We start from the raw sequence: 133,549 nt of genomic DNA, 5'->3' as shown, positions 1-133,549 counted from the left end.
GTAGACTCTATCTCAGTACATACCAGTCATGAGTTTTTTATGAGTGACCATAGAGTTGTATTGAGTATTATTCACTCTTTAAACGCCATACAATTGAACTCTAAAGCTTCATTGATGTACCAAACCAAACATTTCGATCAACAAACATGGAAACGGACTAGAACTCTCATTCAATGTTTACCATGGGAAACTTATTTTACCACAAATAATGTTGACATTGCGCTTTCCAATCTATACCACAACCTGATATATTGTCTTGACTGCACTGCTCCAGTTATTGGCCGTGTGGCTTATAATGCTAATAGGGGCCAAAATACTTTTAAAAGAATGCTGAGGAAATTAAAATGCCGCTACTACGAGCAGAATGATGTGTATGCACTTCAGAGTATACTTAAATTAATCAACAGAAATGCCTCATCTAAACGTAAGTATTTTATGAATATAGAAAATAAATCCCTACGTAGTAAAAGCACAGGATTATCAATACCTCGGCTTTTTAAATTCCGTGTGAAGTCAAATTCCGTTGGCACGACTAAATTCTTCGTAGTTAACTGAAGCATTGTTGACGACCCTAATATTATTTGCGAACAATTCAACAATCACCTCTCGCAATGCTTAAAAACTGAAACTGAAAGCTCTATCATTACATTTCTAGTGTTGACATCCAGACACCTATCGAAAATTGATTTTATACCCTCCAACATCAAGCAGGCCATAGCTGCCCTGAAAAAGTCTTATGTTGGCGGACCTGACGGGATCCCTTCATCGTTTGTGAAATATGGGAGTTCAGAATTCCCGCTATTTTGTTTGAAAGTTTTCAACCTGTCTATGGAATATGGGACCTATCCATCTGTATGGAAAACATCCCTCATCACCCCTAGATTCAAAACAGGACCACGTAGTGATATTGTTAACTATAGGTCAGTTAATTTAAAATCTGTGCTCTCAAGAACCATGGAAAAAATCATCCACAAACAGCTATTATCATTTTTACTTTCGGCTAGTCTGATCAGCCCATCTCAGCACGGGTTTATGATTAAACGCTCATGTATCACACCGTACCTGGAATTTTTTGATCAAATTACCCAGAGAAGTAATGTTGGTCAGTCAGTGATAATTCTTTACTTCGATTTTAGTAAGGCTTTCGACAGTGTCTCACACAAGCTTCTTCTAAAACTCTCTCCATTTGACATACAGGATCCCCTTATATCTTGGCTCAAATCTTTTTTAGAAGAACGGAGTCAAATTGTACGCTTTAGATCTCGCTACTCTCAACCTGTGAATGTAACCAGTGGGGTTATACAAGGAAGCGTGATTGGTCCATTACTCTTTCTCCATTTTATCGATGACGTGTGTTCCCTCTTTCAGTATGGTGAACCTTTCATTTTTGCCGAAAACCCAAAAGTAGTTTATTCATTCTCTTCTCCCACCAAAAGAAGTTATATTTCAGCGGTAATCCAAGAAGGAATAAACAAGTTATACGAATGGGCTGTTTCTTGGAATTTGCCGGTTAATGTTGACAAAAGTGGATTTATCCACATTGGCCGCTGTCTTAACTTAAATCTGACTATACACAAACATACACTCAAACCTCTCAACATTGTTTGTAACTTGGGTTTAAGATGTAGCAGCAGTCTGAACTTTTCTGAGCACATTGCATCTCAAGTATCCAAATCTAGAAAGCTCATCGAATTCACAATGATTAACTTCAATAATATCAAATCGAGATTATTATTATACAGAAAATGTATCTTCCTATTCTTGAATATGATATTTTAGTTTACGGTAATTTCAGGCATAATGACCTGATTAAAATTGAAGGTGTTGAAAGAAGGTTCATCAAGGCTGTTCTGGGGTATTCCGAAAACAAATACTATCATCAAAGATGTCAACAACTGAAATTAGAACTTATCTGGATCAGACGTATCAAATTAAATCTTGTCTTCATCTACCGGCTTATTAACTGTATTTTCTACTCTTTGGTATCCACCCCTTCATACATTATGATATCATCCCACAATCTACGCAATAAGGGGAATATTCTAGCGATTCTAAGAACCCACACAGACTAACTCTAGGATTATTTCGTTGTTCGCTACTCAACTATGTGGAACAGACTGCCAGCGAACCTCCGTTGCAGTGAAACTACAACCCGGTTCAGAAGTCTCCTTGATGATTTTCTTTTCAAAAGTGGATTGTGTCACCTATTGAATATCAATGCGTTTAATAATGATTTATACAAACAAGTTCCGTCATCCATCTAATTGACTGAAAAGCAAAATGTACTCTTTGAAACTTTTCACGTCTATTTTGTTTCTAGTCACTTTAATATATGAAGTCTGCTGATATTCGTATCTATAATTATTACCGTTATTAATATCATTATTAGTTCCCCGACACATTAGATATTCTTTTCATCTCTTCTTATCCTTCTTAACATATTTAATTCCTGATTGACCTTTGAAATTAATTGTGACTTTCATAGCATCATTCGTAATTATTATTGCACAGATGTTTATACTAATATCCGGTTTCCCTCTGTATACTATTACATAAATCTAAATGTATTCATCCGAGTGCTTTAACGGATCTTTATTTTATTTTTCTCAATTATTGGTTTACTTCTGAGGTCGATATTCATTACACAATTATTATTATTATCATGGTCGAATCTTTTCACTAGGTATCCACTTATTTTCTCTCTCATTTTCCCTTCTGAATAAATATTATTATTAAGATTCCGAAGTTCGTAGTTAAAACGACAACTTATGTTACACTTAAATTAACTTCTCAGACTCGTTTTATCTTCACTGTGCATTTATGACTTACGCATATTGATATTTGGTTGTCCTTTGCACTTAATTGAGACTTTCATAGCATCACTCCAAACTATGACTACACAAACACTTAATCTAACGTCATATCTTACTGCAGTAATAAGTTATTTTTCCTTGATTATTTTCCATTTTATTCATGTTACTAATTTGAAGACACAAACATAGTCATTTATTCTTGTTCTGTGTTCATAAACACGCCTATTAAACTAATTGCGTATTTCATGTTTCCTTTATTTCTTTTCCCTTATTTTCTTCCTTTCCTTCTTTAAACTCAATTCAATGTTCTTCTCAATTACACAGAACATGATTTCTTATTATTATTATTCTATTATTATTACTCTCTTTTTTTTCAAATATGGCAAATATAATGCTAACATTATTGAAACTTGTGCATTATTGCATTTTTGAAGAAACCCGAAATGGTATCTTCAGAACACTCATGTACCTACAAGATGTTTGTGAATAATAATAATAATAATAATAATAATAACAATGAGTATGAAACGTTTAAATCAGTGTTTTACACAAATTCCAATATTTCCTCACTTGATATTAGTTTGTCATGAAAATCAACTTCACAGAAATAATAGTGATGGCACAATATCGTGAATTGTATAAAGTTAGGCATTAGTGTCATCAAATCTCTGCTCGGTTGTTCAGAGTCTAAACTTTAGCGTTTGAAACCAAAGGTCCTGTATACTATTCTCAGACACAGAGTTATGAATGTGAACTATTAAAGTGTCTCATACTATGATGGCCTAACATTAATTAGAGTAATAAAAACCATTTTATCCTAATCAGCATCTATTAGGTCTTATTTATACCCATTGTAATCTCATATTGTAGAGTAAATAATTTTAGAAAATGGTAAACTCTACTAGTCTGACAAGCAAACAACCAACCACTATTTACGTTGCTCACATATGGATATGTACCATCTTTAGCTACAAGTTATGATGACAGATCATAAATACATGCAGAGTTTTAATGAAGTCTATGGATCATGTTCTGTTTACAGATGTCGCATAAAGTTCAGCGAGTTTAGCAAAAATTTACATGAATCAGTGTAGTTTACGTGGTAATGGACATAATAATTGGGAAGATATTGGTTAGTAGTAGTGTATTGAACCAAGAATGTCAAGCTATCGTGAAAGTATAAATGGAGTGAGTTTTTTAGTTGCGGCTTTGTACATAGATAAGTAAGGAATACTAATAATTTATTCTCAAACAACAGTTTGTTACATGAGGCATGCCAGTTTACATGCAAGTTAAAATTGTTACAAAAGATACAGTATCCACTGTAGTAAATTACTCAGCTGGATTGATATTTTATAAGATATGAAATTTAGATGGTTGTAGTCAGCATAACAGTTGGTGTGCTTCATGGAAGTGGCGTTGCAACGTGCAACTGATGGTCAAGAATAGATCCATTGAAGGTGGGAGCGTCTAGAAATAGCAACATTATATCGCTTTGGAATATCTGAGGCTTTAAGGATGGTGCAGGATGAAGTCACCCGTTCCATATCTCAAGGGGGCTGAAAGAGGGAGCAAGTAAAAAGAGAACGAGAAGCAGAGCAGACAATGTGTATGAAAGAAAATTCAAAGTAGGGTTACTCAGTCTAATTTTCTTTTACTAGAGCATTTAATAAGCAAGAGCATTCTAATAGCTTAAAGAAAACAAGTGTAAACAATGTACGAGTGGGTAAATAACTGACAAATGGGGGTGAATCGGAAAGAAGCTAAAAGTATGGGATTATGTGTAGTTACAAAATATGGTGCTGAAAGTAGTATTCTGAGACACAATTGGCTATCTCCATTTTTCGGAAGCTATTGGAGCTTTTTCATTTATATATTTGTAATTTTTTTTATAGATTTTATAGGGTCTTGAGTAGGCTTCGTATTTTAGTGAATCGTCTAGTTTGCTTGTAATAGGATTACTCGGTAGGGAGTAAAACCAATTCAACGTTCTAAACACGATTTAATGAGGTATTTTGCATGATAAATCGGCATCAATACCATAAGTTCGTGACATCCCACTAGACCATAAGAAGCCACATTTAAACAAAATGTTCTGCCCTACAGACATGGGTGAATTGAAGTTATCTCCCCACCATTATGTTCGTTGGTCAGTAACGTCACTCGCCCTCCTTTTGTGATGTTAGGCTCTCTTACGTTTGTGGTAAGTATGGATACTACATTAATCAAAGTTCATAGTTGGAATACACTATCTCGGTTAGTTCCATGTTACATGCAAATCAGATGGTTAAAGCATTTGTATTATGGGGTAGATGTCCATTTAGTATATCAGACTGCTATGAAGATAACTAATAGTAAAAGTTTAAAAAGAACAGGTTAGACTATATGTGGTTTAAAGATGGTAAGGACTAATAACAAATCAAAGGACACGAAAGAGCATATAATTGTAAAATTTTCAAGGTAAGAAAAATAAAACACTGAGCAACTCACGAGAGTTTAGGACATTTTCAGCTTCATATGATCGGCCTTAGTTGATCAGCATCCATAAGATTAGTGAATTATCTGTCTACTTGCAATAGTAAAAGGGACATGACACTTAGGAAGGATAATGTGTCTTTAACCATTAGAGAGATTTGGAAACTGAATTTGAAGGTTAGACGCATAATGCCATTATTAATAATCAATGAATAATAGGAGGGGGTAAACTATACGTTCCGTAATTTAGTTATTGTTATAACTTGTGAATCTGTGTGCCCTGTATATTAAATAACGCAAAGATACCACCAACCAGAGAGCAGCGAAATTATCGATCGAACCAGTGACGCGTAAAACACGTGCGAGCAGCCTAGAGTACTGATTGGTCTCGCTTCCTGTCTAGCACAGACAGTTGAGTCCAGAACACCAGCCTTAGCCTCTGCAATATGAATCATTTATTCCAGACATACGGGGTTTATATACCAATCAAACAGACCACAACATACCATAAAATGGAAAATAACATTTGTACAATATTTGGCCAAATGTGGCTGTGAATGAGGGAGATAGTAATTGATAGACAGACCATAACTCATGAATGGTAAATCGTATAATAATAGTCCATAGGTCAAAACAAACTTCATAATAAGAGGGACATGAATATGAACAGTTTAGTTACATAACAATCATACGATAAAAATATACTCATAGTATTGGTTCATAAATGGATCCCAAGAATTACCATTCATTATTCTTATCGGGATATAACAGTTATATTCATATTATTAACAGTCGGGCTCGTTATATTCTTGTTCTGTCTAGATACTAGGCGGTCCGTAATAAAGTGCCTCATTGGTGGGTGGGAGTTCAAGGAAATATTGAAGCTCTTTAGAGTCTAGAAATATGGTTATTAGCTTTTTGAATCTGGTAAACGTATCACAGTTACGGATAGGGATTGGCAGTCTGTTCCACAATAAACTATACCATACTGTAAAAAACTTACAACGCATTTGTTTTTGGTGTTTTACGGTGAGTAGTGTATATGCGTTGTTTCTAAGTCTATAGGCTGGGTCGTGGGTGATAGTTGGGCAGGAGGTTAGAAAGGAGAGCCCATATATCGCTTTGTAGAGAAATATTAAATTGTTTTTTAGCCTACGGTGCCATAAAGGCTCTAAAGATAGATGCTTACATCTGTCTGTGTAATCGAGATTCGAGTTACATCCCAGCAGTTGGCGTATGAAACGTCTTTGAATATCTTCTACTGTTATCCTGTCTGTGATATTCATATTAGAGAAGACAAAAGAGGGAGGACCGTACACATATTTTGTAGAGAGTAAGCTTAGCCTTTGTTGTGAGAAAATTTCTCATTATGAAACCACTTGGCCATCTAGATTGAGAAATAATAGAGGAGGCATGGTCTTCATAATTCAGGCTTCCTGTGCAATTAATTCCTAGATCGTGTACTGATTTGAGTGTCTGGACTCTACTTTTAGTGTGAAAAAGAATACGTTATGTAGAGTGACCATGCATGCACGGTCAAGCTGTTTCATACTGACTAAGTGTCCCTTTCGTGCCTGTAGGTAACCCTCGTTCCATTGTTAGAAAAAACCAGGCTAGTAGTGGATAGGTCTTTATTTTGACCATGGGACATTCACAGTGGAGCGGACAATTACCTTTTCAAACACACAAAGCCTTTCGACATTCAATATTTCCTGTAAACTGGCATGCCTCATGTAACAAACTGTTGTTTGAGAATAAATTAATATTATTATTAATAAACTCAGCCTTTATAATTTATTTAGAAGAACCTACGCATCACTCTGTGTGATGATCCAGGTGTCTCTCTACAGCCAATAAAATGGACTTTTTCTATGGATTCCATCCTGGAATAGTTGGTAGCGTTACCTTGGAATTATTCAAAGCTCTTTTCAGTGCTTACCTGAGGCCTCGTGTGAAGGGAGGCCTTTGGGTCTTATTCTCTGTCATTAAGAGGGCGATGGTTCCCCTGAAACATGTTTGAAGAAGAGCAATTACTAATGGATCAGTTGAAGTTAGACATTAACACTGTTGGACCCCGGTTCAGTGATCTGGAGATTCAGTGTTCGCGCGTGAGACTGAAGGATTTGGGTTCGAGCCCCGTGTGCGGGTACCGTTGAGAAGTCCAATACTAGAACGAAGTGACTAGCCGGTGCTTCCTGGTTTGAACGGTGTTCTAGCCCATATTGATTCATGAATCGAACGGCTTAAGTCAGAAAATGTGTTCGGAATAAAAAGCAAATCCCACTCAATTCGCTTTCGTGTTTCAAAATCACAGTCACTGAAATATAGATAGATATGATTTGACGTATTATACTAACGAGAATGTTCTCTACACAAATAGACCCTTAGCACGTTTCAGTAGTGAGGTATGTTCAAGGAGATATTCCATCATGATAGAAGACGAAAAAGCTCGCAGAATACCCGTGCTAACGTTCCCGCTGTTTGAATCAGTAAGTTATATAACTCCATATCGAAAATACAGTTATGACACCCTCTACTGGATCTTTCACAGCGGTAAATGTATCCTCAAAATAAATGGTTTCAGAAATCTTTGAGGTTGATGCTGACCTCATTAGCTTTACTGGACACACTCTCAGCTGAAGACACTCAGTCAAGCATCTCTAACGTACGGCGTTTGAATACGCTATGCCGTGCATCTCTTCTGACAACTAGCGAGCCTATATTCCATTCATATCGATACAGTGGCCATTATGGAGTTAAATATTCGAACTCTTTTGTTCCGAACTTTGGCTTGATTAGATTCGGGATCCTCGATTAAAAAGACATGTAATTCACTAATGTAGGTGATCTACGTCAATGACCGCATTCTGCTTGAGTTGGATGGGATTAGTGTAACCGCTTAGTTTACGTTCTAATCAAGCCTTGTGATTAAAATGGCACTGTGAAAACTGATAAGTCTTGCAAATTGAAAGCTGTATTCGTTTCCTAAGCTATTCTGTAACCCCCAAGCTAGAACTATACAGCGACTTGAACAACGAGAGAGAAGACGCAAAGTATGCGAGAAGTACTTTACTCCAAGGTTTAGTTCAATACAGAAAATATAGGGTTTTTACAATATTTTAAATGTCCGTGGGTTGCTCTAAGATTCTGAAGTGATACTAGACATAGTAGCAGTATAGCAATCAGCCAATCAGTACCTCTACATGTGACGTTTCACTTCCTTGATGTTTCTGGCTAAAACTTCAAGTGAATGCTGATGGATGAAATGCTTCTTAGTGTTTCCTGATTCTTGCTTGTCATTTGCGAGAAATTTTCTGGATCACCCCAACAAAACCAGGTAAAATGACCACCTTAGTGACTGGCCAGAATACTCTCAATAGGCAACGAGATATGCTAGTATTTACCAATTACGGAAGTAAAAGCAGAACCACTCTCTCATTTGCTCTTCCGTGGCATGTAGTCCACTAGTCCGTGCTGATCATGCTTGACCCCGACGGTGTTTGACAAACTGTCTAATGACCAGCGATCTGTCATCTAATGTAGTAATGGTCCATATTTCAGATTCAAACTTGTGAAGTAATGACAGAAAGCCTGTAGAATTACTGTCCAATATGATATTAGTATCGCTCTAATAATAGATTTATACCTAAAATTTTAGATTTGTTATGACGTCACTGTCTAATCTTTGAGATCTTACGTGGAAGTCACATCATTGTCTACATCAACTCATCGCATCGTAACAATCATCAATACATGATGAGGAATACATTGAGACTGAAGATAGAACAATATATTTAATATGAATAAAAGATTACGTTAGAGCACTTAAGGGTGGCCACGCCTGCAAGGCCGGGCCACACCGTCCGATCAATTTGAATTAACCCTGTTCATTCTTCCCGTCTTCTCCATCGCTGAGTTTTTCTCCACGTTAAATATTGAACATCTATTTTCCCAGCCCTCCTATTATTGACTGTTTCTTAATCATGATATTATGCTCCTAACCCTCACTTTCAGTTCCCAAATATCTCCACAGTTTAAATATACATTATTCTTCCAAAGTGTCATGCCTTTTTTCCTTCTATTGTAAGTAGCCAGATAATTCACTAATCTTATGGATGCTAATCAACTAAGGCCGATCATACAAAGCACAAAATTGGTCATATAGTCTTGTGAGTTGCTCAATGTTTTAGTTTTCTTACCCTAAAAATTTTTTTACAATCATATACTCTTTCATATCTTTTGATTTGCTATTAGTTCTTACTTTCTTTAAACCATTAGTTATCTTCATAGCAGTCTGATATACTAAATGGACATCTAACCCATAATACAAATTCTTTAACCATCTTATTTGCTTGTAACATGGAACTAACCAAGACGGTGTATTCTAACCATGTTTTTTATTTATTTGAACACATAAATATTGGTACAAGATTGCGCCAAAAATATATGCGCCACACAAAACGATGAGAATTTAGAGAGAAGGAAAAAGAAAAAACGGTAAGGAGCGTTTAAAAAGAGAACAACAGCAAAGAGATTTGTGTAATAATAATAGTGGTAATAATGGGGGAACGGAAAGGTGCAATCAGAAGAAATCCTTCAGTTAAGGAAGATACAACGACTTCTTACGAAGAAAGTAAAGGAAGGTTACAGCAGGATCGCCACTGGCTTTTATTCTGAGCCATATCTGATAACGTCTCTAGCCACTGTGTAGCACCATCTCTCAGACCCCAACCAGGGAGTCGTGAAGGACCGACACAAGCCAGTCCTTTGCAGCTTTCTTTCATGCCCCGACACCATGTCATATACTGACCACCTCTCCGCTTTTTCCAACCAGTCCCGGAGTCGGCAAATAATGCACGACGTGGAATTCTCTGGGACGACATTCGTAGAACATGTCTAAGCCACCGCAGTCGGTTTCAAGATGGTAACACCAATTGAATTATCATCTCTGTGCCCGAACACACGATGCCAAGCCTCTGCATTACTGACATGGTGTTGCCACTGTATGTCAGCAATCCTTCGGAGACAGCGATGATCGAACACAGAGAGTCGTCTAACGTCCTCAACTCGGAGAGGCCAGGTTTCACAAGCATAGAGCAAAACTGCTCTCACCGACGCGTTGTAGATCCGACCTTTTACAGCCAGACTAACATCACGAAGGAGCCAAAGATGGCCCAGACTGGCATAAGCCGCTCTGGCTTTCACTATACGTGCATTGATTTCATCACTCACGCCACCACCAGCACTTATGCAGCTACCCAGATACACGAACCTCTCGACTACGTCTATCTGCTCACCATCCAGGGTGAGTACAGGATTGGAATCCTGCCAGTCTTGTAGAAGTACTTTGCACTTCAAAGGTGCAAAGCACATACCATACCTACGGACACTGATTGCCAACTGATTAAGTGCGGATTGCATGCCTCGGGCATTATCGCACAGTAAGACAATATCGTCCGCATACTCAAGGTCGAGAAGTCTTTCTCCAGGCAACAGATCCACAACGCCATTACCTACATCCATCAGAGCTGTTTCCAGAATGTCATCGATGGCAAAGTTGAAGAGGAATGGTGAGATTGGGCAACCCTGTCTAACCCCACTGCTCGTATGGAACAATGGAGAAAGATGGTTGTATGCCCTCACTCTGCCTGAGGTGTTTGCATATAGGGCTTTTAGGATGTTAATAAACTTCTCAGGCACACCCTTCTTCAATAGACAATCACAGAGAACAGTCCTATGCAACGAATCGAAGGCAGCCCTGATGTCAAGAAACACTACGATTGTTGGCCTTTGATAAGTATGACAGTGTTCTAACCTTTAGCGGAGGGTGAAGATATGATCAATACATCCTCGACCAGAACGAAACAGCCTGCTTCTCGTGAGTCTTTCGTGCCTTAAGGTAACCCTCGTGCTATTGATAGAAGAAACCAGAGAAGTAGTGAATAGGTCTTTATTTCGATCTTCGCGCAGTCACAGTGGAGCGTGAGATTATCTGTTCAGACAAACAAAGGCTCTCAACATTCAATATAAGATAATAGGGAATATAACGCTTATACAAAACAAGGAAGTGAATGAATACTTGAACAATACTGTTTTGGCATATACTTGGTTGTTTGGGGTCAACTCTTAACCAACCAACCGGAGCTGTTACAAGTCAATCTTTCTTGGGTTTTGAACGACCTACGAAGTATGACGGAAGCCAATAGCTTGGACACAATCGGAAGTAGACTTATCCCCCGATAGTTGTTACAGGAACGACGTGAACCCTTATTAAAGATAATGACAACTATCGATTGATTCCATGACGTTGGTACATTCTCTAGCTTCCAGACCTTTGTAAACAGCGTCGTCAATTCCTTAGCCAGAAAGTCACCACCATCTTTAAAAAGAGCCGGAGGTAAGTAATCTTGGCCCGGTGATTTGTAACGCTTCAAGAGTTAAAGTTCCTTGCGGACTTCCACCTCATTTGGTGGATCAGTCGTCACCGGCCATGGAGGGCAGGACAGTCTGACCGACGTTGCCGGAGCAACAGGCCAGTTGAACTGCCCTTCGAAAAATTCTGCCCATCGTCCAAGACGTCGATGGATGTTAGTGATTGGCGTTCCGCTCACACCAGACTTCTTGCTGCCAGTGCCTCGAATGAGTTGTAAGAGCTTCCGGTAGTTACCAGATGCAGCTGCTGCTTTTAGCCCATTAGCACGCTTCGACCACCAGGCTTCTCGGTCCTTACGCAAGCCTTGCCCAATTCCCTTACGTAACATCCTTCGTTTGTGGTCAAACTCACGGTCACCCGAAGTGGACCGACGGGCTTCAATGAGTTGCAGGGAACCAGAAGAAACCCAGTGCTTAAAAGCGGGGCGTTTCGCAAACCCACAACTGACTGTACGTGCCATTTTTATGTCCTCATGCAATTGCAACCAGTGCTCATCTATACTTTACGGTGGAATGGTAGCTAGCCTAGAAACTAGCTCGGTTCGGTACTTACTTGCAACAGAAGTTGCAACCAGCTTGCTAACATCAATCCTTTGGTGGTGGCCACTTCGTTGGCCACTGAAAAGTAAGGTAAGATTGGCGCAGACCAAGGCATGATCAGAGTCCAGATAGGTACTCCAAAAGGAGCAGCAGTCTTATACACAACCACGCCAGTGGTAGCTGATCGTGATGTGATCAATCTGAGTCCAGGCTCGAGATGCAGAGGGAGGACGCCAGGTGGCACATCGGCAATAACTGTGCCGAAAGTTAGTGTCAGCCAGAAACAGGTTGTGGTCTGTGCACAGTAGCAGTAGACGGTCCCCGTTATTTGTCCTGCGACCAACAAGTCCCCATCGGCCACCTGAACGACTCTCTTCTGTGCCTAGACGCCCGACCTGAGCATTCAAGTCTCCGGCTAGTACTACAATATCTGTCGAACGCACTTTCTGGAGAAGAACAGATAGCTGGTGGTAAAACTCATCCTTGATTGCATCCGGGCTGCAATCTGTCGGGGCATAGGTGGAGATGACGCAAAGACATCGTTTCTCACGCCGATTTCTTCCCACTTTGATGGAACTCTCTAATCTAACAGCACATAACTGACTGCTAATGGGGATCCAATCGATTAGTGCCGCCTCGGGTCTAGTACTTAGTGCGACACCAACGCCAGCAAGACCAGACGAAGATGCCACAGGGTCCCAGGATAAACGCACGTACAACAAGCTTTTTGAGGCGACAGATGGAGTGTGAATTTGTAGTTCTTCACCAGAGTCTTGAATACGGGTCTCGGATAGACAGCAAACGTCTATATTAAGACTTTCCAAAGACAAAACCAGCCTCATCTGTTGTCCAACCTGCATAAGTGTGCGAACGTTGAAGGCAGCCAGTTTGAATGGTGCACGTGGTTTCAGAAAAGACTGCTTCAGTACTCATATTCAGTGGTAACATACAATTTTCAACCGGACAGTGACTCGAGAACGTTTAGATAGAGTCGAATTTCCACCAAAGACGAGCTGCTGTATAAGTCGAAAAAATAAGTATAGACAGAGTAGGAATGAAAGAGGGTGAATAATGACGTAGTAAATAATAATAATAACGATAATAATGATAATGCGAGATACTTGATTGTTATTTGCAGGGAGAGGAATATTTTTCACAAGTAGACAGTTTATCATGTTTTTGTGTGTGGGCTGTGATACTGCTCAGGTGCCCAAACCGGACAGGTGGTTATCTTAGGGGACCACACCCCAAGCCCCTGACCTAGAGGTCAAACCCACAAGGCAGTGGAGAATCGTAAAGAGATGCAGTCCCATGGTAGCCGGTGACCAACGATTGGTTCATACGCCATTTGTTCCCGCAGGATAATGGAGCCTACGTGCACCATTGATTTGGTTTGGGATGCGGTTAAAGCGCCGGACATTCGCTTTTCGTCCTCTCATTTTCGTAAACAACACCTTCGCCACGAAAAGGCAGTGAGTAGGACGTTCCTGGCAGAGGCTGTATACGCGTGGCCGTGTGAGAGTATTTTGAGAGGGAGGGCGAATCCACCCCACTTTCGGCCATACCAGGGCATTTGGGGACTTTGATTAAAGCAGTATTCATACTTACCACAAACGTAAGAGAGCCTTACATCACAAAAGGAGGGCGAGTGACGTTACTGACCAACGAACATAATGGTGGGGAGATAACTTCAATTCACCCATGTCTGTAGGGCAGAACATTTTGTTTAAATGTGGCTTCTTATGGTCTAGTGGGATGTCACGAACTTATGGTATTGATGCCGATTTATCATGCAAAATACCTCATTAAATCGTGTTTAGAACGTTGAATTGGTTTTACTCCCTACCGAGTAATCCTATTACAAGCAAACTAGACGATTCACTAAAATACGAAGCCTACTCAAGACCCTATAAAATCTATAAAAAAAATTACAAATATATAAATGAAAAAGCTCCAATAGCTTCCGAAAAATGGAGATAGCCAATTGTGTCTCAGAATACTACTTTCAGCACCATATTTTGTAACTACACATAATCCCATACTTTTAGCTTCTTTCCGATTCACCCCCATTTGTCAGTTATTTACCCACTCGTACATTGTTTACACTTGTTTTCTTTAAGCTATTAGAATGCTCTTGCTTATTAAATGCTCTAGTAAAAGAAAATTAGACTGAGTAACCCTACTTTGAATTTTCTTTCATACACATTGTCTGCTCTGCTTCTCGTTCTCTTTTTACTTGCTCCCTCTTTCAGCCCCCTTGAGATATGGAACGGGTGACTTCATCCTGCACCATCCTTAAAGCCTCAGATATTCCAAAGCGATATAATGTTGCTATTTCTAGACGCTCCCACCTTCAATGGATCTATTCTTGACCATCAGTTGCACGTTGCAACGCCACTTCCATGAAGCACACCAACTGTTATGCTGACTACAACCATCTAAATTTCATATCTTATAAAATATCAATCCAGCTGAGTAATTTACTACAGTGGATACTGTATCATTTGTAACAAGTTGATCTTGCCTGTAAATTGGCATGCCTCATGTAACAAACTGTTGTTTGAGAATAAATTATTATTATTATTATTAGAATAAATGATGGACCAGAAGAGAGCGACCAACATGAGCTGCAACAGCCAAGGCCTAGGTTGAAAACAAAGAAGAGAAAAAGCTTTTTAAAAGATTCTGTGCAGCTGATAAGTAGAAGTATCGTAGTTTAAGCGTACTAGCATAAAAATTTTAAATACTGTATAGATTCAATAACAATGTTTTCTCCATACAATCTTCTAGGCTTGTGGAAGATCGATGTACAAGTGTTCCGAGATTCCGGATATTGAGATTTTGTCTCGTCATAACCCAGTTACGTTAATCCGTAGTGGCATTGCCTCCTAACCACAATCCTCAAAGCTGGACACGAGATAACTAGGAAAATATACTTTCAACTTGTTACAATATGAGAAGGCCAATAATGGCGGATGCTGCAACATGCATTCGAAATTGAATTCATCGGATAGCACGGTTCAGCATTGCAGGCGTGATCATTCTTATGCAGCTTATCTCTCCATCATATATCGGTGTTCGTTACGATTCGATGAGTTAGTGTTGTGTGTAACTTCCAAGTAAGGTATTATAGATTAGGCAGTCACATCATAACAAATCTACAATTTTAGGATTAGGTCTATTATTAGAACAGTACTAATAACGAAGTAGACCCTAATTCTACAAATCCACTCCATATCTTTTCCCCTCACCTAGCAGTGTTACTCTCCTTACTAAACCATGGCGGGGAGTTTCTCAGATCCCTTGGTGTTGTTCAAGAAACATGCGGCATTTTTTACATGCAAATTCTCAAGTACCTCCATGACATTTCGTTGGAAGATTCCAAATCTATTGTCAAGTCCACTGACAATCCTGAGTGCATAATGTTTTGTATATTTGCTTTCCAAATGTTTAGTCTAAATTGAACTCACACATATTATTGACAGCTGTATGGAGAGCAAAGGCTAGAACTACACGGTCGTTCTTACCCAAGGGTGGAATATAATGGAGGTTACTGATGTCATCATCATGATGGGTCAATATGGGACCTAGTAAGGATGATTCGAAGTCTGGGTCGTACCTAGTTGCTTCTTTCACGTGTCGCACCAGAGCACATAGGATAACCGCGCCAACTAGATTTTTTCGAAAGGATCTTCTGACAACTCGGTCCTTAGAATTTTTTCCAATTTACTCTGGGTGGATCATAGTCTCTTAAGTTTGAACACCAACCACTTGATGGCCAAGTGTTTGAAACGTCTAACAGGACCTTATTCACCCCACAGTTTGGACTACGGTAGACCAAACTAATCATCAGCTCTTTCTATTTTCATTTCAAACAACACCTAACTAAGTTGCACGTTTCACTTTCACGGGATATGTTATCAATGACGGCTAATGGGATAGTAGTTCCAATGAATAGGGATACTCTCCCTTTACGCTTCTGGGTTCTGTTAGCCCTCAGTAATGTAAAACCTTTAAAATCAAATCCCCTAGGGTTTACAGACTATGTCAGCGAAGTTTCTGTGAAGGCGGTTACACTCGGATACCTGCACACCCAGCTCCGGCAACTTGTTGATCAAGCTCAGAGCATTTATGCAACAAATCCGAGGACAATTTAAATGGCTCCGTGCTGCACCCAACCTGACTTCGGCATCATTCTTTGTCAAAGCCTCATCACCCACAGATTTTCAATTCTGAAGTACACCTTAACTTTTGGTTGATTTTCAGCTTTACATCTTTTTGTATTGCCTACTAGCGACAAATATTTACTAACATCATGTAATATTAGATCCTTATCATCGGGAAATTTAAGTGCTACGTTTAGTAGCCTGGTTTGATTCCGATTAAAGTCATTCTGGTTATCTAGTCTATAAACCTTAAGCAAGGTGACCCCAGAGATATCTTGAGGCAGTAGCTGACAAAGTAAGCTTCGAGCTCCCTCTATCCATGCCTCTGTGAAGGACAAACGACCTGTCACAATTATCAGTCTCCAATTTCCAGCTACTGTTTGGCGGGCTGGCCTTTAGTAACATTAGGTCGTTTCTTATACTTGATCTGTATACATTCGTCAACTTTCATTGGGATAGCAATCAAACTTGCATTACAAACACTGTGAGATCCCGGATGATTGTCAGTGACTTGGATGATCATGTTGTTCTTTGTCCTGTTAGAAACAGACCCAGCCCTGCGAATAAATTCACTAGGCGTTTCCTGCTCGTTGTCATTCAGAGGCGGGAGCAGGAAGATGTTCCGCTTTCAAGCTTTTATTTCCAGCAGACCCCATTAAAGTCGGTCCTTTCTACTTTGGTCCATGTCGGTCAATCGACTTGACGCTTATTTATTATCATTATTATTATTATTATCAGCTTTATTCAATATTACATTTTTGGTGCAATATAGAATTCTCAGAGCAAAGTATTTCAACAAGTTTCCGTTTCTTTCTTCTTGGTCGGTCCTGGTGGTAAACACTGAGTGATCGCCAGTTAGGTGCTAGCAGTTCAGTAAATGAAAATCTGAATAATGTACATTATTTCGTTGTAAATTACCGGCAACCACATTGTCTCTTATTGAGTTTTTTGTAACTTTGACAACGAAAAGTTGTGCACTTTTCAGAGACGCAGCAGAATAGGTTATGCGATTAATAAACATAATGGTATATCGAAACAAACAAAAATAGATAACTTGTTGAAATATCTAGATGGCAGGAACAGGTAGGCCAGATGCTCAAGCAGGCCACTCTTTATAGACGACAACTTCACATATATTTATGTATCGACAGAGCGACTACCAATTGATGTATCACAGTTGTAGAATTATGGTCCATTTAGTTATTAGTACTGTTCTAATAATAGACAAAATCCTGAAATTGTACATTTGTCATGATAAAACTTTCTAATCTATAAGATCTTAAGTGGAAGTGTAGAATCTAAACTACGGTTTGGACTGCTGAATAGCCTTCCAGGTACGTTAGACACGCGCCTTTGCCCGTCAAAATCAAAACAAGTAACCTGGTAAATAGCGGTTCTATAATTCATCATAAATTTAAATGTAAATCGTTACCTAAACAAATATTACCACCCGGCTATTCAACCAATAATTGTTCAATCAATAAAATCTAAGTTACAATAAATAAAGTAGTTGACGAAAGATGAGGGAAAATTACCAGTCACAACAAATGAACGTTATTCTATCCTGACTGGGTAGAACACACAAAAGGAGGAGCAAATCAATATGGCTACCGCCAAGAACAAGTGTCAAGTAAAACAACACAGATGCAGTTCAGGAAGAAACACAAACTTAGTGAATGCGTAAGAAAAACAAAAACTATAATAAAAAGTACAAGTATTAACAATTCAAATGCAATCAAAAGACAACAATGTACAACTAAGAGAATCAATAGGAACAAAGTGCAAGTATATACATGGAGGGATTTTCACAAACACACAATACATAGGAAACCATAGGGAATTGAAAGTCAATGCATTTACTATTTTTTCACTGTTCAGGCATTAATCGGAGGTTTTTAAAGACTGATAACCAGAAAACTAGGAAAAATCGCAAAAAGTTAGACCTATAAGTGCAAGAATCTCAAACCAATGTGTTTGAGAAGTACACCATTTAAAATTTTGGACAGTTTGCGATATAAAACTAAATCAGATCGTTAATGTTGGAATGACTGATATGATGCATCGACTTAAAGTAGGTTTACGAGTTAAACAGAATTTTTAGATCAATGATAACAATAAACACGTGTTGGGTTAGACAATAATGCAACGTAATTTGTAGAATATTATGAACTAGGTACACTCAAAATCTACTGCACAATGGTCAGTTGAGCCAGGGTCTTCCATTGAAACGGTTTGAGATTTATTCGAAAATTTGTACTTAAGAGTCACTACACTGTTCATCCCTTGGACTACGTCAAAGGGTCTGAGAAATACCTCACCTTGGTTGACTATTGAGGTTCTCACTCTTATCCGTGAAATAAGAATGTAGGAAAGATTTAGGTTACTGGGTACTGATGAGACAAAATCTCACCGCCGAGAGGACCGAGATATCTGTGCCTCGACCTTATGCAAGTCTAGAAGGTTGCGCGAAGAAACATTCGTTAAAGAACCGATAAACTACCCCAGATGCTTATACTGGCACACTAACCAAAAAACTAAGAGAAGACGAAATATTCCGGAATTATGGGGAAACAGTAGTGGTGCTTCATTAGTAGGGGTATATCATGGTAAAGCTGAGGTATTCTCAGAGTGCTTCAGCAATGTGTATTTCATAGTGTTGCCTTTTCATTCAGTTCATGTAACCCCCCCTCACACACACTGAACTATGTAACCTTCAAAGAACTCGATGTCTTTGGCCTGCTAAATGAGTCTAATATAGGCATATCCATGGAGCCTGATGAAATGCATCCTAGGCTACCAAGGAATTGACAAAATTCGTCGTGAACTATTTATACATATGTTTTAGTCTATCTGTAACGCAGGACTGATTACTAGTAAACTATCAGAACGCCATTTCGTGTGCTTCCAAATGCATTGTCATGCACATTGGTCATCAAGGTACGGATAAGTATGTGATGAATAATATTGAGCCACCTGTTGTCCAGAGACTCAATGAATTTGAAGTTATCGCTAGCCTAGACTTAAAAGATACCGCATACTGATGTGCTAATAACCACCAAAGGTTTTAGAACCCTGTGGTTATTACTTAGGGCTTTTAGCCATGTCGATACTAAAACCATCTTGACTTTGTATACAGTATTCCTGCATCCTAAACTCGAGTACTGCATACAAGTGGCTAGTTCCTGTCTAAAAAGACAGTAAGCTGTTGGAAAAGGTTCAATGAACTGCAACTAAGCTGATTCCCGGAATAGAAAAGCTCTCGTATGATGCTTGACTGTCTAAACCGATTTCCATTGTTATATAGAAGAATCAGATGTGACTATCAATTTTTAAATTACCTAGCGATATTTTGGCATCTGATATGCCCTCACTTTTCTTGTCCTCCAAAACAAAGAATTTATGAGGACACCCTAAAAATGTTCACAACGTCAGAACAAATTACTTGTCAGCTTACTGTCAACTTCCGTATCGAATCATTAACGAATGGAATTCATTTTTCAACACATGAACGAGGCTCAATCTGTCAACGCTTGCAAAAAACGCTGGGTCAACCGAGGCACTACCATTGCCAGGACTAACACAGACCACATAACCTCCTATCCTTTCCAAAGTGAAACTGAATTGGTTGATGATGTCACAGGTTTTCAGTGTTTGACAACGCTTTTACCAGCAACACCTTCTAATATAATTTGTACCCACCGAGAGAAATCGAAAGACAGAGTCGAGGAGATCGAAAGAGTGTATTTGGCGATTACCAATATATCGGAATTGTCTGATATAATCTGGCTAGCGATTGCGGTAGATGTTGAACACAGCGTTACCACACGTGATCTGGTGCGGATGTATGACCGAGTGCCTTCAGCTAGATGAGTCCACTAAAACATATGGTCAGCATCCAATGTCGAAAACCTACAGAGCTATTTATTTTGGGGATTTATTTACCGCTACATGGTGAAGTACAGATGATAAATTGCTTTCGAAAAACAATACTCTTTGTGTTACTTTGGCTGAAATAGATTCAACTAAAGCGAAAACAGTAGTCTTGATGTGTAATAAACAATCAAAATCACAAACTTGACTCAGCGAGGAAAAACACTGCCGTTCCTTTTAAACAGCGCGCGTCCCAAAGTTAATTCAACTAGTAGATCGTCGCGAAAGCATAATATCGGTGAAGATTTGTCCGATATCATGCGTCATTATGACGAGATCACCTTCGTTGCTTGAGGGATAGAAGCTGAACTCAAATCAAATTTCAGCGCTTCTGGAAAAAAATTTACAAATTGTCGAGGTGGCGCACCCACCGTTTTACGACAGCTTGACCTTCAGGCGCACAACCTCCGTCAAGAAACGATGCCGCTGGATCGTCGCCCGACGAGGTTGCGGGTTAAAGTAGGGTTTTGTTTTGTGCTAAATATAGGACTAGAAACATAGTAAGAAGCAGAAAAGTGATGAAGAAATAGAATCTGATAGTGAAGCGAGTTCGTAAGCGTTGTTTCCACAGCTCACTAACTGATTTCAGCGTTGGATCTGAAACAGAATCTGATATCTCAGTACATGAAAGTGCTCATGAGAAAAAAGTACGACTCACAAAGAAGGCTATTCAGAAAGCACTTGAAACAGGTAATTTTGCACGTTTTTTTTTATTTCCCCAGTTGGTTCGGATGACGAAAAGTACGAAGCTCTTTCTTTACGTCTCAAAGAGGAGGCACTGCAGGCTAAAGGAAAGTTTTTAGCAAAGTTCGCACATCAGGTTAGTGTAAACCTAAATAAGTCTTATCATTCAGATCAAATTCTTGAATAAGGAGGAAATTATGGTTCTTAGAGGTCATAGAAAGTCCGTCTCTTGTGTATGTATTTCTGAAGACGGTAAATTTGCCTACACTGGAGGGAAGGATTCCTCAGTAATTAAATGTAAGTTGTTTGTTGACATACCAAGAATCTCTAGGGGATCTAAGCACTATGGTAAAACTGTGTTCTATACCTGGAGGGAAACGTGAAACAAAATATCCCTATCATACTGGCCCGATTCTGTCTATTTCCATATCCAGTGACAGTAAATATTTAGTAAGTTGAAGTTGTTTATATTTAAATTAGTAATATAGAAATCGTCTTAGTCTGTTAATTTTCGTCCAAATAGCGCTCGTTAGCGAGAGAACGTGCATCCATGGTCACTTTTATTTCAAATAATGTATTTGTTCTTCAGGATTAAATTGCACTTCCTATGGATACTGTATGCTCATATAGCCAGTTAGCTTGTCGTTCGAGATGATAGTAACCCAGTCACATGGCTTCACTCTCTAAAAACATGCTATGAACCGCGTACAACTTGATAAACTATTTTTTACATTATAACGGTGATTAACAATAGATGTGTAGTTTTAAACAATCCGTCTGCAGGTCTGCCATGTTTTCTGTTTTAATATTCCCAAAAATGCTTGACGTACAACCAGGAATTTCCAGTCTGTTTTTAAGTAATCTTGACTGTCAATATCTAGTGAGGTATGGTGTATGGAGACAATTCAAACTATCAGAAAAGATTTAAAAGATCCAGTGAAACTGAGCCACTCATCCTTTTATTCAGTGGATGATAATTAAGGGCAAACGAGAATGTAGCGTACTATGTTTCGCAGGTGTTTATCACCTTACATCTTTTCATCTAAGCCCACAAAAATAAGTGGGATAAAAATAGTTGCAACAAAAAAGTCAGAAAATAACGGGAAAAACCATGAATCCTAACCATAAAACTTTAAATACGAAACAATCCACCGTATCCTAGTTTGATGTTTGGTTTGATTTAATTGCACTTCGCTATTTCTTTTGTGCAAATCTGCCTGGGGCCCCCTTGGGGCTGCTGCCGCTCCTAAGTCCGGGTAAAGAAGGAGGGTTGGGCATAGGATTAACGACCCTATCCTGTAAAAGACTAACTTGCTAAAAAACGCTAACCAGAAAAAGTTATTAATTTCTTTTGTACGGAAGGCACGGATAGATAGTGACGACTGCAGATTTATGACATACTCAAACCATCAAATTTATGATGAAGCTCAACAGTTGGCTTATCTCTACTTAACTACTCTAATATTCAACGTTGTTAGATGGCTTCGATAGTGTTGAAGCGCACAACTTGTTTGATCTGTAGCAGTATAAACAGTATCCTAACCATACCAATAGTTAATTTTCCACCTACATTCGTGGTTACAGTTAGGTCTATATTATATCTTGTGTACGCTAGAATGCTCAATCATGTTACCTATCGGGAGAATTCAGTTTAAGGACCATGAAGACTTGGTTAAGCAGCGAGCACTTAGATATAATATGGGTAAGTATAAAACATGTTACTGATAGATGGGGTTTGGAGCGAAACCGTATCAATTTTAATCTATTCTTTCGTAAATCTGCATTCAAGGTTACTCACAAAATGATTTCTTACTTGGATGCGATTCATTTCTTGGTATATCTATACATCTAACAAATCCACTGTCATTTCACGTTAATTGTTTTGGAATAAATTATGATATTATACAATTTTATGCATCAAATTATGCCCATCTACCATATCCTTTAGGCTTCCTCTAGTATGGACCATTCCGTTATAATATGGAACCCAAATGAAATGAAAGTTTTCATGAAACTACTGCACCATAAGGTACCAGTCACAGTGAGTATCATTATTTTCCTCATCATAATTTCATCATTCAGGCTGTTAGTTTTAGATACCATTCACACATGTTGTTTACAGCAGATTGTTCTGGTCGTGTTTGTGTTTGGAATATGCCTTTGAAAGAGGTATTACAAGACCAAGGGTAGGTCTTAATTATTTTTCATATATATAATCTTGTTCCCTATTTTTTCACAGTCTGTTTCATTTTACTTGTGCACCGTGTTGACGTGCATCAGCTTGCACGAAACCTATGTCCAGGGTTCTACGTCGATCACATCCAAACGTCTAACAGCCCCACAATGTATATTAATACTTATTGATCTGAAAGGTAGTGGTATTAGGTAGCAGGTAACATTTGTACAAGCTATATTTACGCTAGTAGAGCTCAGTACCCCTAGTGCTCTCGAAGGTGAGGAGATCCCGCCTTCTCTCTCGAAATGCTCTCATGATACACGTATATATCCACTACCAGGGAAGTCCTACTCACTGCATTATCGTGGCGGGGATCAAAGGATGAGAAGCGAATGTTCAGTGCTGTAACCTAGTTGGTGGATATGGAGGATCAACCCAGGGGAATTGAAGACCACTGATTCCAAACTAATGATGCACATGGGTCCCAGAATCCTGAGAGAACAAAAGGCATATGAACCTATTGCTGGTCATCGGCCACCATGGGACTGCATCTTTCAAAGTTGCTCCACTGACTTGTGAATTAGACCTTCAGGTTAAAAGCTAGGGGGTGTGGCCCCTTAAGAAGACGAAAACTATCTGCTTCTGTTTGGGCACCCAGACAGTATCACTGTCCTCACATAAATTAATGATAACTGCTACTGACCTCATTGTTTTTGTGTGGCGCATATGTATTTGGTGCCCCCTTTCACTAATGTTTGTGTTCAAATAAATGGATAAACAAACCAATGACGCGCCTAATGACCAGGGTCCTGAGGAAATAAATTGTGTTGGAATCTATTGTTGATCACTCGCTACCATGGGACCGCATTTCATAATGCCGTTCCACTGTCTTATGGATTAGACCTCTGGGTTAAAGGTCAGAAAGTGTCTCCATATGGGAACCACCGCCTCGGTATGGGCACTCAGAGGGTATCCCAGTCCACAAACAAGTTCAGTGACATATTTCGATGCCCCTTTGCGCCAATGTTTATGTTTTAAGATAAATAAATATTAGGACTACCGAGCTGGTTTTTATGTCTTGACGTTTAACCCGGTTTATTCTCAACATGGGCTTCTAATTTGTAGTTTCTCTTTAAATTTTCCCGGTAATAATGGGTTTCTAGTCAAAACGTATCTATTACTGATGTCATCATATTTATCTTAGTGTTTTTTGTCGCCAAAACCCGTGTCCATTAAATTTTTATTATAGCGTGAACAGATCACTTACTTTTCAGTTTGTGTTAATTAATTTTTACTTCAAATACAGGGCAAGAACAAATATCGAAGTGTTAGGATTATGTGGTCTGGTATCTGAACGATGTGTTTCATGTTCCGGGTTTGGTGGTCCCGGCGTTTGTGTCTGGAAAGTTCCAGAAGAAATATGTGTTCAGTACAGTACAAAAAACACATTAGAGTAAGTTTCAGTATACTTTTTTTAGTAATTTATTGCCGTTGAACTTAATCTCTACTCTATATTTCATTATGAATGTTCTTGTTTTACTAAATTACAGGAGTTCAGTAGAATGCATTTATGCAGTCAATGACGAAATTTTCATAGGGGGTTCTTCTACAAAGTAAGTTTTTTTCAATTCTGTCGAGTATTTCATTACAGTTTATTTATTCATATACAATTTACAATTCACTCCTCTCTATTCATTTTAGTACCATTTATATTTGGCATTCAAGTAGAGGTAGCCCTGTATTTACTGTTTCTCCTGCTCACCCTGTGGCAAAATTATGCCCACCGTCAATGTCAGAGCCTTTTATTCGACCAGTTGCGAATTGGGTTTCTGCCATTACTGGTCTATACGGGACTGATCTAATTGCTTCAGGTTCCTCCACAGGGCACATACAATTTTGGCGACTTGTTCAGCCACAGTTGGATCGTTCAAATGAAGTTAAAGTACAACAACAAAAACGAACGCAGATCAGTATTGAACGCATACCTGGTTTGGGTATTTCATTGGTAAGCTTTACATCGTATTCAATAACTCTCTAGCACTTTTTTGTAGTTTTAATTTTAATTTAATGAGGCTTACCTGAGATTCTAAACTGTCATTGATTGGGGTGGTTGGAACACAAATTACGTATGCCTAACCACCGCGACTTCTGATGCAGAAATAGGATAGAAACTAGGGACGGCTAAAACAAGGTGTGGTATCAGTCCATAAAGTCACTAACTTTTGAACTGAGCTGTGTGCATAGATCCCATCTACCTGTTTAAAGTCCTCATGACTATCATAACCGATCGTTAGTAGTAACGTTGTGTGAGCTGGCTCAAAATCACTTGCATTGGCGCAGATACGTCCATTCTATATTTTCCCTTATATCTTGAGTTTGAAGAGTATGCAAGACTTTTGTTCTTCATATTCATTCTTTTCGAATCATATTCTATGTCTAATGTTTTCGACTAATACTGTAATTACTTCTACTACTCTTATATTTATCTCGATAATTTAATCTCCCTCTTCTGATCATATGTTGTGGGAAATCGAGCTAACGCAACCATATTCCTGATAACCGATTGGGACTTAACTATTGGTGGTATTTTGCTGGTTTCGACATTTATATTGTATTCGGTTACTTTTTAAATCCAGCTATTAACATTGCACAGTATAAACAAAAATGCCTCGACAGCCGTTTTGTTCTACTACACACATGTAAATCTAAGTGTTATCCACTTCTTTACTGTGTATTGGATATATTTAGTTTCCAGAATTGATTTACTTTATTCTTAGCTGTTTTTTTTCCTTTTAATCACCAGGGTGGTTTTATCAATGGGCTGGCTTTCTCTTCTGATCGTCGATATTTAGCTGTTTGTCTAGGTCAGGAACATCGGTTCGGTCATTGGGAGCCTAGACGTCATGTCGCCAATGGTTTATTTCTAATCCCACTGAATGTATCCTAGTAAGTTTATAGTGATATTTTAAAGCTAATAATAATGAATGCTCATTGTGTTGAACGTAAGAGTGTTGTCAAAGATGTTCATTAATTTTATATCTCTTTTCTTTTCGTTTTAGGTTTATGATTACCTCATAATGATTAACTTAACAAAAATTGTAAATCAGAAACTTTTTAAAAATAAACTTGTTTTGATACATATTTTCTCTTTATTTTACTACCAAAGGGACTAGTCATTGACCAACCGTTTTATGCTTTTGAAGTGTGGTTTTTAAATTAATTTTCAGTATATCTCTTCGGTATAATAATCAAAGCTTTTTTAGTATATTTGTTACTGAACACGTAATCCTAATACTAGATATATCTAAAAAGTCTATATGTTGTGGATTTATCGAATCGCCTTCTTTTACGTATGTTTACACTCAGCTTTACTGTACGTAGATATTTCAAGAAATAAACGATAATTAAAAAGTCCAAATTTTTGGCACATTAAAATTAAATTTGGGACACATATCTCTGTAGTAAAATGTAACAGTTATAAAATTTGGATATTAATACGAATCCACATAAGATTTTATTTGTATGCCTTTAACCAGCATATGGACTTAAATTCACCCTTCACATAGGACTCAGTCTTCGTAGTGGTATATAATAACTGAGCGATTTCATCGAGTTTTTTAGGTGAAAAATAAATAAGTTGAGTACTTCCAAATTTACATCGTAACAAATTCTAGTATCCAGTAAATAGTTAAATAATCACTTGCCCTAGATATTCTATTGTATTAAGAAAAATTCCGAAGTGAATAAGTTGAGGTCATTTTTTTGTCTTTATTTTGGATCTTGATCGTTTGCTTGTTAGATAAATATGTTGTAAGTGGTAGCCCTAACGTCCCTAGTGTATATTCACATGGTCGATTGGTTAATGAGTCTTTTGAAATGTGTTCAGTGGGAATTTGAGCTCGATTTTGTAAACATTAGGGTCACTTCATTATTTAATCTGGCCAAGTAAGCTTCTTTAATACTCTATAAACTTTGTGGTTAAAGCGTTCGATCTTCAGCCACAAAGTCCCTGGTCCTAGCTCTGACCTTCGGCTTCAGCAACCGGGGAGTATCATTTGCCTCCATACTTAGAGTGTGATGCATACCCAAATATCTGGTGAATTAGTCTAAAAAAACTTTCGGGTATTCATGTTCTTCATATATTAGGTTTGTGGAAGTTCACTCCATATCGCCTTTATGTCGGCCTTTGTCATTGTATTTCGTAGTATTGTCTACCATATTTCTTTAATTTCCCATTTGGGATGGCGGCTCGTCTTTGGTGGAAATTCGACTGTATCTAAACGTTCTCGAGTCACTGCCCGGTTAAAAATTGATAGATAGTTACCTTGTCACGTAACTCTTTGGTATTTTGTTGTGTAGGACTGGGACCTGTCCGTCAAGACTCTTAAGTTGCAGTCCTAGAGATGACACTCAGCGGGTGTAATGTTCTTTTACATCCTTCGTAAAAATGAACTTTAACCGGAAGCAATCTTCTTTGGTTCTAATTGTAGTTGAATTGTGTCTACTGTTATGTCGTTTTCGTTCATTTGTTTTTTTTTACTAAACTACCGACCCTTCTATTTCTGTTCTTTAATATCTCTTTACTTATGTGACGAAATTGTCTTCAGTGTTTAGTTCTTGCCAAACTTTTTGTATAGTGGATAAAATGAAATAATCCGGGTGTACTCGTCTCGTACCTACTTCATATTCATGTTTTTTATATTTAGCCATCAACATATCAGCGCTTTACCAGGGTATATTAGTGAAAGTTTTAAATTAGAGTTCTCTTCGTTCGACTTAACTAGTTTTCTTTTAATATACATTCTCGACAAGCTTTTGCCAACTTACGTCATTTATGGCGTAGGCGAGATATCCGTCTATCAACCAAAGGACGTGTTTCCTGCGCAGCAGTTCGTTCCGTCCTACTTTATGGCAGTGAAACATGGTCGGTAAGAGTAGAGAATATTCGTAGGTTATTAGTATTTTATCATAGGTGTCTTTGAAACATTGCTCGTATATCCTGGGACCATCGTGTAAGTAACGCAGTTGTTGGGAGACGGGCACTAGTTAAGGGTAGCAAATCAATTGATGAAGCAGTGAAACTTCACCAGTTGAGACGGCTTGGACACGTGTTAAGTATGCCCAACCATCGACTGCCCCAACGAGCGATGATTTGTTGTATAGTAGTAGGTTGGGAGAAAGCTAGGGGCGGCCAGAACAAAACATGACACAAATCCATGAAGTCACTGACAAGTGGACTGAGTAATGTTGGTAGGTGTAGACTACCTGGTTGGGGGCCGCGAGATGATAGCAACCGATGGTTAGAGACCCTGAATGACATGGCTCAAAATCGTTTGCAATGGCGCAGGTGCATCCACTCTTTGTGTTCTGAATTCTAATCTGAATTCTTCATGTCCGTTTTTTCCTCTTTCCAAGTTTATTTTACTGTATTATACTTCTAGAATAACATCTTCAAACCCTAATCTTTTCGACTCCTGCTTATACTTCTACTACCTCTACCACTATAAGATTTGAATGGACAACTGCATTTCTGTGCTAATGTGGTATGGCAACTTGAACTGATGTACGTACGTACGCGTTCTACGTTGTTACTAACTGACATTCTCTAAATCCTTAATGAAGAAACTTTCAACAGTCGTTTTGCTTGTGGTCTTATGATTTCTAAAATTGACGAAGGCCTGGTTACCTAGGTGTGGGTGGTCGAGTATCTTCAAGGACAAAAATCAACTGAAGAGTCATTAGTTCAGGACAGTATTCGCCAACACCTTACCGACGATCGAACTTTCGAATCTTGCAACGAATGCTAACCTAAAGGTACACTTTTTCAACTGCATTGATTTATCAAGATAATACGTCTATCATCCAATACTGTCATTAGTACCATTCTTGACAGGACTGAAAAGTGATCAAAGTTGTTTACTAGTTTCCCAAATTAACTAAAGTTGGTAGTGTCGACTGGATTTCAACTCAGTGTTTTAAATTTATCATGATACCTAAAAATTCTTGGTTCGGTATGAAGTCCAAGAGACTCGGCTTGAAGAGAAACAGATATACAGTGCTACGTGACTTTCAATAAATCACTAAATAGTATCAGTCCGTGATAAAAACTTACTTCAAACTAAACAATCCTCATTAACTCTCCTTCCGTTATAGCGTGAACCGTTTACTATGATGTGGAAAGTAGGAGTAGTATAATCGAATTTGAAGTCATAACTAGTAAATCCCAGGACTTTTCGATGCATACTTTACTAAGCACGTACGGACCAGTACTCAAAGTCACAAAGAAATCAGTGTACACACTTGAAAGTATTGAATTTTGTAATTCGCATTAGGTGCACGGATATATAAAGTAATTGCCAGTACGAATGATCACATTTCTAATATGCGACAAACATCGACTTTAAGCTCAAGATGGTGGGTACTTCATTATTTTAATGAAAATTATATGTTAGAAATTGAACAAAAATTTAATTAAACAGAATCAAGGAGAAAAGTAAACACTTGGACTCATTTAATAATGAGTCTTGAATCAATTTTTGATGCAATCTTTCCTATCCTTCTATAGACATACATTTTCCATATAACTATAAATATGAACATACATCTGAAGTAAATGATTTCGTCGGATAGAAATTTTTCTTTGTTGAATTCTATTTTTTATTCAGTTGCACACTTCCTAAAATAATCCAGTGAAGTTCTATCTGTCTTAAGTTTTTATCTTAACTCACCTACCTGAATTTGATTGAGATTATGAATCGATCGATGGTCGCGCAATTTCGTGGATTGGTTGAAGTTAAACATTAACACCGTTGGATGCCGGCTCAGTGGTCTGGGGTTTAAGCGTTCGCACACGAGACCGGAGGTCCTGGGTCCGAACCTCGTGTACAGGGTCATGGGTGATCACTGCTGAAGAGTCCCATACTCGGATGAGACGGTCGTCCAAGTTTTCCATGGTGGTCTAACATCGACCGATTCATGATCTCAATCAAAAAATTATTGTTTTAACTTATATTAGCATGAAAGTGATTAATTTAAAAAACAGTCGAATGAAACACATGTGGTTAAATTAATTTTTCAAAATAGAAGCGTATATATGTATATGTGTTCTTTGTTTAAACACATGAATATGTGGAAAAAGTAAACCGAAAATAGTAATAAAGATTTGAGTTACGTCTGGTATTTAATTTTAGTTTGAATTTATTTTCTACAGTAATGATAAATAATAACATTGTGCATTTTTTCAAACATGGAATTATAACATCACTGTAGATTCATTCATGTATAAAAAATGCTTATCTTGTACATTACTTCTACTTTACTTACACCTGTTACTCCTCGTGAAGGAGCATAGGCCAACCACCAGCATTCTCCATCCAATCCTGTCCTGGCCAATCCTCATATCACATGAAGCATTTGTCCTTAAGAAACTTCGGACAAGCCTTACTGGCTAGTAGCTAACCTGTACAGAACTATGAGTTATTCTCAATCACGTAACATTAAAACTATCACGTCCTGAGTCACTTATCCTGGTGACTATATTGAGACTTCGTGAGTGGAGTGTGTTCAGCAAAAGGACTAAAATAATGATATTGATCAGTATTCGATTAACAATTAGTATATGGTGCTGGTTATTTATTTATTGCAATGGACAGTAGGTTCGGTTTAGTTAACTCAAAGGCATGATTCCGAAATTATGTTTTATGATTTTGTTAACCTTGGGGATTATTCAACAGTACATTAGCTCTAGAATCACCAGCCAATAGGATTTAGACTATAAAATCGATGGGTTAATCTAATCCATCGGATAATTCTAAAAAGATAGCACTTAAATTATCGGCTTATAATTTGGTCTATCATAAATTCTAACTCATTGTGTTCTCCGGTTGATGGTTCACAATACTGAATTAAACAGCACACCAAATCAAACTTGCCTACTATGTCTCATATTTAAACAGTTCAATCTATCGAATTACTATAAGTTCATCACTATGACCTCCACAATCTATCTACATTATATAAATGACTCAATAATCGTAAGGATACAGTTTTTTTCTGCCCTTTTTGAAGTGTCACTATCATTGCTCATCTATTTGATATGTCACAAATCACTTGTTGATACTTCTATGCTTTTTCTAGGTGGTCGTTTTCATTTTCAATTACAGTACCGAATGTAGTATTGCGTAAAGAGTTCCAACCAGGTATTTGTAGGTAAACACTAAATTCTACGGAACTAATATTGCATAAAATATCAAGGTTTCATAGTTAAAAAGAGAAAGCGCTAACAATAGATACAATTTTTGTTATATCCTAATGAGTAGAAAAAAAAAACTATTTCTGACGTTTCGCGACTCAATGTAAGCTACTTCTTCAGAGTGAACAAAGGCATTAAGTGATATTTTTCTTAAAGTTTGAATATTTGTAATAATGAGAACCCATGTAATAGTATCAAATTATCAAAAACAATTTTACATTCAATATTTGTATGTAACTTCAGTCAACGGCTAATTGTATATAAATCTTTACTATCGTGGATGGGTACTGCTAAGGAGTCACGCAATAGGACGAAACGGCCGTCCAGTACTTCCAGGTTTTCTATGGTAGTGGTCTAGCTTCAAATGACTCATGATCTCAACCATTGAAACTTTACTATTTTGTTGACTTGTTTACATATTACTGAAAAGTCTGAATATGGTTTTGAAACCTCAGAAAATTCTTCCGAGTAAATACTTATTTTACCATTAGAATCTTGGCTTGACGATATTGACATGGTTATGAAACATGATGAATGTTATTTGGATCTGATATACAGTTTTGTATAAATCCTTATTAGGTATTCTTATAATAGGAAACAACACATCTTTTGTTCCATAATTTTCATTATTTGTCATGTAAATTACTTTCGAAATGTTTCAGTTCTAATGTTCCTTATCATATTAGGCAATTTAATCATTTCTCCCTTTGTTACTTTATTCAGTGATTAAAAGATCCATTAAAACATTTTACTTATCTGACAATTTGGCTTTTCAAAAACTTCTCTTATAAATAATCTAGTCGTTATTTTCATAGTAATTCTACATATATATCATGATTATGAATCAGCTAAATATATTAGCTAATATATAGTTAAAAGGAGATACCAACAAAGTACCAATAAGCCCCCAAATGCCCTGGTATGGGAGAGATTGAGGAGAGTCCTCTCTCCCTCTCGAAATGTTCTCATATGGCCACACGTATACGGCCTCTGCCAGGGAAGTCCTACTCACTGCCTTCTCTCACCAGGGGTGTTGTTTACGAAAATGAGAGGATGAAAAGCGAATGTCCGGCGCTTTAACCAGATTCCAAACCAATGGTGCACATGGGCTCCAGTATCCTGAGGTAACAAATGGCGTATGAACCAATCGTTGGTCATTGGCTACCATGGGACTGCATCTCCTTACAATGCCCCACTGCCTTGTGGATCAGACCTTTAGGTCAAAGGCTCGGGGTGTGGCCCCCTAAGAAAACCATCTGCTTCGGTCTGGGCACCCGGGCAGTATCACAGCCCACACACACAAATATAGTGTGACGCATATATATTTGGTGACCTCTTGTACCAATATTTATGTGTTCAAATAGTAATAATAAAAATTTCTTCTTAATTTGTGACAAACGAATTGTATAGAAAAGTAATAGTCTTCCGAGTATCTTACGACATTACAGTGTACTCTTGATGGAAGTATGTTCATTCTTATTAGAAGCAGTAACATGACCGTGTACTAATTGGATTCAACTGATAAACTCTTGTACTTTATTTTGATACTTGTGAAAATTCTTTAGAGTGTATCAGTTTTTCTCTTAAATTTTACTTAACCCAGTTAAGTTTTGCTATAATGAATGGATAATTTCCGACAAAATGTTTCACTATGAATAGGAATTATTACTTGCTTATGCCTGTTACTCCCAATGGAACATAGGTCACCAACCACCATTCTCCAACCCACTCTGTCCCCGGCCTTCTTTTCTAGTTCTATCCAATTATTGTTCATTTTTCTCATGTCTATCTCCATTTCTCGGCGTAATGTGTTCTTTGGTCTTCCTCTTTTCCTTTGCTTAGTTTTGAGGATTTCATGTGAGGGCTTGTATTGTGACGCAGTTGGGTGCTTTCCTCAATGTGTGTCCTATCCACTTCCAGTACTTCTTTCTGATTTCTTCCTCCGCTACGATCTGGTTTTTTCTCTCTCATAGTAGGTTGTTGCTGATAGTGTCCGGCCAACGGATCTGAAGTATTTTGCGTAGAAAACTGTTAGTAAACACTTGTATCTTCTAGATGATTGCTTTCGTAGTTCTCCGAGTTTCCGCTCCATACAGTAGAACTGTGTTGACATTTGTATTGAAAATTCTGACTTTGATGTTGTCTGACAGACAGTTGTTTTGAGTTGCAGATGTTCTTCAGTTGTAAGTGGGGATTATTAGTAACAAAAAATTTGAAACTGTTTTAATCTATATTTTGAAGTTTCTAGTAGTGTTTAATCCCTTCTGGTTTCAGAGTTAAACTCGAAAAAATCTAAATTAAATTTTGATTATTGTATTGTATATACATTGGGGTTGGATATCATTGTTTAGTGTACTGTTATTCAATTGGTATTAACCACTTCTAATTTATATTAGGATGAAACAAACGTCTCTGACTGTGAAGCTGGGTGACACGAGATCGAATCCGCCAGGGAGCAACAGTTCCCTCAAGATTAAAGGTACACCTTGTTGACGAGTGCCAAGCAGCACGAAAACCGGGTCCAGAGTTTCCTTTTGACTACCTCCAACCACCATCTAAATCTCAATATATGGTGCCCGCAGTGTCGAGTCACCTAGACTGGTGGCCACATTGCAACATGATCGATAGCATTCGATCTGCACTAATAAGGACTAGACAAGCATGACATTGATCATCACCCAGTGATCAATCAATTGTGACAAATCTAATCCATTTAAATCCACATTGTAATAACGGTATTCTTCATGGTTTACTCATCTTTCGAATAAAATATTTATCATTAACTGACACTGCTTAAAAAATTAATGGAAAGAAAAGAAAAGTTTAATAGCTGCTTTTGTGTGTGATCAAATCCAGACTAGATCAATGTGTTTTAAGCTTTCAATAATTCTCCAGCTATTAAGATCATTAAAAAACCTATTAGACAATCACTGAAAACTAGGAAACACAGAGAAACTGTTTGGTACTTCTCAGAAGTGCATTTGCTGAAGGTAATAGAAAATGTTTGTACTCTATTATGAATTGATTGTTGTCAGACATGAAAATCAATGGGTGTTGACTCAATAGTCTGAAGGTTAAAGTCTTACTATAAGATGTGGAAGTCTTGAGTTAGATGAGAATTCATGGATACTCTCCTATGAAGAGTCCCCTACCACAATAAAACAGCTATTCAATGCTTCTTAGTTTTCAATAGGTGTCTAATTAAGATTGAATTGTGATCTGAATAACATTCAATTCTCTAACTAACTTCAGTTGATAATAAAAACTTACTTCAAATGAAATCATCTATCTACATTATAAATTTTTAGTAGACAACCATTTGAAATCATAGGTCCTGGGTTCGAATCTCGCGGGGTGCGGGATCGTGAGTGCGCACTGCTAAGGAGTCCCATACTAGAACGAAACGGCCATCCAGTGCTTCCAGGTTTTCCATGGTGGTCTAGCTTCAATTGACTCATGATTTCAATCTGTGAAATTTCTAAAATCTTCACAAACCCCTTCTGATAAATATTATAATTAATTTATGATTTATAATTATTAGTCATTAGTTACATATACCTTTTGTTTTTCTGGCAACGTTTCTTTTTGTCTAATGATATCCGCCTTATTTCCTTATCCCTCCACCATCTACACCAACCATCTTTCCTTCATCAATTATTATATCTTCACATGATTTACCTATTTTATGATAACATGAGGTATTTGATAATCGCTTTTTCGAATGATCAATTTATCTACTTATATCTTTCTTCTCTCCGATAATTTACTATGTTAATGATGATAAGTATATATCTATATGGAATGCTTATAATTAGAATGATGATGATATTGTTGTTGTTGGTGGTGGTGATGATGATGATAATGACGTTAGTATTAGGGAATAATAAATAGATATTCTTATCTTCTCTTTTATGCAACCGCTTTTCAATATTATTTTTGAAGTATCTGTCATGTTGTTACAATAGTCTATTAACCATCTAATATTATTAAACTCTGGTATATATACATATGTTTCTCATATCCAAAGATATTCTATGACATTCAATAACCACTCCTTTTGGGAATGAATCAAATACTTTCATTCAGTATGTTCACTATTGTAGACAACATTAATCTTATACACTCTTATCACTGATAGAAATCACAGTAATTAATTATTTAGTTTGTATTTGTAATTGTAAAATACTGTTTTCACCAATACAGGTATAGGTACAACACAATACAGTTCAATACAGTATACATATAATATAATTATGAAATGTTTGTCTTTAATTTGGTTAAACTAATATAGGAGAAAATAAATCAACATAATAGAGAAAGAGAGAGAGTGTGTGTGTGTGTGAGTGTTACAAGTCAACATGAACGCAAGACTAAATTAGTTGTATAAACTTAATCGTTTCCGTTTTATATTATACTTAAAAATCAAAACAAAATAATATGAAACTAAGTAACTATGGTAGTGTGATTAAATCAATATTATTATTATTATTATTATTATTATATGTATACATAATACCCCATGTATTTGTAGCCTAAATACAAGTGATAGAATCTCTCTCTTTCTCTCATTCATCATAATGATTTTTTGAATATCCCTTCATTCTCTTTCTTTATTTTATTCAATGAATATCATTATTGAATTATGAATTAATTAATTACAATAGTTGAACATCATTTCATTAGTAACAATAAAGAGTACATTTCAAGTGAATTTGTTTAATCCTACCCCCCCCCTCACCGTGGTTGGTTATTTTAAATTATTTATGAAACAATATAATTAACATTGTATAACTGTATATTATTGAATGGTTTCATTGACGTAAACAAATATACATACTACTCATAGTTTGAAAGAATCATTTTATGAAAGGATGAAATGGATCAAAGTAAAGATACTTTTTTTAAAAAGATCAAATCGCATGTATTTTCTTTAATCATTGTTCATCTTGAATTCATATTCCTATCAGATTCATTTGACATTGTTGTAGTTGTTGATAAGGTTGGTGTAGCTGTAATAACAGTAGTAGTGTTAGTATTAGGTGTAGTAGTGGTAGTAGTAGTAGTAGTATTAATTGAATGTGGTATAACAATAATATCAGTAATATTTGAAAATTCCACCGGTGCTTCTAAATCATGTATTGGTTCACCTTTCTCATTCCAAAATGGTGATCTTACACGTTCACCTTTACGTTGTCTAAATGCCATTACACGAAAAGCATTATTTAAATAATCTCTTAATTTACCTAAAGCCATTGGTTCAGTAAAAAAATAACCTGAACCAAATTGTAATTGTGCTTGACGTAATACAGCACTCATTACAATTGGATCAATAGGTGCTTTACCACCGGAACCATTATAATTATGTGTAACTAAATAATGTAAACTAAATAAACTTTGTAATAGACGTAAACATAAACGTGGTCCTAATTCATGTGGTTCACCACGTACCATTGTTAAACATTTACAATATGCCCATAATGGTAATGCAACAGATTGTACACCACCAATAAATATTTCACGTGGTTCATCAGGATTTAATACAACTACTGGACGATCAATTAAATTATTATTCGTATTGTTAGGATTATTATTATTATGCTGATGATGATTACCACGTAAGTTTGATGCAGAAGAAGACAATAATCCATTAGTATTGTTTATATTGGTTTCAGGAAATTGTAGATTAGTTAAGAAATTTGACTTTAATTTTTGATCTATTATTGATGTAAATGCTGGCGATGATGATGATGGTGGTGTTGTTGTTGTAATTTGTGATCCTAAAGACAAATTTGGCCAATGAGTATTAGGAAGGTTAATTGTTGATCTACGAATAGCTTTCAATGCAGATGTTGTCATTATTGAATTGAAATGATTTGGTTTATTACATAAATGTAAACGATTATTAGATAATGAATAGTTTTGTTGATATCTATTGAGGTTTAAACATTTTGTTTTAAGACGTCCAAATTTATTACCACGAAAACGTATAGAAGATGATGATGATGATGATGATGAAGATGTTGGCATTGTCGTTGGTGAAGTTGACGATGATAAAGTGGATGATTTACGATTTGAATTCGGTAAATCATTTGAAGTATATTCTGAACTTGACAAAAACATTGGTGAATATAATCGAGAGGATTTGTGCTAAATTAAAATATGGAAAAAAAATAATAAGAATATATGATTGATTATAAGTCAGGTAGAACACAATTTATGAAACGATAAAAATGCCGATTGTTATTATTATTCCAATGGTTGAGATCACGAGTCAATTGAAGCTAGACCACTACCATGGAAAACCTGGAAGCACTGGATGGCCGTTTCGTCATATTGTGGGACTCTTCGGCAGTGCACATCAACGATCCCGCCCCGCGAGACTCGAACCTGGGACCTATCAGTCCCGTACGCGAGCGCTCAACCACTAGACCTCTGAGCTTGCCGGCATTCAACAGTGTTAATGTCTAACTTATTATTATTATCAAGGATTAGCTTTGTAAGATAGAAAAATTATCACCATATTAAAACACAACTATATGAACGAATTATATTCTTTTCAATAATTTCTCATCACGTTCTACAATTATATATCCAAATTAGTAATTCATAGAAATAGTCAAGTTCAAGGCAGAGTACATCATTCAAAAGTACAACATGTGAATCAATGATTGTTTGTCATATAAAATCAAATCGTAGATTGGTTAAAGTTAGACACCAACACCGTTGGATGCCGACCAGCTCAGTGGTTTGGAGGTTAAGCGTTCGCGCGCGAGACCGAATGTCCTGGGTTCGAATCTGCCGAGCAGGATTGTGGGTGTGCACTGCTGAGGAGTTCCATACTCGGATGAAACGTCACAACATCATCAAAATGGTTGATAACTGTGGGGTTTGTGGAGATTGCAACATCTTCATAGTTGAAGTCACCAGTCTAATTAAGTTTGACCGCCATTGAATAGTTGGAAGTATTGAATGGTCGTTTCGTCTAATTAACTAGGCCAGAATTTTGTTTAGGTAAAAGGAACGGTTGAAAAAATTTCCTCTTAATGCAAATCTTCAGCTTCTTGATCCGAATAGCTATTACTTCAGCCGTCTGACGGATTTTGGCAGATAGCTTTTAACACTATATATTATTGTAATTAATTGCTCCATGTTGGCTTTACGGCGCGTTAGTACCAAATGAGCTAAAATTAAAGTGTTAACAGTTTTAACTACACTAGAGGAGTGCTCGCAAGCACGAAAATACGAATTCCTAGAACACTTCCCAATATAGCTTACTCTGCAAGATTAATTGAACTGATAAATACAGAAAGAGGTGACTAGTTTAGGTAATTTATCTTTCAATCTTAGAGTGACCACCGGCCGTGTGGAAAACATTAGTTGTAGTTTACTTTCATTAAGGGTTCTTTGGATTACTCTGTGCAACTTTACTATACCAATTTCACTGAGTGCATCACCTCTAAATTGTAAGCGTATATACAGGGATGTTTTGCTCAAAATCAGGTCTTCCTTATGCTTCCTTTTTGCTTTTTCTTACTAAAAAGGTTTGTGTGGATTTTATGAAAGAACAGCGTCTTATGTCTTATTACCAAGAATTGTTTAGAGTGAGTTGGATTAATAGAACAAAATATTGATTTGTAATTCTGAAGATATTCAACCTTGACGTATAACTGCCATAGTTTATTTGAAGTTCACATAATGAAATGTCCTTAATCTGAAAGGGCTTATCTAAGAAGAAACGTGAATGTCGTCAAGATTCCATATAAATTTCGTTACTATTTACACAACAAATCAACGGTATCTTGTCATGAGTCAACAATTATTTATTAACAAACATATATTTTTAAGAACCAGGCTCACTAAAATACAAAATCTTACAATTTATAGTTCATTACCGTTATGCGAAATGTGAAGAAAGTGCTTTTTAATCTAAAACTTATAATGATTTGGTTTATGTGCTACATTTGAGCACCAAACAATACTTACACCGATATTTTTGTCGTCCACTAGATGTTATTCTATGAATTATGAAACTAGAAAGAATCTATTAGGTAACAATATGGTTAGAGATATAGATTAACAATGATGTAGATACAGAGATCAAAGAATACTTATACGGTTGAAATACATTTTACAGTATTTAAAACATAGAAATGATTACAAAATAAGTAATATTAAGTCATTCTGACCAATCACATTAGACATAGTGACAAAGTGATTAGATTGGTTATTGATTTATTTGAGAAGTTTTTGTAGAGTTTTGAAAGGTGTTTATCAGAGTTTATTAAAATATTGATTCTTAATTGTGGGGTTTTCATTGATTTCTGTTGATCATAAATATACTTAAGTAATTTATAAATTGTCTTAGTAATTTGACTTATGAATAATGATTAGGAAGATATTTGTAGATACGAATTAATTCAGAATACTGATTGTACTGTCTATTATTTTTATGAATAATAATACAGTTATGGGACGACACGGACTGGGAGAAAGGAACGAAAATGGTGAGGGATTTGCAAACCTATGTGTCTTCAATAAACTGGTCATAGGCGGAACTATATTCCCACATAAGCGCATTCACAAAATCACATGGACTTCACCGGATCATGCCATGCAAAACCAAATCGACCATATCTGCATCAACAAAATTTCGGGAGAACGATGGAGGATATGAGAACCAAGAGAGGAGCTGATATAGCAACAGATCATCACTTGTTGGTCGACAAGATGAAATTGAAACTCAAGAAGTACTGGACAACGGAGCGGACAATATCACAAAAGTCCAATATGGCCTTTCTTCAGGATACTGACAAACTCAACGAATTCAAGATAATCCTCAGCAATAAGTTCTAGGCCTTTCATGATCTACTCAATGGAGAAGGAACTACTGTGGAGAGCAACTGGAAGGGGATCAAAGACGCAATCACTTCAACATGTCATGAGGTCCTGGGTCACAAGAAGCACCATCACAAGGAATGGATCACTGTTGATACACTGGATAAGATTCAAGAAAGGAGGAACAAGAAGGCAGCAATCAATACCAGTCGAACAAGAACAGAAAAAGCCAAGGCACAAGCTGAATACACAGAAGTAAACAAACAAGTGAAGAGGAGCATCAGAACCGACAAACGTAAATATGTGGAAGATCTAGCAATGACGGCGGAAAAGGCTGCAAGAGGAGGAAACATGAGACAACTGTATGACACGACAAAGAAACTTTCTGGAAATCGCCACAAACCAGAACGTCCAGTGAAAAGCAAGGAAGGCGAGGTAATCACCAACATTGAAGAGCAACAAAACAGGTGGGCAGAACACTTCAAAGAACTCTTGAATCGACCAGCTCCACTGAACCCACCCAACATTGAAGCAGCACCCACGGACCTCCCAATCAACGTTGGCCCACCAACAGTTGTAGAAATCAGCATTGCCATCAGACAAATCAAGAGTGGCAAAGCAGCAGGACCGGACAACATCCCAGCAGAGGCACTGAAAGCAGACGTAGTGGCAACTGCAAGGATACTCCACATTCTCTTCAATAAGATTTGGGATGAAGAACAAGTACAAAAAGACTGGAAAGAAGGACTTCTGATCAAAATACCAAAGAAAGACGATCTCAGCAACTGTGATAATTACAGGGGCATCACTCTTCTCTCGATACCGGGAAAAGTCTTCAACAGGATATTGCTGAACAGGATGAAGGATTGCGTAGACGCCCAACTTCGTGACCAACAGGCAGGATTCCGTAAGGATAGATCGTGTACAGACCAAATCGCAACTCTGCGGATGGAATTCACCACTCTACATCAACTTCATTGACTACGAAAAAGCATTTGACAGCGTGGACAGAACAACACTATAGAAGCTTCTTCGATACTACGGCGTGCCTCAGAAGATAGTCAATATCATAGGAAATTCCTATGATGGATTAAACTACAAAATGGAGGAAAATCGACAAACACGTTCGAGGTAAAGACTGGTGTCAGGCAAGGTTGCTTACTATCACCCTTTCTCTTTCTCCTGGTGATAGACTAGATCATGAAGACGTCAACAACTGAAGCGAAACGCGGGATACAATGGACATCTAGGATGCAGCTGGACGATCTAGAATTCTCAGATGGTCTGGCCCTACTATCGCAATCGCAACAACAAATGCAGGAGAAAACGACCAGTGTAGCAGAAGCCTCAGCAGCAGTAGGTCTCAATATACACAAAGGGAAAAGCAAGATTCTCCGATACAACACAGCGTGCACCAATCCATTCACAGTTGACGGAGAAGATTTGGAAGATGTAAAAACCTCCACATATCTAGGCAGCATCATTGATGAACATGGTGGATCTGGTGCAGATGTGAATGCTCGGATCGGTCAAGCAAGAGCAGCATATTTACAACTGAAGAATATCTGCAACTCAAAACAACTGTCTGTCAGACAACATCAAAGTCAGAATTTTCAATACAAATGTCAACACAGTTCTACTGTATGGAGCGGAAACTCGGAGAACTACGAAAGCAATCATCTAGAAGATACAAGTGTTTACTAACAGTTTTCTACGCAAAATACTTCAGATCCGTTGGCCGGACACTATCAGCAACAACCTACTATGAGAGAGAAAAAACCAGATCGTAGCGGAGGAAGAAATCAGAAAGAAGTACTGGAAGTGGATAGGACACACATTGAGGAAAGCACCCAACTGCGTCACAAGACAAGCCCTCACATGGAATCCTCGAGGCCAAAGGAGAAGAGAAGGTTGAAAGAACACATTACACTGAGAAATGGAGACAGACACGAGAAGAATGAACGATAATTAGATAGAACTAGAAAGGAAGGCCTAGGATAGATTGAGTTGGAGAATGCTGGTCGGCGGCCTATATTCCACTGGGAGTAACAGGCGTAAGTAAGTAAGTAAGTAATACAGTTAAATATATGCTGGCTCAGTGGTCTAGAGGTTAAGCGTTCGCGCGCTAGGCTGATAGGTCCGGGTTCGAGTCTTGTGAGGCGGAATCGTGGATACGCACTACTGAGGAGTCCTACAATGGGACGAAACGGCCATCCAGTGCTTCCAGGTTTTCCATGGTAGTGGTTTAGCTTCAATTGACTCATGATCTCAACTATTGAAATTACTATGAATTCCACAAAATCCCCTTCTGAAATATCTATATGTTACTTTCCAGTTGATATTTCAGACTTTTTAGTAGAAGGTCAGTTTCCTTGACGTTATGAATACTGTTTATTAGTTGGTTACTGTCAACGAGCTTAGTTTAAGAAAATAACAAATAACTCATACTGACTTATGTAAAAAAGATGTAGTTATTTGTTTGGATTGATTTTCTAAACTGAAAATTCATTTCACTCCATCAAGACCTGGATAACGGTTTCGTCCTAATTTAGGGATCTAGAACAATGTGTACACGCGACTCTAACTTGGAATCTTGAAAGGAAGCGCTAAAGAGGAAGGTCAAAAAACACATTACGTCGGGAAATAGAAGCAGATATGAAAAAAGTGAATAACAACTGGAAAGTATTGCCTAGGACAAGTGTTATATCCCGGTGAAGATTAAATTACAGGTAACTCCCGAGGACTACTAATGGACTAATATTCTATAAATATTCTTATTGTAAAACTATTGAATCATTAGATTATGTATATTTATATTCCTCTTATTCCAAGCTTTATTTTGACCTATAATTTATTATTGTACGATTTACGGTTCTTAATCTATGCTCAGTCTATTATTCACTGTTCCCCTCGTTCACAGCCACTTTTTGGCTTATTTGTGTACACATGTTATTTTCTATTTTATGGTACGTTGTGGTCTGTCTGATTGATATATAAACCGGGTATGTCTGAAATAAACGATCTGCTCTGATTCGATTCATATTGCGAAAGCTGGTATTGTGTTCTGGACTCAAGTGGAAGGGCTCGGAGGACATAGGACCAATAAGGACGCTAAACTGCCCACACCGGTTGAACGTCATTGGTTGGCCTAGTGTGAAGATTCGTATAAGTCGTATTCGGATTGGTAGATAAATCGTGTGATAGAAAAACCAGACGTCAAGGTCATGACAACAAGATTGGGTAGAGAGTGCTGGTGGCGTAGGTAAGTACACGCGACCCCAAACAGGTCAAGACTTCAACATTTACATTTTGTAGTTAAAAAGATTAGTAAAGGCAAATGAAACTATTTAGCAGCTTAGGTCAAATTAATTGAAAGAGCTTGATATCAGGGCTCACCCATTCATTATTTACTGATATATACTTTTATGGATAGATTGTTGATCAGTAGAATGACAATTATTGTGTCTAAAAAGAAAATCTAAAATGCTTAAGTTTAAAAATCAAAGTATAAAATGTCAACAACTTGAAACATTTCAATTTTAGGAATGAGTTCAATGATCAAGTCTGTGGAAATCCGGTTACTAAAAAAGCAGTTCACTTAATCATCAGATTATATATAATGAGAAAACTATATTGACTAAATGAAACTTAACTGAATTAAATATTATAACTGGCAGACATAGTATTTAGCTGTAGCAGCGAAAATAAAACCTTATATTAAGCATTCATCAGTAAGTCATCGTATTTCTGCTAACACTGACTTAGATGTATGAAATATTCATATTTTTATGTAAGTATCTACACGCAAATGATAGAATGTTGACGAATTTTGATGGAGTTTTGATCTGTGTACTGGATAGTTTAGTCGTAGAACTTTTTATTGCTCTTGTGAACAACATTATCTGAACAAATGTCGAGTGGAAGTCTTCTACCTGACTTCTGAACAATGACAGATTTAAGGTCAACAAGAACCATCCAACAATCAGGTTTACAGAACAGGCAGTAAACCATATGTGGAGAAATTCAAACACTTCACTGCTACCTAAAATTTGTGCTGATGATGTCGTTCAGAAGAACAATGAAAGCCCCATGACCAAACCATCTGGCTTCACCGAAATCATCCACCTTAACTTCAAATCTTCTCCACCATCTCAATATTGATGTGACTTTAGTAAATTATTTGTATTCTGCTTTAATTACATTGACATTGATTTATGAAGCAGCTTATAATTAGTATCAGAAGGGGTTTTGTGGAGATTGTAGTAATTTCAATAATTGAAATCATGAATCAATTGAAGGTAGACCACTACCATGTAAAACCTGGAAGCACTGGATGGCTGTCTCGTTATATTGTAGGACTCTTCGGCAGTGCACATCCACGATTCCGCCCCGTGAGACTCGAACCTGGGACCTATCAGTCTCGCACGCGGGCGATAAACCACTAGACCACTGAGCTCATTAGTCATCTTCTAATAGTTCAAAATTTCAGTGGAACTAAAAATTTTGTAGATTAATGTAAAGGTAAACTGGAAAACAAACCTGAAAGTTAACATGATCATTTATCAGTAAATAGGAGTTTAATTAATTGAACGTTTTATATTAAATACGTTTGGCTAATTTTTGTTTATCCTAAGTGAAGTCAAATGTGAAAAACTTAGAAAGTGATTATATACTACTAATTAACACTCATTTTGATTTAATTAAAAATACCTAACAAGAAAGTAAACAGAGTTTTATCAGTGTAAATCTAATTGGAATGATAAACAAACAATCTTCAGCCATGACATTTACTCTTAGAAAATTCAATTGAATTATGATCTCAATTATTGAAATTACTATAACATCCACAAAAACACCTTCTGGTACTAATCAGTATATGCTCACTAGTGACTGGCTTCAAGAGGTATTTTCTGGAGTTCTAGTGAGAAGCAATGACCAGTGGAGTTCAACCGGGTCTGTTGTGAGATAATAGTAACTCACTGAAGACAATAATGGATAAGTCGCTCAATTTCGTGGTTTAGTTGAAGCTAGACATTAACATCGTTGGATGCCGGCCAGCTCAGTGGTGTAGAGTTTAGGCGCTCGTGTGCGAGACCTATATGTCCTGGGTTGGAATCTCGCGAGGCAGTATCGCGGATGCGCACTGCTGAGGAGTCAAAACAGCCATCCAGTTCTCCTAGGTTTTCCATGTTGGTGTGGATTCAATTGACTTATGATCTCAACTATTGAAATAAACATAAGGCGTTGAACATATTTCCAAGAAATCAAAAAAGAAAACTGATAGACATCTGAAAATAAGCATTAGAACAAAATAAAGTCACACAACTAGACTGAAAGTTTTTCACCGTTATAATGAAAAAGAACCATATTGATCGTCACTACATCTAATGGTTATCTAGAAAGTTTGTTTAAAGCTAAGATAGTACATCAAAAAAATAAGAAATGTATTACATTTTGGATTGATATCATTGAGTCATAATAATGAAAGTTCACATATATCAATAGGATGTTTAATAACGTCGAATAAGTAATATGACATACAAATATAATAGGTAGGTAAAGCCCAGTAATTATTAATACTTTGATGAAGTTTTGTTCTCTGAGCTCTACGATCAAACTATCTAGCTCAGAGAACAAAACTTCATCAAAATTATCGAACTGAGCTATTAATCTTCTCCACCATCTTAAATATTAATATTTTTAGAATGACTTTTGAGTTATTGTCAATACATAAATGAACTTCTAAGATCCAACTCATTTACACTAACACAACTGATTGTCTAAAAGTGTAAAATTCTTGGTATTTTAATTTATTGAATTGATTCGCAATCATTTTCAACGACCTACTGGGATGATCCAGAGACTTAGATAATTAAGAATAGTTCTTTTGTTTTGGTTTCATAGTTCACAATTATGGAATTGCTAAAAACTACTGAGCATATTACAACTATTGAAGATTTTGAAACTACAATAGAACTGTTGTCAATTCGTTGACGGTTTTCAAAAAGTCAGAAAAACCATCGTAAATTAAGTTTTATGTTTTAAAGTACCAAACATTTATAAGTCAATTTATTATAAAAATTGATAAATTTTCTGACTGAACACTTGGATCTATTTCCTATGCTCTTCTAATAACCCTAGTCTAACTCTACATGAAAACTTGAACACGTGAGAAAATGTGCGGAATATGGAAAGAACACTTTACTCCAAGTCTAGTTTATGTACAGAAAATTGAAGATATTCATAGCATTTCAGGTAGCCTTTGACTTCTGGGAGGTTTTGGAACCATAGTGAACATAATAGTGGGATAGGTAATCATCCACTCAAAAATTTGACACGTGGCCTGCTATTTTCTAGAAATTTCTGAGAAACTTCTATTATATGCTGATTGGATAAAGTGTTTCTCAGCGTTTTTAGGCCTCCCTTTGCGCCATGAAATCATTGGAATATTTTTAGTACTTTTTTTTCAGAAAGTAGTAGTAAGGTTGAAAATCCTAATTTTATATTTATGATGTGTTTTGTACCATATGGAGCAAACTTTTTTATTGATTAAATTCACTTGATATTGTTTACTTGAATCTTTCCATTGATGTTTAGGACTACAATTGATCAGTCTCTTACTGACATATGTGCATCCTATACATATTGCCTTAATTCACAAGCATTATAAGCACAGATGGATGGTGGTTAGCAGTGGAATTCAGGAAAGAATTTCAAGTGAATTTAAACTTCACCCTATCGCACAAGCAAGTGGCTATTAGAACTCAGTAGCTAAGTGGATAACATGATGGCATTTAAAGCGAACTGTACTGATTTCGAGTCTCGGGATAAACATCAATACCGCAATGCAGGTACATCCAGCTGACGTGTCTCAAATGTGGTGAAACACGTATCTTGGATTCCAATGTCAGCTATTATCCATCATTACACCATAAAAATGAAATATATAACTTGATCTATTTTATATGTAAAATTGATTTTTCAAAATGATATTTATTAGACATTATTGAAGAGTTTACAAATGAACATTTATTCATCTAATAAATCATTTCCAATAAACTATATCTAGTTACTTAACTAGTAAGTTTAGTTTCTTTTCCCTTCAAATTGTTAAAACGATTTGTAAATGTGAAATGGTGACAGCTATGAAAACAATCTACATTTGTATATATATATATATATATCTTCCAAGTCTTCAATATTTAACAATCTTTTTCTCCCCCCCTATCCCTCTTTTTCCACGCAAAAAAATAAAGAAAAAAGTAACATTTCAAAATGTTTCCATGATCAATGTATCAAAGCGATAAAGTTAAGAGTTAAACAGTTCAATAAATCATAATTTCTATGATGATTAACTGTATTATTTTGTTAGTCAATAAAATAAATAAATAAATAAAGTGAAAACTCGATGAAAAATGAAAATACCGAATAAATAAAGAAAGAAAAAAAGAAGAAAAAAAGCAGAGAAAAACAAATGAAAATGAATGAAATGACAAATGTTCAATCAAGTATAAAATTATCATTTTTTTAAAAAAAAAGAAAAGAAAAAAAGAAGAGAAAAACAATAAAGAAAAGTTTTTTTTATTTTACATGTTTGTTAATTAAATATATGAAATTTATTATATTCAATTCAAATGTACAAATATGTATTTTTATTTATGTGACTATTTTTTTTTGTTCTTCTTCTTCTTCTTCCATTCTTGTTTTTTTTTCTTCTTTTTAATGTACAATATACTGGATGTCACTTACGTAAATACACGGATGTAGACATTTATTTATGTGTAATAGATACATCGATGTAACTGAACTGTATCTTGTTACTAAGTGTATAAATGTCTATACATTCAGATACATGGCTAATACATTGACACAAAATTACTCGGGTACATTAAACTTCTTTACATATTTTTAATGTACAACTGAACAATTGTTTTTGTGATCAATCATATACAACACTCAATTGATGATAATCATATCAGTGTTATATTAATATTTATATTATAATGGTAATAATAGTAATAATAATGATACTATTAGTAATGAAACATACTGAGAAAAGTAAACAGTAACCGTGAATGAGAAAGAAAATGTGTGTATGTATGTATGTATGTATGTATGTATGTATGTATGTATAAAATTAAAAATGAAATGTAATAGAATACAATGTTAACAGTAATAATAATAATAATAATAATAATGCAAAACAGGGTTGGGCACCGTATTAAATAATCTCAGTTGGTGGTCTGATTATCATCATCATCACCATCATCATCATGGTAAATAGATAAGTTATGTTTGAAATAATCATTTTACAACTTCCCTTAATATGATTATTTTAACAAGAGAAATATAGAAATAAACAAACAAACATGAACTAACAATAAACATACTGAAAATAAATTGAAGAAACAGTTTAAATGAAGAAGAAGAAGAAGAAAAAAAAACAGGAATAATAAAAGGAGTTTAGATACATCTGTTGTTGTTGTTTTTTTTCTAATGCATGTGTTATTGTTTTTCATTACAACTGGAAAAGATTGTTCAGGATAGGGTTGAATAGAGAATGTTGGTGGGTGATCTATACTCCTTCACGAAGGGTAACAGGCGTAAGCAAATAAGTCAGTGTGTACATTTACTATATTAAATATGTTGAAATCTCGTTAATTTATATTTCTATTTTACACTTTTAAATAAGACATGACAAAATGAATAAATGAATGAATATTTGGGATTTTATTCGTCTACTTATCAGTTTATGTTTAAGTTTTTTATTTTATTTATTATCTATTTGCCCCCCCCCCAAATGATCACTAAATATTATTACTACTTTTCACTGTTTACTTTAGTTGACAATGATCATTTATGTATAAATGGTATAAGTATGTGATATCAGTTAGTGATATATATATATATATATATATATGTATTAAAAATGGTTAAATTAGAATCATGAAAGTGCATTTTAACAAAATAATATACATATCTGTATCATATAATAGATTGTATAGTCTTATCAAAGATGGATAGTGGCTAACAATGGGATCCAGGATGCGTGTTTCGTCATTTTGGAGCTCGTCAGCTGGATATTTTTGTATGTCAGAGTTGATGTTCACTCCAGGACTCGAACACAGTACCGTTCACTTCAAACGTTACCGCGTTCTCCACTTAACTACTGAGTTTGGACAGACATCTGCTTGTGCAATAGGGTGAAGTTTAAATTCACTTGATGTTGTTTTACTTGTATCTTCCCATTCTTATTTAGGACTGCAATCGATTAGTATCATATTGGCATATGTGGCTATCAAGACTCCGTAGCTAAGTGGATAACGCCATGACGTTTGAAGTGAACGGTACAGGGTTTGAATCCCAGAGTGAACATCAACTATGAGATACAAATATATCCAGCTGACGAGCCCCAAAATGGCGAAACGCGTGTCCTGGATTCCACTTCTAGCCACTATCCATCTTTGCTTAAAAATCTTGCAACTTAAGGCTGTATCAAGGCATCCGCAAGGATGCACATATGTCAACATGAGACTGATCAATTACAACCCTAAGTAACAATGGGAAGATGCATGTAAAACAACACCAAGTGAAGTTATCCGTAAATGTTAATGTGTGATTGTCTTGTAATTTTATGTATGTACTGAAGTTAAAAACATAATTTATTGTATACAAACTTAATATTCTGATCAGAATCTATTCATCAAGTGTTCTGAGAGTCTAATTCTTTTATCTGATTGTTAATGTACAATACTGATGAGTTCTAAAACAGAACAAACCAATTGTTCAGTCTGTTGATGTTTCACATAATATCAGTTCATAGTGTAAACCATCTTTAAATGTAAAAAAATTGAATAAACCTCTCAACCTTGGTGTATATACATCATTTATTTTAACGGGTATGTGAAGATTGTTAGCAGTCCTGGATCCGATCTTTAATAAATTCATGTATGTGCACTAATAAGGAGTTTCATACTCATTCTCCCTGGACTCTAGTAGTGATTTAACTAGTATCAATTCGTTAGGTATGCTATAAAAAAATGCTTAATTTATTGATATATTTGAGATCTGATGAAATGTAAGATTTTTAAATACATGCTTATTGTGAAAATGAATCGTTAAAATATATAGTTATTTTGTTAGCCAAGTGTAGATTGTTATCAAGGTATCCCTAAAACAAACCCATTGATTAAACAAAAATTACCTTCAGTTAATTAAGTCAAGAAATTCAACGCTTCATAGAATAAAGCACAAAACAAGTTTAATAGTTGAGTTCATAAGTCAATTGAAACTAGACTACCATGGAAAACCTGGAAGCACTGGATGTCCGTTTCCAGGCTTTCCATACTAGTCTAACTTCATGAACTCAACTATTCAATTACTGTAATATCCACAAAACCCCTATCTAATTACAAAACAAGTTGTAGTGATAAGTGTAAGATTATCATTTGTAACTTGTAAATAACCTTTTTACAAAAAAATGATTCTAATCACCAGGAGAATAATCCAACAATCGAATTTAAAACAATAATTACGCAAAGTTCAATGGTGATTAAAACGGTAAGACTATAATTCATAGACGAACCAATCAGATATAAGATAATGAGTCACGAATTTTGGCACGAAATTCATCCGTACATTTGGTTAAATAGAGTTTTGACATTATAGCCGATGTCAGTTCGTGATGAAAAACCTTAAATCTAATTTTTAACCCTAACCATCAACTGTAAATGAGAATTCTAGTTGTTTTATAACCCTCATTTAGTCCTAATCAGTAGGTGTCTACCCTCAGGGTCACTTCAGCATCGCTCAACGGTCGTCTATAAATTATAGTCTCACCATTAAAATCAATAGATAGGAAACCTTTCATTTAGATTTCAAACTAATTCAAACTCTTCACCAAGTTATGTAGTGTCAGTCATTATTTTAAGCCCATATATCTTATTCTATCCTCCGGACATTCCATTTTATTCATTCTATTTGAGTCATATTTTGACCTTGTCAGTTATTCGCTTATCAGTCTTGACTGTTTTTATATGAGCGTATATGTGTGTGCCCTTCTTATTCCATTAATCACATGTCTGTAGCTTTATTTTGTCTGACTATAAATATTGAGTAACGCTTGATTAAAATGGAGTTGGCTTCCCAGCCATCTTCCCTGCGTGTCATTTTACTTTGCTCTGTTTCATTCGCTTCATATACAAAATATACGTATTCAGAGGCCATTCTCGTTAATTGACTTATCTAAATTCCGTTATACGAGAAAAGGAGATGACAAACATTCATACGATCTAAATAGGAGTCAGATCCAAAGGCCTCCACTAAAATGGTGAGCCCTTCAACGAACATCGTCTGATCAGAATGACGGCAAATAAACGGGCCGTTAAAGTTATACAGTAATGAATATTCATAACAGATCCAAAATCTTAATCATAAACCAACTCTTAAAATTTAACACTCAATATATTTAATCTTAGAATTATAAATGTTGATCCACAAATACACTTATAGAAAGACAAGAATGAATGTAAATGGAACTTTTTCACTACGCAAGATTTCTATGGAAAAATTACATTTAGTTAACATAGCAAACATATATATATATGCATGGTGTTATAATCAAGTGAATCCATGATACCTACCACAGTTTTCTAAAATCGTATACATATAAGTATATGTAGTTTAACAGTTACATATGCATAAAATACTCTTTTGTTATCATTTGTTGTTTCTGTCCAAGTTTTATTTTTTTTTTAAAACCAAGTGAAAGCAACAGTGATAAGGGAAACACATTCCCTTAACTTATTTTATGATACATTTAATAGTATTGTAAACTGATCATCTGTTGATTATGGGAGTATATCTATATATAAACCAGACCGCATCATACCATAAAATGGAAGATAATAACTAAACAAGATCAAGCTAAATATGGCTATGAGTATAGGAGAATGTAACTAATAGACTGAGAATAGAATAAAAACAATTAATCATATAATAGTGACTGATAGTTTAAATGAAAGCTTATTATAAAAGGAATATGAATAGATGTATAATCTAGTTACTTAGTAGGTATCCAATAGGAATATATATATATATATAATTCCTAACAGTCACCATTTATCTATGTAACACATACCGGTAAAGGTATCACTTCATAGATTGTATTGTAAATTGTTTATTTTAGCCACTGATAAGCAAAATGATAAATAACTTAAACATATCTTAATTCTATATTTCGTTTATAAATAATAATTGTAATTCTGATATGTTTGAATGCTATTACGAGTTCACCTTACTCAGTAAACGGAACGAAGGCCAAAGATACAATGACATGATAGGTTATTCTAATCCGTTGATCTCGGCCCTGCTAACTAGATCAAGAAGTATTGATAAGGCGTAGAGAATATATTCTTAAAGCACTCAGAAAATACGAGGTCACTAATCACACAAATCAAGCTTATTTATACAATGATAAAAATACCCTTGGGAGAGCCACAAAATAGTTTACTAAAAAAATCTGTCAACCAATGATAATCAAGGATTTCCGAGTGGGAAATGCAAGCTGTAGGTCAACTAAGCCTCTCTTGGTGCTAAAACATAAAATTCAAATTTTCAGAATAGAATTACCTTTTACAAGTGAGTTCTAGGAATCAAACATCCTCAACAAATTCCGTAAAATCTTTTTTCTAAACCACTATTCAATTATTATACTCTCTAAACTTCAATCTACTAGGATTTAGTAAGTTAGTTTAGTTTAACCACATCAGTTATTAAAATATGTTGTTAAAATCATCATATTGTTATACTAAAATGTTTCGTAAATGAAATGAATACACACATAAATCACTAAATCATTAGCAAATATAAGACCAAGAATCTTATCAAAGAGGTGAACAATCAACATAAAAAGTTAAACAATGACAGATTAAAGGTCGACCATAACCAATAAAGATCAAGGTCGACAGGAAAAGCTGTAGTTCATATGTGAAGTGATTCGAACACTTCAATTTTACGTCATGTTTGTGCTGATGAAGTTGTTCAGAAGAATAAGGTAAGCTACACAACCAAATCATCTAGCTCAGAGAGCAAAACTCCACCTACTAAATCTTACCGATCAACATTTTTGTATGAGAACGCTTAAGTAATATTTAAACTTGAATATGTTAGAGATATAACTTTTCACCTTACCGAATTTAATTTAAGTTTTTAGATATAACAATACACTTGTAATTTATTATGAGTGTATGATTTATGCATTTTATAAGAGACTTAAAATGTATTACATACATATTTTGTTCGAAACATAAAACTTCATTATAAGCATAGATGGATAGTGACTAGAAGTGGAATCCAGAATTCACGTTTCATCCTATTTGGGGTTAGTCAGTTGAATATATTTACATCTCAGAGTTGATGTTCACTCTCAGACTCAAACCATGTACTGTTCACTTCAAACACCGTCACGTTATACACATAGCTACTGAGTCCTGATAGCCACTCTCAAATGCAGGTACATCCAGCTGACGAGTTCAAAATAGGATGAATCGCGCATCCTGGATTTCATTGCTAGCCACTATCCATCTTTGTTTATGAAGCTTGTGATCTATGGGAATATCGAGGTAGTTCACACAGTATGCACATATACCAATAAGAGACTGATCAACTAGAATCCTAAATAACAATGGGAAGATTCAAGTAAATAACAACAAGTGAATATAAAACTTCTTTATTAAATATATATTTACATAAATTACTTATTTACACTTCTGTGATTTGTGAGTTGACAGAGAACAAAAATGGTCAAGAATAATCAGTTGAATACTATATTGACATTTAATAATTCTTAAAAAACCATTTTCTTAATGGCATGAAAAATTAATTTTGTCCCGGTTCATTTTATGTTCAGAATGGTGTTTGTGGAGATTATAGTAATTTTAGTAGTTGAATTCATGAATCGATGTAAACTGGACTATCATGGAAACCTGGAAGGCCGTTTCGTCCTAGAATGAGACTCTTCAGTGGTGCGCGCTCACGATCCCTCAAGCGGGACTTGAACCCAAGACCTATCGGTCCTGTGCACGAACGCTTAACCTAGAAACCACTGAGCTGGCCGGCATTCAATGGTGTAATTGTCTAACTTCAGACGGTCCCTGAATGGTTGTGCAACCATTCATCCATTGTATGAATTATATACATGTCTCTACGCGGCACGGATTGGACTCCACTGCTCACAGCTTCCCACTAGAACTCTAGGAAATCATTTTCAAGCCAGTCACTAGTGAGCACATGATTATGACCAGAATGGGGTTTGTGGGAGCCCTTGATGGCTATTTCGTCCTAGTATGGGGCCCCTCAGCAGTGCTCATGAATTCAACTATTAAAACCAGTTCATTTTAGTCAAATCTTACAGATATTAAGCAGAGTTAAAGTGGAGTGGAATTTTTCACTTTTATTTAATATAACCTAAGATTGCCTAGTAATAATCTTCAAAAGAATAATTAGAATAGAACTTCAAAATAAAACTCAAGTAATTTAGAATTGGTTTATTGAGTTTTGTGCAATATGAAGACATGTAACATCCTCATTTCTAAGTACATTAGTGAATGTAGAACTTAATGGAAGGTATAGATAACTATTTCTTATCTCTTCTTATTGTTAAACCGATTAACAATAATCAGTTACAGATTAGTAACTCACTTTGAGGTTGAATTTTCCAAGCTGTGGCGTATGCAAACAATATTATGCAGGGTGTCATATTATAATGAAGTTGCTTACCCTCACCATTTCTCTTTCTCCTGGTGATAGACTAGATCATGAAGACGTCAACAACTGAAGCGAAACGCGGGATACAATGGACATCTAGGATGAAGCTGGACGACCTAGACTTCGCAGATGATCTGGCCGTTCTATCTCACACGCAACAACAAACGGAGAAGACGACCTGTGGAGCAGCAGCCTCAACAGCAGTAGGTCTCAATATACACAAATAGAAAAGCAAGATTCTCAGATACAACACAGCATTACTATAGCCCCCAAATGCCCTGGTACGGCCGAGAGTGGGGAGAGTCCGCTCTCCCTCTCGAAATGCTCTCACACGGCCACGCGTATATAGCCTCTGCCAGGGAAGTCCTACTCACTGCCTTCTCTCACCAGGGGTGTTGTTTACGAAAATGAGAGGACGAAAAGCGAATGTCCGGCGCTTTAACCGGATTCAAAACCAATGGTGCACATGGGCTCCAGTATCCTGCGGGAACAAATGGCGTATGAACCAATTGCTGGTCACCGGCTTCCATGGGACTGCATCTCCTTACAATGCCCCACTGCCTTGTGGATCAGACCATTAGGTCAAAGGCTCAGGGAGTGGCCCCTTAAGAAAACCACCTGCTTCGGTCTGGGCACCCGGGCAGTATCATAGCCCTCACACATATCGAATGAGATTTGTGTGGCGCACATGTATTTGGTGCCTCTTTGTACCATTATCTATGTGCTGAAATAAAAGCACCAATCCATTCACAGTTGACGGAGAAGATTTGGAAGATGTAAAAACCTCCACATATCTAGGCAGCATCATTGATGAACATGGTGGATCTGGTGCAGATGTGAATGCTCGGATCGGTCAAGCAAGAGCAGCATATTTACAACTGAAGAATATCTGCAACTCAAAACAACTGTCTGTCAGACAACATCAAAGTCAGAATTTTCAATACAAATGTCAACACAGTTCTACTGTATGGAGCGGAAACTCGGAGAACTACGAAAGCAATCATCTAGAAGATACAAATGTTTACTAACAGTTTTCTACGCAAAATACTTCAGATCCGTTGGTCGGACACTATCAGCAACAACCTACTATGAGAGAGAAAAAACCAGATCGTAGCGGAGGAAGAAATCAGAAAGAAGTACTGGAAGTGGATAGGACACACATTGAGGAAAGCACCCAACTGCGTCACAATACAAGCCCTCACATGAAATCCTCAAAACTAAGCAAAGGAAAAGAGGAAGACCAAAGAACACATTACGCCGAGAAATGGAAATAGACATGAAAAAAATGAACAAGAATTGGATGGAACTAGAAAAGAAGGTCGGGGATAGAGTGGGTTGGAGAATGGTGGTTGGCGACCTATGTTCCATTGGGAGTAACAGGCGTAAGTAAGCATTAATGACACTGGTCAATGTTTAGTGATCGATCAATTGTTTTCAAATACATAATATAAAGAACCAACATCATATATTCACTTAAATAGAATCATTTTATTTTCACGAAATTTATTATTTGTGAAAAGGTGTTTGAATGATTATCTACAAACAGTATCATTATCTAATTGCTTGATTTCTTTTAAAACAAATAAACTTTTATCTATCATAGTAACTAATAAATGAACTTTATTCGAATGGTAAATTCATCTTAATTGTGGTTATTACAGAAATAGACTATCAATTGTTCTCTATGATAAATTGATTCATTTAAAGGGTTTTCACTGTTAATAATCAAAGACTGTCTTTATTTAAGATAAATAACTGTGTTCGTCATAAATAATCTATAATTCTTCAACTGATATCTATGGGGAAAAAAACACAAATTGGATGATATACATTGTAGAGTAATAAATAAGGAATGAATCAATTATAATAATGATCTTCCAGATTGTTATAACTTGTGACCGCCGATTAGAGAGTAGTAACTTATCGATAGGATCAGTGACATGTAAACCCTTATGAGCAGCCTAGAGTTCTGATTGGTCCTGCTTTCCGCCTAGTTCAGAGAGTTAAGTCCAGAACATCAATCCGAGCCTCTGCGATATGAATCATTATATTTCAAACATATTGAGTTTATATACCAATCAAACAGACTACAACGTACCAATAAAGTATGCATCAACATTTGTACAAGAATTAGCCAGATGTGTCTGTGAATGAGGGAGCTGTTAATTAATATACTGGGTATAACTCAAGAATGGTAAAACGTATAATAATAGTTCATAAGTCAAAATAAAGCTTATAATAAGAGGAATATGAATATGCACAGCTTAGTTACTTAATAATTATACATTTAGTATTGGTCCATCAATAGATCCCAAAAGTTACCATTCATTATTCTTGTCGGGACATAACACAGATACTATCTAATCATAGCTAAATTTGTATCGAGATACTAGGGGGAGGGGATAAGTTTTTACAAATTACTCAAATTGTTCATCGATTTTTAGTAGTCATTTCTTTAATTCATTGATTTTGATCGATTCATTATCTTAAATCTACTAGTTACTTTCCAAAAATCTAAATTGTAAATATACAAAGTGATCTATTTATGATCAATCTAAATCATTACAAATCAATAAAAGAGTTTCGTGGTAAATATAAGTAACTTGGATAGTAATTAAGTTTCAAAAATCCTACTTGTATTAATGCAAAATTTATTTATTTATTCTTTGTTTGAACACATAAATATTGGTACAAAGAGGCAACGAATACATATGTGCCACACAAGTCACTTGATTTATGTGTGGGCTGTGATACTGCCTGGGTACCCAGACCGAAGCAGGTGGTTTACTTAGGGGGCCTATGACCTAAAGGTCTGATCCACAAGCCGAAGGAGCAATGTCAGGAGATGCAGTCCCATGGTAGCCGGTGACCAATAACTGGTTCATACGTCATTTATTTCTTCAGGATCCTGGAGCTCATGTGCACCATTGTTTTGAAATCGGGGTTTTCCAACTCTCCTTTGTGGACCCACTGTGTTCATCAACTCGGGTAGAGCATCAGATATTTGCTTTTTGTCTTCTCGATTTCTTAAACAATACTCCCACCATGAGAGGGCAGTGAATAGGACTTCCCTGACAGTGGCTACACACTCGTGGCCATGTGAGAGCATTTGTAATGGGAGAGATGACTCACTCTACCCTCGGCCGTACCACAGTTTTTGGGAACATTAATACAAAAAAGAACTACCTGTAGCCAAAATATGCAACATAAAATAGTACTTACTACTTACGCCTGTTACTCCTCGTGGACGAGCATAGGCCGTCCATAACATAAAATAGTATAAATGTTTTAAATCTATTCGTTTGCTTTAAAACATATTCAACATTTATCATATACAATATAGATTGAGCCATTAGTAAATAAACTACATATTGTCAACAGTACTGGGTGTTCAGGGTCAATGATAATGTATTAATAACAATCAAATGTATCTGAGATGAAAAACTTCGTATGTTTCCAATTGATCATTGTAGTTATTCCTAAAGTATAAAATTAAATTCATTCCAACTTTGTATATGATTACAATTAATGATCTAACTCTTAGTATAGCTGATATAAATGTTTTTTCAATTTTAATGATAGAAAAATATTGTTTCTACATAGAAACTATTTTAGATAATTCAGTATATGAGACTATCAGATCCTATTCAATGATTAATATAATGAAAACAAAAACCTGGATAACTTTTCAGTTAGCTGATTCAATAAAGTATTAAACCTGAGCTTGTTAGTGGCCCGTGATCTGACTCCAAGGCGATTGTAATGAATGTTTGTTATAGCCTATCCTCGTATATAATCATCGACTTAAATGGAGTTAGTCAATAACGGAATTAAATAAGTCAAATAACGAGAATGGACTTGTGAATACATATATTTTGTATATAAAGCGAATGGAATAGAGAGAAGAGAAAGGACGCAGAGTGAAGATGGCTGGTAAGCCAACTCCCATTTAACCAAGCGTTAATCAGTAGTTATAGTTACACAAAGGTAAGTTACAGAAATGTGATGAATAATGGGATTAGAAGTGTACACACACCTACACGCTCATATAAAAACAGTCAAGCTTGATAAGCGAATAAATAACAAGGTCAGAATGTGACTCAAGTGAAATGAATAGAATGGGCTATCCGAAACTTAGAATCAGGTATATGGGCTTAACATAATAACCGACACTACAGCTTAGTCGTATTAGTTCCTTACTAAAATTGATCTAACTTTCGTTTATTATTTTAGAATTCTAGGACCTAGACTGAATATTAAAGTGAGTGTTAGACATCAAAGTTTACATTAGTTTTCTTTTACTGAAGATTGATTCCTAATGGTATATTTTATCATTAGTTTGATAATAATCCAAAGGAATGATTAAAAAACCTGATAAATAAGCTTTTCAAACAAGTGAATAAAATAAATTTATCACTATAGGGCTGTAGAGATTATTAAGTTTTTGATTAAGATCACGAACTGATTGATTGCAAGGCGAGATCATGGATGCGCACTGCTGGGGAGTCCCACAATAGGACGAGATGGCCTTCTAGTGCTTCCAGGTCTTCAATGATGGTTTACCATTAATCGATTCATGATTTCAATAAAACAAAATAATTTATTTGCAACACTATTTCTTAAATATAATTGCATTTATTCAAAATGGCACTTTACCATGGTGATACATATCCAGTTTTAATGTTAGAAGTATATAAATTTTACGATAATTTCGATAGTAAAGTATTATAGCTTGTAAGTAGTTGTTAAGAACATGAAAAAGTAAACTGAATTGATGTTATTCTGCTTAATTATTTATTCTTGCTCTTTTCAGATAATAAAGAACACTAAGTATAAGAAGAAGAAAGTAATTCGGTTTAGTCAATAATAAATCTCAAACTAATTTCAAACCGTTGGCCGGACATTATTAACAACAACGTACTGTGGGAGAGAACAAACCAGATTCCAGAGGAGGACGAAATCAGGAAGAAGTACTGGAAGTGGATAGGACACACATTGAAGAAAACACCCAACTGCGTCACAATACAAGCCCTCACATGAAATCCTCAAAACTAAGCAAAGGAAAAGAGGAAGACCAAAGAACACATTACGCCGAGAAATGGAAATAGACATGAAAAAAATGAACAAGAATTGGATGGAACTAGAAAAGAAGGTCGGGGATAGAGTGGGTTGGAGAATGGTGGTTGGCGACCTATGTTCCATTGGGAGTAACAGGCGTAAGTAAGTAAGTAAGTAAGTAAACTAATTTCAAATTGACAACCATTAAAAAGTAACAAGCTGTTGATAGCTTTTGTTCTGTTTGCTTGTGGGACTTCCTAGTTGTTTACATCTACAATCTAATTGATTTCGAACCCAGAAACTTAAGATCTAAAAGTAAACGTGTGATCTGATGTCCAGTGGTTCATACATACACGTTCGATCAATCCATGATTTGTCATCCATTGGCATCAATAATACTTGTTTCATTCACATTCAAACATTGAGAGATTTGTGGATTTCTAGTGCCCTAACCATTCGATATTTCTCACTTTCTATTAGTTGCAAGAATACTCAAACTAACTGGATAATCAAGATTGTTTTTATGCTGAAAATGGTACTATCAGAAGTTTTGTGAATTATTGACACTTTGGTTTTACATAATAAAGCATGTATTGACTTTATTCAATTTCACAATGGAAGATATAAAATAATATTCATCGCAAGAATTTGTTTTTGGAATGAGTTACCGAATTGTTGTGAATGTAAAGTGTCAACAATAATGTAACTTATGTACTTGATTTCTTGATAATTTAAAAGGTGTACGAAACAAATTATTCAGAGTGGCAAACTAATAATGAATTCATATCAGAAGGGTTTTGTGGATATTATAGTAATTTCAATGGTCGAGATCATGAGCCAATTGAAACTAGACCACCATGGAAGACCTGGAAGCACTGCACGGCCATTTCGTCCTATTGTGAGACTTCTCAGCAGTACGCATCAACAACCTCGCCTCGCGAGATTCGAACCCGGGACCTATGAACCAAGATATTCTACACTGTTTCCTTTTTACTATTTAAATTTTTGTTACTTGAATTTCAGTTAATGACTTTCTCTGAAGTATTGGCTTACATTACTTCACAAAACGTGAAAAATATAATTTTTCTACTCATTCGATTATAACAAAAATATATGTTTATTATTATCAGAGGTTTTATTGGGATTTTAGTAATTTTATAGTTCTACCGAATTTGTTGTGAGAGGGTAACTCACTGAAGACAATAGTGGACGGTGGTACAATTTCGTAGATTGGTTGAAGTTAGACATTAACACTGTTGGATGCCGGCCAGCTCAGTGGTGTAGAGGTTAGGCGCTCGTGCGCGGAACTGATGGTCCTTGGGTTGGAATCTCGTGAGGCGGTATCGTGGATGCGCACTGCTGAGGAGTCCCAAAATAGGACGAGACGGCCTTCTAGTGCTTCCAGATTTTCCATATTGGTGTAGACTTATCATCTTAACCATTCAAATTAATAATGAAATGTTCAGTAAAACTTTAAATAACGGTAATTTATTCGTATTAAAGAATACACTCATCACATATTGAGTAATAATCGAAAGCATGTTTGTTTAGTCTTTCAGTACTTGATCGAACTCTATTGATCATTTAAACTAAAAGTTACATTAGAAAATAATCCATAAAATGTGATCAGTATCAAAACAACATTGAAAAATATGAAATTAATCATGATTCATTACTTAACCAATTGTAGTTGTTAAGCAGTTACATAATTAAATTCACTTGGTGTTGTTTTTACTTGTATCTTTCCATTGTTATTTAGGACTGTAATTGATCAGTTTCATGTTGGCATATGTGCATCCTGTGCGTATTGCCTCGATATAGCCTTAAATCACAAGTTTTTTAAGCAAGTACATCTAACTGATGAATCCCAAATAAGACTAAACGAGCGTTCTGGATTCCCCTGTTTGCCACTATCCATCTTTACTCCAAAAGTTAAATAAAGATATTACAAATATAATCTTAAAATGATTTACTTAGTTAAAATAATCTTTTAATAACGTGTTCATGATGAGATTTCCAAGTACTGAGTTCAATCTTTAACAAGATCAACAATGTACATTATCAAGATGTCACCAAGTTAAAATAAACTTTATGTTACTCTTCAATTTTGAATCATAAACCAATAAATATCCCACCACTAGAAAAACCATTTTAACAACCCCACACAAATCTTTTTGAAAAACACCGTAATGAGAAATATATACATAGATATATCTGTATAATTACATAATTCCTTCCTTTCAACCGCCACCCACAAATTGTGCCTAATTTTTTTCTTAAGAAAGAAGAAGAATAACACCTGATTGATAGTACACTACAATTTAATGATTATCATAAACTAGAAATTAGCAATAAACAGTAGGTGGTCGTTACTAATTAATACAAAAAGAACTAAGCGTAAAAGAAGAAGAAAAAAGAAGAGAAAAGAAAAGATAAAATACAATGAAAATCATTTCATTGTACACGTTATTATTCATTCGCTTTCTTTCTGTGTGTGTATGTGTGTGTACGCGTGTGCGTGTGTGTGTGTGTTTGTATCTATGGTAAGGATGTCTTTATTAAAAAAAAAAACTGTTCAGTTTAATTTCTACGCCAACTTATGGCGATTTCTCTTTTTTTTCTCTTTTCTTTTCATATTTATCTGTTCATTAAATTAAATGTGTTTATACATAAATAATTTAATTCTATTTTAATAGAGGAAAACAAAGAAAAGAAAAGAGTAACATATTGATATTTATTTATTGCTAATATGATTAAATAGTTTATCATTAATGAGGAGTATCTTTTCGTTTTAAACAAATAAAAAAAAGATTGGTAGAAACTCTTTAAAAAATAGACAGAAATTATATGTAATTATAAAAGAAAACAACAAGTAATAAATAGATAAGTAAAGATGGATAGTGGCTAGAAGTGGAATCCAGAATTCACGTTTCATTCTATTTGGGGTTAGTCAGTTGAATATATTTACATCTCAGAGTTGATGTTCACTCTCAGACTCAAACCATGTACTGTTCACTTCAAACACCGTCACGTTATACACATAGTTACTGAGTCCTGATAGTCACTCTCAAATGCAGATACATCCAGCTGACGAGTTCAAAATAGGATGAATCGCGCATCCTGGATTTCATTGCTAGCCACTATCCATCTTTGTTTATGAAGCTTGTGATCTATGGGAATATCGAGGTAGTTCACACAGTATGCACATACGCTAGTAAGAGACTGATCCATTACACTCCTAAATAACAATAGGAAGATACAAGTAAAACAATACCAAGTGAATTTAATAAATAGATAATTATTATATGTTAAATCATGAAACCAGAAAATACTGGACAGTTTTGTCGTACTAGTGTATTACCTCTCAGCAGTACATATGTACAACATCATCATAGGGAATCGAACCTGGAACTTCTGTTCTCCAGAGTGTATTCTAAGTTTTTGGACCACAGAACCGACATCCATTTGTATACGTGTGTTATTTTTTCAGGAGGGGGGGCACGAGTTTATGCTCACTACTGATGAGTTCTATATTAAGACGGAACAGCTGTTTATTGATTCTCATTTTTCAACTGTGATCTAGCTAAGATCAGTTCATGAGCGTAATTATGAAAATCCTGTCATCTTCATAAAATACTACAGTAAAAAGATTGATAATTACTTGATTTCAAAATGTGTTTCATGAAAAGAAAAAATAAATTATGAAATAATTCATAAATGAAGTGAATATTACTTGCCTTCTAGAAAGTAATCACTCTCTTTATCTTAGACAATGTATATTATATATTACGATCTAAAGTTTTATGTCTATTTTGAAGATAACTTTTTGTACATAAGACCTACGAATACTGAACAGTTGTATTTTCAACATTTGGGATTCTTTAACAGCGTTAACCAGTAACTGAATACAAAATCAGTATCTAGAGTATTCAGGAATTATAATGTACATGATAAATTAAGGTTAGTGAAATAAAATCAAAATAATGAACTATTCAGTTTTTTTAGCTTCAATCCAACGTTTCACTATTTTTGTTGAATGTCATTGACTGAAAAGGTTTAACTTACTGTTCAACCGAATTCTATGTCAAGGTTTAATAAGTTCCTCCGAAATCCAGTTACTAGGATATGATCTGTAATCCAAATATAGTCATGTTTATTTCATTTATAGAACTAGTGGTAACTGAGAAGTAGTAGATAATGTTGTGTCCAAGTTTGGGAGTTCTCAGTTAAACTAAAAGTGACGGTGCTCATTTCTGTGTATATTTTAAATTTACTTTATCCGTAGTTAAACTATGTTGGGGGTCAAACTTTAAAATATGACAATGGCCTGTAAATGTGAACTAACTTTCAATTGAATATTCTATACAAATCCCATGCCTTAATAATAATAATAATAATAATAATAATAATAAACACCCTAATGACTGTTTTTAAAATGGATTTTTTAAATTTTAATACTAATTTGTGAAGTTTATCTATGTTGAGAATAAGATAGATATCACTATTCAAGATAATTAATAGTGGGCTAAGTTAAAGTAGTAAGTTGACTGGAAAGGCGAGCCTATGGATCTAAACTTATTGATTGAAAGATAACGTACTCACTAGGAGACTCAATGCTTCTAAATTTAGTCCTATGAGTGGAGCAGGTTAATGTGTTATTATTATTATTAGTGGCTTTATTTAATATTATATTTTTGTTACAATATAGAATTCTCAGAATAAAGTATTTCAACAAGATTCGTTTTCTTATTTCTTAATCAATCTTGACGATAAATATTTAATGATCGGCAGTTAGATGTTAGCAGTTTGGGAATCGATATCTGAATAATGTACATTCGTTTTGATGCATATTGCCAGTCACCACAATGTCTTTGATTGTACGTTTTTGTAACTTGTATAGTAAAAGGTTGTAAACGTTTTACAAACATACCTGAATATGTTATGCAATTAATTGACATAATGATCTGTGAAAACAATTAAAGAAACCGATAACTTGTTGAAATATCTCGATGATAAGAACAAGTAACCCAGGCCATTTGAGTTGTTGTGCATTTACTACTGAGAAGTTTTAATACTAAATTGTAATAGCTAAACAATACTTCATAATTTTCAAAGAATTTCCTAACTTAAATACATTTATCAGTATGACGGTTGTGGAGATTGTTAAGTTTTTGGTTGAGATCATGCATTAATTGATGTTAGACCACCGTTGGAAACCTGGAAGCACTGGACGGCCGTTTCGTCCTAGTATGGGACTCCTCAGCAGTGCGCATCCACGATCCCACACCCCGCGGGATTCGAACCCAGGACCTACTGGCTTCGCGCCTGAGCACTTAACCATTAGACCACTGAGCCGGCATCCAATGGTGTTAGTGTCTAACATCAACCAATCCACGAAATTGAGCGACCACCATCGAATGCCGGCTCAGTGGTCTAATTGTTAAGTGCTCAGGCGCGAAGCCAGTAGGTCCTGGGTTCGAATCCCGCGGGGTGTGGGATCGTGGATGCGCACTGCTGAGGAGTCCCATACTAGGACGAAACGGCCGTCCAGTGCTTCCAGGTTTCCAACGGTGGTCTAACATCAATTAATTCATGATCTCAACCAAAAACTTAAATACATTTGTTGAGATGAGGATTTTTGAATATAACAATCATCATAAACCCCTATTGTAAAGTAGTTATAAATAAAAATATAAAATAATGGCAACAGTTTGTAAGCTTTTACACGTAAAACACTTAGCGTTAGCTCATATATGATAGATAGATATATAGAAATGAAATGTTAAATCTTTATTTACCGGTTACATATAATGTATCCTGGGTAACAAAAAAAAGAATAATATGTAGTTCATATAGTTGAATCAGTTCATTTCATTCAATAATAAATAACATTTAAAAGCTTAGAAATGCTTAGAATTTCAGTTGTTGTATACATTTCCTTAATTTATTTATAAATTACTTTTAATGGAATATAATTTTCAAAACATTTCTCCAACCCTTTTTTTTTTTTAAAAAAGGGTGGATAGGGGGTGGTTTTAAAGGGAAAGTGTTAGTTACCAAGATTTCTTTTAAAAAAAATAACAAACATTAGTTGCTTTGTATTAATACTATGTACGATTGAATTATTTAATTCATAAAGCGTTAGCATTCTTGTTTAAGGGGATTTTGGTTCATTTGTAATGTGTGCAAAATGAGACATATATGCATGTACCATTTTCGTTCCATTTTCTTTAAGTACAAAAGTTTCTTACATTTAGAAAGATTATGATATTTATTACATCCATACATTTGTATCTATCTATCTATCTATCTATCCATATATGTGACTTTGTTTGAAAATGCGAATACATTACACCATTTTGATACATTTTTCATCATAGAAATAGATTCTTCCAAATGTAAAAATGGTTATGCGGCTTAAATTCTTTACATTTTGACAGTAATAATGGTAATAATAATAATATCAGCATCAAATGACAAACAAACTGAACCATGAGTGCACATGTAATAAAGAAAATGAAAAGAGAGAAGAAAATTGAAAAAAATCACACACACACGTACACAAACAATATTTAAAAAAAAACCTAAAAACCTACCGCATATCCGGCACCAATATACTGTGTGGGCTGCTTTATATATATACATAATCAGATTTCTATTTGATATGTGCATATTTACAAACAGATATGGATAGATTTCATTTTTATTTTTTTCAAAGTTGTTTTTCCTTTCTTTCATAAAAAAAAGAAACATTCTACATCTCCGTTACACATGATGTTTGTATAGTGCGGAACATATGGTATCTTAGCATTATAGAGTTTCATAGATGCGTTGTGAGCATTCAGAGTCACTTTTCTTTCTTTTTTTAAAAAAATGTCAAAATCCATAGATCTATATACAACATATATATGAAATGTCCTACAAGGTGTACAAAGACATATATATGTGTATATCGTGTTGAAAGATCTACATGGAAATGCATTACCAGGCATTAAATAAATGCATTTTTGTTAACAGGAATAATAATGTATTACCAATGGAAATGGAAAATAATACACTTTTAAAAAGAAATAAATATTCAATGTTATTTTCATAGTTTAACGTCGTTTTTTGTTTTGTTTGTTTGTTTTTATTTTGTCACGTTAACCACAAAAAGAAAGGTTGTTAGTTCCTATATCTGATTGTTAAAAGGAGGATGATTCAATGTAGATATGATCTGTTGTGATAATAATAATCATAATAATATCTCTAGTTTTAACATTTAAGTAACTGATTTCCTATTTTATCATGTTAAAGCTAATTATATTTAATTTCAATAGTTTAGATCATGAGTCAATTGAAACTAGACCGCCATAGAAGACCTGGAAGCACTGGATGGCCGTTTCCTTCTATTGCGAGACTCTTTAGCAGTGCGAATCCACGATCCCACCTGGTGGTGGTCTAGTTTTAATTGATACATGATCTCAATTATTGAAATTTGTGACGATGGACCACGGGTGAACTCGAGGAAGCTGTAGGAGGCTCAGAAGAAGCTGAAAATATTTCATCCGATCACCTTTTGGAAGAATATTCTAGAATTCCTACGTGTAGCTTCCCGATTGGAAAATGCTAATAACCCCCTGTATGCGGATTGGAGGACTGTAATGATGATTTCGTCCTTACTAAAAACTACAAATACCTGACAATTTTATACTATAATTGACACTGTCTGGGAATAATATTCCTTTCATTAGTCTTATGTCTTCTCATTACGACTTGGGAGGGTTCTGGCGTTCTAGTGCTCACGCTATACGCAGTATATCAAGAACAACCTTATACATATAACAAAATTTCTATAATATCCACAAAAACACCTTTTGATATTACTCAACATATGCTCAATAGTGATTGGCTTCAAGAGGTATTTTCTGGAGTTCTAGTGAGAAGCAGTGACCACTGGAGTTCAACCAGATCTATTGTGAGATAATAGTAACTCACTGAAGACAATGGTAGATTTGTCGCTTGATTCTGTGGAATAGTTGTTGTTAGACATTAACACAGTTGGATGTTGGCCAGTACAGTGGCGTAGATGTCAAGCGTTCGCGCGCGAGACCGATAGGTCCTGGGTTGGAATCTCGCGAGGCGTGATCGTTGATGCGCACCGCTGAGGAGTCGCACAATAGGACGAAACGGCATCCAGTTCTCCCAGATTTTCCATGGTGGTGTGGCTTCAATTGACTCATGATATCAACCATTGAAATTACTGTAATATCCGCAAAAATCCTTCTGGTATTAATTGTATTTAGTTGATCTTTGTATAGACAGATAAATTGTAAAATGATAATGTTGATTAAATTTGATGTTGTAACATTTTGGTAAAAGCATTGTATGCCATCGACCGTGAATAACGCTAAAACAAAAAATGACTTTGAAATTCTTATTCGCATTTTGTGTGTGTATGTGTGTGTGTGCGAGTGTGTGTGTGTGTAGTTTAATTTTCACCTAATTCCATTTTCACTGAATATCAATATAAACATTTTTGTATAAATCTTTAGCTACTTAAACGACATGTAAAAGCATCCTCTGAAAACGTTTTCATAAAATGATCACTAATTTCTGAATGTTGTCTGAAAATGCCTATTTTAATACAGATTCTCTCATCATTATATTATATAAATTCACTTGGTGTTGTTTAACTTGTATCTGCTCATTGATGTTTAGGACTGTAATGGATCAGTCTCTTACTAGCGTATGTGCATACTGTGTGAACTACCTCGATATTCCCATAGATCACAAGCTTCATAAACAAAGATGGATAGTGGCTAGCAATGAAATCCAGGATGCGCGATTCATCCTATTTTGAACTCGTCAGCTGGATGTATCTGCATTTGAGAGTGACTATCAGGACTCAGTAACTATGTGTATAACGTGACGGTGTTTGAAGTGAACAGTACATGGTTTGAGTCTGAGAGTGAACATCAACTCTGAGATGTAAATATATTCAACTGACTAACCCCAAATAGAATGAAACGTGAATTCTGGATTCCACTTCTAGCCACTATCCATCTTTGATTATATTTCATCCTTACAGATCATATACTATGTAATAAAGAGATTTTTCGATAACATATTGAGCGCGCACTTCTGAGGAGTCTCATACTAAGACGAAATGACTGTCCAGTGCTTTCAGGTTTTACATGGTGATCTAGATTCAATTGACTAAATAATTCAACCATTAAATTACATATTGTGTGTATTAATAATTATGAATCTCTTACTGCTACTGAAAGTTACAAATTAAATTTTATCCGCGATCGTTACATCAAATAGAATAAACAACAATTACAAAGAATGTTTTTACACTAGTCACTCATTTATTAGTATTTAATGTTAATGATCATTTAGATATATCGATCAACATGCCACTAGACTTATTGAATTCAATCATAAGAAGAGATTTAGTCTCGAGAATATTTTAGGTTTATGTGACTGAAATCCATGTTCATGTATTTCAACTATAACTACTTTTTATGATACAAAGAACTATTCTTTAAAAGTGATTCAAAGTAGGATTTTCATTGTTCTCTCCCACAGTAGACTGTTGCTGATGGTGTTCGGCTAACGGACATTCAGTATCATGAGTAGACAATTGTACATTTTTTTTTAGGTATCATTACCAAGGTTTGACTTCATAATTCTAAATAAATTGAGCATTTTTGATTATGGTTATGGTAGTTCTTCAAGTTTTAGCTCCGTATAGTAGGACTATCTTGACGTTTGTATTAAAGATTCCGTCTTTAATGTCGGTTGAGAGTTGTTTCGAGTTCCATACTTTCTTCAACTGTAGGAATGCTGCCCTTGCTCTGAAAATCTCTGCCTTCTCATCTGCATCAGATCCACCACGTTCATCGACGATGTTACCCAGATACTCGAATGTTTCCACCTCTTCTAGAGTTTCTTCATCAAGTGTGATTGGGTTCGTGTCCCCTGTGTTGTATTTGAGGCTGCTGCTACACTAGTTGTCTTGACTTACATTTGCTCGTGCTTATAGGATAGAAGGGCTTGGTCATCTGTAAAGTCCGAATCGTCTATTCGCATCCAACCTATCTATTGTATTCCGTACTTCAGCTCAGATGTGGAGGTTTTCATAATCCAGTCAACCAACAGACGAAAAAGAAAGGGGGGAGAGTAAGCAGCCATATATGACACCGGTCCTTGCTTGGAATGCGTTTGTCAACTGTCCTCCATGCACGACTTTGCACTGTAGTCCATCGTATAAATTCCGTAGGATGTTGATAATCTTCTCAGCTACTCACACTATAGCATCGAAGAAGGTTCCATAATGTTCTCCTATCCATACTGTCAAATACTTTTTGATAGTCAATGAAGTTGATGTACAGAGACCAGTTCCATTCAAATGGTTGTTCAAAGATGATCCGTAGTGTTGCGATCTGATTCTTATGGACAAATTTACCAGTAATCAATAAAATGATAATATTCAACAAACATGATTAGATAAGCTAATAAGGTGGAATAAATTCAGCATTATTTACTTTTTATAATGATGGATTTCACATTTAATCAATGAAAGAATCAATTTGTTTTATCTTACTACATTTCTATTCAGTGCTAAATAATGGCTATTCTTCAAGCCTAGGATTACATTTTATTGAAAGTGGTAAACTACATTTATATAAAATCAGATGGGTTTTGTGGATATGATAGTAACTTCAATGGTTAAGATCATGAGTCAGTTGAAGCTAGACCACCATGGAAAACCTGGAAGCACAATATGACTAAACGACCATCCAGTGCTTCCAGGTTTTCCGTGGTGGTCTAGCTTCAAATGACTCATAATCTTAACCATTGAAATTACATGTATATAAGTTAATTTTCTAAATGCGAATAAAAAACGTCAGATTTCAGTACGCTTTTTAGCAATTAGAATATACAAATCTAAGGGTTTGTACTTACCTATTTTTGAAGTTATGTAATAGCAACTAATCAGCCTCTAGGAATATTGAAGTAAACTACATAGGATGTTTACATGCTAAATGTGATTGCACGATTGTAAATCCTAATATTAGTAATGAGAAAAAATGCCCTTACAAAGGAATTCCACCCTCTTTACACACGTTATTGGCTTTATAGAGTCTGTAACTCAGTAGATAGAATATTATCGTTTTTAGAACAAGGTACGGAATTCCAGTTGGACTATAAACATTGACATTGAGATCTAGGTGCATCTAGCTGACTAGCTTCAATTAGAACCAAACGTATCTCTTAGAATCTGTTTTAGCAACCATCCGATTCTCATTAAAAAGTTTAATGTACACTTCACAGTTTCAGTATAATTTCCGATCAACGTTAACTGACTTCACTATAATACTGAGATGACATTTTCAAATCCTGATAGATAAGCTATGAAATATACTCAATAAGTTTAATTTACGTTTCATAGCATAAATAGGTTTATTATTTGAATCTATTTTACTTTGATTGGCTAAAGAACTATTCATCAATTTCATGACCAATAAATAAACTAATTCCTTTAGTGGCCAATAACTTATTGGCTTTTTTATAACTGACTACTTAGACAATCAGAGTTTTCTATTGATTAGTGAAAAGAACTTTATTTACAATATTGCTTACAGCTTGCTCAAAGAAAGAATCCTCTGGACCATAGTTTGCATCATTAATATCTAGTATTCATGTGACTTCATGGTTTATAATTTTCCATGATTTGAATGAAGGTAAACTGATATAGTTTGTTTTATATAAGAAATTTGATATTAAACAACAATCCAGCTTTTTTTTCAGTTGAATTCATGAGTAAAGTGAAGCTATATCAGTCTGGAAAACCTGAAAACACTGGTAGGCCGTTTCGTCCTAGTATGGGGTTCTTCAGCAATGCTTTCAAGTTTTCCATGGTGGTCTAACTTCAATGGACTCATGAATTCAACTATAAAATTACTAATATCTCAAAACAATCCCTTCTGATAAAAATTCAGTTTTTGATCATTTCTAATCGGTTTCTTTTCAACGATGATATTCATTCAGAGAATTATATCATTAAATGCCTATTTTTATATTAAACGTCATATGAAAAATGATATATATTATACATTTTAATAATCCAAACGGAATCATAAAGATGAATGTGTTTGATATATTGTTGAAGTTCTAAATTGAACAAATGCTAAAAATTTTCACAGTTTTATTCACTAGCTAATCTTATTTAGACCACCAACGAAAACCAGGAAATGTTCAACAACCATGTTGTCCTAGAACGGTACTCCTCAACAATGCGGATCCCCAACCTACCATGTTTAAATCAAGTCCAGTGACTTTGGTTTCCCAAACGAACGATTAACCTTTAGACCAGTGAGTTAGAATTCAAAAGTTTTAATTTCTAACTTCAATCGACTCACTATTTTGTGCTCAATGATCTGGAGGTTAAGTGTTCATTCACGAGACCAAAGATCTTGAGTTCGATTCCCCTATGCTGCGTCGTGGATTAACACTACTGAGAAGTCACTTACTATTACGACAGGGCAGTTTATTGCTTCCTGGTTTCCAATGTTGGTCTAAGATGAGTTTATGATTTAAATTATGAAAATTCTAGGATCTTCACAAATTCATCATACTAACTTATAAGAAACTCAGATTGTTTTCTGGAGTATCGCAATCGGATTAATCATTCATCAAAAGGAATGAAAATATAGATGAAATGCATCAATTCATATGAAAAATTAATTATCCAATTAATTGGATATTAAACGAATATAAACGCCAACAAATATTTAAATTCATTGATTATTCAATAGTGACCATCGTCATGCTTGTGTGATCCACAATACTGTTTGAACTCTATCGATCAAGTAACTATTCGGTCAACCGTCTAAATGGCTAGATTGACAGTGAACTTTCAATTTTGATTTTCTGAGACCTACCACTGAATAAGGATAGAAAGCTTATGAAGAAAGTGGAACCAACAAGGATAATCAGTCATAAACAGTGTCTGAAGAACGGAATGTACCAACGACAATGAAACAATTCGAAAACTTTATCTTCCACTTGAATTAGACTTTGACTATGATTTGCAGAAATTAAAAATAAGAACTTTGTAATTACATCAAGGAACTCATAGCACTTAACAACATCAATTTACGCATCTAATCTAATAATTCACTTTTAGTTAGTTGTTTTTAAAAATAAGTTTAACATTAACTGAACAAACTTTTTAATCGAGTCTTAAGCCCCCGAATGCCCTGGTACGGCCAAGGATAAGGAGAGTTAACTCTCCCACTCGAAATGCTTTCACATGGCCACAAGTATACAGCCACTGCCAGGGAAGTCCTACTCAGTGCCTTCTCTCGGCATTGCTGTTGTTCACGAAATTGAGAGGACAAAAAGTGAGTTTCTGGTTGGTAAATACGGAGAGTCCATCTAGGGGAGATGGAAAACCCTGATTCCAAACCAATGGTACACATGGGCTCTAGTATCTTGAAGGAACAAATGGCGTATGAACCAATTGTTGATCACCGGTTACCATGGGATCGCATCTCTTGACCTCGCTCCACTGCCTTGTGAAAGTTTCGAATGTGGCTCCCTAAAGTAACCACCTGCTTCAGCTTGGGTATTTGAGCAGTATCACAGCCCACACATAAATCAGGTGACTTATGTGACACATATGTATTCGTTGCCCCTTTGTACCAATATTTATGTGTTCAACTAAATAAATAAAGTCTTATGATTCACCTCAAAAAGATTAACAAACTATTAACTCTATGACTACATTTAAAAGGTATCCATAAATATTATTTATCATAGATGAATAAACTGCTTAGTTTATCCATCAACAACAATTAGATTTCCTCCTTTTTTATTATTATGATTATTATGATAAATTTACTTTAAATAAAGACAAAATGTGCTAAATCTTCATCATTTATCATATAAAAATGTCATTTCAGTTAGTTGATAAATTATTTACATTGTATTTTATCATCAAATATTACTGTCTATACAGTTAAGTTGATATACACATATATATGAATACTTCTTACCTAATCGTCTATGTATTCACTCAAATTTGTCATAAGGATTATATAAAAATTGATGTTGTTATAAATGAGATAAATGATATTGCAATACATTAATTCACTAAGTGTAAATACTTAAAGTAAGTTATCTTTTGCGCCGGGGGGGGAAGGGTATAACTTTTAGAAGTTATTATTATTATCATTGATCATCGTCATCAGTATTATTCGCATAAATTATAATAATAACCATCTTAGTATCTAAAATTTGTATGCTTCCATGTATGTATACTACTTAAGTGTCTTGTAAGTGAAATATTCATTGATGAATATTTCATTTGTCAGCTAAATTATGGGAACATTACCTTTTTTGTGTCATGCTTAATGTATTTATATAAGTTTTGACGGTTAATATGATTAATGATATTCGATGGGATTATTCTGATAATCATTATCATCATATATATATATATATATATATATATATATATATATATATATATAATAAAAAATGAATTTGTTCACACATTTTCATGTATATTCAATTTTAGATAGAATAAATTTTGATTACATGTTTATTAAAATACAACTAAATACATTTTGAATCCATTGAAGTTAAATCATCATGGAAAACCTGGAAGCACTGGATGGTCAGTCACTCAGCTACAACGTAGGATCAGACACATATATGCATCGGTCCAAGTTACCATACCTCATTAACACAACAAGATGAACACCAGATTCATGAAAGTAGTTAATTCAGAGGTAGTAATATATGAAAGAAAGATTGTATATAAGGATATAGTATAGGAAGAAAGAATTAGTTCGTAGAAAGAAAGATATGAAGTCATTTTAATCTCTTAGTTTAAGGGAAGACAGAGAGTGTATACACCGACGCCATTGTGATCGATTCCGAGCCATGTCACCAAGAGTCTCCAACCATTGGTTACGATAGTCACGCGGACCCCAACCAATTAGTCTGCATCTACCAACATGGCTCAGACTAGAAGTTGGTGACTTCAAGCAATGATGCTACGTTTTGGTTTGGCCGCCCTTAGCTTTCTTCCAACCATCTCCAACACCGGTTAGCATTGCACATCGTGGTAATCGGTGTTCAGGTATACGTAACACGTGGCCCAACCATCTCAGTCGATGAAGATTCACAACGTCATCAACTGATTTGCCATCATTGCGGAATACTCTCAGTCTAACCTCACTATTACTTATCCGGTGATCACAGCAGATGTTGGCAATATTTCTGAGGCATCTGTGGTCAAATACTAGTAGCTTACGAGTATCTTCTACTCTTGATGGCCATGTTTCGCTGCCGTAAATTCAAACAGAACGGACTGCTGCGCAGTATATCAGTTGAGAGTAACTGAAGTTTCCAACAACAAAATCAATGAAAAGTAAACACGAAACAAACTACAGTTATCATGTCAGTATCAGTTAAGAAGTAATCGATATTGACTTTTCAGGTTAAATGTAACAATGTTGTTGTTGTTGATGTTTTAATATGAATAATCACAATAGTTAATTTTCACTTTATCTCCAACTTTGATGATTAGAAATCTGATAATAAATAATTAGCATAAAGTGTACAATACATTTTGGTAATGACTAAATGAAATGAATAAAAGAGTATCAGAAGGGGGGGGTTGTGAATAATATAGTAATTTCAATAGTTGAGATCATGAGTCATTTGAAACATCCATTCAGTGCTTCTTGGTTATCCACGGTGATCTAGCTTCAATGGACTCATGATCTCAACTATTGAAATAATAATTGTCATCATCTTATATTTCTGCTTTAAATGAGTAGTGGTTGATGATATTTGTTCTTTTCTTTTGTGTATAATAAAGCATATACATCTATCGATTGAAATTCGTATATTTGATGGAAGTAATAAAATTAACAATGTAGATTACATAATAAACATTTCCGAGAAATCTCAGAAAAATAGAGGTATTTTCGTTTGGTTGGTTGGTTGTTTGCTTGTAGTGGACAAATATGATCATTGACCTAGAGGAAACTTCTAGATTGTTTTACTAAATTTCAATTGAAGCCAGACCACCATGGAAAACCTGGAAGCACTGGATGACCGTTTCGTCGTATCGTAGGACTCCTCAACAATGCGCATCCACGACCCCGCCTAACAAGATTCGAACCCACGACCTATCAGTCTTATTAAATGTTCATTATCAATGTTCATTCATCAATATTGTCTACATATGGATGATAAAAGATATCCCAATGAATTATTAATACAACAAAAATGTTACTAAGATTTATAGATGACTTAAAATCATGATTGATGTAAACATGAAATGAAAAAATATTGTTTCATTATGTGTTGAAATAGGACTAAATGTAGTTTTATATAAATGATATAGCAACTCATCTACTATCACTTTCGACTATTGTTAATGTTTGGTTAACTTATTACTATCTTGTCTGTATAAACGTGTACTTTTGATAACATGTGAGAGCCTACACACATCTCTCTCTCTAGCTTGAATGTTGATAGCTGAAATATAGCTCGAAATAATCATTCTCCTCCCCATGTATATATGTACTCAAATTTTATTATTAGCCTTCGCCTGGCGTAACAGCACTTTATGCGATTTGACTATGAATTCATTTCTGTATTTGCTCGCATATACCCACATTCACCTCTCTGCTTCAAATTCGTTTGATGTGTCTATAGCTTTGTTGTCCGTGATGTCCGCTAATAAACTGTGGTCACCGCTTCTTATTACCTTCTGAATTTGTTGTATCTAGAGCTTACATTCTTAATATACCTCGTATATATATATAACTAGAACCCTCCAAGCCGCAAACAAGAAGACAAGAGAGAAGTGAAAGGAATACTATTCCAAACAGTGTCAATTATGGTACAAAACTATCAGGTATTTATAATTTTTTTAAATAAAAACGAAATCATCATTATAGTCATCCAATCCAACTAGCATTTGTCCAATAGGGGAACCTACACGCATAGACTCACGAATATTCTTCCTAAAGATTATTGGATGGGATATCTTCAGTTCTTACTGAAATTCTTAGAGCTTTCTCGAGCTCATCCGTTAGCCGTCCTCACAGATTTCAAACACCATTCGGAATTTTTACGATAATGATTATCAACGTCATTAATTAACAAAGCTAAACCACTACAGTAACCTTCTTCTTCATACATTATTTCTTGAAAAGAATATTATGTGTTCAATTTCACCTTTTTAACAAAACTAAAAGGTCCAAAGCTTGAATCCCGTGGGACGGGATTGTGGATGCGCACCGTTGAGGAGTCCCATACTAGGATGAAACGGCCATCCAGTGCTTCCAGGCTTTCCATGGAGATCTATATATATATATATATATATATATATATATATATATATATATATGATCAAATTCATGTGATAAATTATTTAAGAGATACATTATCCATGATATACAAAACACATTCAAACATATATATTACATATATCTGGAATAATATAATGCCTAAGTGACGTTTTGGTGAGACTATAATTTATCGACTACGTTTGAGTGACGCTAAACTGACCTTGGGAATGTCTACCTACTTACTAAGACTAAATGATGGTTACGAAGCAATATGAAGAGTAAGGATCATCATTTACAGTTGATGCTTAGGGATAGGAATTAGATTTATGGTTTTCATCATGAACTGATATCAACTAAAATACCAGGACGTTATTTAAGCAATTGGGTGAATGAATTACCTACCGAGATTCGAACCCACTAGACCACTGATCTGTGGTTAAGTGCTCGCGCGCGAAACCAGTAGGTCCCGGGTTCGAATCTCTCAAGGGGGGAGGTCATGTATGCGCACTGCTGCGGAGCCCCACAATAGGACGAAACGACCGTTCAGTGCTTCCAGGTTTCCCATGGTGGTCTAGCTTCAACTGACTCGTGATCCTAACCATTGAAATTACTATAATATCCACAAAACCCATCTGATAATAATTATTTTGTTAGAAATTTAAATACATTTCATTTATAAATGTCAATTGGTTTGAAATCGAAGTTAATAGTTTATAGAGAGAACAAAATTGAACCATCATAAAGTGAATGAATATACTGTCTGTTATATTTGTTCAAGAATTTTAGAGACTTGACTGTACTGTACTGTACTGTACTGTTCGGTTAGATCGTCATCAGGCTTTATTCTAATATACACTAATATTTATATGTATATATGAAATGAATTAAACCAATCAAGGTAATTTATGAGTCAATGATAACAATGGAATAGATTACACAAATAAGTGAAAAGTATAAATTGGTAGTATGATGACAAGTGCATTAGTTGTGATTAGAATTATAAAGGCTTGAATCAATGTTAGGTAATGGGAACTAGATCAATGATTGGAAAGAATAAAAACTGTGAAATAACATTCATAAAAAATATTATAAGATTGCATAATATGAATTGTCCAGATAATTAGACCGTGAATCGTATATTTGAGGAAAGTGAAGGATGGGATGAGGTGAAGAAAAATAAATGAAGAAAGAGGATGGAAAATAGTGATAAATGAAATCATTTATTGATGTGAAGTAAGAGATAAAGGTGATACAGCATTCTTATGAACACACAGACTTGGATTTGCGCGTATCATTACCAAGGTCTGACTTGATAATTTCGAATAAATTGAGCATTAGGTAGATTATTATAAATAAATTAATATATTTGTAATAACCCAATAAATAGAGAAATTAGATTTTCTGACGTTTCGTGACTTATTGTAAGCTACTTCTTCAGAGTAAACAAATAACCAAATCGAAGTTAATTCAAGTTTAAATAGTATAAAGGAACAATGCAAGAATATATTATTTGCGATTGGTCAAAAAACAGGTCTGAAAAAATCCTTTTGATTGATCACATAGTATTCTTGCATTGTTCCTTTTTACTATTTAAACTTGGATTAATTTTGATTTGGTTATTTATTTACTCCGAAGAAGTAGCTTACATTAAGTCACGAAACGCCAGAAAATCTAATTTTTTTACTCATTGGGATATCTACAAATATATCCTTTTTATTTAAAGATTTGGATTGTTAGCTCGGATTCCTATAGCTTCTACTATGTGTAAGAGACGAGATCGAATCCCTTACGGAGAATTAGTGTGGTGTGTGCTACTGGTGTCGACAGATATAAGTAGTATGTATCGTCAATTGAAAGTGAAATACCTAGTGGCAGAAGATTAAGAAGATCGAAGAAAAAAGAACTAGAACATCAAATGATTGTTGTAGAAATGAAGAAGCAATAAGGTCTGAGATGAATGATTTACATTTTGCAAATGAAGTATTTATTGTATGGTTATCAGATTTTACTAAAAGATTCTGTAATGTATTAAAATACATTCGATTGTTTCCACTTGTGTTCTCGTTCATTACACTAGTATGATTACGATAACTAACTTATTTCTGTTTATTACATGACCATCGACAATTAAATGTGATACATCCGAGTTGAGCATTGTCTTGACAATACCTTTTGTTTAATTTAAAAAGTATAGATTAAATCACACTTGATAAGATTCAAGTTTAGACTTTAACAAAAAATATCGCTTCAAAATTTTACTAAACTAATATTTGAACGTATCTTCCTACGTACAAACATGCATGAATATACCTGTATATGGGTTACATGAATAAGAGGCAGCTAATTGTTTATATAATCAATTAATATGTTATTGTTATTTCAACCTTCATTAATGATCATAATTTTATTCTGTTCTTGCTCTTTCGAAATATCCCTTGTAATATTCCTTTTTACAGTCGATCTCAACGTGACTATAATTAATGAACGAACTAATCAGGTATAAGATAGCAGGTTTTGAATTTCGGCGAGAAATTCACTCATCAATTTGACAAAATAGAGTTTTGGTATTATTTTGGTGGAGTTTTGTTCTCTGAGCTCAGAGAACACCAAAATCATCCACCTGAGCTACAAATCTTCTCCACCATCTCAAGTTTTGGTATTATAGCTGATGTTAGTTCGTGATGAAAACCCTGAATATAATTTCTAACCTTTACTGTCAACTGTAAGTCACAAATCAAAGTCCTCACACTGGTTTGTAACCCTCATTCGGTCTTATTTATTAGTTGGACACTATCAAGGTCAGTGCAGCGTCGCTCAAAGGTCGTCGTCACCTCGATCTCTATTAAGTAAGTTGTTTAAGAGTAACTTAGTCCATGATAAATGGCGTCAACTTATTATTAAGCATTTAAAACAATTTGAAAAACTTAACTATTCTCACAAATGTTATAATCAACCTACAATATACAGTAAGTGAGTAGTTCACTTTGGTTATTTTAATAATATAACAGGTTGTGGGGCCCTTCGTTTTGACGTCAATTAAATTGGATGATGTTATCTACGGTCTCACCAATTTTGTAGCCCTTTATCTGACTCCAGTTGGATAGTTTCTGATTGAAATTAAGATATACATATCGCCAATCCTCGCATGTAATTATCGACTTAATCTGTGTTCGTGAATAACGGAATTAAAATAAGTTAAATCCAAAAAAACGATTTCGAATACGTATATTTTGTATAATCATTGCTCCAGGCAAATGATCAAAGGAACGATGTGAAACGAAATAATGCGCGGTGGACAAAGCATGTGCGCTAACTCCATTTAGTCAAGCATTAACTACTATTTATAGTCACACAAAAATAAGCTACAAACATGTGATGAATAAGACAAGAAGTGTACACACATATACGCTCATATAAAAACAGTCAGGGTAGATAAGCGATTAATTAACAAGACCAAAATGTGACTCAAGAAGAATGAATAGATCGGCCTGTCCGGAAGCTAGAATAAGCTCTGTGTGTTTGACACAATAACTAACAATACATGATTATTTAGTAAAGTAATGAAAGTCATCCGAATATCATCAGTAACAACCTACTGTGGGAGAGAACAAACCAGTTTCCAACTGAAGAGCAAATTAGTAAAAGACGATGGAAATCGATAGGACATACATTACGAAAATCACCAAACTGCATTACGAGGCAAGCACTAACTTGGAATCCTGAAGGGAAGCGGAAAAGAGGAAAGTCAAAGAACACACTGTGTCAGGAAATAGAAGCAGATGTGAGAAGAATGAATTACAACTGGACAGAGCTGGAAAGGATTTGCCAGGACAGGGTTGGATAGAGAGTGTTGGTAAGCGGATTATACTCCTCCACGGGGAGTAACAGGCGTAAGTAAGTAAGTAATGAAAGTCATATAAGCAGTATTGGAATTTTAATATTGTATATTGGACGATTTTTTTTATTATGGATATTTGATTTATTTCTAGATTAATTTCGTTATACATTTGAATTCTTTTTAAGAAGACAATTGTTCTATGTACTTCAAGTTATATGAAATGTGAACTTTTATCTATTCAGTATTTAGAGATAGTTGATATGAAACCTTGGACTTAGGTTTTGCGTTATTTGATACCAGTCAGCAAGACTCATATTGTAGAAGTTAGTGCACTTTGATGAATCTGATCCTACATCACTAATCTTCACAGTTTCAGATGTTGCTACTAATCTATTTAATTTATGACTAACCTATAGGACATGACATTGGTCACTACTCAATAATCAACCTGTTTTGAACTTGTGTCTTAAAAAACAAGTGAATGTTTATCAAAAAGGTAAAACTGGTACTTCTAGTAGTCGATTAAACGTTTTAAGACAGTTATGTGTTAGTTGTTTGAGTTTATGATACTAATGATCAGTGTTATTACTTTATTTTAAAATAGATTCTGACTTTTAACTAATGATAATCTGTCGTATTATATGATTCAATAGTTTGCGTTCATTCACATTACTGTATCATATTACATCTAACTGAAAAAAAGTCGGGTTATTGGATTAGTTTAGGTCAATTGAGAATTCAATACTCCGCGAACCTGCAAGATTTAACTGTTAGATGTTAATTCATGTTCTTTTTTTATACTAAGGTTCATAGAGCATCAGCTCATTGTACTGAAATCTTTCAGAATCATCAGTCGATAATCAAATTCTATTCTTCTTAAATTTACCGAATCCATAGTCATCAACTGTCTCAAACCTGATGTGTGTATTCAATAGGTGACATTAGGAAATTCTTCTTTCCCATAGTGACATCATCATCATCATCATCACCTTATTACATTATTCCTACTACTCATTCTCTTTTGATTGCGATTATAAAACGATAAATGTTAGACTACCATTGAAAACCCGAAAGTACTGGATGGCCGTTTCGTCCTAGTATGGGACTCCTTACCAGTACTCATTCACGGTCTCGCATGCGGGATTCGAACCCATGACTTTCGGTTTCACCCACGAATACCTAATCTCTAAACCACTAAGCTGACATCTAACGTTATTGATGTCTAACTTTAACCAATTAACAATATTGTGCAATAATCTTTCATTGTTTTCAATAGGTAAACTACTTCACAGCTAACACGAAACGGCCATCTAATGATTTTAAGTTTTTGATGATTTCCTAACATTGATAAGTTCATAATCTCAATATAAAATTTAACAATCTTTACAACCTCTATATACATATTTATACTTAACTATAATTCACAAAGAATTTAACAAAACAAAAGAATAATTTATCTACACTTAAATGTCATAAATGAAAATCGAAATAGTACAAACATATGTGACAATATTTTACATAACTAAAACAATAGCCTTAGTTACAATACTACTACTAATAATAATAAATTAGAGTTGCCTTGGAAACTATTTTCATATGTCATTTGAAAAGTACAAAATAGTCAAATTATTAAATCACTTTATTATATTTACTAATTACATTTATATAACATGAAAAGAGGAAAGGAAAATAATAAAAAATTTCACAACGTTCATAAATCTTTATTTGTTAATTAAAAGTATCATACATTGAAAGGAAGAAAGAAAGAAAGAAAGAAAAAATAAAGACAATTAAACATTGTCAGTAATTTCAATGGTTGAGATCATGAATTATTTGAATCTAGACCACCATAGAAAATCTGAAAGTGCTAGATAGCCATTTCGTCCTATTGTAGGACACCTCAACAGTATGCATCCACGATCCCACCTCATGAGATTTCAAATTGATTTTGGTATAATAATTTCAAAACAACATAGGTATAAGCGAACAATATTGTTTTCGATTAGATCTTCATCAGGCTTTATTCTAATATACACTAATATTTATATGTATATATGAAATGAATTAAACCAATCAAGGTAATTTATGAGTCAATGATAACAGTGGAATAGATTACACAAATAAGTGAAAAGTATAAATTGGTAGTATGATGACAAGTGCATTAGTTGTGATTAGAATTATAAAGGCTTGAATCAATGTTAGGTAATGGGAACTAGATCAATGATTGGAAAGAATAAAAACTGTGAAATAACATTCATAAAAAATATTATAAGATTGCATAATATGAAGTGTCCTTATTTAGTGCAGATCGAATGCTATCGACCATGTTGCAGTGCGGCCACTCGACATTGCGAGCACCACATACTGAGATTAGATGGTGGTTGGAGGTAGTCGACAGGAAACCCTGTACTCGTGTCGACTACCTCCAACCACCATCTAATCTCAGTATGTGGTGCTCGCAATGTCGAGTCACCTAGACTGGTGGCCGCACTGCAACATGGTCGATAGCATTCGATCCGCACTAAATAAGGACTTGACACACATGACATTGACCACCACCCACTGATCAATCAATTGTGATTACATCTCAGTCCTACAGGAGGTCAGTCGCGGCCCGGATAGCTCAATGGTAACATCTCTGACTGTGAAGCTGAGTGACACGAGATCGGATCCGACAGGGAGCACCAGTTCCCTCAATATTACAGGTACACCTTGCTGACGAGTGCCAAGTAGCACGAAACCTGGGTCCAGGGTTTCCTGTCGACTACCTCCAATCACCATCTAACCTCAATGATTAGAGACTATCAATCATTTGTGATATGATGATCATGAATAATCGATTATTAACATTTTTGTATACTAATCTGTTTTTCATCAATGTGAATGGTTAATGGATTTTTTTCAATTTAAAAAAAAGGTTTTCAACGTTTATCAGATTGAAAATCAATTCATGTACTCAGTAGTTAATGATTTTGAGAAAAAGCTCCCAAAAATCTAGTAAGAAGTTGAGATTAATAAAGTATCATTGGTAGTAGTGAATCATGATCGTAGGTGTGACATAGTGTAGGATTGTATATTTGCATTAAACATACGTAAACAGAACAGCTATCCAGTATTTACTAGATTTTAATGGTTAGTTAACCTAAGTCAATTAGTGATGTAAATCATCTTTGACATATATCATTTTGATAGATGAGATCATGAGTCAATTGAAGCCACACCAACATGAAAAACCCGAAAGAGCTGGATGGTCGTCTCGTTCTAGTGTGGGACTCCTCAGCAGTGTGCATCCACGATCATGCCTCATGAGATTCCAACTCAGGATCTATTGGTCTTGCGCCCGAACTCCTAACCTCTACACCACTTAGCTGGTCGGTATCCAACGGTGTAAATGTCTAATTTCAACTAATCCACCAAATTGAGCGACTCATCCACCATTGTCTTTAGTGAGTTACTATTATCTCACAATAGATCTGGTTGATCTTTACTGGTCACTGCTTCTCACTAGAAATCCAGGATATACCTCTTGAAGCCAGTCACTATTCAACATATGTTGATTAATATCGGAAGGTGCTTTTGTGGATATTGTAGTAATTTTAATAGTTAAAGGGCCTAAAAGAAAGATTCTTATAAAGTAGATTCACTAAATTCATTAGAAAATATAACTTATATAAATGGCTAGTGTTTATAAGTTGTATAAAAGTTGACATATTACAATGTCGACAAACCAATAAAAGGAAAACTATATATAATAGACAATTTTTGAATGAATAATTAGCATCACTGTAAGTGTTTGTGAAGATTGTTTAATGTTATTAAGATCATGAACCAACCAAATTTGGGTGATCATCAAAAACCTGAGAGAATTGGACAACTGCTTTGTTATAGTATAAGACTCATAAACACTACTCATTCACTATCCCATCACATTCTATCGAAACCAGAACCTTTGGATTCACGCGTGAAGACTGAACCATGTGATCATTGAGCCACCTTTCATTGGGTTTCAAGTCTTAATTTAATCAATTCATGATATTCTGTTATCTTTGACTATCTTCGGTGGAGACCATGTTATATCAATACTCAATAAATTTTGATTTTATAGAATCCATCCATTGTGCTATTTGTAGATTTGACGTATAAACGTGTAAATTCTGTCGAAAAATTGTTTTCTTATTCGCTTAAAAACAAAAGGACATATCAATCTCTCATCTCATCATGTTTATTTGGTTTATGGAGAAGTGCTGATAACGAAAGTATCGAATCTTTTTCTAAAACGATACTAAAAACTGAAAACTATTCATAAATGCTTCAATTGGTGATTAAAAGAAAAAGACAACATTTCTCTCACCGACAAACCGAAATGACACAATAAACTGTAAGGTTACCGAATAATTTTAGTGTATACTAAATAGTGATTTTCTTATAAGAAAACTATTTGTTAAACCAACATGGGATTCAAGAAGTACAAGCAGATTTTGGTATATATATATATATGTTTCATACATCCCTTAACCATCCCAAACACTAAAAGCTGATATTAAGGGTAACAATTCACTATCATTCTTTCACTCGTATTTAAGTAGGGAATATCTGCATTGATTCCGTAATAGTATAGATGGTAAATAAAAACAAAGCTCAAGGCGGCCTTTTCCTTGCATATGTAATTTGTTGGTTGAATAGCCCTGCACTCTAGTAGCGTGGGTTTTTTTATTGTGACTATAAAGCAACCTTTAAGGCTTCAACTTGATGACATCCTTCACGTTTTGTTAATTACTACACATTCATTTAGCACTAATAGTTTCCATTAATTAAACTTTTATTGACAAATTTCTATGCAGACACATTGAACAAGCGTTTTGAAATTTTTAGACAGTAAATTGGATAAAACAATCAGGTTCACTTTTGTATTGGTTATTTGAATCTTCCTATTGACGTTTAAGACTAAAATCATTTCGTCTCTTCTTGGCGTATGTGTATCCTATGCAAATTGACTCGATATTGTCTCAAGTCACAAGTATTATAAACAGAGATAGATGGGGATGCAAGTTCGAATCCCATAAGAAGCCAAAGTTCCCACAATACTGTAAATACTCATCGCTAACATATGTTAACTAGCATGAAATGAATTGGAGCTTTTTATTGATTACTTCCAATCATCTAATACAAATAATAACTATGCTATATACATGTGAATATCACTGTCATTATCAGATAAAACCTTAATGAATTAATCATCTGTCTTATGTTTATGTAACACGAGAAAAAAACTGCACTAGAATCCGTTACAATTATTTGTTCTTCTTACATCATTCATATCAGTAAAAGATAATGTGAGTGTGTGTGAAGGAGAGAGAGAGAGAGAGAGAGAGAGAGAGAGAGAAACAACGCAATTCATGATAGCCAAGTTAAATTGTTTGATGTATAAATAAATATTCTATTTCACATGTTACATACTTCTTCCCTTATACTATTATTCAGGTGGGTCGCGTACCTCTCCACAAATCTCTCTCTATATATATATACCCCATCGGCTGTCATTCAATGTCAAATTTAGGTTCCTTTTTTAAAGAAATAAATAAAAATGAATGTTTTTAGATTGTAAATGTGAAATGAACACCAGTGAATATACAAATCTTTAATAGCAATACAATAATTTAACGCTTCTGATTACCGTTACCATATAGTTACATAATGTTATACATTGGGTGCTTACATCCATATAAATTATATATACATATGCACACACACACACACACCTAGATTACTTTCGTAAATAACAAGATATACAATTTGATGATAATGATGAATTGATTTATATTTTTATTAATAAGCACGTGAATAGTCCGTACAATCTGTAAGTCTTCTTTATATATAAACAGATGTAATGAAATGATGAAATACAAATACAATTGCATAACATATAACACTAACAATAACAATAACAGTAGTAAACAACAATAATCATGTTAGTGATAAAAGAATTACGTAATCTCCCTATTTTGTTTCTTTTAAACTGTATTACATCCGTAAAAATGTTTAAATAACGTTTATTATTATTATTATTATGGTGATTACTTCGAATGGGCATATTTGTTTGTGTAATAGACGATGTTTAGTAGGGATAGTGTAAATCTATTATTATTATTATTCCTAGAGTATAAATGATACATTTTAAACAATTGTGTATTCTATCAACTAAGGCATATACTGAACTTGTCAGATCAACAAGAAAACTCTATAAGTACATTATGTACATGGGTAATATTTCTTTTTTGAAGTTAAAATAATATTTTTGTGAAAAGAAAAATGATGTTCATGAAGCAGAAGAAGAAGAAGAACAGGAACAAGAACAAGAAGAAAAGAGAAAGTCTGCAGTGATTTATTGTTAATTTTTTTTAGAAATAATTGTTGATGAAAATGGAGTATGTTGATCAGTAAGATGGACGAATTACTTATGTTTCTAAGTATAATTTTCTTGATAAGTAAAGATGGATGGTGGCTAGAAGTGGAATCCATGATGCGAGCTTCATCCTATTTGGGATTCGAAAAGCTCGTTTGGCTTTTGCCAACTTACGCCACCTATGGAGAAGGCGAGATATCCGTCTATCAATTAAGAGACGAGTATACGGAGCGGCAGTCCGTTCTGTTTTCATTTACGGCAGAAAAAACATGGCCATTAAGAGTAGAAAATACCCGTAAGCTACTAGTATTTGACCACAGATGTCTTAGAAATATCGCTGGCGTCTGCTGGGATCACCGGGTAATTATTAATGAGGTTAGACGCAGGGTATTAGTGAATGATGGAAAATCAGTCGATGAAGATTCACAACCTCATCGATGGTTTGGCCACGTGTTACGTATACCTGAACACCGATTACCACGACGTACAACGCTAGCCGGTGTTGAGGATGGTTGTAAGAAAGTTAGGGTCGGCCAAACCAAAACGTGGCATCAGTGCTTGAAGTCACTAACTTCCAGTCTTAACCATGATGGTAGATGCAGACTACTTGGTTGAGGTTCACGTAACTATCGTAACCAATGGTTTGAGACTGTGGATGACATGTCTCAAAATCGGTCACAATGGAGTAGTTGTATACACTCTTCAACTTCCCTTAAACTATAAGATTTAAATCGCTTCATATCTTTCTTTCTACGAACTAATTCTTTCTTCCTGTACTATATCCTTATATGCAATCTTTCTTTTATATATTACCACCTCTGAATTAACTACTTTCATGAATCTGGTGATCATCTTGTTGTGTTAATGAGGTATGGTAACTTGGACCGATGCATGTATATGTGCCTGATCCTGACTGACTGACTATTTGGGACTTATTAGCTGGATGTACCTGTATCTGAGAGTTGATGTTCACTCTGAGATGTGAACCATGTATCGTTCACTCTAAACGCCATCGCGTTATCCACTAAGCCACTGAGTCCTGATAATCACTTGCTTGTACAATGGGTGACGTTTAAACTCACTTGGTGTTGCTTACTTGTATCTTCCCATTGATATTTAAGACTGCAATTGATCAGTCTCACATTGGCATATGTCCATCCTATATGAACTGCCTCGATATTGTCACAGGTCACCTTTCAATCTAAACGTCACCGCGTTATCCGCTTAACTACTGAGTCTTGATAGCCATTTGCATTTGTAATAGGGTGAAGTTTAAATTCACTTTATATTGTTTGCTGGATTCCACTGTTAGTCACCATCCATGATTGTTTATAAAGTTTGTGACTTAATGTCGGGACTAAATATCGAGACAATACGCACTGGATGTATATATGCCAATAAGCGACTGATCAATTGTAGTCCTAAACAACAATCAACAGATACAAGTAAAACAACACCAAGTGGATATAACTTATTTTGGCATGTTTAAATTTCTAGGAATATCTTAAATTTGATTCTAAAATTTGTGAAACAGCATAGTTGACTCTTTTATTCTCATTATTATTCTATTGTACAGAATAGCAAAAACTAATCTAAATATCTTTTATCTATTCAGTCTCATAACTTCATATGGCATATAATGATATATGATGAATGAACCAACTTGGTACGATTCTCTGGATCTATATTTAATACCACTAGATGATTATCTAAAAGCATGTCAGTGATTTTTGCTCATTGTGGAGTTTAGATATGCTTCATCCTGTTTTCAGTCAGAGAATTTGCTAGTCAGTTGTACGATGAACAGATACTTAACTACAACACATCGCTATATTAAACAATCTTTACATGGAATATCAACAACAACAACAAAAAACACCAAACTTCTGTCTTTTATACAAAATTACAAAATGAAAGTATAAAACTAGATAGATAAACAAATACAAGTGCGCCTTATCTGTCCATGATTTAAATACCCGTTTCCTTCTATTGACAATCAAACAGTCATTGATTTTGTAAACAAAAGCGTAATCAATCTTTACTATCAAAATTATGACAATTTATGAAATAGTGTTTGACTTCATATAACAACTTGGCGACCTAATGGGCTACCTGTTCCTGTCATTTAAATATTTCAACAAGTTATCTAGTTTTAATTTATCATTATGACTATTAATCGTATAACCTATTCAAGTGAGTTTATGAAAAGTGTACAACATTTCGTGGTACAAGTTACAAAAAGGTTCATGGTTCAGAGATATCATGGTTGCTGGCAACATGCATCGTAAAGAATGTACATTATTTAGATGTTGATTGACTGGACTGCTCACTTCTAACTAATGACCAATCAATAATTATCGTCAGTATCGATCAAGAAGTAAGAAACAAAAGCTTGTTCAAATATTTTGTACTGAGAATTCTATATTGTACCATGAATATAATATTGAATAAAGCCATTAATAATAATAGTAATAATATTATTATTAATTATATGCTCTGAATGACTTCAATTATACATATAGACCTGATCAAAATCAGATAAACTCACTTCAGTGTATTAAGCTTTTTTCAGTTATCAATATCAAATATTAATTAAACTAACGATAATAAACAATCAATGATCGTTACGTTATGTCGTCTTCAGTTGCTGAATAATTTACAAAGATTAAGCTGATCACAAACGATACCTTATTTAATTTTGTATTTAGGTTTATCCTTTACAACAATTATTATTCCATTGGTATTGCTTGTTTGAATCTTCCCATTGATGTTTAGGACTACAATTAATCAGTCGCTTATTGGCATATATACATCCAGTGCGTATTGTCTTGATATTAAATTCAGTTACAAGCTTTATAGATCGTGGCTAGCAGTGGAATCTAGGAAACAAAATAAAGTGAATTTAAACTTCACCCTATTACAAATGCAAATGGCTATAAAGACTCAGTAGTTAAGTGGATAACGTTTTTGAATAAGAAAAAGAGAATTCAGCGAAGAAAATTTTCTTTTCGACGAAATCATTTACTTAAGCTGTACATTCGTATATATAGTTATATGGAAAATGTATGTCTATAGAAGGATAGAAAGGGTTGTATCACAAAAAAATGGATTCGACAATAAATAACAAATGAGGTTAACGTACTAATCAAGGGGTAAGGAAGAACAAAATTTAAGGGTCAGATAATAGTCCAATTGACAGATTGACAGATATGAAGAAAAACGACAAAACAACAAAGGTCATAATAATAAACTGAATGATAATCAAGAAAACTTGTAAAAGGTAATAATAATAAATGATTAAAGTTTAAAGTGCAAAATAGTAATTTAAAAATATGGATAATAATAAAAGTGCATTAGGAAAGAAAAAAAACAACCTAGCAACATACCCATTAAGGCCAAGGAAGGATAAGAGGCTGGACAAATCGTTTCTGCACGCAAAGTTCAGGCTTTAGTTTGTGGATTGCCAATGCCTCTGCGGTGCATAAAATATTGATTCGAACCCCCTTCGATCCAGTTCCTTTGACTCTGTAAACTATTTTAAACGAAGAGTCTTTTGGAGCGATATGTCCACAGTTGATTAAGTGCTCCTGTATAGAACTCGTGATTGTTTTTCGCTCCCCTTTCAAAAGCCAAGCCGGATAATGTTCCGAGATGCGTTTGGATAATGATCGCTTTGTGCGGCCTATGTAACATGCCCCACATGAGCAAGTAAATTTATAGATACACATTGAAGTGGCCCAAAGCGAAAGTTTGTCCTTTACACACCCCAGAATGGTAGGTCGGCTAGAGAAGATGATTCGAAGTTTAGCTGCGTGGAATGTTTTATTCATTGATTTCGAAATCCGTTTATTTAGGATTTCAGCAGCTGTATCTCCCTTAAATTCCATATTCATAAATAGAGTTTTTTTCTCTACTGTCAATGCTTTATCATGGGGTCTAGGTACCAAGTTTCTATCGATGAATCTCGGTGGATAACCGTTTTTGATGAGGGTCTGTCGAAGATAAAATAGTTCCCCATCTATTGTGTCGTTGGAACAAATTCGCCTGATCCTTGAGGATAAAGAATGAATTAAGTTCCCTTTTCTAGTTAATGGAACCCAACTGTGGAAGTTCGTGTATTGTCCATTCCAAGTGGGTTTTCTGTATATCGATCTCTGTAATAAACCGTCAGGCATTCTTTTTAAATGGATATCAAGAAAATGAAATTCGTTGTTTGTCTCTGCTTCTAAGGTGAATTGGATTGATGGGTGACAGTTATTGAAAATATTCAAAATATCATTGAGGTCACTGTCTTCTTCGCAAATAATGAAAGTGTCATCCATATATCTTTTATATAAGTGAAATCTTTCAATTATTGGTCGAAGTACCGAATTTTCTAGGTTCGCCATAAAACAATCAGCCAGGAGAGGACCCAATGGAGAGCCCATTGCAACTCCATCTATTTGTTTATAGAAAATATCATTAAATCTAAATTGCACGTTGAGCGTACATCTTAGAAGTAGTTCTTTAAGGTAATGTATCGGGATACGCATATCAAGATTATTATTTTCAATATAGTCACATAAAAAGCAAATGGTTTCTGTGAGAGGAACATTTGTGAAAAGAGAAGTGACGTCTAATGAGAACATTTTTTTACCAGATACATTGATATTTCTAATGGAGTCAACAAAGTCAAAGGAATCAAGAGCATTGTGTTTGTTGATATGATTTTTAACAGGTTGTAGAATGTTAACTAACCATTTAGCGATTAAGTGATAGGGAGAATTGTTCATATCCAGTATAGGACGTAGTGGGTTATTATTCTTATGAACTTTTGGTAGTCCATATAGTCTTGGTACAACAGAACCAGATGGTTTGAGGTGTTCATAGAGGTCATGATTGATAATATCCTCATCTTTCATTTTCTTCAAAATTTTAATTAGCATTTCTTCAGTTTTTTCAGTAGTGTCTTTTTGAACGTTCTCAATAGAGAATTTGACAGGATCAGATAATATTGAAGATATTTTTGTAACATAGTCAATACGATCCATAAGAACAATTCCTGCACCCTTGTCTGGGCGGCATAAAACTAAGTCCTGATTTCTCCGCAGATCAGATAATTGAGATTTATGTTCTTTTGTGAGTAATCGGCTAATTGTAGGTATTTTATTTACATATTGATTACAACAGTCCACAAGAGTTGTTTTAAAATGCTCAAAATCTTCATTAGACACTGGAGTAAGGTCATTTGTCTGTCTCATGAGGCCTTCAAACTGGATTTTCGCGTTGAGTTCATTAATGTTAGTGGAAGTGCTACAAAATTTAGGACCAAGGGATAATGCTTGTAGCTGAATAGTCGATAATGTTATACTTGAGTAACTGAAAACAAATTTCTCTGGAGATTCGGGAAAGGAAGCTTGCGTCTCGGTCTGTTTTAGACTTTTTATTAATTTCAGTATAACATCTTCAGTACGATTTTTGCTCACAATATCAATGTAATCTTTGAAATTGAAACGTTGATCTTCTGACAAATCATATAATATATGTGAGCGTAATGAGATATTTCGTTCTAGTTCTGGTATTCTAGACTTAATTTCATCGACATAATTGAGAGTAAGACGTTTTAACGAACGATGATTTGGATGAATATGATTACGGCGTAATGATTTGAAAAATGGTCTCGGATATTCGCGTTTGTCTATACAGCTTCTCAGAAAATTGATTCTAGTATTCGCTATAGCAAGCTTGACAGAATAACCAAGAAACCCACTGAGTTTCTTCACTGTCACAGGATCCTTGCAACTTTTCAGATAATTAAAATAACCCATAGTGTCATTGAATAAGAAAAAGAGAATTCAGCGAAGAAAATTTTCTTTTCGACGAAATCATTTACTTAAGCTGTACATTCGTATATATAGTTATATGGAAAATGTATGTCTATAGAAGGATAGAAAGGGTTGTATCACAAAAAAATGGATTCGACAATAAATAACAAATGAGGTTAACGTACTAATCAAGGGGTAAGGAAGAACAAAATTTAAGGGTCAGATAATAGTCCAATTGACAGATTGACAGATATGAAGAAAAACGACAAAACAACAAAGGTCATAATAATAAACTGAATGATAATCAAGAAAACTTGTAAAAGGTAATAATAATAAATGATTAAAGTTTAAAGTGCAAAATAGTAATTTAAAAATATGGATAATAATAAAAGTGCATTAGGAAAGAAAAAAACAACCTAGCAACATACCCATTAAGGCCAAGGAAGGATAAGAGGCTGGACAAATCGTTTCTGCACGCAAAGTTCAGGCTTTAGTTTGTGGATTGCCAATGCCTCTGCGGTGCATAAAATATTGATTCGAACCCCCTTCGATCCAGTTCCTTTGACTCTGTAAACTATTTTAAACGAAGAGTCTTTTGGAGCGATATGTCCACAGTTGATTAAGTGCTCCTGAATATTTTCAATAACTGTCACCCATCAATCCAATTCACCTTAGAAGCAGAGACAAACAACGAATTTCATTTTCTTGATATCCATTTAAAAAGAATGCCTGACGGTTTATTACAGAGATCGATATACAGAAAACCCACTTGGAATGGACAATACACGAACTTCCACAGTTGGGTTCCATTAACTAGAAAAGGGAACTTAATTCATTCTTTATCCTCAAGGATCAGGCGAATTTGTTCCAACGACACAATAGATGGGGAACTATTTTATCTTCGACAGACCCTCATCAAAAACGGTTATCCACCGAGATTCATCGATAGAAACTTGGTACCTAGACCCCATGATAAAGCATTGACAGTAGAGAAAAAAAACTCTATTTATGAATATGGAATTTAAGGGAGATACAGCTGCTGAAATCCTAAATAAACGGATTTCGAAATCAATGAATAAAACATTCCACGCAGCTAAACTTCGAATCATCTTCTCTAGCCGACCTACCATTCTGGGGTGTGTAAAGGACAAACTTTCGCTTTGGGCCACTTCAATGTGTATCTATAAATTTACTTGCTCATGTGGGGCATGTTACATAGGCCGCACAAAGCGATCATTATCCAAACGCATCTCGGAACATTATCCGGCTTGGCTTTTGAAAGGGGAGCGAAAAACAATCACGAGTTCTATACAGGAGCACTTAATCAACTGTGGACATATCGCTCCAAAAGACTCTTCGTTTAAAATAGTTTACAGAGTCAAAGGAACTGGATCGAAGGGGGTTCGAATCAATATTTTATGCACCGCAGAGGCATTGGCAATCCACAAACTAAAGCCTGAACTTTGCGTGCAGAAACGATTTGTCCAGCCTCTTATCCTTCCTTGGCCTTAATGGGTATGTTGCTAGGTTGTTTTTTTTTTCTTTCCTAATGCACTTTTATTATTATCCATATTTTTAAATTACTATTTTGCACTTTAAACTTTAATCATTTATTATTATTACCTTTTACAAGTTTTCTTGATTATCATTCAGTTTATTATTATGACCTTTGTTGTTTTGTCGTTTTTCTTCATATCTGTCAATCTGTCAATTGGACTATTATCTGACCCTTAAATTTTGTTCTTCCTTACCCCTTGATTAGTACGTTAACCTCATTTGTTATTTATTGTCGAATCCATTTTTTTGTGATACAACCCTTTCTATCCTTCTATAGACATACATTTTCCATATAACTATATATACGAATGTACAGCTTAAGTAAATGATTTCGTCGAAAAGAAAATTTTCTTCGCTGAATTCTCTTTTTCTTATTCAATGACACTATGGGTTATTTTAATTATCTTAAAAGGATAACGTTTTGTTAATATGGTTCACCACCATATGGTTCGTATGTTTATTTCTAGGCAACAATTAAAATATATTTAGTTTTACAATAATAATAGAAATTATAATCTAGTCTTTTACACTTCATAGGTAACAATGATAATTTGGAATTATAAGACAGCTTTGTAGATTTGTTAAAGCTTATAACCACTTAACTTGTATTCGTTGATAGCCATGACTCCATTGCGGTCAAATCAAACATCTAGATCATATGTTTAGGTTCATTTTAACACATTGATTATGCATGTGAGATGTGAATATTCATATATTATTCATAAAAATGATAAGCAAACAAGATAATATCACTAGTGTGAATAGACAATGATGATTTGATATTTTGAACGGATTGAAGTTGAAAAATACAGATCATCAAAACATGATCATCTTAAAAGTAAATGCTTAATATGTCTAAAACAATTAGTCCCTTTGATAAATTTCGATAATGTAATTAGAAGACGAGGATTATCAGAACCATGTGATATATTAGCTCAATACATTTCGAACAATCTGATCACATATACACTTGTTAAGAGCATTTATATATACATGTACCTAAATGACTGCAGAAACAAATACAATCAAGTGACCCAATAAGAGAAAAGGATAAACATCCATCATCCTGTATTGCTAAACAGGTCACAAGATTGATCCAAACTCAGCTTTTGTGGTGTTGTATAAAAGTGTAAAAGGGAGTATACTGATGACATTATTGAAGCTTAATATGTCGTCTGAAAGTCATTTGTCTGGTCCCTGATTGGGTCGTGAATACCTACTACTGAATATTCTCTTACTATGAAGAAATAATTGTTCATTCTCTTAGTATTTTCAATATATGTCTTAATAATGTTAGTCTGTAATGTAAACCATAAGTTCAACAGTTTCCATAACTCTTTTATAACGTTAATAAGTCAATCAGAATATTAAAGTACAACAATAAATCAATATAGTAAATAGTTGCTACACATAATTTCGTGGGGTCGTAGTGGCTGTGCTTCGTTCACCAATCACCCTCGTAACCGTTATCATATAATCATCAACGATGTTTGAAATCAGAAGACAAAGAGAAGCAGCGACTACAGTTTTATTAGTAGATAACTCTGACCACAAAGCAATGAAGTGAATGAGTGAGTCCGCCAGTCGAGAGTGTAGAGTGTTAAATGTACATGTATACATATAGGGAAATGAATGGATCATCGAATCAATTAAGCAGTTAATGATAAAGCTAGCAGAATGGATATATGCGTAGACGGTAAGCAATGTTCAAGCATACATATTTCATACAAGCATAACAGTAATAAAGGTACAATAACTTGTTATAGTACGGATGGCTTTGTCCGCTAAATAAATTAATAAAAGGGCTTAACTGAGTTAAATGAGAACAAACTCAATTGCACGTGAGTTGCTATAGTGTAAACAGTTTGTCAATTAGCGTAGCTAAATACGATTTCTTTACAAAAAATCTTTAAATTTGTTTAAATATACAATTCTGTTAATGTTTAAAAATTAATCTATTCAATAAGTTGTGTATAGACTAATTTATCAGTTAGATGAGATACTTTGAACATGTACCATTACAATAGATGTTTTTTTTCTTCTTATTTATTCATCATTGTAAATGAACCTGACGTTATCAGAAGATCCATGAAGTTGTTTGGACTGTCAACGAACAAAGTGTTTCATTCAACTAATGATTCAAATCTATAAACTGTTAAACTGGACGATTACCATAATTGGCGATATCAGCTTATAAAGTATATTTCAACAGTTGAGATCATGAGTCATTTGAAGCTAGACCATCATGGAAAAGCTGGAAGCACTGGACGGCCGTTTCGTCAAAATGTGGGACTCCTCCTCCACAACCTCGCCTCGCGGGATTCGAAACGGCCGTCCAGTGCCTTCAGGCTTTCCATGGTGGTCTAGCTTCAAATGACTCATGATCTCAACTGTTGAAATTACTACAATTTCCACAAAACCCCTTCTGAACCCCTTCTGATACTTATAAAGTATAGTTGTTCAACTAACAATTGTAATATAAATGCCGTTTATTATTATTAAAGAATGTTCAAATGTTTATATTGCTTTGTTATACTACACCCTTTTACTTACACTATAGTCAAGTACTTAATGTTAACTGTTTCATTAGTCAAATATTCACTTGGAAATGTTTCAAGTTTTCTTATGAAGTCTGTCGATCAAAATCAAAGCAAAGAGCTGTGAAGATGTCTATTAATCCAAATTATCGTGCTACAATAATATGACGAGATGAAATTAATAAGATAAGTGGTAAAGGAGACAAAATAATTACGATACTATTGATGTTTAGAAGGACTAAATATTGATAATACGGATATAGAAGACGAAATGAAAGGGAATATTTAAAGGAATAATAGAAATGAAGATAAAGAGGAAAATAACTAATCAATGTAATTACTTGATTGTAGCCAGTTCCTGACAGTGTGACCAAAATGTCTTCAACCGTTAACATCAGGTATTCTGTGCTTAACAACTACTATCATTGGAAATACTTTTAACTGTTGAAATCCTCTTTATAATGACAATTTAAGTTGAATTTCATGAATGTTGACTTATTTCATCACTTACCTACTATAGTAATTGAATAAAAATTTATGAATCAATTTAAACGTAATACGAGAACTAGCTAACACAGAGTATAATGTTACGTTTATTTTTTTCACATAAAATTACTAACTGAATTATTCAGATTATACGTTTATAAATGAAATTATTTCGTGTAATTTAGGATAATAGTAACAATATAGAGGCATAAGATATTCAGGCTAAAATGTAATTTCAATAGTTGAGATCATGAGTCAACTGAAACTAGACAACTATAGAAAAGCTGGAAGCACTGGATGGCCGTTTCGTCCTATTGTAGGACTCCTAAGCAGTACGCATCAACGATATTGCCTCGCGAGATTTGAACCAGGTTTTCCATGGTGGTCTAGCTTCAATTAACTAAGGACCTCAACTATTAAAATTACTATAATATCCACAAAAACACCTTCTGATACTAATCAGTATATGCTCACTAGTGACTGGCTTCAAGAGGTATATCCTGGAGTTCTAGTGAGAAGCAGTGACCAGTAAAGATCAACCAGATCTATTGTGAGATAATAGTAACTCACTAAAGACAATGGTGGATGAGTCGCTCAATTTGGTGGATTAGTTGAAATTAGACATTAACACCGTTGCATGCTGGCCGGCTCAGTGGTCTAGTGGCTAAGCGCTTGCGCACGGGGCTGATAGATCCTGGGTTCGACTCCTGCGGGTCGGGGTCGTGCATGTGCACTGATGAGGAGTTCCATACTAGGACGAAACGGCCGTCCAATGTTTCCAGGTTTTTCATGGTGGTGTGGCTTGAATGGACTCGTGATCTCAACCATTGACATTACTATAATATTCACAAAAACCTCTTCAGTGATTAAAAATAGACCTTTGAAAAGGAATTGAGTGAACTTTTAATTCAGGAAATTTTCAAAGCGTTTAGTTCTAGTTTCTGCTACTAATCGATTGTCTATGTAGTCGTTATATAATCGTTTATGCTCATAGGTAACTTGAGTACTCTTCTCATCAAAATGCTTCCGTACTTTTTAAAAGCTGAAATAAGATTTGTATGCTTATTTGTGGATTCAACTTTCGTAATTTATACCTGAGTTTAAAATGATGAAGACAGTTTGTAACTCCGGAAGAAAATGTTACTTATTTACTTTGTGCCAGATGATTTAACTGTGATATTTTCATTCTTTTTCTAGAACTAGACATAATCTATCAGCTAACGAAATAATGATAAATAACTTCAAGATCAGTGATCAGATCAAGTGAGAAAACTATTTAACATGAATATCTACTTGTTAATTGACAACCATCGCTTGTAATCTACGTCAACCGAACAAATTGTTAGTCATTTATGCAAATGTTTCAACTTCTTATTCATTTTTGGAATCTCCAATGATGTTGGTGATGATGACTTGTAAAACCATTGAAGAACCATAATAAATCTGTTCAGTCCCGTAAATTCTCTACATACAAATTATAAACAAGAACCTTAAATTTTCAAAGGCTATATTAGTGAATTTTCGGCTTTGATGCTGATTGGAAATTGAAAGAAAAGTGAATATAATACATACATGAGAAGTATTTTTGTAGGCGCATTTCCTCGTTTAAAATCTAGTCAGTAAACCTCAAACATTTGATTTAATAACAACTTAAACCTTTAAATTAATACAATTAGTTTCTACTGAGCTTACTAAATGGAATTAAGATTAATTTAGGACATTCATGATGCAAGTTTATACTACAATGACTTAACTAACGATTTCAGTATGAAATGGATTACATACTCTCTATATATTAGATGTTTTACTAATGAAGTCTTTTATCTGATTATCATTACCATTATTCAATATTATATTTTTGGTACAATATAGAATTCTCAACATAAAGTATTACAACAAGTTTCTGCTTCTTACTTCTTGGTCGATCCTGACAATAAATATCGAATAGTCGCCAGTTAGAAATTAGCAGTTCACGAATCACCTGAATAATGTTCATTCTTTTCAATGCATATTTCCAGCAACCACAATATCTCTAAATGAGCCTATAGGGTTGTATCGTGGCGTCGAGTCGCGGTTGATTATGATCACCACTATATTGGGACTACGTGCAAGTTACTGCTTTAGATCCATTCGTAGGTAAAAAACCAGAAGGCAATTGACGGTTGTAATAAGATATATTTGTTTGCGATCTCGTGGTATCGAAAGAATGCCGAGATCGTTCCAAAGAATACAAGTGGGACTACTGAACGTAACCGAATTCGTGCAAGGTCACCGTCAACCGAGGAATGTATATTTAATAGTACATTTAAACAAACAAGTACAGTAAAACAATCACTGGTACAATTCATTATAATAATAATTGTTTCCATTATACCAATCGCGTTCTCTTGATAAAAGGTCACTACAAGCCTTTTTGTAACTTGTACAACTAAATGTCGTACACTTTTCAGAAACTCACCTCAATAGGTTATGCGATTATTAAACATAATGATGTATCAGAACAAACAAGGAAACAGTTAACTTGTTGCAATATCTAGATGGCAGGAACAGGTAGCTCAAATATACAAGTAGGCCGCTTTTACAAATATTCTGTATTATTTTCCAAATTATCCACTTATTCAGATAAATACATTCATTACTTTCAGGTTAAGTATTGATAATGGTAGCATTATAGAATTAGGTATAAAAATAAGAAACAAAATTGACTGAACTAATGTTATGAATAAGCAAGTGTAATGATCTTAAGCCACTTCTCTAGTAATTAGTTATAGTTTTCAGACTAAATTAACTGCAAGCAGTTCATCCTCTTTATGTTTTGGAAAAATTCATTATTTTCGAATAATATGGAGTATGATACGGTTAAAAGGTAATTTAAATTGATGGAATAGATTGAATCTGATTTAAAGTATGTACTTGTTTAATATAAATGACAATTGGAGCATAGACAAACTACCAGAAATCTTCAGTCAGTTTTATCTCATAATTGCTATTCTGCTTCCGATTCCCGATGTAATATGTTCTTTAGTTTGCCTCTTTCCATGGGCATTCCAAGTTACGACTTGCCTTATAATACACTTTGATTTCCGTAAGGTGTGATATATTATTCTCAGCTCTCTTTCCTAATTTCCTCTTCAACTGGAAACTGGTTTGTTCTCTGTTAGAGTAGGTTATTGCTGATTAAGACTGACCAGTGGATCCGTATTATATTTCGCTTGTAGGCTGTATTCATCTCAAATTTATTAAAATTGGTGGGCTACCGAAAATCAAGTATAACTGGACAGCTAGTTTATCCTTTCATGGAATCCATGAACTATCCACTACCACAACTATATTAAAGATATAACCTATAAGTCTCATGGAGAATGCTGAACTATTAGAACTAGCAGGTTGACATTCTGTAGTACAATTCCAGTTTTAATCAAGCCACGGTTTAGCACAACGATAATCCAACGCTCTTGAAGACAACCGTCTTACTTTCAAGATAAATGAAATTCGTCAGAACCGTACCAGGACTAAATAACTTATCAGTGCTTTCTAGTTATCCGTGGCATCTCAAATGAAATCAACCTATGACGAACAGAGCTTAAAAATTAAATGAATCGACACAAATCCCCTTTAAAGGTTTCGCTGGAGTTTATAGATTTAAAGAATGCAATACCTACATTTCGTATTTAATATGTGATTTAATAATAACATGCAAACAATTTAGGTGTCTGATTGTTTATTCAGTTCATGTTGAAAAAGAAAGATGGTTTTAATACATTCAATAAGTTATTTCGACGAGACTATAATTTATGAACTAACCAATCAACTATAAGATAACAGGTCTCGGAGTTTGGAGCTAAATTCACTCATGCATTTGGTTAAATATAGTTTTGGCATTATAGTTGATGTCAGTTCGTGATGAAAAGCCGAAAATTAATTCCTAAACTTAATCATCAACTGTGAATTATAATTATAATTCCTTATATAGGTTCATAAAGCTCATTTGGTCCTGGCTATCAATTGGACACTATCAAGGTCAGTCTGACATCACTCGAAGGTCGTCCATAAATTATAGTCTCACCGTTACCTCTTATTTAAAATTCTAACTATTTTGTAATTTATATTCACTTTGGATCAGTAATATACATCATACCATAACTTAAGCGAGATTAACTAGCTATAACATACAATTAGAACAATAACACATCTATTCATTATCTGTAAATTAATACTACAATGTAAGTTTGTGGACCATCCAAGTCGTGCTATGTTTCTAGGTTGACTAATCTAGTTATAAACTATTCACTTTATCAACGACGTACTTCAGATTGAGTTGAAAATAAAACAGAGAGAATGAGAGCAGCATCAACAAACATCAGAGAGTATTCCTAACTAAGTTTATCTTTATGTTGAGTGTAATTAATTTCCTTGTTGCAAGTTTTTTTTCCACTCTAAATACACAGTTACACAAGAATCATCCTCAGCTGATCGTTAGACAAGAAATATGATGTCTTGCAGTTAATTTAGTCTGAAAACTACAACACTTGTTTATTCATAACATTAGTTCAATCAGTTTTGTCGCTTATTTTTATACTTAATTCTGTAATGATACTGTGGTGTGTGCTACTTATATCAATATAAGTAGTATGTGTCGCGAGTTAAAACGTAATATCTGGCAGCAGAAGATGAGGTGAAGATCAAGAAAGGAAGAGCGAGAGCACGATGGAATTTGTAAGAAAACGCATGTACAATAGAATGGGAGACAATGGATTAGTGTTTGCAACGGAAACAGTCCAGTTTGATATGATGCATTAATATTTTGCAAATTGACGATTGACTTCATGGTATTCAGATTTTATTGAGATAGTCTGTAAATTTTGTTTTCTAAATACATTCGGTTGTCCCCACCCGTGTTCTTGTTCACTACAATTCCATCTTCAATACATAAGTTGGATTGACTCAGATCATTTTAAGATTGATTATAATTACAATTTAATTAAAGATTAATTAATACACTACTGTAATTGATTAGATATTACTAGTTACGTAGGTTTGTTATTAAACAATCTTAAAGATGAGAATAGATTTCGTTAACTAATTACATTATCAATATCATGAGTGATATAGTTCAGAATCGATCACAATGATGAACTAATTCTTTCGTCCTGTATTATACACAATCTTTCTTTTATATATTACTATCAATGAGGTAACTACTTCTATGAACATGATTTTCATCTTGTTCTGCTAATAAGGTATAGCAACTTGAACCGATGCATATATGTGCTTGCTCCCACGTTATAACTGACTCAAATGAATAGGTATTCAATAAAATTTAAACTATAGAACATCAAATAAGCTCAATTATATTTATCTATCAATTGTAAATTGATGTTGGATAATTCGAGAACATGGACTCAGAGGAGGATTTTAAAAAAAAATGTTTTCTATATCTGAGGTACTTCGGGAACTGATTTTTAATAAAATCACCATTAAAAATTATAGAAAATATACTTTAATATAATATCAATTATAACATTTGAAAGCGATATTCAATAAACTGCAACAAATCTTCATGACGAATAATCAATGAGCTCTTATTAGTGATGAAGACAGATGCCACCAGTGGCATTTATCATGTTTTGTCATAGGTTGATTGATTATTGAAAAAAACATTGATTATTGAATTTCATCTTACTGATCTAAAAGTTAAATGTTCATTTCAATGTATACAGTTCGTTTCCTAGGGTATGGATTAGTTATCGTTAAGTATTGTAATGGAATCCTATACTAGCACAGATTATCAATCCAAAATCTGTCATGTTTTCAGTAGTATCATAAATACTGATAGTATATGATGAAAACAACTAAAAAATTAATCTGATCTCTGGAATAACAAAATTATCAAGAGTTTACCTTCTACAAATATCATCAACTTAAGTCATTTTAAGTAGTTGTTTGATGAAAATTTGTGGTTTAATCTAATCGAATTCAAATGCATATTTGTTGGATTAATTGAAGTTGGACATTAACACTAGTGGATGCCGACCAGCTCAGTGGTCTGGAGGTTAGGCGTTCACGCGTGAGACCGATAGATCCTGGGTCGGAATCTCGCGAGGCTGGATTATGAATGCATGTTGCTGAGAAATCTCATGATAGGACGAAACTGCCATCCAGTGCTTCCAGGTTTTCGATGGTTGTCTAGCTTCAGTTGACTCATGATCGCAGCTATTAAAATTATTTACTTCACAAGAAAAAATTCTTTTCAGAATCATTTATGTTGAAAACAAATACTAAATTATGGGGTTTTTTCGATACGAAATAAGTATAATGTATATTTTATCCTAAAAACGAAAGCTGAATTAAGATATTGCTAGACAATATTTATGTAATTAAGACTTAATTAGTATAGACAGAGGTAAGTCAACTACATTTTATTAGATCATTTAGAAATGTACTTACAAAACGCCAAACTTGTAATAACGTAACAAAATAAGCAAACATGGTACTTAAAATTTAAATCTTAGAAAAACGGTGTTTGAAACTAAACTTAAACGTGTATCTAAGGAATTTCAGAAAAAAACTTAACTACACTCATTTAAGCAAACAGACAGTTTCGCTAAACTCTGTCTAGATATACGGTCACCAAATTTCAGGCTGTTCGTCTTCCTAATTTCATTCGAGACAATTCCATCAGTCCTATTATTAAAAAAATACCTCCTAAATCACTCCACTTCTGTTTTTATTGTTCTGAACATCTCTGGAAGTTCTTCTAAACCATGTACTACATGACAAAAATATTCTACTCTACATTTTAAGGCAACAAAATTTAATTGCCTATAGTTGGAAATGTTTACTATTAAAAGTCAAGTCATTAGTTTAATGTTTCAGAGTATATCACCAGATCTGAATTTTTTAGATTCTGTCCCTAGTATGGTTATAGGTGCATACTGCTGAAGAATGTTGCTTTAGGAAGAAACGATTGTCTAGTGCTTCTTGAATTTATTTACTGACCTTTACAGTCAGTGACGAAGACCACCTAAGATTTGGATAGCTTTAGTAAATAATATCAGAGAACATCATTTGAACTGATCTAGGCCATATTATTACCGCATTCAAATTAACTTACTTGTTGTATATCAATATAAGTTTGTCTGTATACATTCTTACCAATCAAAAGTATTGAATCAGATACTTAATGGAAAGCATAGTTTCAGACCAATAAAAGAGGCGATATTTACACCTACTCAAATGAGTACAAATACACAAATCGTGTTTCAGATCTCATCTACATTCAACTAAATAAAATAACTAAAACAATAGACTTTGTTTGTATGTATTAAAAGTTCGATCTGATTTGTTCCTTAAATTTGAATTAGCTTGAATAAGTTATCCGTTCTGTAGGTAGGTGACTTATATAAGGTCGGTAAACGTCTAGAAATTTAGATTCTTACTCGAGTTTATATTACTCAAACTATCTACATTAACTTGTGATAGAATTAAAACATTTTGGAAATTGATAATTGAAATATCACTAGTCAGTCAGTCAGCTACAACGTAGGATCAGACACATATATACGTCGGTTCAAGTTGCCACAACTCATTAGCACAACAAGATGAACACCAAATTCATAAGAGTAGTCACTTCAATGGTAGTTAGATATAAAATAAAGATTGTGTATAAGGATATAATACAGGAAGAAAGAATTAGTTTGTAGAAATAAAGGTATAAAGTAATTTTAACCTCATCGATTAAGGGAAGACAGAGAGTGTATACACCTATACCATTGTGATTGATTCTGATCCATGTCACTAAGAGTCTCCAACCAATTAGTCTGCATCTATCAACATGGCTAAGACTAGAAGTTGGTGATTTCATAATAATAGATAGTAAATCTGAATACTAATCTGGCTCACTTTATTATTCTATTGATCAAGCTAACAAACAACCCGTTTTTTATGCCTACCTTAACAACATTTGGATATCTTTCCATTCAGTAAAAAGCAAAATTTTGGGAGATACCACAAATATTGTATTAAGTAGTTAATAACAAATGAAAAACTATGCGTAGTGTTTAATGAATTATCATAGATGACAATCGTTGATGGTTATGTTCTAATACAAGCTGACGAAATTTATAAAATATAAACCACTTACGACTACTAAAAGTTTTATTTACACTCTATTTGAAAGCGTCTAGGAAGAATACTGAAAATCACTTGGTATTGTTTACTTGAATCTTCCCATTGTTATTTAAGACTGCAATTGATCAGTCTTTTATTAGCATATGTGCATACTGTGCGAACTGCCTCGATATTGTCTTAAGTCACAAGCATTATAAACGAAGATGAAGGTACATCCAGCTGACAAGTCCCAAACAGGACGAAATGCACGTCCTGAATTCCACTGCTAGCCACTATCCATCTTTGGTTATAAGACTCTTGAAAAGTTTAAAATGAGATTACAATGGCTAAGCAGTACTTTCTGACTTTCTATGAATTCCTAGTTAAAATAAACTATTATGAAGTAGTACAACCGTCTTGATAAAACGATGTAAATGGTTTAGAAGTATTGCTCTTCTAAAGTGTATATGTTTCTTTTTTGAATAACATACTGCTAAATTATTTTGGATGATAAAAGAGGAACACTAGTATAGGGGTTGTGGAGATTATTAAGATTTTGATTGAGATCATGAACCCATTGATGTTAGACCACCACAATTGAAAACCTGGAAGCACTGGACGGCCGTTTCGTTTTATTGTGGGACTCCTCAGCAGTGCGCATCCACGACCCCGCTCGCGGGATTCGAACCCAGGGCCTTCGGTCTCGCGCGCGAACTCTTAACCATCTGGACCACTGAGCCGGCATCCAATGGTGATAGTTTCTAACATGGATGCGCACTGCTGAGGAGTCCCACAAGAGGACGAAACGGCCGTCCAGCACTTCCAGGTTTTCAATTGTGGTGGTCTAACATCAATCGGTTCATGATCTCAATCAAAAGAGGAACAGTTTAACCATCTTCTTTCAAAACACAAAATTCAAATAAGAGACATGATTCTAAATGATGAATATGTATAAAGTGAATACGGATAAAGTATTTGATAAGATTTTTATTACAGGTTCCATTCACTTTAAGGTCTTTTATCTTGCTATATCTGTATACTCTGTGTGAATATTCTCATTGACACTCAAATGTCATTACATTATGCAATAAGGTAACTAGTAGTCATAGTCATATGTATTAATATTTTGCATTAAAAATCATCCTTGATACATAATTCTATGTCTGTGATTTGATAGGATTATAGATTAGTATAGTCTATAGAGACTTTATAGTCTAGTCAGCTGACTACTATAAGAAAAATGAATTATGTCAGGAAAAGTACCATTAAAAATCATCTTAGTTTTTTTAATTATTCAAGACATTATTGACTGTATCATTGAAAAATAAACAATCGACTTAACTACTTATTTAATATCAACAACCACAGACAGTCATTAACATAGATAACATGGTCATGTGCAAAAATTATGCTTGATCAAGTAATCTTTGTATGTATATTTGCCTTTTACTCCTCATGGAGGAGCACAGGCTGCCTACCAACACTTTCCATCCGAATCTGTCCTAGGCAATCCCTTCCAGCTCCTTCCAGTTGATATTCATCCTTTTCATATCTGCTTTTATTTCCCGACGTAATGTGTTATTTGACTTTCCTCTTTTCCGTTTTCCTTCAGGATTCCAAGTTAGTGCTTGACTCGTGATACAGTTTGATGATTTCCGTAATGTATGTCCCATCGATTTCCATCGTCGTTTACTAATTTCCTCTTTAGTTGGAATCTGGTTTGTTCTCTCCCACAGAAGGTTGTTGCTGATGGTATCCGGTCAATGGATATTGAGTATCTTGCGTAGACAACTATTTATAAATACTTGTACCTTCTTGATGATGATTATAGTAGTTCTCTAAGTTTCAGCTCCATATATGTATATTTGCATCTGGTTGGAAATAATACCTAATCAAATACTGAATCAAAATACTTAGATTCATGATCAGATCAGTGATAAATTAAACCATCACCAGAAGATCTTCGATATTTTTCATAGACAGTATATGAAAGGCTAATAAATTCTTTTATATCTGTAAAAGATTCCAAGTAGGTTTGAATATTTGATCATACTTAAACCAAGATGAATATTATTAGGTAATCTAAGTTGAAGATTTTCAAATACTGTCATAATTCATAAGTTAACACCAGATTAGTGTTTATAGATTCTTGAAATAGTTTAAAGAATCCAGAATGGTGTCAGGCATTTATTACTGCAAAATGCTTTTTCTTTACTTCCACTTAACATAATAATTTATTCTGAACATTTTGATGCTTGAAGATCATCGTTTATGACATATAATAAGGCGGCCTGCTTAAACATATGGACTACCTGTTTCTGCCATGTGGATATTTCAATAAATTATCTGTTTTCTTGTTTGTTCTAATAGATCATTATGACTATTAATCGCATAATCTATTGAGGTGAGTTTCTCAAAAGTATACAACCGTTAATTGTACAAGTTACAAAAAGGTTCAATCAAAGATATCGTGGTTGCTGGCAACATGCATTGTAAAGAATGTACATTATTTAGATGTTGATTGACTGGACTGTTAACTTCTAACTGGCGAGCACTCAATATTTATCGTCAGTATCAATGAAGAAGTAAGAAACAGAAACTCGTTGAAATAACAATTATTCTTATCATTATAGTAAGGTAATAGTTATGGATTTGCAACATTCTATCCTTTGAATTTCTGATTTACAATGATAAATTGACAGAACTGTTAATTTGTCGTGTATGTGCACTACTGAGAAGTCCCTCAATAGGACGAGACGACCATCCAGTGCTTCTAGGTTTTTCATGGTGATGTGGCTTCAACTGACTCATGATCTCAACTATTAAAATAGTATATCCACCATTGTCTTCAGTGAGTTATTATTATCTTGCAATAGACCCGGTTGAACTCCACTAGTCACTGCTTCTCACTAGAACTCCAAGAAATACCTCTTGAAGTCAGTCACTATTGAGCATATGTTGATTAGTATCAGAAGGTGTTTTTGTAGACATTTTAGTGCTTCCAAGTTTTTCATAAAGGTCTAGCTTTAATTGACTCATAATCTCAAGTGTTATATATTTTCTCTTATTAGACTCATTTTATATTGAATTGCTTATAGTATTTCAAGAATTCATTTGATCAAAAGAAAACCCTATTAAATGTATACTTGAATGATATTAGTAGGTAATTACAAAACGAATGTATAAATAATCTATTAATAAAGAAAACGCACTATATTCATGAATAACTTACTTGATTCCCTTCTATAGTATCCATATCTGACATAGTGAAAGGATTAATTTTTTCACAATTATTTAATATTGATTGTGATGATAATGACGATGATGATGTTGATGATGATAATAATAATCCATTAACAGAATTTATACAATTGACCATCCATTGATTCCATAATAAATGTTGATTATTTATTGACAATGCTGATGATGAAGCAGCAGCAGCTGCTGCTGTTGCTCCTGCTGATGATGATGAGGAGGATGGTATTACATTGTTGAAATTATAAAAATGATTATGTAATCGACTTATATTAGATTCATGAAATAAATGTTTTGGATAATTTACATTATTATTATCATTATTATTCTCATTCATTGATGAATCAATAAATGAATTCGATAAATGATTGATATCAAATTCTATAGGATGATTATCTTTTATTTTATCTTTTATTCTTTGTATTGATTGTTGCTGTTGTTCATCTAATCTTGTTGTTGTTGCTGTTGTTGTTGTTAACATAGGCGCTAATAAATTATTCTTTGAACTATTTATACTACTCAAATAATCTTCATTATTATTTTTCCAATTCATTAACCATTTCGTATCAATCTCTTTTAATGTATTCATCATATGACTATTATTATTATTATTATTATCAATAATTGATTCATTGAAATGTTGTGATTTCAATGAATTCAATGAAGTTAATAGATAATCTGACGACGACGATGAGGAGGAGGTTAAGGAGGAGGTTGAGGAGGTTAAGGAGGATGGCAACAAGAATGAAGATGATGAAGATGATGGTAATGGTATTAGTGGAATATTCATTTTATTATTATATTGTATTATAGTTTCTAATTTATTTAAACGATATTTTGTTTCATTATATTCATTGAATAATAATTCATATTTTTCATTAAATTTATTTAATTCATCATTTAATCTTTTATCAAATATATTTAAACATGTTGAATAAATTAAATGAATAAATGATTCTTGTAATAATAAATTTGATGAAAATGGATATAATAATGAATTGGTTAAATGATTCATTGATATTATCCCATTGGATGTTGATGTAGATGATAACGCTAACGACGACGACGATGATGATGATGATGTTACTTCATGATTTTCTTGTTGATAATTCGAATGATAATGATGTTGTTGTTGTGGACGATGATGATGATCATGAGAAGGAGGAGGTTGAGGAGGTTGAGGAGGAGGAGGAGGTGGTGGTGGTGGATGATATAGATTAGAGTTTAATTTCAACTCATTACCATTTAATTTACTATTTGTTTGAATGATTGATGGTAGATTTGAATTTATAGTATAATGATTAGTTGTTAACATTGTATTAGTATTTAATAATTCTGGTGAACTTGATGAAGATAAAGATTCTATTGAATGAGTTACATTTATAGTTGATAAATTCATTATGTATTAAGTTAATAGGTTAATTATTTGATTTGCTTAAAGTGCATTAATAAGTTGCTTTTCCGCGTTAACATTAATATTATTATTATGTGTGTTAACAATGTAGAAAACTGCTGCTGCTGATGAGGATGATGATGATGATGATAAAGATGAAAGATATTTCAAGTAATCTCTAATAATAATAATATTTTAGTTAACGTTTTTAGAAAAATAATAATAACAGGGGTTATTTGTTAAATTTCAAGCACATATGTATATTCATTTATAGATTATGTAAACACACAAATATCTATCTATCTATGTGTATTCGACTGATCCGAAATCTGGTTTACCAATCATAAGATACGGTTACTACATTTATTATTATTATTATTATTATTATTATTATTATTATTAAGGTTTTCAATGGTAACATGTGAATAGATATATATATTAATTTGATCCAACATTTGCAGGTCTTGAACTGTGCCTATTGTATCCATGCACTTATATGTATGTATATATACAATAACATACACAAACATATATACACACACACTCGAAATTATACACAATAACAAACTAGATTTACTTATTGCACAGATACAAAAATTATAGAATATCAGTAATAGAACACAGAATTATTATTTTTTTGTGTGTTTTGCCTTAAATGTAACTACACATTTCTATTCAAATCAAACCAATCATATATTGTCCGAATAGTTACTCCCTTTCGATGTATTTATTCATATACAAATAAAAACATACATGTATATATATATCCATTACTAACCAATGTATAATAGAACCCCAAAAAGAAAACTTTACATTCTCAATTAATGTCACCTATTACACTGTTTTTTGTTTTTTTCTTTTTTAAATAGTGTGCATCATGTAAAGATAACAACCATGTGCATATACATATACGTTCAGTATATTCAATCAATGAAGTTAACAAACTACCATGAACTTGGTATATCAGCTGAGATCAAAAGTCTAATTTAACAAATGCATTATTATTATTATGTTAAAATTTACACCTGCTAAGTAAAATGATTTGTCAGATGTGAAAGTAGTTAAGGATAAAACAAGAATGTTTCCTAAAAAGAAAGTAAACATATATGCACAGGGAATGATTCGATATACAGCAGTGCTGTATAATCATGATGATGATGATGATAGTTTCATACAATTGTAAAACTCAACTTTACATATTCTATTCTAACTTCATATCTTTTTGTGTTTATATACAATCTTTAAATGGTTTATTAATTTATAAATAATATATTAAATAAATAAGCAAAATGTTAACAAAGCAATAAATAATTGTATGGTTGAATTCATAAATTTGATCTATGCTAGACCACCATAGAAAACCATGAATCATTGGAAAGCTGTATCGTTATAGTATAGGACTTCGCAGAAGTATTCATCCATGATCCCAACCATCGGGATTCGAACCAAAGACCTTCGGTCTTGTGCACGAACGCCTAACTTCTACATCACTAAATTGGCATTCAGCTTCAACTAATCCACAATATTGCGCCACTGTCTACCATTGTCTTCGGTGAGTAATTACTGGTCACTGCTTTTCACTAGAACTCTAGGAAATACATCCTAAAGCTAGTCACCAGTGAGCACATGATGATTATTTATAAGAATGGAGATTTATGGAGATTGTAATAAATTATTGGTTGAATTCATGAGTCGATTTACTCTAGACTAACCTGGAAAACCTGAAATCACTGAACGGCCGTTTCGTCCTAATATGGAACTTCTCAATAGTGTGTATCTATAAATTCGACAAACCCTTATTCTGAAAGTAATTTTGTTTCTTACTTCTAGAAATACTTCAAAGTTCCAATTATTTTATATCCATGATCTCACCACGAAACGAACTCAAAACCTTAACATCTCACATGAGGCATCTGACTTTTATACCATCTAATTACCAACCAATCATTTATATTTTGAATTTCAGTTCTTGTTATATATTTCGTTCATTAAGATGTTCTACTAATTTTCAAAATTACCTAGAATCAACACTGGTAATATTAAATTATTTTCCCTTCATTTTGGTGTAACACATTTGAAAAACTTCACTTTCTTTATTCTAAACTTTCCTCATTTCATACTTATGTTAATTAATCTAGATTCAGATCTTAACACAATAGACTACCTAGTTCAAACCTTGAGTCTAATAATGCATAGGTCAAAGTAGTGATTAAATGGCCTTGAGGCCAGACAGACGAAAACCAGCCTAACACCTGATTGGTTGACAAGCAAAAGAGACAGAAGGTGCACCGACTGAAACAACGTTCGATTTATTCCTGACTGGAACTAACGCGAAAACACGAATCAGTAGGTGACTAACAAAACAACGATACACAAAGTATTAGAAAAATACAATTATATCCAAACCAATCATTAGGTTAGAAAAATGGAACACAAAAGATTACAAGTACAGATGGATGGTAACTAGCAGTGGAATCCTAGACGTGCGTTTCATCTTATTCGGGACTCGTTATCTGATACATGTGAATAGTTAATTACTTTCGATTTCCTCCTATTATTATTATTACTATTATTATCAAAACTGAGTATTATCTCATATTACGATTAAGACGTCAGATGACGTTCACTCTTGTTCCGTTTCCTCATTTAAGTTAAATTTTCACAAATCCTATCAACAGCTGTAAATTATCATATCCAGAATGTATAATTTTTTGTTTGCTTGTTTGTTTTTCACCACAAAAATTATTCTTTTCCATATTACAAGAAAGACAAAATATGAATTGTACTAATACATTGAGCATTCTGTTTAATCAGTTAAATATACGTTTGAAAATTATAGAAAAATTTTGTTTCGAAACTAAAAATATTTTCAAGCAAATATGGCTAGCAGTGGAATCCCGTACGAATGTTTCATTCTATTTGGGACTTGTCAGCTGGATGTATCTGCATCTCAGAGATGATATTCACTCTGGAACGTTGGGACGAGTCTCAAATAGGACGAAACGCACGTACTGGATTCCATTGCTAGCCACTATCGATCTTTGCATATAATGCTTGTGAGTTAAAGCTAAATCGAGGCAATACTCACAGGATGCACATATGCCAATAACAGACAGATCAATCACAGTGGTAAACATCAATGGGAAGATACAAGTAAACAATACCAAGTGAATTTAAATTTCACCCCATTGCACAAACAAGTAGATATCATGACTCAGTAGCTAAGTGGATAACGTGATGGCATTTGAAGCCAATGGTACAGGGTTTAGGTCCTGCAGCGATTATCAACCCTGAGGTGAAGTCACATCCAGTTGATGAGTCCCACATAGGACGAAACGTGCATTCTAGATTCCAATCCTAGTCACTATCCATCTTCGTTTTTTAAAGCTTGTGACCTATTGCAATATCGAGGAAGTTCGCACAGAATGCACATATGTCAATAAGAGACCGATCGATTGCAGTCTTAAATAACAATGGGAAGATACATGTAAACAACATTTCATTTTTATAAAAAAAATTATATCACCCGCTTCTTTTGTTAAACAAGTAATTGTTTTTGATTTTTAACAAATGTCACATATAGTACACTTTGTATTGTATATTATATATATAATATGCGAATCATTAATCAATAAATAAAAATTCCCAGTATTAGTAATTATGACTGTTTATAGACTAATCAACATGGAAACTAAATATTTAGATGTAAGTATTAAAATGATCTATTATCTAATAGTAATGGATGACAGAAAATTAAAAATTTCAATATCAGTTAAGTTCTATGTGTCATGCTTTCAGTGTTCCTGTTAAATTTGTGCTTTACAAAGTTTATTATTAGAATAGAGGTTTGTGGTAACTGTACTGATTTTAATAGTTGAATTCATGAACCGATCTAAGCTAGATCACTATACTAGAACGAAATGGACATCCAGTGCTTTCACGTTGTTAATGATGAATTCAGTCAGTCAGTCAGTCAGTCGGCTGCAACGTAGGATCAGACACATATATGCATCGGTTCAAGTTGCCACAACTTATTAGCACAACAAGATGAGCACCAAATTCATAAGAGTAATCACTTCAATGGTAGTTAGATATAGATTAAAGATTGTGTATAAGGATATAATACAGTAAGAAAGAATTAGTTTATAGAAATAAATGTATAAATCAATTGTAATCCCATAGTTTAAGGGAAGACAGGGATTGTATACACCTACGTCATCGTGATCGATTCTGAACCATGTCAACCAGAATCTCCAACGATTGGTTATAATAGTCATGCGGATCCCAACCAAGTAATCTGTCTAACAACATGGCTAAGAATAGAAATGAGTGACTTCATGATGATGAACTTTCTTACATGAACTCATAAATTCAACTTTTCAAAGAAATCATCTAATACCTTACATAAAAGAGGTTAATATAAAATTGAGTTATTTCAATGTAATTAGTTGAAAATTTCAAAATCTTTTGTTTAGATTTTATATTTAAATAAAGAGATGAATATTTACAATGGTCATAGATACAATTTGAGAATAAAATATTAGTTTATTTGTTATTCTGATTTTAAAATGGTTGATAAGTGTCAAGTTGACTTTCATCCTAAAACTACTGAATGTGTCTGTACAAGATACTTTTTATGCGACCAATTTCGAAGGATTTTTCATGAATGTATGGTAACTACATGGTGAAATGAATGCTATGGGATAAATGACTTTCAATGCTTTATTTAATTTCATTTGATATCGTCTATTATTCAGAGAAACGAGGAGAGAATTCTCAATTGATCTTATTTATCTTTTGTCTAACTGTTAGGAATCATTACTGATTTTTTATGTCTGATGTGAAAAGATTTATAGCCCCAATTGTGAACTAGTAAATCAACATAATAAAGTCCCTACAACTTGACTTCATTAAGAACAAAAGATGAATAAGCTATAAACATAAATTCTCCCTTCGATTTCGTATATTTAACTTAGGCTAACTCAGTTTAAGTGACAGTGGTATTAAGGAGCTAAATACAAACTAAGTTTGAGGAATTTATTTTAGGCACTCGTTTACTTCGACAAACGTTAAATTGAGAAATAGAGAAGTCTGATTCATCAACGCAGTTCATTATTTATAGTCAGCTAGATAAACTAAGTTAAATAAATGTAATGAACAGAGGAGATGATAAACAAATATTCTCAAATAAAAGCAATCAAGGTTATAAGTGAATAATTGACATGGTCAAAATAAGCATGGATACTGATTAAAAAAAAGAGAAAATAATTAATTCGTTTGTCCAAAAGCCGTAATAACCCATGTAGGCATGACATTGTGCTAGATGCTGTAATATAGAAGATAAAGTTAATATTAAAAAAAAAAGTAATTTACTTCAATGATCATTTCAAACTTAAACATTATCTTATTCAATTAACAATAGTTACTAATAGATCATTGTTCTCATGAACAAAAGAATTCTTATCCTAATTTCATTCAATATAATGGTCAGTGTTTATGTAAGCTTAGTTTTGAAATAGTTTGTTTGCGCATGTGAAGTCAAACAGTTTGTAAAGTGATAAGACTTTATTTTATAAACGACATTTAAGCAATGCTATGGAGATCTTGACGTAACTTACCTACTTACTAAGGTCAAAAGAGAAATTAGGATTAGGATTTAAACTTAGAATTTAGGGTAGGAATTCAATGAAGGGTTTCATCACGAAATGATATTGTGGTGTATGCTACTGATGTCGACAGATATAAGTAGTATGTATCGTCAATCGAAAGTGAAATACCTGGAGGCAAAAGGTTGTGAAGATCAAAGGAAAGACAATGAGAACAAAGAATGATTGGGGTGGAAATGAAAGAACAATGAAGTCTAAGACGATTGATTGACATTTTGCAAATGAATTATTTATTGTATGGTTATCAGATTTTACTACATTTTCTCTAATTGTGTTTTCAAATACATTCGATTGTCCCTACTTGTATTCTTGTTCACTACAGTATCAGTTATAATGCCGAAATTTTATTTAACTACATGGATGAATGAATTTCATTCAGAAATTCAAGACATGCTATTGGTTCATTCAAAAATTATGGTCTCTCCCAAAAAAGCCAATAAGCATTCATAATTATTATAAACTATATTTACTTCTTATGTGGTATTGACTTTAAGATTACTTGCTTATCTACTTACTTACACCTATTACTCCTCATGGAGGAGCATAGACCACCCACGACTTTAAGATAAATGACATAAAATGACTATGTGTTATTTGGATGAAGACAATAGAAGAAAATAATCATTGGATTGAGTTTTTCTTTACGAATTAAAACATATCAGTAATGTATATGTACATTCTTCAAATCATCGATTTCTGTAGTAGGAATCCAACCACTCTTATTGTGTATCATAGTCATATTTCAGAGTGAAGTTTTATTTTTTAACACCAACAGCCATACCATATGACATCATAATAAACATATTTCTTGTTATATTTCAATGAGCAGAAAAACTGTATTTCTGATGTTTTGTAACTTCATGTAAGCCACTTCTTCAGAGTTATTTATTTATTCTAAAGAAGTGACTTAGGCTAAATTATCTACGTGCGACAAAACGACTGTCCATTACTTTCATGTTTTTAATTATAGTCTAGCTTAAATCGTCTCATGAATTCATCTATAAAAACCAGTACAATTCCCACAAATCATCATTCTAATAAGTTACGCATTCTTACACTTTGAATTGTTTTACTAACCAATATAAATATTACTTCATATTTAAATTCATTTGATGCTGTTTACTTGTATCTCCTCAATATTATTTAAAACTGCAGTTGATAAGTTTCTTACTGATATATGTGCATCTTATGCAATCTGCCTCAATATTACCTTAATTCACAAGTTTCATAAGTTAAGATGAATAGTGGTTAGTAGTGGAATCCAGGACGTGCGTTTCGTTCTATTTTGGACTTGTCGGCTAGATATATTTACATCTCAGAGTTTATGTTCACTCTATGACTCGAATCCAGCACATTTCACTTCAAACGCCATGACATTATCTACTTACCTACCGAATACTGATATTCATCTACTTGTACAATGACTTAATATTGTTCATTTTAATGAAGTTTTGTTCTCTGAGTTGGATGGTTTGGTCGTGAAACGCATATGGAGAAGTTCGAACACTTCACTTCTATCTGAAGTTTATGCTAATGATATCGTTCAAAAGAACGATAAAAGCTCCACAACCAAACCATCCAGCTCAGAGAACAAAACTCCATCAAAATCATCCACGTGAGCTACAAATCTTCTCCACCATCTCAAAATCATATGAGCGTAACTGTTTATTTATTTAATTTCTACAACTTTTATTTATATAATAAATAGACAATAATAATAGTAAATAAAATGATTCGCTTTTCTTTTTGATTTAATTTCTTCAAAGACTTTTCATTTATAATATCGGCTGTCATTGAAATAGATTGTTGTTTTTCTTCTTTTTCTTTTTCTCTTTTCTTTTCTTTTTTTTCTAAGAAGAAAAATAGAAATGAAACGAAAAACAAAATTTTCAAAAGAATAAAGATTCAGTTTTTAATAGACATTTTGGCAGTTTAGACCACCTGCTCAGAGAGAAGTAGAACAATAGTGGATCATTATACAGAATGTAACTTCATGTAGGTTTATTATTATCATTCATAGTAATAACAAATAAGTCAATATTAATCCTTTTTTTTCTAAAAGAAAAAAGAAAAACACTTCGGTTTTCAATGTTCCATTGTTTTCGTTTTTGTTGTTGTTGTTGTTTTAATTGTCTAAAAAACAAAAATAAACAGGTTGAGGATAAATGTGATACATTTATATGTACGTATATATTGTAGACAGAGCATCAACTATTAGTTAGAAATAAGGTGAGGTAGGGGGGGTAAAGACAAGAAATAGATTTCCAAAACAAATTTAATAACAATAAATAATAAATGTAATTATAAGCAAAGATGAATAGTGGCTAGCAGTGGAATCCAAGACGCGCGTTTTGTCCTGTTTGGGACTCGTCAGCTGGATGTACCTGAATCTCAAAGTTGATGTTCACTCTGGGACTCGAACTCAGTACCGTTCGCTTCAAACGCCATAGCGTTATCCACTTAGCTACTGAGTCCTGTTAGCCACTTGCTTGTGCAATGGGGTGAAGTTTAATTCACTTGATATTGTTTTACTTGAATCTTTCCATTGATGTTTTAGGACTGAAATTGATCAATCTGTTATTGGTATATGTGCATACTGTGCGTATGCCTCGATATTGCCTTAATTTACAAGCATCATAAGCAATGATGGATAGTGGCTAGCAGTGGAATCCAGGACACTCGTTTCGTCCTGTTTGAGACTCGTCAGCTGGATGTACCTGTATCTCAGAGTTGATGTTCACTCTGTAGATATGATACAGTGTATATAAATTATACAGTCATTAAGTGACAATGTACTTACAAAGTAAGTAATGTCCACAGATATGTTACTCTATTGAATATACCGGTATTTCATCTCATTAATTTATTTGAAGTGTTACAATCAATTTTAAGTAAGGAAAAAAATAGATGACAGGCTTCTATTTGCTTGTTTATTTGTTTTTCTATATTTTTTCACCCTATGACGTTGACAGTCAGTCGGTCAGTCAGCGACAACGTAGAACTTCGTACATACGTACATCAGTTCGAGTTGCCATACCACATTAACACAGAGATACAGTTGTCGATTCAAATCCCGTAGTGGTAGAGGTAGCAAAAGTATAAGTAGTAATAGGGAAGATTAACGTTTGACGATGTTATTCAAGGAGTATAATTCAGCGAAATAAATTTGGAAAGAGAAAAAAGAGACAAGGAGAATTCAGGAGATTAGAATTTGGGACAACACAAGACTAATATGATTATAATCAGAGGTGTTTTGTGGAGATTGTAGTAATCTAATAATTGGATTCATGAGTCCATTGAAGCTAGACCATCATAGAAAACCTGGAAGCACTGGACGGTCGTTTCATTCTAGTATATGACTCCTCAGCAGTGAGTATCTACGATTCCGCCTCACGAGATTTGAACGTGACGCAATTTCGTGGATTAGTTGAAGTTGAAAACATGAACACTGTGTGATACTGGTTCAGTCGTCCAGAGGTTAAGCGTTCACGCGCAAAACTGATAGGTCGTGTAGTAAAATCTCGTGAGGAGGGCTTGTGGATGTGCACTGCTGAGTCCCACAATAGGACGAAACGGCCATCCAGTTCTTCCAGGTTTTCCATAATGGTTTAGATTTAATTGACTTATGAATTCAATTATTAATATGATTATATTCGGGTAATTGTCCAATACTGCATATATTACTACCCCTTTATCCGAGCTTGGGATCGGCAGTAGCCCCAGAGGGGCTCCAGGAGAACTCGATTACTGAATTAAATTTAACTATAACAATTTCGCATAGAAAACACATTCCAAGTTGGTTAAAATTTTATTTGTTCACCTCTAACACATACAAATGGGTTTAATAAGGTTCAGAATAGACTATTTCCACGTGAATTGCTTTATGACATGTCTTTATTTGAATGCACTGCCAAACTTATTCACAAAGTATTATAATAACTAGTTTTATTATTTGTATTTATCCTATCATTTGTTTAATACAAAACTATATTCACAATTGATTGATCACTGGGTGGTGATCTATAGTATGTGTGTCAAGTCCATATTTAGTGCAGATCGAATGCTATCGACCATGTTGCAATGTGGCCACCAGTCTAGGTGACTCGACACTGCTTGCATTATATATTGAGATTAGGTTATCATAATTAAGTATTAAGGAGCATTGAACATAAAATTATTAATTTCCTACTCCTTCCAGTAATTTAAATGATACCATCAAGTGTAAGTTATAGATGTTGGATTTTGTTTAATTTTGTTTACAATTCAACTATGTAAATCATCTGGTCAAAAGTCTCTATTTATGTTAAGAGGATAAACTCTTAATGATGGTACGCTCAATACAAGACCAAATAAAAATAGCCCTATTGGTTCATTTTCATTTGATCAGCTAACAGATGAATCAACAAGCTTCGTTTGTAAATCTATTACAAATTGTTGTGTTTTTATTCAGATGCATTATATTATGGTTGATTTTGGAATAAATCTTGTTCACAAACCATTCTTATCTTGATTTATGTCAAGTGATGTACAGTAGTCAAATAGTACTAGACAAAAGACAACTTGGTAACCCGCCGTTTCTCATTAACTTCTATGTATGTTGCATGATAATATTTAATCTTCAAGTCACTTAATGTAAATTAACCGTCTAATGCTTTTGATTACAGCATATGGTGACGTTGGTTTGAACTGCTAAATTTACGTCAACTCTTTCAAGATTGTAGACACAATTTATCAGTTAGCAAATAATCTAAATATACACTAACTGCTTCCAGTCAACAAACATTACAATGTATCATGCTGTTGAACTCTTTTAGCCAAGTAGTCATGTTGTAAACTTGGTCGATAAAATTTAAACATTACAAAGGATTAGACTAAATAACAGTCACTAATCGATCAGTGTAAATATTTCATTTATAACTTAGAAGTGTTTTATATATAGCTACGATATTATAAAAAATTGTGGACCAGTTTCTATGGCATCAGTAGTTACTTCAGTGAACACATACAAAAAATCTCACTTCAGAACCCCATATTGATTACCTCACAGCTGTTCTGAAATGGAATTTAACTTATGAATACGATTTGCAATTATTAAACTAGATGAATAGTATGTTGGTCAATAAGTGAAATGTTATGATATAATGTAGTCAAGTGATAGTTGTCCAAGCGACTGAATTAATGACATAAGCCACCCCACTCCACCCCACCCCAATTGAATTGATATCATAAGACTTGACAGCTACCCAATAAAATAAGTTTTTCATCTTATATACAAAACATACATTAAACGATTGGATGAAATCAATTTTGAAGCTCCCACACTACTCAATGAATTGGGACTTTTTCTACCAGAAGTAAGAACATATAAAATTCAAACAAAAGCTAGATCACCATGGAAAACCTGGAAGCACTGGACGGTCGTTTCGTCCTAAGATGGGACTCCTCAGCAATGTGCATTCACTCATTAAAAACCTATAATAACTTCAATCAACTTTATTGTCAAGATCTTTTAATATTTGCTTATTATCATTAGATGGTGTAATTCTAAGTTCATTATAATGATCAAGTGATTTTGACTTTATTCAATAAAGTTCATATCATTGACCATTTTCATCGTTACAATGTTACATATATATGGTGTATGTATGTGTGTGTGTGCGTGTGCGAGTACATATCTATATATATAAGGCTATTTTCTACCATATAAAATATAATGCTGACATCATTAATGATAAGTAACATACATCTCATTAGTTTTATTATTACAATTATGATTATTAATATGCATTTTACTTGACATTAAAATAAACATATTTATCATATCCCTATAGAAATCTACATTTTAATGTATACTGTATATATACTGTATATATCCATAGTTGCTCTACTTACAGTCCAGGAGTAACATAAGAAACAACAACAAAATAGTCGAAAAATAAAAGAAAGAAAGAAAATGTAGAAAACAACATTAAAAATAAAAGTGAAAGAAACAAGAAATATGAAGAAGAAGAAGAAGAAAAAAAAGAGAGAAAAACGTAAATGAATAAATTTTTGATGTTGACAAATTACTATTGTCAATTTATGACACTTGGTTGACATTTAACCTTTGGTTAATGGTTCCAAATATAAATTATGTTTATAATATACGTATACCATTTTATGCAATATATATGTATATACATGTGCATAGATAGATAGTAAGCACGATTGTACTGAAATGACTTCACTTAAAAACAACTACTTAAAATGAAAAGAGAGAGAAAAAACAAATAAAGGAAAGATATATATTAGAGAATTAATTCATGTATATTTTCCTTTTAAAGGTAGACACTTAATCAATTCAATTGGATAAAGTTAGAATTGAATCGTTTCTAGGAGAAAAATATATATATAAATGGATATATGAATGAATAATCAGTGTGGGATAGAAACCGTTATTACACAAGTGACATACATAAACAAGATATGAACAAATAAATCATTCGGATAACAATCATAATCATAACACAGTAGTAGTAGTACATCAACAATTACTAAAGTATTCATTTCATTAGAATCACACACAAAACAAAAAGAAGCAGTCAAAATGAAAATTATGATTAATGATGTTATTATTGCATACTTTTGTAAAAAACGATGTAACCATTTGGCAGTACTACTTATATATATATATATATATATATATATATAATCATTTTACAGGACAATTGTATGCTGTTATATGTGTGTTTCTATACAAACTGAATAACTCGTTTTGACTTTTGTACAACATAACGTATATATATATATATATGTACATGTATATGTCAGAATACAATCCGATCCAACTGTAATATCTCATAGTCAAATAAACATTTCAAATGGAAACATACAAAAAATGTACATGAAATCATTTCTTTTCTTTTCTTTTCTTTTTTTCTTTTTTCTTTTTTGTGCCTTTTTATATATCCATTAAATGATAAGAGAATGTTCATGAATAAAAACATTAAAAACTGAATCATTTCATAAATCATAAGATGAATGATAAGTAACATTATGATAAATGATTTATGTGATAATGAGAAAATTATATCATTTAAAATGTATGATTTTGTTAGTGTTTTTACTGTTCCTAAGTTCAAAATAGGACGAAATATGCATCCTGGATTCAGTTGCTAGCCACTATCGATCTTTGCATATAATACTTATGAATTAAAGCTATATCGAGACAATACTCACAGGATGCACATATGTCAATAATAGACAGATCAATCACAGTGGTAAACATCAATGGGAAGATACAAGTAAACAACACCAAGTGAATTTAAATGTTACCCCATTGTACAAACAGGTAGATGTCAGAACTCAGTAGCTAAGTGGATAACGTAATGGCATTTGAAGCGAATGGTAGTGAGTGAACAACAACTCTGAGATGCAGGCACATCCAGCTGACGATTCCCAAATGGGACGAAATGCATGTTCTGCATTCCACTGCTAGCCACTATCCATCTTTGCATGTATGGTTTATTGTTGTATCTCTTAAAAATGAATCATTAATAATTTCAAATTTATCTAAATTGTTCCTGTTAGTTAGTTTTGCAATATACTCCATATTATTTAGATAGTTTTATCATGACCTGATATCTTTGGGTCTTCTAGTTTGTTTGTGATTTAGGAATATCCGATAATGGGCACTCATAACACTGATAGCAATAGAACGATGAACTATAGGGTTTCATAGCTTGGATGAAACCATTCAACTATTGTTTCTGAATTCAGGGGTTTATATTTACATATTCAGTCAATAAACAATATAAGATTGATCTTAACTCGGCTTTTATGGTATTGTATAAAAGTGTAAAATAGAGTATACTAAGGTTTATTGAAGCCTTAGCCATACAAAAATTCAAACCCCCTTTGTGTAGTTAAAAACAGTTTGTTCTCACTTTAAACTTACTCTGGTAATATTGGCTTATTATTCAGAGTGATTAGGTTTCAAATTGTGTAAAATAGATAAGTTTACTGTCATTGAATTCATCTTTTAAAGGAAATCTATATTGTTTTCATCTAACCACCCTGTTACAGATAATTTTCAATAATAATGAATTCTTCCGTAGATTTCTCAATAAGTCAGTAGTTACAGTCATTTACAGTTATATTTATATGCTCACATTTAGACCTTATTTCTATATGGGGATATGGACACGTACTTTTGAGTAGTCATATACTTTAACAAAATAATCACTATCTAATAAAATCTTATTTTTAATTATATTAAAGTAACGGCAATTATTTCCTTGATCAGTTTAGAGCATCATTTTTAAGGAAAAAAACAAACAGTATTTAATTCATTTGTTTTTAACTTTAATCATTTATTCCAGGTTTTTCATGGTGGTCTAGCTTCATTGAACTCATGATTTCAACTATTAACATTTCTATAAAAAATCTCCACAAAACCCTTTCTGATATGAACAATTACTTGAGAAATACAGAATCTATGTACTTTTATCACAGCAACAATTAAATATTGATTTCTGTAGTGAATAACATAAATGTCCATTTACCAATAGCAATAAATCTAAGAGATTTTATGGCCCTGAGTCTGGCCCCAATTACATAGTATGAATGGTTATTGAAATATGTATTCCGTCAATACTCGTATATAATCATTGACTTAAATCACGTTAGTGAAAACGGAATTAAATGTCAAATATGAGAATGCAATTTTGAATACGTATATTTTGTATAATCACTAATCTGAACAGGCATTCAGACTGACGAAGTGAACAGAAGATAGTGAAGCGAAATGATGCACAGTGAAGATGGAATGTGAGCCAAATCTCTTTAATCAAGCCTTAAACAATATTTATAATCACACAGAAAATAAGCTATAGATATGTGATGAAGAGAATAAGTAGTGTACACACACTCATATAAAGACAGTCAAGGTTAATAAGCGAATAATTAACAAGGTCAAAATGTAGCTTGAGAAGAATGGATAAATTAACCTGTTCAGAAGCGAGAATAAGTTATGTAGGCTCAACATAGTAACCGACACTACAGATAATTTATGAAAGTCATTTATAGGACTAATGATGTGTAAATAAATAAACAATCTCGAAAAGAAAAGGGAAAAAAGTGTTACATAAGCCTAACTACAAATAAAATGAATGAAGACTCAATAAAAATTAGTTAGTAGATCATTTTTAAATGGATCTTTAAAAATGTCAATAATACAATGAGAAGATGAAGGTTATCAGAACCATATGATGATATATTGGCGCAATACATTTCTAACAATCTGATCACACATAACATACTTGTTAAGAATATTTATATATGAAAAATAAAAGGTCAACTACACAAATCTGAGGAGTCCCACAATAGGACAAAACGACCGTCCAATACTTCCAAGTTTTCCATGGTGGTCAAGTTTCAATTGACTCATGATCTCAACTGTTGAAATCTTAAGAAAACCAATAACAGTATTAAATAAAAAGTAATGTGGTATGTGCTACTGATTTCGATAAATGTAAGTAGTATGTATCGTCAATCGAAAGTGAAATACCTGGAGGCAAAAGGTTGTGAAGATCAAAGGAAAGACAATGAGAACAAAGAATGATTTCTGTGGAAATGAAAGAACAATGAAATCTGAGATGATTGAATGCCATTTTGTAAGTGAAGTATTCACTGTATGGTTCTCAGATTTTACTAACAGATTCTGTAATTGTGTATTCAAATACATTCGATTGTCCACACTTGTGTTCTCGTTCACTGCAATAACACGACTAAATATTAAAAATTAAAAAAAGTAATCCATAGTTGAAAACACTATCCTTTCTAATGAATGCATTAATTTTAAACCACTTTATGAATAAGATTGAGTTTTACTCTTTACTACCCCCAAATGCCCTGGTACAGTCGAGAGTGGGAAGTGTCAGCTCTCTCTGTCGAAATGCTCTCACATGGTCACGTCCATACAACCACTGCCAGGGAAGTCCTACTCAATGCCTTCTCGTGGCATTACTGTTGTATACGATATTCAGAGGACGAAAAGCGAAACTCCAGCGCTTTAACAGGGTTGGTGGATATGGAGAACCCACCTAGGGGAGTTGGAAAACCCTGATTCCAAACCTATGGTACACATAGGTTCCAGTATCCTAAAGGAACAAATAACGTATGAACCAGTCGTTGGTCACTGACTACCATATAGCTCCATTTCCTGACATTGCTCCACTGCCTTGTGGATCAAACCTTTAAGTTGAAGACTCCGGATGCGCCCATCTAAGAAAACCACCTGTTTCGGTTTGGGGACCCGAGCAATATCCCAACTCACACAAATCGAATGATTTATGTGGCTCATATCTATTTGGTGCCTCCTTGTACCAATGTATATGTGTTATAATAAATAAATAGGTAAATTACTCTTTAATGAATAGCAATTACACTGTAATATACATTAGTATCATTCAATATCAGTCATTGTGAACAGGGCTGAGAAATGTGTTCAAATCATTCCTCTATCAATCATAATTATTATTATGTTGAAATGTTCATTACAGACTGAATTTATTTGCATAATTATTGAAAATCAAGAATAGATATATAACGGTTTCATACTGACATAATGATTTTATAAAAGTATTCACCCATAATCTTATTATAATTTGAAACCAACACCTTGAAATCTTGTAGCTAGTATGGTATTATTATTAAAGTCTAATGGCCCTGGGTTCGAATACCGCGACCGGGATCGTGGATGTACACTAGTGAGAAGTCCCAAAATAGGACGAAACGGCCGTCCAGTGCTTCCAGGTTTCCAACGGTGGTCTAACATCAATCTGTTCATGATCTCAATCAAAAACTTAATAATCTCCACAACCTTTATACTGGTATTTTTAATTCAGTTGTAATTTAGTAAGACCAATGGTAAAATCTCCTTCATTTCTATTATGATTGTTTTTTACCATTAACAATTTCTCACTTTTGATATGAATCCATGTTTCTATATGAATCTGATAAAATTTCTAAATTAATGAAATTGAACGAGACTATAAGTTATGGATGAATCAATGAGATTTACGATAACAGATCTTGAATTTTAGCGCGAAATTAATTCATTCACTTGGTTATTTAACATTTTACTATTATAACTGATATTAGTTTATGATTAAAAACTCTAAATCTAATTCCTAACCTTAATCATCAACTATAAATCATAATTCTAATTCCCCACACTGTTATATAACCCTCATTTAATCCTAGTTAGTAGGTGGACTTTCACAAGGTCTTTTCAGCGTTGTTCAAAGATCGTCCATCAATTATAATCTCACCATAGTTTTATTGTTTGTTCTGATTTCATTGTTATGATTTATTGTCTATATTCAATTTGACATTAATTCATTTCAATTTACAGCGTTTACATAATAATGATCGTAAAATATTATTATTATTATCATCAGCTTTATTCAATATTATATTTTTGGTACAATATAGAATTCTCAGCGTAAAGTATTTCAACAAGCTTCCGTTTCTTTCTTCTTGATCGGTCCTGGCGATAAATATCGAGTGATTGCCAGTTAGATGCTAGCAGTTCAGTAAATCAACATCTAAATAATGTACATTCTTTTCGTTGTATATTGCCAGCAACCGCATTGTCTCTTATTGAGTTTTTTGTAACTTTGACAACGAAAGGTTGTATACTTTTCAGAAACGCAGAAGAATAGGGTATGCGATTAATAAACATAATGATATATTAAAACAAACAAAAATAGATAACTTGTTGAAATATCTAGATGGCAAGAACAGGTAGCCCAGATGCTCAAGCAGGCCGCCCTTATTATTACTATTCATATATACATATACTCAATCAATTGTATTCACTATATGCCCTAAAACACTTCAAACATGATAAGTTTTAACTCTGGATAGTTGACAAACATTAAAGAAATGAAATTTCATTTACTTATGTAGAAATAAACTTGTATATTCGAGTGTGTATGTGTATGAGTGTGTGTGTGTGTGGGGGGAGGGGTATGTGTTCTAGTAACGTTGGCTTAAGATTCACTAAACGATCTATTTTTGTTTGCATCTTTTAATCAGAACAATTACGATATCATACAGAAAAAAAATGCGAGTGAATGAGCGTACGCACGCACGCACGTACGTACGTACACACAAACACACACACACACTCATTATATCGCATCAGATCACGGTGGTCTATTTTATTCGACAAAAGAAAATTACAGGAAAATCTTTCGCCTTATCTTCTTCTTCTTCTTCTTTCATTTCTACTGTTGTTTTAATTAGTTTCTCTCTTTTTTTTACTTTTCTTTTTTTTTCAAAAAAAATTATTTTAAACCGTCGTTTAATATTTATTAGTTAACTGAAGTGTTTCTTTTTTTCTCTCTCTGAAAATCATTTGTTTGTCTGAATTTATCTTGTATAGTAATTTACTACTCCTACTACTACTACTACTACTACTACTACTACTACTACTACTACTACTACTACTACTACTACTACTACTACTACTACTACTACTACTACTACTACTACTACTACTACTACTACTACTACTACTACTACTACTACTACTACTACTACTACTACTACTACTACTACTACTACTACTACTACTACTACTACTACTACTACTACTACTACTACTACTACTACTACTACTACTACTACTACTACTACTACTACTACTACTACTACTACTACTACTACTACTACTACTACTACTACTACTACTACTACTACTACTACTACTACTACTACTACTACTCTACTACTACTACTACTACTACTACTACTACTACTACTACTACTACTACTACTACTACTACTACTACTACTACTACTACTACTACTACTACTACTACTACTACTACTACTACTACTACTACTACTACTACTACTACTACTACTACTACTACTACTACTACTACTACTACTACTACTACTACTACTACTACTACTACTACTACTACTACTACTACTACTACTACTACTACTACTACTACTACTACTACTACTACTACTACTAAGATATATAAATAGTTATACATGCTTTGATCAAGCATTATATAGATAGATCTGTAACATACATATAGATGAACTCGTATTTTGTTTCTATGATGAAAAACTTCACACAAACCAGATGTTTTATTATAAACGACACAATAAAGAATATCACAACGAAGTTCGATAGAGGTGGAGAGATAGATAGATAGATGGATAGTTAGATTATGGACATTGATAGAAAATAACAAATTGAAGTAATACACTATAATGCATATATATATATATATATATATATATATATATTGCATACCATTTTGTTTTACATATGTATATATATATATATCATATAAGATGTAAAGAAATGTTTCAAAATCGGCGACCACCAACCAACTTTTCTATTTGATAAATACCGCCATTAAGGAATATTGTTTAATTTTCCCTTTTTCCTTTGTTTATATATATATGTATGATCAAATAATTGACTTCAACATTTTTCATTTCAAATTCCATGACAAGTGGATACAATTGAGAAAGATGAATGATTTGTATAAATAAATGAAGTTATTATCAGTAGTAATATTCATTTGTTTTTTATATTAAAAAGTGTGTATATTTTTGAAGTAACATTGTGATGTGTGCTACTTATATCGATATAAGTAGCATATAACACTAATCAAGAATATAATATCTGGCATTAGAAGATTGAGAAGATCAAGAAAGAAAGAACAGAAGCAGAAAGCAATGGGTATAGGAATGTAGGAGCAATGTAGTCTGAAACAACTGACTGATATTTACAAAAGGAAAAAATAAGTTTGAGACAATTGATTAATATTTTGTAAATGAAGTATTTACTATATGATTCTTAGATTTTGCAAAGATGCACTGTAATTTTGTTTTCAAGTACATTCGATTGCCCCCCCCACACACACTTGTGTTCTCATTCACTATAACATTTTCTTCCTTCTTTTTCGTCTTTTATTTCTACTTTAGATGTTTTATTGTGACATTATTATAGTAATGGTTAAGATCACGATCTTGACTCATGATCTTAACTATTGAAATTACTATAATATCCACAAAACCTATCTGATATTAATCATCATATACTCACTAGTGACTGGCTTCACGAGGTATATCCTGGAGTTCTAGTGAGAAGCAGTGATCAGTGAAGTTCAACTGGGTCTGTTGTGAGATAGTAATCCAGTAATGACAATGGTGAATGTGTCGCTCAATTTGGTGGATTAGTTGAAGTTAGACATTAACACTAGTGGATGCCGGGCGGCTCAGTGGTCTAGAAGTTAGGCGCTCGCGCACGAGACTGATAGGTCCTGGGTTTAAATGCCGCAAGTCGGGGCTGTGGATGTTCACTAATGAGGAGTCCCACAATAGGTCGTCCAGTGCTTCCAGGTTTTCCATGGTAGTGGTCTAGCTTCAATTAACTCATGATCTCAACTGTTGAAGTTTACAGTTAGGATTTAGAACTAATATCGATGTGTCTCTGTTGTACACAATCTGCAAAGACAGGATTGTGTATTTGTTACATTGAATGCTAACATTTTTATTCATTGTTACCAAGAGAAAAAATAATAATAATTTTTCGCTATTACTTTAAAAGTTCTTGATGGAATACAAAGATTTCTATGTTATTGATTATATGTGATATTTGAATATCGCTAAAAAGTCTAAAAGTCATGTTCTCACTTCTGTATAGCTTGATGGGTACGATTCATATTAGAAAGTGTTACCGGTTAAAGTGTTGTCAAACCCCAAATACCTGTGGCATCTTCACTGTGTTATACTTTTACCTAATAATTTTTTTTTCACATTATTTCAGAATTTTCGCTAAACGAGGTGACAATTCAATCTCGAAAACTTTTTAAGACAAGCCGAAAACAATGAACTTTACATGTACTTGTAGTTTAATAGATCACTGTTATCAAATGTTTATAATAAGATATATCTGTCTGGAGAAGGAAACTCCAGGTAGACCTCTTTTTTAAACCTAGTAATAACTTCATGAGCTAATTTTAACTAAGAAGTCAACTGACGGTTTTTACCAATCCATAAACTTTCGCCCAGTAGAGTCTGACTCACACCTCCTCGAGTTGGCCCGATAATAGTAGGAATTTGCTTCATGAACTAGGTTGGGTGAATAGGTGGAGATTAGTCTCACCCTTATTTTGCTTACGCTGATAGAGGTCGAACTAGTCCCTCAGTTCATCGTAAATATGGACTACCATAAAGGCGAGTATAGATAAGTTAAATGTGAAATGCAGAACGTCAGGAAGAATCTATTTCTTATGGTTTCTGACTGGATTATCTCTATGACGGCCCATTAGTTCTAGTGAAAACCAGATCGATGGCCATAGATTGCGCTCAACCAGTGAGCAGGGGTCGACACTAAACTAGTTTACGGTATGAGTGTGAAGGAGCTGATTGTCGATAGACGACTTATAACCCAAATAGTTTGAAGACAAATGGTTCCTTCATTTATCAGTGCTACTGAAGCCCAGTCTGGAGGTGATCAAATCAAATCGCATCTATACCTATGTGTATGCTATGGACTGTGTAGGTCTCAGTCTATTTATGAATGTAACGCATACTTGCAATGTTATCCACGTTCCATACTTGTGTATTCATTATTGCCCTTAACGCTTTTTGATTGTTTAAAAGTCTCCGGATAATAAAGACCCTAATGCAATTGTACAGAAGTAGGCTGGTAGCTTGTCCATCTGTTTCACAAATTATAGTTTAGTTGAAGTCCTCAATAATACACGAACTGTATCAAAGTGAACTACTAACGTCTCTGTTTGCTTCGCTTTCTCGAGTGCTCCAGTCTCTCACATCGTTTTCAAATCTAATCGAATTTCCTACTCAGTTAGGTGGTAATTAACTAACTAACCAGTAAACTAATTTTAGTTTAATTATATCTGATGTAACAGGAGAATAAAAGTTTTTACTGTTTACAACTATATACTACTAATATACCATAATGCGACCGGGATCGATATTTATATCATCACTATGTTAGATACTCAATCGATACACTATACACAGATTAGAACCATGTTATTCCAGGTATATGATTCATTGCCGAAAACTATAGTATAAACTAGACAATATTCGACATTAAATACAATTACAAGCAGTCTACTCAGCAAGTCTAGAGCAAAAACAAATAATAAAAGGAAAATCACATATTATGTAGTCAGTATGATGTTTCTTTCAGTTCACGTCCAGTGGCCAGTCACGCTTACTTTTACTAGCAATACATCAGTATCATTAAATTGTATGATCATTTACTGAGTCATTATTATTGTTGTTATGCCTATTTGTGTCTTCATCTTCCCTACTTTATCTAAACTCATATGGAATAAACATGTATCACTTTCAAATAAAATAGTTCATAGGAAATTCCGACTTCTGTTTCTTGTATTCTGCCTAAATTCAAAGTTTCATCTCAGTTTTACTTATCTTTATATCCAGTCATATTGTTCTTTATGATATTAAGGTGTCTTGTAGCTGATGAACAATTTCAGAATGAAGTGAATCATCTTCATGTATCAAAAATAAATTATGTTATTGATTCTCATTGTTGAAGAATCTTAAATTAAATAAAAACTGAGTTCAGTGTTATCTTATTGATAATTGTTACTATTACGAGAACTGTTATATTTTATGAAGAGTTAGCTAGTGGCTAGCAATGATGTTTTAGCATGTAGGGCCAGTGAAATGTCACTGAGCCCTAGTCAAATCATCCGGCAGTTGGATCAGTGAATGTCGAATAGATCATCGCTCCCTGCCAAGGTCATGTACAACCAACGCGCATCAGTTAATCGTACGCCATAGACTGACCCATGCGGCAGTGGTCTCACTTTCGCTTGTATCTACTTTGACTAATATATTTCTGTAATAACGTTCTCTGTGTTGTACAGTCTTCAGAGCATCTATGGTACCTTGATACGTCAATAAGGTAGTCCACGTAAGGTGCTGACCAC

The 133,549-nt window shown here is 34.1% G+C and overlaps 2 protein-coding genes across 5 annotated transcripts; one reads left to right on the top strand and one right to left on the bottom strand.

Annotated features, from left to right (window-relative positions):
• Positions 1-20,529: 20,529 nt before the first annotated feature.
• On the top strand, positions 20,530-28,423 carry RRP9_1 (pre-rRNA processing protein; the record flags this gene model as incomplete). 4 transcript variants are annotated; one of them, XM_035729477.2, is made up of 16 exons in its annotated part: positions 20,530-20,815; positions 20,850-20,908; positions 20,946-21,046; positions 21,079-21,176; positions 21,211-21,337; positions 21,372-21,490; positions 22,989-23,081; positions 23,123-23,226; positions 24,523-24,669; positions 24,767-24,829; positions 24,918-25,221; positions 26,020-26,162; positions 26,444-26,498; positions 27,923-27,949; positions 28,001-28,167; positions 28,234-28,423. In XM_035729477.2, the coding sequence occupies exons 1-16, from the start codon at positions 20,777-20,779 to the stop codon at positions 28,421-28,423; spliced, it is 1,836 nt and encodes a 611-aa protein (XP_035586578.1). In that variant the 5' UTR covers positions 20,530-20,776. The 4 variants fall into 4 exon arrangements, with proteins under 4 accessions (XP_035586578.1, XP_051069931.1, XP_051069933.1 ...); XM_051213912.1 differs by lacking the exons at positions 26,444-26,498; positions 27,923-27,949; positions 28,001-28,167; positions 28,234-28,423 and adding an exon at positions 26,276-26,357; XM_051213914.1 differs by lacking the exons at positions 26,444-26,498; positions 27,923-27,949; positions 28,001-28,167; positions 28,234-28,423 and adding exons at positions 21,529-21,780; positions 26,276-26,357 and having other exon boundaries at positions 20,530-20,908; positions 21,079-21,337.
• A 7,238-nt stretch (positions 28,424-35,661) lies between these two features.
• On the bottom strand, positions 35,662-110,880 carry MS3_00005820 (uncharacterized protein; the record flags this gene model as incomplete). Its single annotated transcript, XM_012938669.3, has 2 exons — positions 35,662-37,614; positions 109,459-110,880. The coding sequence occupies 2 exons, from the start codon at positions 110,878-110,880 to the stop codon at positions 36,409-36,411; spliced, it is 2,628 nt and encodes an 875-aa protein (XP_012794123.3). The 3' UTR covers positions 35,662-36,408.
• Between the last annotated feature and the right edge of the window lie 22,669 nt (positions 110,881-133,549).

Source organism: Schistosoma haematobium, chromosome 3 (assembly GCF_000699445.3).
Source record: "Schistosoma haematobium chromosome 3, whole genome shotgun sequence".
NCBI classification, from domain to species: domain Eukaryota; kingdom Metazoa; phylum Platyhelminthes; class Trematoda; order Strigeidida; family Schistosomatidae; genus Schistosoma; species Schistosoma haematobium.
Note: the sequence above shows the minus strand (reverse complement) of the source record. Positions and strands in the feature narration are given on the sequence as shown.